Below are 104,598 nucleotides of genomic sequence, written 5' to 3'. Positions count from 1 at the left end.
GACTCCCAGCAGTGAACGGGGGCGCTTGGCGGATCGAGCCGGGATTCCTGGCAGGGTTGGCACCTTCTCACCCACCCCTCTATCTCTTCATCCATACCCAGCCACCATACGTAACTGCGGGCCAGAGCTTTCATCCTCACTATCCCCGGGTGTGTTTCGTGTAAAGCGTCTAATACTTGCTTCCGCATGGGGGGGCGGGGAACCACCACCCTGTTACCCCAGAGTATGCATCCCTTGTATGTGGATAGCTCGTCTCTGCGCGATGCAAATGCCCTGAATTCAGTGTCCACTTTGCCCGTAGGCCACCCCCTTCCCACCCAGTCCAAAACTCGTGTGAGTATACAGTCCTTGCCTCTGGCCCGAGCCACCTCAGTGGCGTGGAGGGGCTGCTCGGGTAAAGACTCCAGCAGCATCACATGGTGGGCCGGGGCAGGATCTGGGTCCATCAAGGGGAGCGGCAGGCGGCTAAGGGCGTCAGCGTGCCCCATGGCTTTGCCCGGGCAGTGCACCAGGGTGTATGTGTATGAGTTCAGAAACTGGTTCCACCTCAGGACTCGCTGTGATAAGATTTGTGGGGTTTGACGGTCTGGAGCGAGGAGGCCCAGGAGCAGCTTATGGTCCGTGGCAATCGTGAAACACCTACCATACAGGTAGTCGTTGAATTTGTGTACGCCCGCCACGATTGCCAAAGCCTCCTTGTCAATCTTAGCGTAGTTGCGCTCTGCGGAGGTCAGGGTTCTCGAATAGTACACCACCGGAACCTCCCTCCCATCCGGGAGTTGGTGTCCCAGAACTGCGCCCACTCCGTACAGGGAAGCATCACAAGCCAAAATCAGTGGCAGGGCTTCGTCGAAATGGTGAAGCACCGCATTGAAGACAAGGAGGTCTTTGACCGCCTGAAAAGCGGCGCCTTGCTGCTTTCCCCAAATCCACGGGGCTTGTTTATCAAGCAGCCTGTGGAGGGGTTCCGCGATGGCCGCTTTGTGGGGCAAGAACGAATGATAGAAATTTAATAACCCCAAGAAACTTTGTAGCTCCGCCTTGCACGTGGGAAGCGGGGCGTGGACTATCATCCTGGTCTTGTCCTCCGTCGGGTGGATTCCCGCGGCATCAACAGCAAATCCCAAGAACTCCACCCTTGGCACCCCTAGTGAGCATTTTTCCTTCTTTACTTTTAGACCCGCCGCCTGGAAACGTCGGAGTACCTCTCTCAGGCGGCTGCTGAACTCCTCCGCATCCAGGGTGGCGATTAGAACGTCATCAAAAAACTGTTGCACTCCGGGGATCCCTTTGAGAAGAGAGTCCATTATGCTCTGAAAGATCCCTGGAGCTACACTAACCCCAAATTGCAACCGCCGTACCCTAAAAGCTCCTCTGTGGGTCACAATTGTCTTGGCGTCTACCGGGAGTTGCTGGTACGCTTGTGCCAGGTCCAGTTTCCCCAAAATCTTAGAGCCTGCTAAGGCCACCAGGTCAGCGACTTCCTGCTTGGGGAGTCTTCCTAGCTAGATCCCACCTTCGTCGCCAGTGTAATGTACTCGATGACGAGACGTGTTGAATGTAATGTACTCGATGACAAGACTTTATTAGCTGGTACATCACAAGAGAGCGAAACGCGGGCCAGGTCCCGCTTTATATACAATACCTGGAACAGCCCTCCAACTGGCCCAGTCCAGTCCTAGCCAGTCAAATTTCCCACCACAGATCTTAATTGGCGGAGTACTTAATTGGTGGAGTACTTTCGCGTGCTACACCGAGTGACCAGGGGACTTCCTCTGGTTACCTCTGCCGCGTTGCTGTGCAGTACTTCTGGATTTCATTGCAAGACACAACAAAAGCTTTTGCTAGTACAAGTATAGAAACAACTTGTACCTAAAAACAAAACAAAGAATGATTAATGGCCACATAAATTTGGTTTGTTATCTTGACAGATAAGGTGAAAAGGTTTAAATTAATCTGGGAAAAGCAAATCTGCTTTCATTAAATTTTTGTACAACGTTGACAGTTTATATTATGAACTTTAAAATCTAGTGGAGCAATATAAAGTTTAGAAGGAACTTAAAAGTATCTCTACCAATAATGAAATTAATGTACTGTGAAATTGGTTTATTGAATAAGTATTTAAGTGAAACATTAGGTGGGGATGTATAATTTCAGTTTTTGTTCCATGAAAATTTCATGGATAGTAGGGCTGCCTAGGAAATTCCTGGAATTTTGGGAATAGAGCCTGGGGAGGGCTGAGTTTGGGGAAGAGAGGGACCTCAGCAGAGTATAATGCCATAAAGTCCACCCTTCGAAGCAATCATTTTCTCCAGGGGAACTGCTCTCTGTGGTCTGGAGAGCAGACATAATTCCAGTTGTCCAGGTTATGTTTGAAGGTTGGCAATGTTAGGTAATAGTGTAATTGCCTGAGCTTACTAATATTTATCCATTTGAAATAAAATGTAGTGGTGGTTGTTAGTTACCAACAATTGTTCTTGGTTGGGTGGGGAGGAGACTCTTGACAGAGGAATCCAATTAAAGCCAGTGTTGAAGAGTCCATAAACTTGTGTACAATGAAGAAAAGGAAGAGAAGAGATTGGAATGATACACCGTCCTTCACTAAGAGTCTCAGGGTAGTTTACAACCAATGTTCCCTCTAAGCTGCAGAGTCTAGTGAGGAAAAATTCTACTTTGTGAACTACTGGTATTAAAGTTGTGAGTTACTGGCATTAAAGTTGTGAGCTATTGCATAAATTATTGTGCTCTGGGGTCATCCCTGAGCTAAGACAAAAATGTGTGAGCTGGAGGCTAAAAATCTGTGAGCTAGCTCACGCTAACTCAGCTTAGAGGGAACACTGTTTACAACCTTTAATTGGATTCCTCTGTCAAGAGTCTCCTCCCCACCCAACCAAGAACAATTGTTGGTAACTAACAACCACCACTACATTTTGGAGAAATGTTGACTGAGGGGTGACATGACAGAGGTTTGCAAGATTATGCACGGGATGGAGAAGGGAGAGAAAGAAACAATACGAGAACTTGCGGGCACTCCATGTGATAGCTGAGCAGTTGGGTTAGAACGGATAAAAAGAAGTGATTCTTCACCCAGAGGGTGATTAACGCATGGAATTCACTGCAGCAGGAGATGGTGGCGGCTGCAAGCATAGCCACCTTCAAGAAGGGATTGGATAAGCATCTGGAGCAGAGGTCCATCAGTAGCTACAAGCCACAGCGTATTGTTGGAACTCTCTGTCTGGGGCAAGTGATACTCTGTATTCCTGGTGCTTGGGGGGGCAACAGTGGGAGGGCTTCTAGTGTTCTGGCCCCACTGATGGAACTCCTGATGGCACCTTTCCCTTCCCTTCCTCACAACAGACACCCTGGGAAGGAGGGTGGGGCTGAGAGAGCTCTTTTGAGAATTGCTCTTGAGAGAACAGCTCTGAGAGGACTTGTTACTGACCCAGGGTCACATCAGCAGCAGCATGTGGAGGAGTGGAGAATCAAACCCTGCCCTTCCAGATTAGAGTCTGCACTCTTAACCACTATACCAAACTGGCTCAGCGGACTTTATTTGGTGCGTGCAGAGAGGTATTCTGGATGCAGCAAATGTTATTTTATTCATGTATTTATTTTATTTAAGTTTTATTTAGGCTGTGAAGTTTTGTGTGCATGCGCACTTTGTCAAATTTTGTTGGTCTTAAAGGTGTTATTGGAAGTAAGGACCATGAAACACAACAGTGCTACATTGAGGATTACAGATTTAACAACTAAGGCTCCCTCTGAGATTCTAAATCATGTCTACTCAGTGGGGTTACTTACCACTCTCCAGGTGGCACCTGGAGATCTCCCACTATTGCAGTTAATTTCCAGACAACCAAGACTGGTTCGCTTGGAGAAAATGCCTGCTTTGGATCATGGGCTGTATGGCATAATATCCTGTTGACATCTCCTATGTGATAACATGGAGGTGATGTCATCACATTGGGGACACCACATGGCTACTCTTGTTTTTTCGGCAAAACTCTATGGTTTGATCCCAATTTTACCATAGAATTGCCACATGACATCATCATATCAGGGTCATTGAATGTGGCAATGTCACCCCCCCCTCCCCGAAGGTTCCCCCTCCTACCTACCACTGATGAGGAAGTAAGACCAGGCAACCCTAATTTCCAGCTGCCACTTGGAAGTTAGGCAACAGAAAAAAAGTCACACGTATAGGAGACCAAATAAAATAGCTCAGTGTAGAATATACTTATCAGTCTCTTATCTTCAAAAAATCATTCAAAATATTGGTTTGGTATATCAAATTTTTACTTTGCAAAATATGTCTGGATTTGCACAATGTAGGCACAAAATACTCCAAAACACTTTCAGTATCAGTCTACAGGCATAACCAGTTTATAATTCTTCTGTTTCGCAACTGCTTTATCCAAGCCACATTTTCTGATACTTTGCCTATATTTCACACTTTCACTTTTCACACTTCCAATACTTTGCTTATATTTCACACACTTCTATGTCATTCTCATTAAGTTTTCTCCAATGGTGTCTGCCTGTAGGTTTGCCAAGAGATGCTGAGTAGACCCATTCCTCACTCCCCCTGCCCGCTCCCCTCAAAAAATAGCCCAGGAATTTTCAGGCAGTTATGTCTACACCATGTGATGAAGCTTAGCTGGGCTAGAAGAAGAGGATAAGGGAGAAGGGAGTCTACTCTGTACTCTCCCATGTTCACATAATTAAACCTCATCGTTTTTTTGGCAATATGGAGTCAGGTGCGCTAAGTTTGGAATCAGTTGATCATAGTTGGACCTCTGCCCTCCTTTCCCACACTGCAGTTTCCCAGACTCTACCTCCAAATTACTAGGAATTTCTCAACCTAGAATTTGCAACCCTTTCCCACTAATAAAGTCTGACACTGACAACAAACCAACATAAGCTTCCTTTGGAGTTTTTTTTTTTAATTTCATGTTCTATCTGTTCAAATGTAAATGTGTATGATATAAATAATAAATAAATCCTATACACATTTGCCTGGGAATATATCCTATGCCACTCAGTGGACGTAAGCTCTATAATGTCCTTTTGTGATTTACCCAGATTTGCAAAAACACCAATTGGCAGGCACCTTTTATGGCTATCCAGACCGAATGGCATTCTAAATTGTCACACTGTTCCACCATGTGATCCCAGCCAGTTTGCCCTCTTAATAAACGAACTGCGTGTATTTCAGCCCACTGTACCTGATCCCCTCATCTGAAGAAGTGTGTTTTTAGCACACGGAAGCTTACTTTCTGAATAAAACTTGGTTGGTCTTAAAGGTGTCCTTGACTCCTGCTTTCTTCAACTATCTTCATGCCTGTTCGTGTGATTTATTTTCAGAGAAGTTACAAACAGTGTAAACTGCTCTAGGTCTTAATGTTTGCTGTCTTCCGATGCACCATCTTCTAACCAGTTGATTGGCAGAAGAGCTAATAATTATTTCTGCCTTCTGGCTTTTGAATATATAGTTCTGAGGCTGACCCACCCTACAGAATAAAGGACTACAATCCCCAGAATACAGCGGGCGCGTGACTAGGCTGCCTCTTCAGGGCGGGAAGTGTTATCTGAGGTGATTTCCCCCTCAAGTTTATGCGAGAGAATTCACCTTATAATGGCAGAGGCATTCCTGAGGGGAGGGTGAGGAAGAGAACAGGGAAAACAAACAAACAAAAAGAAGAAGAAAAAAGGGAGAGATGGGCGATTCTTCTGATACCGATAGTGATGAAACAATAATCGAGGGTTCAGTGTCTGAAAGCGACCTGGAAGAAGAGGCGCTCCACGTTAAGAGGTGACAAAATAGATGCAGGCAGTTCCGCTCCACAAAAAGCTTAGGCGTCGCATGGTGGGATCGACTGCCCTTGTTTTAAACACCTGAAAGAGACAAATCGGAGTGGTTCCGAAGTTACATAAAGACTGCTCTGTTGGCCACTGAGGGGAGATTCTGGCTTCAGTGCTGGTGGCGAAAGTGGGTCTAAGGGAAGAAGAGTTTAGCCTTGTTGGTTTTTCAACCGTTAAATGGCTGGAGAAGTCTTTATGTATTTAGAGTGGTTCAGCAAGGAATCTCTGTGCCTCTAAAAACGTTTTTAAAAACAATTCAAAACATAAAATGTTAAAATGCTCACAAAATGTCAAAGGCTGTGGATGATGGAATTTGTCATTCATTGCTGTTGCTGTCACAGACCCATATCCAGCAGCCAGACTTCATAATAGTTGTGTTTGTTGTGGGGGGCAATGCATTTTAATAAACCAAGTATATATATTTGGGTGTCAGGAAAAATGTTGTACTGCCATTAAAGAAATACTACCTTTAGGTGAGAAAGCTGGATCCCATACAAGAAAAAAACCTAACTACTGTTTAGTTATATGACAAAATAATCTGGTTTCCTAGAAAATCCCCTGGAATATTTATGGAACATTTGTTCATAGAATTAGTTGTTTCTTGATACACCCTTTTTTGTTATAATGGTTGAGTAACGATTTTTTTTAATTCTTTTGCTGTATGCTAATGGCTGGACTGCAATTGTAAAATTGTTCGGCATCATAAGGTGCTAATTGTTCTACATTTATCCAAATTAAAAGGGTAAAATGAACTTGGTGGAAAAATTATAGGAAATTCGTTTCGGAAAAGACTGTTGGTACAGGAGAGAAGACTACCATTGCGGTACTTTTGACAGGAGGCTGGTTTTTAAAAAATAATTATTAATTTAGTACAAACATATTTCGTACATATGCATGCACACACACACACACATTCCCATTACTTTTACAATAAATTGTTAATAAGCAATTTTTTTATTAAAAAGAATACTATCCAATATTTTGTAAATAAATCAAGTTACATAGAATTACTCCTACTAGCCCTTCGATAGTATGTTAATTTAGATAATAGTGCAAAAAGCCAAATCTTGTCAAACTGCTCACTGATAACCAGTGAATCTAGGTTTTTACAGTTTACTGTAAATAAACTTAGTACTAATTTAAAATCTGAATCATCTACATAACCTCTCAAAAATCCAGAAGAATTAATTTGGTTCAATTAATTAACATAATTAACATACCCAGCAATTCATTAACATAATTTAGTAGTCCAAAATGTTTGAATCTTAGGGCAATACTGGAAAATATGGAACACAGAGAATCTATTACATCTCCAGCACTTACCCTTTGTTGTACTATACATATACATAATAGCTAATTTATTGGAAGTTAGGTACCATTGGAGAAGTAATTTATACATGTTTTCTTTAAGAAGTACTTCTTCACCCAAAGGGTAATTAATACATGGAATTCACTGCCACAGGAGGTGGCAGCTGCTGCAAGCATAGACAGCTTCAAGAGGGGATTGGATAAACATATGGTGCAGAGGTCCATCAGTAGCAATTAGCCACAGCATATTGTTGGAACTCTCTGTCTGGGGCAGTGATGCTTTGTATTCTTGGTGCTTGGGGGGGGCACAGTGGGTGGGCTTCTAGTGTTCTGGCCCCACTGATGGACCTCCTGATGATGCCTGGTTTTTTTAGCCACTGTGTGATACAGAGTGTTGGACTGGATGGGCCATTGGCCTGATCCAACATGGCTTCTCTTATGTTCTTAAGACTAGTTGACAGTCTTGGACGGGGGTAGGGAGTGTACAGTTCGAGAGCTGCATGTGGCTCTGTGGCGGAACCGGCCCGATTCTGCCTTCAGGCCCGGTCCCGTCAGCTCCCTATGGAGTCGCCAACTCCTGGAGGGAGCTATTTCTCCTCCTGCCCCTTGGGCTCGCTGCCACCAACACTCTCAGATGGCGTTTCTCCACACGTCCCCCTCCTTAAATTCTGAACCGGAGGGGTTGCCTCCTACAGAGGTGACCCCGTAGCAGAATCCAAACAAACAAGGAGAAACCCATTAACCAAAATATTACACAAACATTCAGGTATTTCTCCAATAATACACAAAGTCCAGCACCCTCGGTGCCCATGTCCCTTCTGGACAAAACGTTGCATTGCTGCATGCAGAAGGAATGTCCAGTCTTTAAGATGTACTCCTCCATCTCCCAGGACCACCTCTGGAGTTTGGTGCTCTCCCTCCGTTGCTGCTGTTGCTGGGGTGAGTGGTCCATCAAAGGAGGAAATTCCTGGCCCCACATAGGGGGTTGGAAACTGCCCAGTTCCCACACAGTTGCTCCTTCTTTATCCCTCATTGGTGGAATGTTCCCTCTGTCCACTCTGTCCTCCCAGAAAACCACCTCTGGGGCTCCAAACAATTGCTGTCCCAGCTTCTTTTTGTCTCCTTCCTTCCTACCTATATGCACCACCATGGACCTCGTAGAGAATGGCTGTGGTATCTTCACCTGCACCACTTGAACTGCCTTTCCCATTTTCTCCATAGCCCCCACACAGGTAGCATCGTCTAGATCATCCACAATCATATGGGGTCCCTCCCATTCCACCTTCCGTTCCCCAGAATGAAGGGGCAGGAAATCCATCACCCTATCCCCTGTCTCAGCTTCTGAGAACTCCACTTTCTGGTCCCTTGCCACCTCACACAGTGGATCCAGCCTCGGGTCACTTTGAACCTCAGACAGGAACATTCCTGGCTCCCCCAGACTTCCTATCATCTGTTCCTTCAAGCCACCCCTAGTCCCACTGTTTCCAGAACACTTAGCCAACGTTTGATCTGGGTTCTCCGCCCCCTCAGTTGGTTTTTCAGTGTCAGCCAACTGAGCTCCTGCCTGCCTGGAAGACTCCACAGTATCCTGCTGCCCTTGCGGAAATTGGCACCCCTCTTCCCATTGGGCACACCCTCCTGCAGGGTTTGAGACAGGCTGGTCCTCCCCCTCCCTGGTTGGTGGTGAGGTGGCTTCCCTAACGTTGCCTTCCTCCCCCCACCTTCCCCTGAGGGTTTGGCTTGGGTTCTCAGTCCCCTCGGTCGGTTTTTCAGCACTACCCAACTGACCCCCTTCCTGCCTGGAAGGTCCCACAGCTTCCCAGGATTCCTGTCTGCCCTGCTTCAAGACGACCTGTTTTGAGAGCGTCTCGGACGATCCCACTTCCTGATCCACAGCTACTTGGTGAACCGGTTCCAACCTAAGGCCGCTCCGGACCCCCTTCTGGAACCGCTCCCGTCCCCCCAAGCCTTCAGCTATGTGCTCCTCTGAGCCCACATTAGCCTTGCTGCTCTCAGAACCTCCTGTGAAATCTCCACTCTCCACCTCGGTCTCTTCAGCTTGCACATCCTTTACGCTAGACAGGTTCCCTTCCTCGCTAGGAACATCCACAGCCTCTTGCTGCACTTGGGGAAAGCTACACCCCTCTTCCCCTTGGGAACACCCTACTCCAGGGCTTGAGACAGGCTGGTCCTCCCCCTCCTGGGTGACTGCCCTCTCTTCGTCCTCAGTAACCTGTGCTGTTTCCCCCTCCCTGGTTGGTGGTGAGGTGGCTTCCTTAAAGTTGCCTTCCTCCTCCCACTTTCCCCTGGGGGTTTGGCTGCGGGGTACAGCCTTGATAGGGTACTGGCCAACCACCAAATCCCGGCCCAAGAACACTGGAACTGTTTGTTCCTTCATTACCCCACATTCAGAATAGGATTTACCTTCTTGTGGAGCCAAACCCCTGAACTGCTTTCGGGAGTGGTCTGGCCCCAGTTTAAACCTTTTAAATACAGTGGCTTTATAGGCCGCAAAAGTTATCCCCCCATCTTCCATAGGCATGCTGTGATAGATGGCTGAGAGTTCTCCAGTCAGGATGCTACAGAGGTAAGACATATAGTCTTCCTCTGCAATCCCCCACTGTTTGGCTGCCCTCTCAAAGTTGGAGAGGTATGTGGAGGGGTCTTCTCCCTCCTTGTGCACTGCAAAGTCTTTGGGGGTGACTTGGATCTCTTTGCTTAGTTCAGCTTCCAGACGTAGCACCTCAAGCTCATGGCGACGTTGCTCTTCCTGCTCCCGTCTATGGATTTCAGCTTTCTCTCTTTCTTCCTGTCTGCGGATCTCAGCTCGTCTCAGCTCCCTCTCTGCTTGTCTTTCCTCTCTCTTTCGTTCCTCCTCTCTGCGGATCTCAGCTTGTCTCCGCTCCCTCTCTGCTTGTCTTTCCTCTCTCTCTCGTTCCTCCTGTCTGCGCTCTTGGTACGCCTTGGTACGTATTCTTGCCAGTTCCAACTGTAGCTGCAAGGTTACTTCTGACTGGGTGGGGGCCACTTTTGCAAGTGCCCCTACATGCTGATGATACTCCAAAAGGAGGTCTTTCATATCTACTACAGTCATGTTGTCACACTCCAGCTTGTGCTTTGCACACTCTTCCTGGAGCTGTGGCTTTGTCATCTCCAGGATTTCCCGCATCTTAGCACGCTCCATCCTAACTAGCTAAACTTTCCCTACTCCAGTTGACCCGAAAATAAAACAAAACCGCTGTTGCTTCCTCTGGGTGCTTGCACGCATCAAAAACCAAAAATGCCTGGCCAATCAAGTTCTCTGTTTGTTCTTATCCCACCGCTGCCACCAAGTGTGGCGGAACCGGCCCGATTCTGCCTTCAGGCCCGGTCCCGTCAGCTCCCCATGGAGTCGCCAACTCCTGGAGGGAGCTATTTCTCCTCCTGCCCCTTGGGCTCGCTGCCACCAACACTCTCAGATGGCGTTTCTCCACAGGCTCTTTCATGACTTACTTGCTGCTCTTTGGCTGGCTGACTGGAGCAAGGAGGAAATGTCATCGCGGGCTTGCGCTGTTCTCTCAACAGAAGTGTCTCTGGCTCGTGTCAGCAGCGCGGAAGGGAGGGGGGAACTCTCATGAGGTTTGGGCACAGGAGGGGAACTCTCACGAGGTTTGGGTGCAGAGCATCGTCGGAGTGGCGCATTTTGGGACTGGCTAACTGGTGCGAGAAGTTGTGTGCGATGACAAAAACTATTTCAGATGTTGAGCAGCAATAGGGGAGCAATTGGGTAGCCTCTCTGTGACCTGCCTACTGCCAGCGCTGTCAGGCCAGAACCCCATTAAGTGAATGCTTTGACTCATTATACTCTATATTAAATGTACTGGTAGTAGTAATAGCTTAAGTGAATTTTTATTTATTAGAATGTTTTCTATTGCATCTTTCTGTTAAAATAAAATTACAATATTAAAACCCATATAAACCAGTTAAAAATAAACAGTAGCCATTAAACCAAAAATAGGTTAACAGAAAAAAGCCTTCCAGAATAAACAAGTTTTCAGGTGATTATTAGTATATTATTTATTAAATTTATGAATTCCCTCATCCCGGCCAATGCTGGGCTCTAGGCAATGTACAAAGATGCACAAAAAATCAGTAAAATCAGTGAATTAAAAGCAATTGCAACCCAATGGATATTCTTTATAATGTGTTGTAATTCTGCTTTCTCAGCATTGGGAGCAGTCCCCCCTTAGGGAAAGAACTATCAGTAATGTAGTGGGAAAGAGCATAGTTGGCATTCTAGAAAGACCTCAGTGGTTTCCTGCTGATGAGCCAATAAGCACTGATGGAGGGATACCATGAGTACCTTGAGACCAAGTGGCTTAGAGCTTTAAGCATCTTGTGTTGGGTTGTAAGTACCATGCAACCGATGTAACATGCTTGCTGTGGCTAGTTCCTGTAAATACCCTGGCTGTCACATTCTGAAACTTTTGAGCCATCTTCAAAGCCAGTCCCATGAACAGTCTATTACAGTAGTCTTGTTACAAAGGTATGCACAACTGTAACTAGGGCATAAATATCTTTTCAATTGGTTTCACATAAATACTTGTGTTGGTAATTGAAGGCAGTAATAGGGCTTGTGGTTTATATTTTTAGGTTATCTTTAGTTACTAAGGATGTGGTATCAGCAACACACAACATTGTTACAGAAATAAAGGACATAAATGAAGGTAAGAGTTTCCCCTCGCCCCATCAGATGACATCTTTTGTTTAATGGTAGGTGTTTTATTAGTATGAATATAGCACTATTTCTGTGATTTGAAATAAAAAAATGCTGCTTACTTCTTAGAAATGAATTGTGTGTGGTTTAGCACTCCCAGAACTTGTCCTGGCTAACTAACAAAATAATTTTTCCACTCTTGTTTTAAAAAAATGGCTTTTGCTACCAATGAAAAGCTTATTGCCTCTTCCCTGCCCCGAAACCAGAGTATGTTTCTATGTAAGTGAAACACATCTCAGTAGTAAACATCTTGCATGCAAAAGAATATATATAAAAAACCTCATGCACAAACAATTTTTTTTTATTTTTCATTTTCATATAAACAAATAGATTCTGTATTGCAAAAATATTCATTTTAGTCTGTGTATCAGTCTTAAACTCTAATGTTAATCCAACTGTGGGTACAAGCAACTGGTTTGCATATATTACATTTTCTATGAAACAAAACACTAGACCTTTAAATAAAGTGCTGGTGCTTTTTCCACCAATTTCCACGCATCAATATAACATCAGCTAACAGAATACAAGTATGCTCCAATATATATCTCCCAACGGCATTTAAATATGTGTATAGTCCATTTCAATCCTTTATCAAGGGAATTGGATCTGTTTGAACTGATGTGCTGTAGATCTGGCAACTTGCTGGCTTCCAAAGACCTGCCCTGCCATGGTCTTGTTGTTTCAATTCATATCAAATAGCACTTGTCTAGGTCTATGATACAATGAATAAGGCTTCTTAAAGTCATAAAAAAATTACAAATATTGCTACAAAAACATGAAATTGTAGGATATAGAATATTGTAGCATTTTAAATGCATGCAAAAGGTCCTGGGGTCAGCCTTAGCATTTCTAGGTAAAAGGCTAAAAGTAGGACTGCTTTGGAAGTACTGTTACTGCATTCAGTCAAACGTAACTTGCCTTTTGAAAAATACCACGTTGTAAGTTTGAACAGAATAGACTGTGCATACCATTTAATATTTTGTTCTCCCCTATCATGTTCCTGAGCAATTTTATATTTTTTGAAAAATACTTCTTAAATGAATGGATAATTCATGTGGTGATTTTAGTAGTTTGGTCATCTTTGTAGTTATTTTCATTATCTTTTCTTGTTACAGAAGAACTATCTCCAGAGATTCAGCGTATTTGTAGAAACAGCACTTGCACAGAGATGCTGAAATATCCAGAGCAAATTATTCTGGTATGTGCATACATGTTCTGTTTCACTGTTCTAACTGTTTTAACTGTAAATAATATCTGAAAAACGTGAGATGGAGAGAAGGTTTTTGACTTGTAGTTTCTGGAAACCTCAAGAACTAGTATTGTCATCATGACTTTGGTCTTTATTAGGTATTCTAGGCCACAACTTATCATCTCAGTTGCACACTTAAAAACAGTTTTCGCATCATGAAAAGATCTTTCTTTCATAATGATTATTATATTTCTACACGAATGCACTGGCTGACTAACTAAAGTAGCCTTGTTGCAGAAGGAGATATTATTTCCAGGTTTTCTTTTTTAAAACTTGCAGTAACTATATTCTCTAGCACTAAAGAGATAATGTCTTATTCTAGGTGTAGTTAGGTAGTTAGGTAAATCAGGCATTAATATTGACAATATATAGTGGTTGTAGAAAAGTAACAATTTCTTCATCACCCAAGCATCAGTGGATGCTTTAAAAAAGTGGATGCTTTACAAAAGGCCACTCTTTCAGTAATATATACATTCCAGCAAAAAAATAAAAAGATTGGCTAGATCATCTACTGAAAGGCCTGATACGATGGCTGAAGGTGGAACAATAATTTATTTTTAATATCCATATAGAAGGAGTCTTCAAACCTTATTAAGTCCATTAAGCCCATCAGAAGTTTTGAGAGTAGTGGGTGCTATATCAAAGTGCCATGGTGGCTGAGGCCAATCACAAAATGAAGGGAAGTTTCACAAAATCCCAAGCAACTGGATAGAAAGCCTTCTTTCATCCAGCCCATCCAGTAAAGTCAGTCTTGACCAGCTTTTAGGCATGTGCGTTAAGATCTACCCAAACTGAAAATATAACTGAAAAATACATATTCTGGCATTTTTGGTATCTGGGATTTTTCAGGAAAACTGGAAAAAATCCTAGATATATTTGGGAATTATTGGGTAGATTTGAAAAACAGCGGAGACCACTTGCCTCTCCACTGTTTGTTGAGCTTCTACTGCAGTCCCTTTAAATTTTACTGACTGCAGAAGCCAGCTTGAGGGCCAGCTGTGCTGGTGGGAAGCAGACTGCTCCTTGCTGACTCAGCTTTGAGTGTGTAAACCCCCCCCCCCCCCCATTTTTTCTTCTTGGGTCTATTGAACCTGAAAAAATTCTGGATTTCTGAAAAATTCTGGATCTGAATACTGTACCGGTATTGGGATCTGGGATTTTTGGGGAATCTGGAATTTTTTTCAGGTCCAACAGACCCAAACAGAAAAATACCAGAAAAAAACAAGTTGTACACTGCTACCAGCCTCTATTTCAGATTTTCAGTTTTGCTTTTGTCAGTTCCTTTGAAGGGAATGCCAAAGTAGTAAAACCAGTAACTCATACAATGTAGTTTCATTTCTTTTTATTATGTTTTTGTAACACTTCTGCTAATATTCTTCTAGTAGTTTTCTATGTTTCTGTGTTACTAAAGAACAGGTGTATATTAGTAAATAAAGATCTCAGATTGTGGCCAAAAAGTTCTTACCCATGAACCTGGCTGCTAATCCACACAGACCAACTAACCTGACTGAGCTGGAGGGCTAGCAAGCAGGTAAGGGCAGTGTGTAATAGCCAGGCCATGTATACAGGTTGTTACTCTCAGTGCCCTAGAGTGCTAAATGCAGGAGAGGACAAATATGGGGGCAGGTAACTTCCCTGTATGATAAGAGGAAAGGAGGCAATTGGTCATGTACATATTGATGATACTCAGTTCCAAAGCTCTGGATGATATCAGTCAGCAGCCTCATATAAATATTGAAAAGAATGGAACCCTGTTGCACTCCATAGGACAAATTCAAACCTGTTGATGATGGTGAACATTTTTTTTCCAGCAATATTCTGAGGATGAAAAGGAAGAATCTCAGTCTCTACTACAGTAAGTGTAATGAAATCCTGAAAAGTACAAGTAAGCTGTAATTTTAATGCCTAACAGTGTCATACTAAGCAGAATCACATCCTTCCAAGCCCATTGACTTCACTGGATTTAGAAGGGTCTAACTCTCTTTAGAATAGCTTCAGAAGGTAGCTGTGTTGGTCTGCAGTGGAACAGTTATATTCGAGTTCAGTAGCACTTCAGAAACCAACAAGATAGTATCTGACAAAGGTAGTTTTGAATCGTGAAAACTTATATCCTGAAAATCTGTTGAGGATTGCATTCTAAATTTAGATCTACAGTATCAGCTGGATACAGCATTCTGAATGCTGACATGTTGTAGGGGAAAAAACCCTTAGGAAAAAAAAAGAACTCTGCAAATTCCAAGCATTGTAATACATTTCTATAACCGGGTTTTTGGAATACCATCAGATTGAATGCTAGTAATGTGTTCTTTCACACTGCCATGTTGCTTCCACCTCCCCTCCTCTTGTTGAAGAACAAATTTGCCTGAGAATACTTTCATCTGCGGCAGCATGCTTTATTTGCTGCATGGTTGATGGCTTTGAGGGACTGCTTTCCCCCACACACCGTGGGACAATTTTTTAAATACCTCTTCCGACTGGGAAGGTGTTCCTTGCTGTGGTTTCAGGGACTGAATCTGAAGCTAGAACTGAGCTTTCCTGGGAGCACCTGCTATGGGGGGCTATAAGTCAAACTTCCCAAATCCAATCTTTGCCAAACTTGGAGAACAGGTGGAGGAGAGCCTGCTGAAGACTCCCTGTGAGTTTAATGTCTCTAACTCGCAAAAGGGCTGTTCTGCCACCTTCTGAACTAAATGAACCAAACAAACTACAAACCAGTTTGAGAAATGGAAAAGTTTGTGTAAGTTCATGGTTTGTGCAATAAAATGAACCACAAACCAACACGAACCACCATTTTCCCAGTTCATGCCCATCCCTAGTATTCATATATATTTTTTAAAAGTTAGATAATGTACAGATGGTGATAATATATGAAAAGAAATATAACCTTTTCCAGTTATGTATGAAGCCAGAATTCAGAACTGGTTTATGTTTGCTAAAGCTGAAACTTACAAATATATTTCTAGATGATATCTTGACAACCTGAGCCACTTGTTGGGAAGGGCGGGATATAAATCATAAAATAAATAAAATAAATAAATCATAAAATAAATAAATAAATAAACCTACATAGAAATAAGAAACTTTACATTTTCAGAATCTGACATGTATGCTATCTCAATTTGAAATGAATTCTTGATTATTGTTAAGAACCCACAATTGGCTTTTTCTTAGCTTTGAGTCTTATCCTTTATCTGTTCTGCTATCATTTACTTTTAAAAATAATATTATTCAGTCTACAAATATCCACTATAACAAAATGAATGACTCAAGTAGGCATCCATTATTATACTTAAAAGTTTGAAAAGTTTCAGTTTGTGTTTTCTTGTCCTTCAGTTGGAGAAAACTGGTCAACTTTGCCATCTCAACAACTTTTCTTCTTTAATGGAGGATCATTAGGATGTAGCCATTTGAGGCAATGAAAATCTTTCCTATGATATTTAATGTTACTTCATAATTACCATTATACAGTATGTCACAGAAGTGAGTACACCCCCTCACATTTTGTAAATATTTAAGTATATATTTTCATGTGACAACACTGAAGAAATGACACTTGGCTACAATGTAAAGTAGTGAGTCTACAGTTTGTATAACAGTGTAAATGTGCTGTCCCCTCAGAATTATGCAACACACAGCCATAAACAGCTGGCAACAAATGTGAGTACACCCCTAAGTGATGATGTCCAAATGGGGCCCAAAGTGTCAATATTTTGTGTGGCCATCATTATTTTCCAGCACTGCCTTAACCCTCTTGGGCATAGAGTTTGTCATGAGCCCTGAGGAGGGGGAGCTGGAAGGGTTAACAGACCAAGAAGAACCAACAGCTGGCCCATCAATCACACCTTCCACATTCCAGGCACCTGCGCCGGCTGTTAACAACCAATCTCCTCCAAGCTCTCCCCCTCCCATTTCAAGAATGCACAGCCGCCTTGGGGGCTTCCGGGTTTGGGTCATGGAGGAGTGAGCTGCTTCTCAGTAGAGGAGCAGACCAGAGCCTCTGTTCTGGGCAGAGAAGGTGATCCTAACGCCTGCTGCCTAATTCTCCCAGGCAGGGAGAAGGCCAAGACATGCATATGAAATTCTGAGGGGATTTACTTTGGCTGATGAGGAATCCCTGTGGGGTCCCTTTTTGGCTTTGAAGAGTCCCCGGCGAAGGATTGCATTCCAAGTCTACAGAGGACTTCTGTATTGACTGAATTGACTTCAGTTCACCAAGATTAAAGCTTCTTTGGAACTTATTAACATCTATCTTTGAAGAGAGCGGTGCTCAAAAGGATAGCAATTTTAAAGGTAAAAGATCTTTATCTATCACTCCAGGACTAAAATGACTAATTTGAAATAAAGACAAAAAGACTGAATCTAATTACGTTATTTTAAAGTAAAGATAAAGGAGGGGGTAAATTCGGGACTAAGTAAATTCTGGAAATAAGCATAAAAGAGGAAAAACAACTTTTGTTTTGCATACCTGTGGTCGGGCCAGACAACCCCCTCCGAAAAAGAACTGCTGACTTGATGAAGACATCAGAGGAGATGGCATCATAGAAACAACATGAGACTTCTAAACCATAGAAAGCGAGACTTCATGACAAGAAAGGAAGGAAGTAGCCATTAAGAGAAAGGAAAACTACAAGCCTCCTAGCCCTCTCTTGGACCACAAATCATAGAGAGGTACCGGTGGCCATTAAAAGAAGGTCGAAATTTTGAATTTTTAAAAAAAGAAAATGGGACTTTAAAAAATAGTGGAGCCAGCAGATATCATCATTAAAAGGTGAACTATATTGGACTATATGCTTTGAATTAATTTTGGTGCATTCCAGGAGAAAAAGGAAACTTTTTTTTAAAGGGACAGAAAAGCCGCGGACGTCATTTTGAAGAAAATAAAACTTAAAAAAATTAATACCTTGACTTAGGAGCCTCTGAGAACAGTGATTTTGGGCTCATCTAAAAGGGCATGCTTTAATCTATAAGACTGTGTACTTGGAAATCAAATTGGAGAGGTCAACTTCAGAGCCTATTTTAGCAATGGGCAGGCAGTGATGTCTGAGCACAAATCAGGAGCAAAGCAAATTTGTATGAGGGCTAGGACACTTGAAGAAGTAAAAATGTCTAAATGGCAGGAGGCAGTAGAAGCTATGGAGGCAAGATTGGCAAAAGTAATAAAGGAATCAATAACAGAGTGTAAGAAGGAATTTAAAAAAGACATTGAATCCAGTGCAGAGGTGGTCAAAAAAGAAATTTAAAAAGAAATGGAAGATCTCAGGAAAGACTCACAAGCAGCGTTAAAGAAAGTGCAGGAGGTAGAAGAAAAGGTGAAAGACCAAGACTCAAGAATTGATACAGTGGATTCCACTATAAAAAAATTGCAGGAGAAAGCAGTGCTACAAGACTGTAAACTAATGGAAAATCAGATACATTTGAGAAGGGTTCCTGAGTCTGATGGGACTGATTTGAGGACATACATAATTATTGCTGAGTTTTGGGGAGATGACCCAGATGAAACTAGTTATTTCTATGACTATATTTACAGGGTTAACTCAGCTTATGCCAGAAAAAACAGACTACCAAGAGATGTGGTAGTAACATTTGTGACAAGAGATATGGTGGGAACGATTCTGAGTAAACAATTTGAAAATACACTGGAAGTGGATGGCAGTAGTGTAAGAATTATGAAAGAATTGCCAAGGTAAGTCATAAATGACAGGAGACTGTATAAAAAATTGACTGAAAAGCTGAGAGAATATGAAATGAGATATAGATGGATACTTCCACAAGGTCTAAGTTTTGAATACAAAGGAAAGAGATTTACAATTACAAGTACTCAAGAAATGACCAAGTTTTTGGACGAATATAAAGAATTTGAGGGTACAGATTAAAAACAAAAAATCATGATGGATTACAAATTAATATCTTGGAATGTAAATGGACTATATTCACCACAAAAAAGAAGGGCAACTTTTCATTGGATTGGGAAACAATAATGTAATATAATTTGCCTACAAGAAGTACACATCAGAAAAGTGGATTACAAATTTTTATGGAACAAACAACTTAGTATTGAATTTTGTTCATTGGCTAAGGAGAAAAAAAGGGGTGTTGTTTTCTATGTTAAACAAGAATTAGGCCAAAAATTGATTTTTAAGGATGATGATGGTAGATACATTGTGGTGGAAGTGATGTTGAACTACAAAAGAACTTTGTTGTTGGGATTGTATGCCCCAAATGGAGCAAAAGACTTTTTCTTTAAAGACATTATGCAACAACTAGATCAAGTGGCGTATGAGCAAATTATGATAATGGGAGATTTTAATGGAACAGTTAAAAATATTTTGGACAGATCTGGAAAAAAAAATAATGAAGGGAAACTACCAAAGTCATTTTTTGATTTAGTAAAATAAGAAAGTCTGGAAGATATATGGAGGGAATTTAATCCTAAAGAACGTGACTATACTTTCTTTTCAGCAAGGCATAATTCTTTTTCGAGAATTGATATGCTATGGATTACAAAAGATCTTGGATTTATGATAAAAAAAGAGATTCTTCCTAAAATAGGGGCAGATCATAATCCATTAATGTGGTCTACAAGACCCATGAAAAAGACTCTAAGATGGCGAATAAATGAAGATTTGCTAAAGAAACAAGAAGTAGTGGTGGCTCTGGAAAAAGAGACTAAAGCTTTCTTTCAAATAAATGAAAAAGAGGACATTCGATTTCAAGTTGTGTGGGATGCATATAAAGCGGTAATGAGGGGCATCTTAATTACATTGAATAATAAAGATAAAAGAGCCAAAAGCAAGCAAATGATGGACATTCAGAAAGAAATTGGAAAAAAGGAGAAAGAGCTTAAAAAGAGACCTGAGAAAAAGAAAAATATAAGGGAGATTACAATATTACAAAGTCAATTGAGACATTTGTTAAATAAATAAATAAAAAAGTTGAATGGAATTTAAAAAGCGTGGAAAAACTGTTCCAGAGGAAGATAAAGTGTTTATCATTCTAAGTTCCCTGTCAGTGGATTACAATATGCTGATAACTTCACTAGAATCTACAGAAGCGAACAGATTAACCTTGGTTTACCAGGTGAGAAGTACAAAGACAAGTGTGTCTTGCCTACCGTCAAGCACGGTGGTGGGAATGTCATGGTCTGGGGCTGCAGGAGTGCTGCCGGCACTGGGGAGCTACAGTTCATTGAGGGAACCATGAATGCCAACATGTACTGTACTGTGACATACTGAAGCAGAGCATGATCTCCTCCCTTTGGAGACTGGGCCGCAGGGCAGTATTCCAACATGATAATGACCCCAAACACACCTCCAAAACGACCACTGCCTTGCTAAAGAAGCTGAGGGTAAAGGTGATGGACTGGCCAAGCATGTCTCCAGACCTAAACCCTATTGAGCATCTATGGGGCATCCTGAAATGGAAGGTGGAGGTGCGCAAGGTCTCTAACATCCACCAGCTACATGACGTTTTCATGGAGGAGTGGAAAAGGACTCCATTAGCATCCTGTGAGGCGCTGGTGAACTCTATGCCCAAGAGGGTTAAGGCAGTGCTGGAAAATAATGGTGGCCACACAAAATATTGACACGTTGGGCCCCATTTGGACATTATCACTTAGGAGTGTACTCACTGTTGTTGCCAGCAGTTTAGACATTAATGACTTTGTGTTGCGTATTTCTGAGGGGACAGCATATTTGCACAGTTATACAAACTGTAGACTCACTACTTTACATTGTAGCCAAGTGTCATTTCTTCAGTGTTGTCACATGAAAAGATAAATATTTACAAAATGTGAGGGGGTGAACATATGAACATATGAAGATGCCTTATACTGAATCAGACCTTGGTCCATCAAAGTCAGTATTGTCTACTCAGACTGGCAGCGGCTCTCCAGGTTCTCAAGCTGAGGTTTTTCACACCTACTTGCCTGGACCCTTTTTTAGTTAGAGATGCCGGGGATTGAACCTGGGACCTTCTGCTTCCCAAGCAGATGCTCTACCACTGAGTCACCATCCCTCCCCTTCTGTACTCACTTCTGTGACATACTGTATATTTTCCCATCCTATGAAACCTCCAGAAGGATTCACCAGTCTGTACACATATGAGTAATTGTATCCAACAGCCCTCCCCCCTCCAAAAAAAGCTGCATTATTTTATTTTGTTTAGCTGGAGTTAAATTTTATTTAGCTGGAGTTTATTTAGTTGCCAGGATTAAAGTTGTCCTGCTCACTGTATAACTCTTGTATAAACTCACTTATAAACTCTTGAGATAATAAAACACACAATATAATAAAATGAATATAATAAAAAGGCACAAAAATCTAATATAATGGTGTATATAAAGAATAGCTTTAAGGGATGAGATCAAAGAAGAAGAGTAGTAGTAGAAGAAATTGGATTTATATCCCCCCCCACTTCCCTTCCCAAAGGAGTCTCAGAGTGGTTTATAATCTCCTTTCTCTTCCCTTCCGAACAACAGACACCCTGTGAGGTAGGTGGGTCTGAGAGAGCTCTCCAAGAACTGCTCTTTCTAGAACAGCTCTGATAGAGTTATGATTGACCCAAGGTCACTCCAGCAGTTGCATGTGAAGGACTGGGGAATCAAACACAGTTCTCTCAAGAGTCTGCTCACTTAAACCGCAACACCAAACTGGCTCTCACCAACACTTGTTCATCTGTTTTAATATTCTGTTTCTAACAAAAAGCAGTGAAATGTTCCTGGGAAAACTGCAAGCAGGTAATGTAGGAGACAGGCCCAGAGCTGAGGTTTCCCGCACCCCAGGCCAAAATTGGTTCCCCGCCCCCTCCTTCCCCCCTTAAACTTTCCTTACCCCCCCACCCTCCCTCCTCCCATCTTGGGGCTGCAAGCCACTGCCCTCCTCCTCCCTCCCTCCCTTCGTGGCACTAGAAGCTAGCGCTGCAGTCCGCTTGCCTTCCCCCCCGCTGCCACGCCTAGGCTGGTCCTTACCAGCTTCATTGTTGCTACGCATGGCTTCTAGGCCTTTGAAGGGCTCACGGGAGGAGAGTTCGCTCCCCCTCCTTCCTGGAACCGGAAGTGAGGGGAGAGCGAATTCTCCTACTGCGGGCCCTTCAAAGCCTTAGAAGCCATGCGCAGCAACATTGAAGCTGGTAAGGACCGGTCTAGGCTCGGCGGTGGGGAAGGCGAGTGGAGCGCAGCGCAGCACTGGCTCCCAGAGTGAGTGAGGGAGGGCGGCAGTGGGGGAGGGAGGGTGGGAGGCGAGGCAAGCGGAGTGCGGTGCTAAGGGAAGGAGGAGGGTGGTGACGGGGGTGGGTGAGAGGTGAGGCAAGCAGAGTGCGGCAATGGCTTCCAGCACCGCGAAGAGAGGGAGGAGGGTGGTGGCAGCGGGGGGGGGGGCGAGGTGAGGCAAGTGGAGCATGGCGCTGGCTTCCAGCGCTGTGGAGGGAAGGAGGAGGGCGGCAGGGGGAGGCACCCCAGTGGGAGCTGGCGCTCTAGGCCATCGCCTAGTTCACCAACTCCCACTTGGCGGCCCTGGTAGGAGATTGCTGTTCTCTGTTTTTTTTCCCATTTTCTTCTGGCAGTTGGAAGAACAGTGTACTATGAGTATTTAAAATAAACAATTTAAAATATTAAACATATTGATAGCAATCTTAGTTATACCACATGAGGTCACTTTTATTATGGAAACAATGAATAATGAACATTTCTTGTATCCTTTTTGGTGGGGACAAATGATTTGATTATCTATTTCAGTCTATTCCCTTTAGATTGCACTGGCTCAGTAGATTCTTTCAGATGGAGAGCTGATACAGGAGCTAGGGCCTTTAGTCTTTTTTTAAATTAAAGGCTTAACAAACAAACTCGTTTTACTATAAAGATTTTCCACATTGCAATTTTTCTTTGAAAACTAGCCAGTATCTTTTAGGGAATCCTTTTATTTTCATGTTTGCTTGTGAGCCAATTGTACCAATCTTTGTGAATACATGTCAAAGTGTCTGAATAAGAAAGTGATGAAAATCAAGCCCAAATTGCCCAAAATGCAGTGTTTTTGATTTTGAAAACTCTTTGGTTACTCTTCCTTTTGCTTGTTTCAGAGCTGGGATAACCTATCCAGTCATCTCTGCACATATTTGTCAGACTGATTGTTCATCAGCAGCTGTGGTACATGGAGAGGGAAGCCATTTTACTTGTATGTTTATATAATAATGGTAACTCTTGAGTATAATTACTATACATTTGATAGAAATATTTTAAAAATAGAACATAGATATTTACATAGATATGGGATCTATAGAACATAGATATTTACTTAGATATGGGATCTATGTTATACTCTGTACCAACTCTACAACAAAAAGGGCTTTTAAAAATGAAAGCTGGGAACTTGTACATCATGGCAATAGATTATTGTAATGTTATTGCAGTAAGTCCATTACAATTTTTTTAAATCATGAAAAAAGTCATCTAGTGGCTGGAGTGGACTGAAGCAAGAAAATGGCATTATTATGATTAGGACTGCAAAAATACATGCTTTCCTACCCTCATGGTACTCAAAGGCTGCAGTCCTAAAATAAATATCATACCAAATCTGTTTTGAGAACAGTTGCTGTAGATCAGGAGGAAACAGAAAAACAGGACAATTAATTATCATATGGCAGTGTGTGGAGATCCTAAGATTGTCTGGCAGCCAGAAGTTCTAGCTCTTTTAGGATTATGCACCGCTTGGTGGTGAGTTAGATTTTTTTTTAAAACCCAAAGAGAAACCATGACAAAATAACGAACACAATTGTTAATTCATTTACATGAAACTTCAAAGCACTGATTATTATAATCCCATGCAACAATTAATATATCAAGGTAAATGCATGTAAATCATTTCCAAAACGCATCTAAGCACACACTTCATTAGAACAAATTGCTTAAAGTGCTTAGTGCTACAAAGTGCTTGTAGGTCAAAGTGCCTGTGCAGATTTTTCTTTCCAAAAGGAATGGATCCAAAGATTTCCCGACGTCTCATGTGGTATATGCAATTTTGTGCGGATGTAATCGGATTTACATGGCTAATACTACTCATCCTATTAGAACACGGGTGGCGGAACACCGTTCTCGGGTGAGAATGAAAAATCTTCAGGCTCCGTTAACTAATCACTATTTAGAGATGAATCATAGCATTGATGACATTAGATTCATTGTGCTATTTAAATATTCTGGCCGTATTGATGACTCTCTCAAGAAGTGTTTGCAGCGGAAAGAAACTTTTTGGATCTTCCAGTTAAAATCATTGGCCCCGAAAGGGTTAAATAACTGTATAAACTATTCATGCTATTTATAAAAATATGCTTGCAATTTTTGTAGTAATTGTTTGCGTTGTTTTCCTGGCTTTGGTTAAATCCTAAACAGGTGTGTTGGAAACCTTGGGGTTTTGTACCTTTAAATATTGCATCGGGTTTGATGTACGTTGCGGTAATACGCCTTAGGAATGATACTGCATGCTTGTATTAGCTTTAGTCTTTGCTAATTGTGGTAAGTTGTTTGTATTAATTGCCAGTATGAATTTTGTATTGTTAAGGAAACGTTACCCAAGATGCATTTGCTTGCTTTATGTAGCCATTGTGAAATACATCAATTTGGATATCCCTCTTTGATAAAGACAGTAAAAATGGTGCAACAAGCGTCCTGCTGGCTCCTGGCTCCGTCAGGGTCGTTGGGGAATCTTTGGATTCATTCCTTTTGGAAAGAAAAATCTGCACAGGCACTTTGATCTACAAGCACTTTGTAGCACGAAGCACTTTAAGCAGTTTGTTCTAATGAAGTGTGTGCTTAGATGCGTTTTGGAAATTATTTACATGTACTTACCTTGATATATTAATTGTTGTATTGGATTATAATAATCAGTGCTTTGAAGTTTCATACTTAAATAATTGTAAATTTTGTCACAGTTTCTCTTTGGCCGTTTTCCCACTAGCGTTTGCTCCGGCGTAGCGCCCCATTTACCTCCGGATCTTCTCTTGGATTTCGCACATGTTGCTCCGGCGCTGCGCTTTGCTCCGGCGCTTCAGGGATTTTACGCCGGAGTATGTTTTTCAGCAAGTTGCCGGAGTTTCCGAAAACCTCCGGATCCACTCCGGATCCACTCAGCGGAGTTTCCTGTGCGAAATCCATCCACGCCGGATCGACTGCTTTGGGGGCGTCACCCTCTCCCTTTCCGTCCTCCCACCCCATCCACCCGCTTGGCCAATCATCAGCATTTCGCGGCGCTTCCCCAAAGTGCCGGCACGGCCATTTTTTTTTTTAAACTTCACAGTTTTGCGTAATAGCGATATTTCGAAATTAACAAATAGAAAAAAAAACCCCTCCTGGAATAGCCTCAATTGGCACTTCAATTGGTTTCGTTAGAATTTTTTTTTATTATTATTGACTTTAGTTGCGTTATTCCGCTGTTGCGTTATCTCGATAATGCGAAAACGACCATTGCTGGGGGGGGGGGGGAATGTAGTGCCGGTGCGGGCCAGAGCGTCCATGTGTGTGTGTTTTAAGAAGGGAATGCCTCCCTCAGCTGTGCCACCAGGATTTCTGGACCTGCACAAAATCGCCATGTATAAAATGGGAAGTTGGAGTCCTGCATTCTTCTCCCTGGCTACATTCCGCTCGGTTAGAAAGTAGACGCGACCGAGCTCCTCACACGCGCCACAGAAGGGGAAGGAGAGAATGGAGTGGGGGGGGGGGAGCTCTGGCAGCAGGAATCAGTCAGGTCCCCGTTGCAAGCGCCAGCCGGGGAGGGGAAAGAGAGCGGAGGAAATTTGGGGGGGGGGGATCTAGTGCTTCAGAATTTGGGGGGGGGGGAATCTAGTGCTAGGATTCTCCACTGTGAATGCTTCCGTTAATACATAAAGGGCTGTGGAGGATTCTACAGCTGCAGCCAATCCATAAGCAGCAGCAGCACACGTGATGCGGTTTGTCCAAGAAATGAAGGGGAGGCAGCAGCTCGATGTTACGTTAGTACGTTAGTACGTCATTACGCAACCAGACTTGCGCTTAAAAAAAAAATGATTGACAGGGCATCGGACTCAAGCCGATGCCAGTGGGAAAACGATTTGAGCCGGGGCTTCAGGGAAGGCGACTCCGCAAAGAGTCACTAGTGGGAAAACGAGAAAAATGCTCTGGACATAATTGCGCCGCGGAAAAAGGGGAGCAAACGCTAAGTGCGAAAACGGCCTTTGGGTTTTCATTCTCTCCGTGATTCTCTCTATTGTAATTCTAGACTTTTTTTTAAGGCAAGAGACATTTAAGAGGTGGTTTGCCATTGCCGGTCTCTGCATCATGCCCCTACTATTTCTTGGAGGTTGCTCATCCAAGATTGGATGCTTTGCTTCTAAGATCTGACCCTGCTTTGCTTCTGAGATCTGACAAGATTGGGCTAGCCTGGAATATCCAGTTAGGGCAATTAAGTGACAATGTCATGTAGCTGTTCCTCAAAATATTGCTGCAGAAAGGAAGCCATCCATGTAGAAACAACCTGGGTATCCTGCATGTGGTTCCGATTAAGGGACTAGACATGATGGCATCTACTGGTCTGACCTGTGGATGTCACCATCATCTTAAAGCCTATAGTAGACTGAGGCAGTTTTATTCCCCCAAAACCTTTTCAAGTGTTGAAGCAGCAGGCAGGGTTTAGCTGTTTTGGCACTGGAAAAAATGTGGAAGGGAATAAGAGTGCCTCAGCCCACCACACTGATTGGACCGTTGTGACATTTTCAAATCATTTTAAAATTGTGACAGCATTCACTGGTTGGACCCACAGACACAATCATATCTAGTTTGCCTAAGATCCTTTCCTTCTATCCCAGGCAGCACTCATGACATTAGTTGACTATGTGTCGTCCAGCACACCATCACGACAAAACACATTTTATATTTATCAGTGAAAAGATTACTTCCCTAAATTCTTAGTCAGGAAACTTGTTGATATCCTCAGTAAAGGACACCCTCTGCATTCAAAGATGGATAACATAATATGACGTTGAAGAAGTTACAGATTCCTTTTACTGTTGTTACAGGTTTAGATTCTGGGATGACTGAATTTCTGGAGACATCAGAAAAGAATGTAGGCCTGCTACCATTTTTCTCTTTGTAAATGCTTCACATTAATTACATCTTATGGAACATATTTTCCTCTGGAAATATAAAAACACATTTTTCCCTGAAAAGTCATTGCTTCTGATGAAATGTCACCTCTAGTGATTCTGTAGTCCCTCTGTAATTAATCATACATGAGAGGAAGAATTGCATGCAGGTCTCTATTTGGATGAACATTTTTTAAATGAAGAATTCCTTACCTATCTCTTTCTAAACTTGTCCCTGAGCACTTTCCCAGGTTGATTATTTCAAAGGATCTTTAAGTCTGCACACTTCCAAGAAGAGAAACTTTGTACTTCCAACTTGCTGGTAACATCAGAGGAAGCTTTAGCAGGGATCTGCCACAGGAGTCCCAAACTGAGTCAGAGCCCTGCCCAAACAAGAGGAACAGGTTGCTGTTTCCATGCTCTTTTTGTCCAGTGGATTGAGACCCATTCACCCCTCTCCCTTTGAGTCAGCTGATTGTGGATTATAAGGTCTCTTATGAGAAAAGTCCCACTTTTCAATTCTTTGTCTTCACTGCCATCCAGGGCTTGACATGACATGCTTCTGGCCCTTTCTAGGCTCAGCAACACATGAAGCTGTGATTGCCTGGTGACATAAGGATATTATTCATTGGCCCAGATTAAGACAAGGAGAGCAGCTTTGCTTCTTCATATTTTAGAGTATTTTTTAAAGGCAGAGGTCTATAAATGTGACCCTGATAAAGGTATTCATGGTTTTAGGTATACCACCAAGCATGCCCTTGGGAACTTTACACATACAGTAGCCTTGATGCAGTCTGAAAGATAATAAATAATAATAAAAGATAATAAACTACCTGTAGCAGCAACATACTTCTATGCTACAAAATGAAATTCATATAAAAGTGGTATGGGTGGGAAAGAAAAGATGCAAATTGGCATATGTGCATGCCAGATCTTTTTCACTTTCAACTTCTTTTCTGATGAATCAAAGACCAGCTTGAGAGATGGTTGAATTTTTACAGGAACCTGACTGCTGATTCTTAACAATCTTAAAGATAGTTTTTTAAACAAAATTTGTTCAATCCATCCTTTGGAAACCATAAATTCTACTCCATCTCCCTGTTCCTGGGCCTTTTATTTTTATAATTCAGTTGTTGGCAGTTTCATTTATTGATTTGTACACAGATCTCATTTGATTAGGGTTTTAAAACACTTGTTTGAAAGGCTAATTGTGGCTTAAGGTATGATGGCTTGTGTCCATGGAAGGATTTATGTGTGCATAAGGGGACACTGCTGATTCCTCTCTGTTGCAACACGCTCCCCCGCATGCTGTTGTTTGGGGTCTTCTGTTGCCCAGGAACAGTATTTTTTTTGGTGGGGGGGAGTTGAGATGCTATGCGCCGCAGACAGAAATACTTTCTGTCCATGGAAACCTTCTGATGAATCCAAGCCAATGGGTTTTATTGACTGATTAATTCTTCTCTATATCCTTTAGTACTGAGTCACAAAATGTGATATGTGTAGATACACTGGTGTTAGATTGCTGTAAATGTGTGTTTGTAGCTGCCTTTGAAGATTGTTGCAAAGCTTCAAATAGTGCAGAATGTTGCAGTGAAATTGCTAATGGTATGGATTATACAATTAATTTCCTACCAGTTCTATACTAATTGTGTTGGATGCAAATTCAGACCGATTCCACACTACCCTTATCCTGCTCTCATGCTCCTCTTCTCTGTGGGACTTCTGTCGAATTTCACATTAGCTGCTCCGGGGCTGCAAGTTCTCGCTCTGCCTCTTTTGCACAGCAAACAGAAACCAGTTTTTAGGGGATCTTGTTTGCTACGCAAAAGAGGCGGAGCGAGTTGCAGCCCCAGGGCAGCTAGTATGAAATCTGACAGAAGCCCCGCAGAGGAGAGGAGAGTGAGAGCGGCATAAGGCTAGTGGGGAATTGGTATCAGAGTGCTAGTTCTTAATTTTAAATTCCTGAATAACTGAGAACCAGAGTAACCCAACAATCATCTTCTCCTGTATGAACCTGCCCACCATGTACAATCAGGATCATAACCTCTGTTTTGTGTGTCCAAACTTCTGAAAGAAAGCTAGTGAGGGCCTCTATTATGGTGGTGGCTTTGCTGTGGAATGCTCTCCCCACAACAGTTTTACCCCAGAGAGAGTAGGACTCTTGAGGCACTATGATGCCATAGGATATAGGGGACAATAGCTCTGGGAACCACCCCTTTTCCCTAGAGCCTAAAACCAAGAGGGAGACTTCATCTTGGATGCGAACCATATCCTACCAGCTTCCCACAAAAAATTAAATCTCAATATATGCCGTTTTAGGTGAGGAAATTAGCGGTCCTGTGTGAAATATGCAGCCCAGCCTAGGACTTGCTCAGTGAGATCAGTCCATCCAGACTCGTCACACCAGAATAGTCAAGGCCAGGGCTTTTTTTTGTAGCAGGAACTCCTTTGAATATTAGGCCACACCCCCTTGATGTAGCCAGTCCTCTAAGATCTTACAGTAGGCCCTGTAGGAAGAGCCCTGTAAACTCCTGGAGGATTGGCTACATCAGGGAGATGTGGCCTAATAAAGGAGTTCCTGCTACAACAAAAAGCCCTGATCAAGGCTTTTTGAGACATTGCCAACCTTTCAAAACAGTTCAGTCAACGTCCTCAGATATCTAGTCCATTAATCTAACTTCCTTTCTGATGTAATCACAAAGATTGACCCATTTTATCAAAATTAGCATTGCCTTGGATTATCTTCTGGTGAGGAAAATCTTGTGCCCCCAAAACTATCACAAAACTCCCACCTAAAGGCAGAAAATGGGATAAACTTCTAGCCAGGTTTTTATGTTAGATTCCTCCTCGAGACTTCTCCTACACTGCCAAGACAAGAAGTGCAATTACAAACAGGTGGAGTATGCCATATCTTTTCTCTCTCTTCTTTCAGCACCTGATGCTCCACCCAGCTACCACCTACTCCCACGCCCTTCTCTATCTGACTTCTCCCCAGTGCTGCCTTCAAATGGTGCTGCATTACTTGTGCTCTCACCTTGTTTTCTCAACTCATGTTATTGACTTTGTTGAATTGTTTCATTTCTCTTTTTATGTTTAATTTTTCTGCATTTATTTTATAAAAGAAAAACAATGTTCTGATTCTATAATGTATTTTTATGCTCTTGTTGTAAGCCACTTCAAACATAGTGGAAAATATGACAAATAAGTATCCTAAATGAATGTCTTTATCTTTTGGATAAAGCAGGGTGCGTTCCAGTGTCAAAAACTTGTAACTAAACATAAAGACCATTAAAAAATCTAGAATAAGTGCTACTTTAAATGCCAGCTAAGAACTGTATATATTTATGTTAGCATTTTTTTTTTTAGGTTCTGCAGATATTAAATGTTGACTCTTCAGAGACGTGCCTGTGTTCTGGTACAGATACAGTAGAAGTAGGAAGAGATTCAGTACTAAGATGTACAGAGATATCAGGCATTTTTCAAAGTATCACAATGACAAACAAGAAGGATATGATTAGAAATGATCAAGCTCCTGAAATATTCGCATCTGATTTAACTGAAAACAGAATCATGGCTGAACCATCTCAAGTTAAAGGTGTAAGAGAGAAACTCAGTGATTTTGACTCTCAGATGGTAAGCCCTGCGGCTGACATGCTGGAATACCAGATTTATGTTTATAATATGGATATGGATGCTTCTGCAAATGAGGAAAGCAATGCCCTGCCAGTTGAGCTTCTAACAGCAGTGAACTCTATGTCAGGATCTTTAGTAGGGTCTGATGACCAAGCAGTGGAAAAGAAAAGTGTGCACAGCACTGGAAAGAAACAATCGATACTGGACCAAACAGATGATTGCTTACAAACAGCAGACACCAATTCCAAGCCTAAATTACATTTGGAACAGCATGAAGCAACAGAAATTTCAATGATAACTAAGTCATCATGTCATTCAGAGGTGGGTGATATCAATTTTCAATTTATATTGACATTTTAATGTTTCTCTTAAACCATCTTATGGGCCAATTTTCTTCTCAGTCATGTTGTTTTGTTTATAATATTCTCAGGTCAACGACGTCTACTTTAATTACCTTGTCTTATTGTTGTTTAAAGATGTGTACTGTCCTATAAGAGATCAGCTACTTTCTTAGCATAAGCATATTAACTTCTTTTCTGGTCTTTGTATATTTTAAAATATTATCTGTTTATGATTCTATTATCATTGTAGTGTCTGAACAACTCTAAAAGGTATAAAATAGAACAATACTCTATTGTCATCATTAGTTAACATAGACATAAGATTGTGCATATTTGCATATGTGTTTCTGAAATGAGTCTCTGTATATGAAAGTTGTGTCTTCACTGCTAATGGATAAGCTGATTGCAGAAAGGATGCTTTGTGAACAGTTTGTGAAATTAACACTGCAGATAGAAGCAATTAAAATGTCAGAACTGGGGATGGAATTTCCAGGGTTCCATTGGTTCTTCTGTATATGTTTGTTTAAATTTTTGGATGGTCTGTATCTCTATGGTCCAGGCCAGAGATATTATATATTTTTAAAAATCCATACACACACATTGTCAGGCTATAGAAGATATGTAAAACCCCCTCCTCCATCCCAGTTAAAAGTTGATTCTGTCACCCAACATTAACCCAGACAGAAGGACCTATAGATCCTTTGGCAGGATTTCTGCCTGAGACCTCTGCCAGAGTTTAAAATGATGGACTGGGTAGCCCAGTGGTCTGAAGTGGTATTAGTTTCAAATACTCATATGTTAATAATTCCAGAAGTGTTGCAGCAAAAAGAGACAGGATTCTTGTGATACCCTTTAGACTCAGCAATGTATTCATATAGGTTTTTGTGGATGAGATCTCACTTCTGCAGATACTAGAAGTGGATATTTATTTTTCATTAATGCTTTGTAGGAGGCTTGGAAGGCCCAGAAAGGAGGAGGTACATAGTACCAGAGGCTACAAAAAGGCACAAAACTGTAGGGTTTGTCCTGTTTGCCCTATGTAGAGAACTGAAGGGCATTGTTGGCATTTAATGTCCTATATAATGTTGGAATATGAACAAGTGAATGAGCCTGAGATGGTGTAGGTCTAGTGATAGTGTTGTCTAGGTCTATATGGCAACAAAGTTGACACTTGGGTTTATTGCAAACTCTGGTACCAGTGTCCATGTTCAAAATAGGTGTATTGTTGTGGGTGAGGAGTTGTTTGAGATTAGGGCATAAATGGCATTAACTAACGGCATTAACTACACCATCTCAGGCTCATTCACTTGTTTGTCTTCCAACATTATATATGCCATTAAATGCATATATAATATATATAAAGGTATATATAATGGCATTAAATGCCAACAATACCCTTCAGTTCTCTACATAAGCAAACAGGACAAACCCTACACCAAAGGATAAATGGACACAAATCTGACATCAGGAACTGACATTAGGAGAGCCAGTTTGGTGTAGTGGTTAAGTGTGCGGACTCTTATCTGGGAGAACCGGGTTTGATTCCCCACTCTTCCACTTGCACCTGCTAGCATGGCCTTGGGTCAGCCATAGCTCTGGCAGAGGTTGTCCTTGAAAGGGCAGCTGCTGTGAGAGCCCTCTCCGGCCCCACCCACCTCACAGGGTGTCTGTTGTGGGGGAGGAAGGTAAAGGAGATTGTGAGCTGCTCTGAGACTCTTTGGAGTGGAGGGCGGGATATAAATCCAATATCATCATCATCAACTACAAAACTGCGAAACCTGTAGGAGAATACTTTAACCCAGAACATTCAATGGGTGACCTCAAAGTAGCTGTTTTACTGCAAAGGAACTTCAAGAATAGAATGGGGAGGGAAACTGATGAATTACAAATTATTGTGAAACTTAGAACAAACACCTCCCCAGGACTGAACAGGGATATTGGTTTCTTATCTCATTACATATGCTAAACCCATTTTCACCAAGTGGATTTATACATCCACAGTATTCCAATGTATTTCTTTTTTAGAATAGTGTATCAGAATATTTTTTTTGTATTGACAAACTTAAATAAGGGATATTGGTTGTTTATCTCATTACATATACTAACCCCATCTTCTACTATATTCTAATGTATTCTTTTTTTGTATTGGCAAACTGAAATGATGTTTATAATGTATGCTACATGTTAATAAGTAGATTAGGTGGACAGGAACACCTCTGAGAAAAATGTTATCAGTTTAACCCAGACTGGAGGAGCAGTATAGCAATTAACATACTGCATTTATTGCTTTGTGACACTCTCACATCATTCTCCAATTTTGATATGTTGCTGCCTTTGTTTCTTCCCACACACTAATGCTATCCAGACCAAATGTTCTCTCAGTTTGTTAATTTCACTATTTTGCCATTGAATTCTAACTTTATATCATTTTGCATTCTTAACCACTGCTCACCAGCTATATGTAGCACTGCTCACTGTACCCCATTCAATTGTCTGATGAAGTATGCATGCATATGAAAGCTTATATTCTGAATAAAACTTTGTTGGTCTTAAAGGTGCTACTAGACTCCTACTTTGTTCTATTGCTTCAGACCATGGCTGCCAACTTGGATGTATGTACCTTAATGCTTGGGGCACCAAACTAGGGCTAATTGCTGTTCTGTGGAGTTCATAAGTGGTTGCCTATGCTTCTAGCTTGCCATTTCACTACTGGTTTAAATTTTAAAGTGTTTCCCAGGCTCATATGTGAAATACCAAATTGAATTGTAAAGGCGATTGCTGATTTGAGGTGTGCAGTAGGAAGGGGAGTAACTTCAAACATGGCCTAATAGGAATCAGGCTCAATTCTGTTATAACCTATGTAGCCTATCCTGGAAGTTCCTTGAATCTGATGTGGAGATTCTGTTGTTTGCAATTGGTTTGCATTTTTTTAAAAATAGAAGCTGGGTTTTGCAGAAGTACTGGTATGCTATACTGCTGCATACCAACTGTTTTAACAATTTCCTTTTGTAATTGCTTTCTGACAGCCTGACTGTAACCAGCATACCTACAAATTAGTCTTTTCAGAGGATCAGAGCATCATGTCTTATAACAAATCAACCATTTTAAATGAAACCAGTTCATCTGAACAAACTATTCAAGAAACTTTGCATACAGTAAGGAGATCAGCCAGGAAAAGAAGATACTTTACTCATGATTGTGTATATGCTACTTTGAATGGTCACAGATTTCTAGAAGGATTCCATCAAAAGAAACAAAGTTATAAGGCTCAAAAAAGACTCCCTGCTAAGAATTATGAGTATGATATGCAATTTGATTATGGCTAATGACGATAACACTGAAGATAATTTATCCTATATAAAACTGATATTCTGAAAACTACAATTCATAAAATCAAAGCTGGTCATTAGTATTGCTGTTTTTATATTTGTTGATCAATTTTAATAATTACTTTATATCTCAGACACAGTTAACTGAGAATTTCTTGCAAGATATAAATATTTCAAATAAATAAAATATTAATAGTTTGCAGAATATGAACAATGCACTCCTGAGCAGAGTCATACCTCTTAAACCCACTGAAATCAATGGCTGTAGAAGGTTGTAACTGTTTAGGAACTCACTGTCAATAGTTTTTATTTAAAATGTTAAATTGTAGAAACTTGATCATGTTGTTTTCATGTGGAGAAAATTATTTTGGTAATTTACAATCCTCTGTTGGCAGAGCATGTGAACCTGGCCTTAAAGATAAAAGACATTGGTGTTCACAACTGAGAATAGCATCATCTCATGGTTCGTCAGATATAAATGGCAGAGTTCAGCAAATGAGGAAAAGCCAGAGGATTGCCAAGAAAAGTTGTAAGTAATGCTTTTATAATTTATCCTTGCTGTCTGAAGTCCATAACTTTTCTCTTAATTTTTCACACTTTGGCAGAGTGCCTCTCATTCCTGTGACAATTTACAGCTTTAATGCAAAACTCTATATTGAGCCTGTTACCCTAACTGTTTGTGAGGGTCTCCCGAGTTTGTTGGGGGAATTAGCAAGGAAACCCAGACAATGTGGGAGGGGGTAACAGGCAGGATCTCCACCTAAGTTTACAAAGATCTTTCCCTCAGTAGAACTCTCAAATGAACCAGACCTTGATTAATGAAATGGTTTTTATTAAAGAAAAAGAACAACATCAGACTTATTAATTGAAGAGCACTCTATGAACACACATACAAGTTCAGAAAGTAAAGGTGGTAGCTTTATAGAGACAAAGAAGGTAACTTATTCTATGGGACTATATTTACCTATCCAAAGAACAGAGATCTTTGGATACAGGAAGAAGGATGAGCAAAATGAAGCAGCATTCCACTCGGATGTACACAGCCTGGCTGGGGATGTAAGTCAGGGGATGTCCAAACACACGTGCACACGCTATATTGGACAGAGGGTGGCTAATATAACTTTGAGCAATTACATGATTGCTTCTAGAACAATGCTGTGATGGTGTGACTGAAACAATGTATTTGAACCAGGGAAGCTTCATAACTTTCCCAGGGGTTCCAGATACAATGTAATATTCATATGAAAACGTCTGTTGTGTTTGGTGATCTGTAATAGACAGGACAATGCAACTATCACACAAAGGATTATGGGATTAAAATAGTTTTGACTATAGATTTACTTAATATAAACCAGGTAAAGGAAAATCAGGCAAGGTGGGGAAATGGGTTAGTTGTACTGCTTTTTCTGGAAAGTAATCTTTGGCATTGATGGATTTGAAAGAGGGACGAAAATTGCCAAAACCCAATCTTTTGCACCTTCAGAATCAGTTTCCCAGACAAGCCTCTGGCCAATATTTGATGACACACATTCCATGTGACTGTAGGATCTGTTTTGATCCTATTTTCAGACCAGGTGAAAGTCTAGAGGAGTGACCCTGTGAGATGTTAAGAGAGAAGGTTGCCTGCTGTCACCTCTTCCAAGGTACCAGACTGGTCCTTCAGGGGAGGAGGCCTAATAAGCCTCTAGAATGCTTTACTGTTCTGTAGGAAATTATTGCAGCCATAAGATTCATAGAGGCAAGAGAAAGCTTAAACTGGTTCTAACTGAAGACCAATGCAAGGGACAAGTTTTTACTTCTGCAGTTCACAACAATAGCCTGACATATCCCCCTCACATCCAAAAGCTAAACCATCCTGAATCCTAGTACTACTTGAAGCTGAATCACGGTATGTGTTTCCTACTGGGTTTGATCGTACTTCCTCAATTTCTATGTCTGCCCTTAGAGCCACTTCTCAACTACTTTAAAGAGATAACATGAACCACATTCTTTTCTTAAAGTCCATGATAACTATTGGAACTGTACAAACACTTGACATACAGCAAGGATAGAACAAGTGTTTCCAGATTTCCTGTAGGTACATGCTGTAGTGAGACAAAGTTTACATATCTCAAAGTCCATGCAGCTGCTGCAAGGAATTTGGGCAAGGTGTGCATAGAATTCCATGCTAGGAAAATTCTCAGGTGTGCACAGGCCCAATTAGGATAGGGACTGTGATGCATGAGGAAAAGGGATTTTAGCATCCACCCCACGCCTTTCATGACCTAAAATAACCCCAGAGAAGCTAATATTTGCCCTTTTGGAGACACAAACATGTAGCCATAAGTACATGTAATTTTCTTCAATTGGCAACTAGCTCTATGGGGTTATTTCAGGTTGGGAAGATAGCATTCAAGTGTGGGGTACATATACATCTAAATCCCCTTTTTCTCATGTACAGTGGTTCCATTACAAATTAAGCCCACAAATACCTGGGAATTAAGTTTACAGCTGGGAATTTCTAGAACATGTCTGTACAAAATCCAGGTGGGAACACAAGAAGTTTATGATGTTGAATCAACTGTTAGTTGGGAATCTCCCTGCTGCATTCACTTGCATACAATTTAAAATGCCAAACATCACATTTTCAACTTGAAATATAAGTGCAAAGTGAAAACATTACATTATAAAGCTTTTAATTTCTTTCTTCTTGTTGTTGATACTATAAACTTTCAAGTTACAGGACCTGAGTCACTGTGAATTAATAGGTATATGCTGATGGATATATGTCAATATTTGCAAATTGCCATTCATTTGAAAGTGGCTTCTATGTTGTTGGGTTTTTATACTCTGCTGAAGATGTAAAGTTTTGTGCAATGATTTTCTCCTTTGTGGGGGAGTCATCAAAGCTGATTTGTGTTGGGATTAACTGGTATTGTTAGGCCAGTTCCCACTAGTTAGCAGAGTGCTTAAATAAAGCTGCAAACGCAGGAGTGTCACTTAGCTAGGTTACTCAGCTTACAGAGCTACACAGAGCCACGTTACAAGTTTAAAAAGAGAAAATACTCCTCTTTTTATTAGAGAAGTACACTTTGGATTGGAAAGAGTAGAGACAGGAGAGATTACTAACTTACTAGCAGATGGCAAGAGGTCCATCTGCCTCATGGTGCCGGGAGCAGATGGCATGTTGTCTCTCCTGGTGTGTACAGGTAGAAGGTCAGAAGCATTGTGTGAGAGAGGGAAGACGGAAGGAAGTTCCCTGAGAAAACAATCTACACTTCAGTGGGATAGAGGAAGAAGAGTATACATGTGGGAAGGAAGGGACAGTGTGACTATTTAGCTATCTACTCTGTTGCCACAATGTTTGGAGGTTGATACAGGGAACAGGACCTTCACTTCCAACAATTTGGTCACACTTCCTCTCACTCCAGGCACTGCAGACAGGTCTATGCAAGTTTGTGTGTAGGCTATGTTGGCTCAGAGCAAGGCTGACCCTGCAATTTCGATAGCCCTGTTGCTTGAGCCTAACTCTGCTTTCTTGGAGACTCTTGCCTTATAGGTATGGAAGATGGAAAGGTCCATCCCTTGTCTTAAAAAAAAAAGGGGGACCATTAAGACAAGCTTCTCCCAACTGAGGTTCCAGGCATCAGAGACTAGCTGACAGCAGATATCTCTGTAGCAGCATAAGGTGCTGTCAGTGCCGGCTAAAGTTGCCAGGCCTGTGTTGTAAAATACCTGGAAACTCTGGGGGTAGATTTGGGAGAGGGCAGGGTTTGGGGAGGGGAGGGGCCTCAGCAGGGTACAATGCGATAGATTCCATCCTTCAAAGCAGCCATTTTCTCCAGGGGAATTGATCTCTGCCAGATGGAGATCAGTTGTAAAAGCAGCAGATCTCCAGGCCCCAGCAGACCCAAAGCTTCAGAGCATTCTACAGCCAACCCCCAACTGCACAGGATAAGCCTGGCAGAGATCTACCAGGTCCAAGCCTAAATTTGCTCTCTTGGTGCCTCTTACCTTGTTGGTATGGAAGATCGAAAGGCCTCGAGGAAGGGCCCCATTACTGGCCTTAGAGTCATGCTGGCCTTTCTGTGGCTATGAGTACCTGGCTGTGGCTGATGATCTCACCTATAAGGATGTTAGCACCGGGTACATCAAGAACTTTTGAGAGTTAGTCAAAAGAGATATTCTCGTTCTCCCTCACCACCCATGTCAGGCTTGGGTTCAGGGGTGGAGGAACATCTTTCTACCATAGGGTCTATGGCAACTAGCTCTGATAAATAGGAAGGGGAATGGTCTGGAAATTCTTCTAGGCCTTTCCAGTTTGAATATTTCCATATTTTTTTTAAAAAAAAGAAAGAAAAAAATGTCTTTTCCTTCTCTTAACTGACAATTGGATACAACAGAAATACCTAGATCACAGGCTTCAACCAGTTTAGATACTAGAGGTTTTAAGAGACCATCCAAAGTGTCCTCCTCGGTTTGCCCATTCCCTGAATTATTTGATTCTGCAGCTTGCCCATTCCCTGAATTATTTGATTATGTGATAAAGGCAGAATGGGCAGTACCAGGCAAAGGCACTTTTTCACAGCCATTAAAAAAAAAAGGTCTTCACCTTTCCAGCAGGCAACATGGAAGACTTAAGGTCCCACTGCTAGGTGCTCTGGTAGTACATTCAGGAGCAGCTTTGCCTAAGGATGTTGACAATGCATTTAAGGATTCAGTGGAGGAGGAGGAGGAGGAGGCTAATGAGATGGCCCTTGGGAATACCTTGAAGCAGACTCTCTGACAATCTGAGCTCCTAGCATACTCTCAAATTTCATCACGCTCATCATGGTTGGGCCGATAACCTCCTTCACTGACTCCTTAATGCTTAAGAGGTTTATCCTAAATATTAGGGCTGTAAAAGGCTAATAAAGGGCTGTAAAATTTACAATAGACACATCCCAAGAGACCATGCAGTTCAGTATCAGAGCACAGGCCACAAATATGGTGGTTAGAAGAAACCTATGACTAAAGCATTGGAAGGTGGACCCTATGTCTATTTCAGATTTATCCACATTAAAACAAGGAAACATAAAATGGGAGCAAAGGGATTTTAGGAACTCCTGCACCTTTGGCTATAGGTCTAGATTACAGCAGAGACAGTTCTCTCCTAACAAACAGGACAGGAACCAACAAAACAAAGGCCAGCCACCTGACTATATGGTTGGGGGTCAACTCTAGCAAGTTCTCCACATCTGGATGGAGTCTGTGACAGCCCAGTGGGTACTCTCCATCATCTGGAAGAGACACAGGATACAGCCCGCCTCCCCGCTTCTGTGCTTCCCCTCTTCCCAAGACAGAACAGATACACTTTTCATTTTTCTTCTGTTGTGACCTATTCAGCATTTAGTGAACATAAGAGCAGTGGAACTGGTGCCCTTGGAACAGCATTTCCATGGGATTTATTCCATTCTATTTGTAGTCCCAAAAAGATCCGGGGACTTGAAAGCAATTCTAAATGACAAAAAGTTGAACCTTCTGTACCCATGTACAGAAGAGCTGGTTGAAATCACTTCACCGCATTCTGCAGAATATTCAGCAGAAAAATCACATGATGTCCTTAGATCTTTGAGATGCTTAGCTGCATATTTCACCATCCAGACAGTTCTTCCCTTTTTGATGTTTAAGGCTAGCATTTCCAATAAAAGGCCTTACCCTTTGGGCTAGTGTCATTTCTGAGGGTGCTTACCAAGGTCCTGGTAGTTCTAATAGCCTACCTACGATCTGGACAATACCTTCCGCAGAGCCAAGGAGACAGATGAGGTGAGCAAGTCCACTATGCAGTCTCTTCAGGCATACAGCTGCTCGATCAATGCAAAAAACAAAAGTCACCTCACACTCTCCAGGGACATAGTCCACTTAGGGTTTAGGATTCAGACAAGGATGGCCAAAATGTTTCTACCTGCAAAGAAGCAGATAAAATTGTTGGAAGGTGAAAGAAATCCAGCAGAGGTCGGTAGACCTAATGCACTGGTTGGCAGTACTGGAGCTGATGATCAGTGTTCCCTCTAAACTTCAGAATCTTATGAGCAAAAATTCTGCTTTGGGAGCTACTGATATTAAAGTTGTGAGCTACTGCATAAGTTATTGTGCTCTGGGGTCATCCTTCCTGAGCTAGGACAAAAGTGTGTGAGCTGGAGGCTAAAAATTAGAAGGAACACTGCTGATTATGTAGTCCATAGATTCCCCGGGCCTGCTTCCACACTAGGCCTTTACAATTGAATCTTTTTTTTTTATCAAAATGACACACACACAAAGAAAGCACAAATAAGATACTGCTCCCCCTGAAAGAAGTCACTAAGATAGTGGTCTGCATGACCAAATCTGACAAGGAGAGTGAGTTTCCTGCAGTCTCTTTACCTGATAGTAACTGCAGACACCAGCAGAAGGGGCTGGAAAATACACTGCAAGGATTAGATGGTCCAGGGCAGATGGAACCCATTGAAGAAATGAACAATATGAACTGGTTGGAACTTGAGGGCAATCAGACTAGCACTGATTGCCTTCCAGAACCTATAGAGGAACAATTATGTAGTAGTGTACATAGTCAGTATATGACCAAGGTGCACATCTGCATTGGAGTTTGTGATGGTTAGACTTACTTAAACTGACATTATAAAGACTGTGTCTTTAAGAAGAATAAGGACTACGTCATTAAGAGAAGTACACATTTGCACTGACAGAGAACTTTGTTTTGGATGTATTTGATTGAATATGTGAGGAGATATATGTAATAATTGGTAAGATAGTGTTATGAAGGATATGGAAAATTGATTAAGAATTATATAAAATAACAGTTTAAAGTGAGTGCGTCACTTTAAATTGTATACAGAGTGTTTTCCTGTTGTTTTCAACCTGCTTGCTGTGGTTTCCTGCAGTGTTGCAACAAACTAGATATGTGCAGGGCTCTGAGCCTTTGCTTAAATAGGACTGTGCAGATTAGGCTAAAGGATTTTCTGTCTTTGTCTCACAGCTAGGGTTGCCAACTCCAATTCAAGAAATATCTGGGGACTTTGGGGGTGGAGCCAGGAGACATTGGGGTGGAGCCAAGATCAAGGCTGTGACAAGCATAATTGAACTCCAAAGAAAGTTCCGGCCATCACATTTAAAGGGTCGGCACACCTTTTCAATTCCTTCCTTCCATAGGAAATAATGAAGGATAGGCGCACCTTCTTTTGGGGCTCATAGAATTGGACCCCCTGGTCCAATCTTTTTGAAACTTGGGGGGTATTTTGGGGAGAGGCTATACTGAAAATTTGGTGCCTCTACCCCAAAAAACAGCCCCCACAGAGCCCCAGATACCCGCAGATCAATTCTCCATGATTTTCTATGGGAATAAATCTCCATAGGAATAATAGAGTTCCCAGCAGACATTTCCCTCCCCTCCCCCCACTTTCTGATGACCCTGAAGCGGGGGAGGGTCTCCAAACCGAGGGATCCCCTGCCCCCACCTGGGGATTGGCAACTCTACTCACAGCCTCCAGGTTAAAAGGTCTCAAAATCCTTCATTGCCTTATGGATTAAACCATGTATTCAAAAGGCACATGAAGTGCAAGGTCTGGGACCTCCAAAGGATGTTACAGCCCTCTCCACCAGATCTGCAGCAATATCAGCAACCTTTTCCACAAGGGTTCTGGTAGAAGAAATCTGTAACCTGGTTCATCTTTTATATCTGTATGAGCAGGGGTCGTTTTTTAGAAAATTAGGTGGTGGAGCTCATCCAGGGATTGTTATGCAGCTGCACCTACTATTCAAAGGACAAGGTGGAAAGGAGGAGGTGGAAATCTCAGAAAGGTTCAGGAGCTGTTCTCCTGTGAGCTCCCGCTGAATCCGAGGTGTGTGTATGAGACACTATAGGTGGGACCAGTTAAAATCTGCAGAAGTTTCATCTGGTAGAAAGGTGTGCAAAATAGTAGTGGAACAAAATATAAATAAAAATGAGGATCCCACATAGGCTGTAGCTTGGGCATGTAACTGGCTCAAATTACTTCCCCCACTGAAGTAGTACAAAACATTGGAATGTACCTGAAGGTTTCTTTTCTTCAATGGGGCAAAGTCATCCAAATCCCACTGTCTCTCGGCTTGACTTCGTGAATGAAGATTTAAGAAGGGTGCAGTAGTCCACGTCTGCTGCAGGCTCGCTGGTGGCTGACAAGACCAATGCGGGACAGGCAGATCCGGCCACAGTGGCTGCAGGGAAAAGTCTGATTTGGGGTTGGTGCTGTAGCAGTGCGATTCTTCCTCAATCTCCTTTTGTCCTCAAGACCAGCTATGTGTGCGTTCTCAAAGGAAGAGACAGCCTGGTGGATGGTGTGCCTCCATGCTTTGCGATCTGAGGCTAGGTCAGACCACTGGTGATGGTTGATGCGACAGGTGCCAAGGGATTTCTTCAAGGAGTCCTTGTACCTCTTCTTTGGTGCCCCTCTATTTCGATGGCCGGTGGAAAGTTCGCCATACAGAGCAATCTTGGGAAAGCGGTGGTTTTCCATCCTAGAAATGCCCTGCCCAGCGCAGCTGCGTCTTCAACAGCAGTGCCTCGATGCTTGTAACCTCCGTCCTCTTGAGGACTTCAGTGTTGGTCACAAAGTCACTCCAGTGGATGTTGAGGATGGTGCGAAGGCAGCGCTGATGAAAGCGCTCAAGGAGTCGCAGGTGATAACGGTATAAAACCCACGATTCGGAGCCGTAGATGAGGGTTGTCATCACAACCGCTTTGTAAACATTGATCTTTGTGCCTTTTTTCAGATGCTTGTTGCTCCACACTCTTTTGTGCAGTCGGCCAAATGCACGGTTTGCCTTTGCCAGCCTGTTGTCAATCTCCTTGTCGATCTTGGCGTCTGAGGAGATGATGCACCCCAGGTAGCTGAACTGCTGGACTGTCTTCAGAACTGATTCACCCACAGTGATGCAGGGAGGGTGATAATCTTCCTGGGGTGCAGGCTGGTGGAGAACTTCTGTCTTCTTCAGACTAACTTCTAGGCCGAATAGCTTGGCAGCCTCTGCAAAGCAGGACGTCAGAGCTGATACCGAGTGGGAGACGAGTGCAGCATCATCAGCAAACAGTAGCTCTCAGATAAGTTTTTCCATTGTCTTGGAGTGAGCCTTTAGTCGCCTCAGGTTGAACAGGCTGCCATCGGTGCGATAGCGGATGTAGACACCATTGTCATCATCTAGATCTACTGCAGCTCTTTGAAGCATCATGCTAAAGAAGATCGTAAAGAGAGTTGGCGCGAGAACGCAGCCTTGCTTTACACCTGTGCCTATTGGGAAGGGCTCCGAGAGGTCGTTTCAGTGTCTGACTTGGCCTCGCTGGTCTTCATGTAGCTGGATGATCATGCTGAGGAACCTTGGGGGACATCCTAAACGTTCCAAGATTTGCCACAGGCCTTTCCTGCTAACGGTATCGAAAGCTTTGGTAAGGTCGACAAAAGTCACATACAGACCCTTGTTCTGTTCCCTGCATTTCTCTTGGAGCTGCCTGAGAACAAATACCATGTCGGTGGTGCTCCTGTTAGCTCTGAAGCCGCACTGGCTCTCTAGGAGGAGTTTTTCTGCAATGGTGGGCACCAGTCTGTTCAGGAGTATTCTGGCAAGGATTTTGCCTGCGATGGAGAGCAGGGTTATCCCCCGGTAGTTGGAGCAGTCTGACTTTCCCCCTTTGTTCTTGCGTAGAGTAATGATGATTGCATCGCGGAAGTCCTGTGGTAGTTTGCCTTGTTCCCAGCAGGTGACAAGTACTTTGTGAAGTGTGTTATGTAGTACTGTGCCCCCATGCTTCCAGATCTCTGGTGGGATTCCATCAACTCCCGCTGCCTTGCCACTTTTCAGTTGCTTGATGGCTTTAACAGTCTCTTCTAGGGTGGGGATCTCATCCAACTCTGTTTTCACTGGTTGAAGTGGGGTGAGGTGGATTGCTGAATCTTGAACTACGCGGTTGGCACTGAAGAGAACCTGAAAATACTCCGACCACTGGTTCAGTATGGATGCCTTGTTTGTGAGGAGCACTTGGCCGTCTGCACTACGCAAGGGACTCTGAGCCTGATATGATGGGCCATATACTGCCTTCAGGGCTTCGTAGAACCCTCTTAAATCACCAGTGTCTGCACACAGCTGGGTTCTCTCTGCCGGCTTGGTCCAGCACTCGTTCTGAATGTCTCAAAGCTTGCGCTGGAGGTTGCTACATGCAGTGCGAAAGATTGCTTTTTTCCCGGGACAGGAGGGCTGAGCAAGATGTGCTTGGTAGGCAGATCTCTTTTTCGCTAGTAATTCTTGGATCTCTTGATTGTTCTCGTCAAACCAGTTCTTGTTCTTCCTTGTGGAGAACCCGAGGACTTCTTCAGAGATCAACAGGATGGTAGTTTTTAGGTGTTCCCAGAGTGCTTCTGGAGAAGGGTCTTTGGGGCAACTGGGGTCCTCAATTCTTGACTGGAGTTTTGCCTGGAAGGCAGCTTTAACTTCGGCTGACTGAAGGCTGCCAACCTGAAGCTTCCTCTGAGGGATACCTCCTCTCCTGGGTGTGGGTTTAAAGTGAAGACGGAGATTGCAGCGTACAAGACGATGATCCATATGACATTCCGCACTGGGCATTACTCGGGTGTGTAAGACATCTCGAAGGTCTCTCTGGTGCACCAGAATGTAGTCGATAAGGTGCCAGTGCTTGGACCGTGGGTGCATCCAGGTTGTCTTCAGGCTGTTCTTCTGCTGAAAGATAGTGTTGGTGATGGTGAGCTGGTGCTCCGTGCAGAATTCTAGCAGGAGGCGCCCATTATCATTGCAGTTGCAAATGCCGTGTTTGCTAAGTACTCCTTTCCAGGCTTCCGCGTCTTTACCTACTCTGGCATTGAAGTCGCCAAGGATGATCACCTTGTCCTCTGTAGGGATCTTCCATACGAGGTTGCATAGATCACATAGAACTTGTTCTTTTCTGCAGGATCTGCTTGAAGGGTTGGGGCATACACACTGAAGAGTGTTGCATGCTGCTTGTTTTGAAGTGGGAGGCGCATGGACATGATGCGATCTGAGTGACCTGTTGGCAGGTTTTCGAGTTTGGAGGCAGTGGAGTTCGTGACCATGAAGCCAACGCCAGAAAGGCGGCTCTCAGCCTTTGACTTACCCGACCAGTAGAGGGTATAGCCAGCACCATGTTCCTGAAGACTACCTTCCTCAGGGAAACGGACCTCACTGAGAGCTGCTATGTCAATATTCAACCTGAGAAGTTCGTGGGCAACTAGAGCAGAGCGTCGTTCAGGGTGGTCACTGTATACTGTGTTAAGCATGGTTCTGATGTTCCAACACGCATGCTTTAGTCTTTGCACACTTTGTGAGGCAGGTGCATGCCTTTTCTTTGATGTTATTTTTTGACCACAAGTAAGGATGCCCGTTGACCGCGGCTAGCCAACTGGGGGGGGGGGGAGACGAGCTTTGTTTAGGTCATCTTTTCTAGGCCCCTCTCCGTGCAGAGCAAGCAGTGCTGTCCCTAGATAAGGCTGCTTGGTCGTTCAGGGTGCTGCCGAAAAATGCTTTCGTCTCCGGGTCAGCATCAGGCGACCAATACCCTGAACCGCCTACATGCAGGATCGGGACTGCGGCTTCCAGTGGCGTCTTCCACCTGCCGTTTTGCCCCTTGCCTATCGCTGCAGGACTTGGTGTGTTGTGGGTTGTGGATGTGGATATGCCCTTCAGGCCTGCGCAGAGGAATTTTTAGGTGAAGCACAGTGTGTGCGGTACTGGCTCCACCCTTTCACCTTGGGGTCATCTGCCATGGCCCAGTAAGCTGGGACGCCAGCAGCGAGTCCTCCAGGTGGTAGGTGTTACATTAACGAGCTCTATCTGCCCGGGTTTGATGTTAGAGTTTTCCTTCTCTTGGCTGGCGAGTTGGTGAACCCAGCCTGCCCATCCGGTTATACCGCCGGACATTCGGTCGCACCATGACGTGGCAAACTCTGTGAGAAACGGGGGGGGGGGACCAGCTGGAAGGTGTTGCCACGGATGCAGTAATGCAGGAGAGGCCATTGCAGTGACCATCTGCCAGGCATAGCCAGACAGTGACCACACGGCGTTCACTACACCGGGAAAGGAGAGGCTATGTATTGCGCATACACTTTCCCTGGGGGGGGCAGGATACCCAAAAGGGAGCCCCCCCCCAATCCCACTGTAAAACAACAACAAAACCCCACAAAGCTAGTTGGACACAAAATCTGTTATGCAGCTGAGCTATACTAAGATTGGAGAGTCAGCCTTACTCTGAACCGATATAGTCTACACAAATTTGAATAGCCCTGCCTGGAGTCAAAGGAGGTGTGATATAACCAGTTTGGATGACTTTCGCCCCACTGAAGAGAAGAAGCCTTCAGGTAAGTTCCAATGTTTCATTTTTATATCAACTAAGTTATGATTTTATACAAATATGGTATAATACAGCAGAAGAAATGGAAGTGTCTGAAGAAATATATTTTGTTATCCATTTTGTTACTTTTTAAATATATAACTCACATTATCAGTAATCATAGGCATTAAAACAATAGGAATTTCATAATATAGAAATGAAGTTCAGTTTTTTACAAACATATTTTACTTCTGATGTCATTCCTTCAATCCTATGTAATTTTTAATTATCCAAGAAAACGTAACAAATAGTTTGTTGCATTTTTTAAATACTGAAATTACAGTAAGTCTCCTGCATGTGGCATAACTTATTTTGCCTCTCTCTGTGTTTAGCAGCTTAATTATCTGTGTTCTCAAGACCATGTGTATATGTCAACTGGAACAATAGTGGATTTAAATTGAAATTCTGTACAGTCATGCCATCAATTATGTTTTTGAAGTGTTCAGTTTTAATCAAATAAACCAGCAGATGAAGATTCCCATTAACAAAAGTTCTCTGTTTCAAACTTTTTAAAGCAGACCTTACCAGTTAGTCAACTATACTTGTTTCTTATTGAATCTTTTGTTTATGTGTCTCAGGGAAGCAAACCACTTTTAAGAATTATTTCAATGACTCATCATTTAATTACATATCACTTTCAAGTATTAACAGAAGAGACATTTTTGGTCAGACACTATTGCATAGAGCTGTTATAGATGGTGACCTAGATCGTATACGTGCAGTGATAAAAGCTGGCGCAGTTGTAAATGCTAAAGACTATGCAGGTAAGATCTACTTTAATGTAAGGGTTAAAAAACATGCAATGTTTCATGCTAAAGATTGGATTGTACATATATATATTTGTACAGTCCAATTCTGAGCATGCTTATTTGACATAAATCCAATTTTGCCACAATGGTTATTGTACAAAGTGGTATGTAGGAGAGGGTGTCCACATGGATACCCCCCTCAGCCACTTTTCAAATTCCCATATAAAAAATAGAAAGATAGGTTTATTGTTTCCCCTCTCATTTAAATGGCAAAGCCCTGGGAAACTGTGACATTACGTGTTCAGAATGAGCACAACATCACATGTATATATACATTTAATCTGGAAGGTTTCTGCTTTCTGTACAGGGAAAAATTCCCATGTGGAAGTGGAACTAACCTTTGTTAAAATTCTTATTAATTTAATATAAATGAACAAACTAAGAAAAATGGCTCCAAGTGTAGATAGGTTTTCTCAACTTTTTACAAGCAGAAATTTCCCATTTAATTATGAAGCTACATCTGAAGAATTTGGCTAATACTTGCCATTGTTCAGCTATAACAAGGGTTTCACTGTAGACTTTTGTTAAATTGTTATGGGTCAAAATCTGGAAGTCCTACTTTTACAATCTATTCCTCTCTAGTATAGTTGGGGGAGGGGAGACACATGAAAATTTTTCCCACTATAAACATGATCTCAAATTAGAGGATCCATTTATTCATATTTTTCTCACATTAATGCACCATAATGCATACCCACATCTGTTACCAATAGCCCACCTGCTAAGATAAATCTAATGGCATGTCTCAGACACTCCTGGATGCTTGTCTGTTTGCCTGTTAAATAAAACATGCCCCTTACATCCCATTCTAATTAAGACTTCAGTTTGTTTAATTTTTATCCTGCCCTTTCCCCAAGGAGCTTATAGTATACATAGTTCAACTTGCCCAATGTACTTATAAGAGTCTTGTGAGGTAGGCTAGGTTGAGAAAGCATAGCTAGCTCTAGGTGTGCCCAGTAAACTTCATGGCACAGTGGGGATTTGAACCTAGGTCTCTTGGGTTTTAGTGCAACACTTTAACCTACACCACACTGGTCTTCCAGAGTTCTTCCAGTGTAACATCTGCAGTAATATTGCAATGGCAGCTGCTAGGGTGCCGCTCCACCTTCTTAGTAAGTAATCAGGAACAATGATTTCAGAAGTTATTGCAGTGCAGGAGCATTTGCCAGAAGCAGGGTTGGCTTGTTACCACATCAGTTGGTGCTAGATTGGCCCAAAGGTCTGTCCTGCTGGTGACTTGGGTTGTTTGTGCAGTTCTTAAATGAGATCCTAGTGTGATATTGTACAAACATTCTTCAAAACTAATGGAAACTGGTGAGAGGTATGTTAGGTCAACTAGAAACTCAGATCAACAGAAAATATCCTATAAAGCTTATATTATGAACTGTGCTTCATTTGAGAAAAAAATTGCCCATGTTTTCTTCAGGGTGGACTGCTCTACATGAAGCCAGTTTAGCTGGTTTTTTCGAAGCAACAAATGAACTTTTAAAAGCAGGTGCTGATGTTAACTGTAAAGGATATGAACAAGTAACACCATTACATGATGCAGTTAAAGAGGGTCACTACAAGGTAACATTTCTGTGTTTGAAAATGAAGTGCCATTTGTATTGTTTTTCAGTGTTTTTCAGTATATTCAGGGAACTGCAATGTATATCATTACTTACACTTGCTGTGATTAGTGACATCTGTATTCTTTTTAAAACTCACTCCATCATTGTCACTTGTTATTAATGCCTTGACCATTTTAAGCTGTTTTTCTGTGGAAATGAATGTTAAAAGACAGGGATCATTCCCCAGCCTTGCTGGTAACTTACCTTAATGGTACTGTCAGTGAGAAGGGCCCTGGGACATTCTCAGTTACTATTTCTCATCAGTGCTCAAGGTCTGCAATTTATCCATGGTCTTACCATGTGTTGTCAGAAAGGCACATGTACATGTTTCTCTGCAGGTGGCCCACTTTCCAGTTTGGCTTAAATTCATACTAGTATAGCCTGAATGTAAGGAAACTAAAATGCTTTTAGTTTGGCTGTGACATATGCAAATTGTTAAAAGGATTATTGACAGTGCTGAGGCTCTTGGTGCATGTTTGGAAGAAGTACTGAGAGAGTTTATTGAAGGAAATAAAACTTAAGTGGACACAGTAATAGGAATACATCAATAATACTCAACACTAGAATGCTCATATTGAGATACACACTGCACAATATGCATGAGTGTCTGGGATATTTATATTACTCAAGAAAGGGAGGCAAGGGGCCAAGATTGTAGAACAAAAGGGTAATGTGGCCTTATCCATACAGATTCAAGGCTTAAGTGTGATTACTGAGGTAATGTTCACAAACATCTAGGCAGCCAATAATCCAAGTAGGGACACGTGGTGGGGTGGCCAGAGTTGGTAGCTTGCTACTTGAAGACAGAAGGCAACTCAAGGTTCCATGTGGGCAGGTGAAGGGGCAGGTAAAATCTAGCAGGTTTTGGTGTGTTTATGTACTGTTTCTTAATTTAAAAAAGGTAAAGTCTCCTGTGCAAGCACCAGTCATTTCCGACTCTAGGATGACGTTGCTTTCACAGCATTTTCACAGCAGACTTTTTACAGGGTGGTTTGCCATTGCCTTCCCCAATCATCTACGCTTCCCCCGCAAGGGTAAGAAGGCACATTCCTAACAGTTCAGTATTCCCCAGTTTACTGTTATAATAAACAGAGTAATTGACCTGCATGAAGTGTGACTGTGTGGCAACAGGAAATTGGATGATATGGGCTATTGGAGCAATAATGAGTAGGCACTGGCCATGGGTGTGGCTGGATGAGATAAAAGGAACTGTACAAAATTATAGGCTTCCAGAAGTATGTAAGAGCTAGGCAATTAATTAGGTAGGGATGCTGGACCATGTACCACTCTTTTGGCAGGCTCTTTCACTGTACTCTGAAGTGTGCCTTTGTTTGTGTAATTCCTCCTAGCCTGTCTTAACATTTAGGGCTTAAATTGGTACTTTTGTTCATGCTAAATCGGTACTGTTCCAGTAAGTTATATTTAAAAATAAAATCTGCTTAGTCCAAATCTGTATGGCTGGGTCTCTGGCTTTGCCCCCCCTCCCCCTGAGATTACAAAGGCCCTATCATATAATCATGGCATTGGAAGAGGTCATACAGGCCATCTAGTCTAGCCCCCTGCATGTGTCTTGTTTGTCTTTGCGATTATAGGGTTAGAGAGTTGCTCTGGAATGTGATGTCTGTATTAGGGGCAAAAATGTCTTCATGCCATGGCAGTGGCAAGCAGCATGGAAATAATATCAATAGATCATCATTCCCATGCTGCTTCCTACTGCCATCATCCCAGCTCCCAGGCCTCCTGTTTTCTTTTCACATATGCACAGAAGCACAGGCACAATGATGATTATGCTGCCCCTATACTCTGCAGGTCTGAAAGCCCTCTTTTCCCTCACTTTCCCTTTTCCTACTGAGCCACACTTTAAGGCCACAGTGCAGCTTAAAAGGGAAAGGGAAAATGCCCTTTAAAGGGCTATAAATGAGAGAGAAAAGAGACCTGCCATATTCCATTTTTAGAGCAGACCTCCATGCCCCTCCCAGTAGTGGTGATGGAGATAGTATCCACACTGGTTTCCCTTTAAACCATAAAAAGGTTTGTTCAGTGTCCTTGTACTGTGCAGTCCCATATGGATATTGCACAGGCATGCAGACAAGCCACCAGAAGATTTTTGTAGCTAGTATAGCAACAGAGTGAGAGGAGCCCCTCCCAACCAGAGCTAACCAAACTGTTTCCAGCCTTAATGGTCATGTGCTCTGGGAAGACGCTCTGCACACTTCCTCAATGTTTTGGTTTGTCCACAGCATCTCGAGAATTCATTAAGTGCATGGCGGTAATAGTGTGTTACTTAGAGAAAGCAGCTGGTCATTATTTCCATAGCTGGATGACTGGTTGATTACTGCCCCCTGCAAATGCTATTGCAGGAGCATGTGGCTTTTTCAGTACAAACGTAGACGCTTAGGTCTTGACATTAATTGGAAAAAATCAACTTACCCAGAGCAACCAATTACATTTATTGTGGCCACTTTGAACTCAACTGTGACTAAAGTTTTCCTGCCAGATCCTAAGGTCATCCTTATTAGAGATATAGTCCTTAATTTCCAACTTAACCATTTGCAGAAGGTATTGATATTCAGAGACTTTCAGGCTTCATGTCCTCCACTGTGTGGTCCCCTTTGCCCGATTGAGGATGAGGCTTCTACAAAACTGATTTATAAGGACATTTAATGCTAGTTACCATTCATGGAATTGTTGTTTTTCAATTTCTCGTGAAATCCTAAAATGGTGATCAGTTGACTCAAATTTTTAGTGGGGGTACCATTCGGGATTACATCTCCTCAGGTTACTGTGACGACTGATGCTTCCCGTTTTCCTCTTGGGTTGCGGTGCACATTGTGAAGGGGACTGTGTTAATGGTTTCTGGTCAAATGTGGAACAATCCCTTCACATCAATCTGTTGGAAATCAGAACCTTTTTGCAGTAACTTTCTGCAGGAAGAGTGTCCAGACAGACAACATGATGACAGTGTTCTATGTCAACAAACAGGGGAGCACCACTTCGCTTCCCCTTTGTTGAGAGACAGTTACATTTGACAGCTTGGTTACTGACACCACAACCTTGAGTTTTCCAGAGACACTTCAGAATATTCTGGAATATTCAGAATATTCTAGGAAGCCCTTGACTAGGTTGTCCTATTCCAGAAAGTGGAAGTATTTTGCAAAGTGGCTTGAAAATAAGCTTTTTTCCCCAGAGAGTTGCCCAGTTTATACAGCCCTAGACTATACTTCTCTTAAACAATCTGGATTGTCTAATCCTTCCATCAAAGTACACCTGGCAGCCATTTTGGCTTTCCATTCTACTATACAGGGAAAACCCATTTTTTCCCTAGGATGTTTAAAATAAATTCCTCAAAGGTCACAACAATCTGTACTCACCCAGGGCTCCTATTGTACCCCAGTAGTCTTTATTGTTAGTTTTAATTCACCTCATGAAATCACTGTTTGAGCCCCTGGCCACTTGTTCATTGGAGTGCTTATCTTTCAAGACCGCATTCTTAGTGGCCATCACTTCAACCAGGAGAATAGGGGAAATCACCACACTCAGAGCAGACTACTCATTGTAAAATCCCATGACTTTAGGGTAGTTCTGAGACCCACATGACTATTTTTTTTTTACCAAAGTAGTTTCCAAATTCCATCCTAATAAAGATATTTCCTTACCTGCCCTTTTCCAAATCCATCCCCTGAGGATGAAAGGAAACTCCACATTTTGGATGTCAAACATGCTTTATTATTTTATCTAAAAAGAACAAAGGAGTTCCAGAAATTTCCACAATTATTTGTCAGCTTCACTGGTCTGTCAAAAGGAGGGCCAGCATCTTCCCAGACTGTGTTGAGATGGATTGTTGCTGCCATGAAAACCATCTGCAGGCAGGCATAACTTGTTTGTTGCGCATACATGCACATACTACAAGAGCTCAGGCAGCCTCAGCTCTTTTTTGAAGAGGTGTACCTCTCCTGGTGGCCTGTAAGGCTGCCATATGATCATCTGAGGACACTATTATAAGACATTATTCTGTGAATGTGAATGCAATAAGGAAGGTGTCAATGGGAATAGCAGTTTTACACTCTGTTTTTCAATAGCACACTCATCCCCACCTCCAAGCTTTGTAGTCTCCCATGTGGTACTGCACAGTACAACGGCGATGAAAAAAGGGTTGCACTTACCTGTAACTATTGTTCGTTGAGCTGTCACTGTGCAGGCACATATCTCTTCCTCTGACTCCTCTGTGAGCTTTTTATGTTTTGAACTTTACTTCCATAATGTTAGCTCATAGTGGTGGCTCCGGAGGGAGTGTGTGAAGCCCCTCCCCAGAGCATGTGACCATTTAGGCAGGAAATGGCTTGGTCAGCTCTAGTTGGGAGGGGCTCCTATCACTCTGTTGCTGTGCTAGCTACAGAAATCTTCCGGTGGGTGTCCTATGTGCCTGCACAGTACCTGTGTGTGCCTGCACAGTAACAACTAGATTAACAGCAGTTACAGGTAAATGCAATCCTGTTTTCCCCCCCTCTGGTTTAAAGGTGAAATCTCTGTGAATGCCATCATGAACATGACATCATGGGGATGCTCCTCTTTAATCTGGGGGCTTCCTGCTTTCCATGCAGTACAAAATCCCCATGTATAAGCACAGGGCTTTTGGGGTAGAAAAAAGCCCAGTAGGAACTAATTTGCATATTAGACCACATCCCTAATCCCTACATTTAAATTTTTTTTAAAAAATCAGTTTACAAACATACAAACAAGAAATATAACCCACTATTACAAATCTTATGTGGAACGTATCACTGTCCTTGGTTGACATCACCCTGTTAAAACATGCATTTTCCTACCACTGTATCATTTAGAAGCTATCATCCCATTATCCAGTTTGTTCAGGATCTTCAGAATGGGAACACTACCACTCTAAGTATGCTGACAGTATACATTTAGCCTGCATTAAAAACTGGATTTTTAAAAACAAGGCTTTGCCCAATATAATTACAAGCTGAAAGTTACTTCAGAATCTGTGATATTATTTACACTCTGTGTAAACAGAAAGAGAAGAAAGATAGAAAGAAAAACAGAAAGAGAAAGGAAGAAGGAGGGAGGGAGGGAAGAAAATAAAATAAATTGAAAGAAAGGAAGGAAGGAAGGAAATAAAAGGGAAAAAATAAATGAAAAGAAATAAATTGAAGGAAGGAAATGGAAAGAAGGAAGGAAAGAAACAAAAGGAAGGAAGGAAGGAAGGAAGGAAGGAAGGAAGGAAGGAAGGAAGGTTGGGAGCAAGGATTTCATGTAGGTGGGGTGACATCCTGCTTTTTATCTTTGAGTTGATCTTTGCCTGCTTTGACTATTCCTTTGCTTCTGGTCACTTCTAAAACTGCAACGCTGACTATTCTTTGCTATGGAGGGGAACCCTGGACAGCAACAATCCTGCTGCAGTGCAGTTTGGCCCCAAGAGCCTGGCAGGCCAGCTGGGTGCTGGGAGGCTGTCACACAGCATGGCTTAGCAATTTGAGCCTAGCCAGTTAGGTTCTGGGAGGCTGCTAGGAGGCCACCACACAAGTGTAGCTCATCTCTTTGAGCCTGGTGGGCCAGCCAAGAGGCTGCCATGCAAGCGCATCTCAGCCCCCTGAGCCCAGCCAGGTGCCAGGAAGCCTCCTCTTAAGTGTGGCTGGGCCCCCTGAGCCAGGCTCCAGGGAAACTGCCAAGGCTGAACTGGAATGCTGCCCAAGCCAGCTGGAACGGCATTCCGGTGCATTCTGGCTCAAAAAAAGCCCTGCATAAGTAGCCCTGGTCTTCCATTTCCCACCTTTTATGTATCTGACATGGTTACAGCCAGTTAGGCAAAAGGTAAGTTTTGCTTTCAGGTAGTCAGTACAGTGTTTCCACATAGCAGGGCTCACATTGCCCTTTCAGCCTTCCAATTTAAATTGATGTGTATTGTGGCAGCAGGCCAAGAAGGAAATATTGAAGAGTATCTGGATCTATGGAAAAGGAATATTTAGGATGCAAGGATCAATAGAAACAAGCTTGCTTGGGCATGTCTGGCCTTGCCTGCCTAATGGATTGTATTGGAGGGCAGAAGCTCATAAAGAAGGCTTGCTATAGTAAAAGATTCAGCCTAGACTTTGCAGCAAAAACAGGAACTGAAAAGGCCGATGCAAATAAGGCAGATGAGTGCTCCAAGAAGCATTAGTAGGAACTTAGAAGTTAACGGATCTAACAAGAGCGGAACCACCAACAGATTGTGGTTAAGGTTGCCTAGGAAACCAGTGGTCCATGATGGTTGAGTAAGAGACTAGTCCCACACTAAAGGGAACTAGTAGACGGTTGGGTGCTGCACTGAAGGCCCCTTCAGTTGCCACACTGAAGGCCCCTTCAGTTCCTTCAGTATAATGCCTATGCAAATCTAGAAATTGTGCAAATGGTATATAAGGCCTAAGTGCCTCTGTGATCTTCGCTCAGACGCCCATCTTGGTCTGAGCCCGCACGTGTGTATCCAAATAAAGCTTGGCTGTTTTCCTGATTTCGCCTCCAACCTCGTTTGTAAGTATGATCCGATAGTAATTGGATAACGTAGAACTTTTCCTGCTACAGTATCCCCTTGACAAATTCTTATTCCGCTTACACAGATTAAATTGTGTTGTACTTTTTATTGTCTGTTCAAAGCATTTGAACCCTTCTCTTGGAAACTTGCATATATGCTTATTCCTGTAAGAGCTATAGAAGTGTGAAACCCTTAATATAATTTTAGCTGTAACCATCTGTACAAGTAGCCTCTGGATATTTGTGCCTAGGCAGCCCCCCGCCAAGGTGGTCTTGCAAGCAATTTATATTGTAGGAGCAGACTGTGACTTAGTGGATTGATTAAACAGATTTCCTATATTAAACTAGTGATAGAATTATACTAAACTAATTATTCCAAGACTGGGTTTCCTGAAGTTAACCCTATTTGCAACCTGCTTCCATGAAAAGTATTCTGATTTTTACTCAATAATATTGCAAGGTGCCTAATTATTAGGTAATGTCTTTCAGGTTCTTTGGAAGGGCAATCTCTTCACATAAAATTAACAGACTGTTGAGAAAAATGAGACTGAAAGTATAAAGCACTGAAGATAGCCTTCAGCCAGAGATCCCAGCAGCCAGTATCTTTCCATGTGTACCTCTCATACTCTGTATCCACACAAACTTGGCATACTGGAATCTTTATTACAAGAGTGCCATCTAGGCAGGCAGAACTAGTACTGATTATACACAAAATAATGCTCATCTATCTCTTAGGACTGGCTGCCCCTTTTCAACTGCTGTACACATGGAACCCTTCTCAACTTCAGCTTTCAAAGTTCTTGTTTGAATATGTGCTATTACCAAGATCTGCACAGTGCAGTGGTTCTACCTAGGTGGAGCTAGGCTGCAGTATCTGCTGCATCTGCTCAGTGAATCTCCAGGACCAATGTCTGGATAGTCTAGCCACAGAACTTGTTCCTCAAACCAAGCAGTTAGTCTCTAGGGTAAAGGCATTGCCTAGTTTATCTTCTGCTTAGTTTCTGCATCCTGCTTTTTATCTTTGAGTTGATCTTTGCCTGCTTTGACTATTCCTTTGCTTCTGGTCATCTAGATCCTGCTTGCTATCATACATCTGTTGCATCTCTGGTCCCCTAAGCACTTAATTTTTTGAAGGCGACTTGCAAGCTAACGTCATCCCAACATGTAAATCTCATTCCTCTAAATGGAGACTTAAGAGCAGGAAAAGTGATCAGTCCAAAGACATGGGGTTCAGATATTAACTTTGATTATGTGTTCTACTTGAAAGGGTTGAGGACTGGCTGCATCATGCATTTAAATCTATTTGTCAGATAATGCTACATGTTGTGAACTGATTGAAAATAAATTTATTTTTGCACATCATCCATGTATGCTTTTTATAAAAGATCAAGTGAATATGTTTCCACCAGTAAAGGAACCTGTATCCCAGTGAAGTTTATGTTTGGCTTTGTTGAGTTTAATGCTGAAACTATTTGAACCATTAGCAAAATCTTCACTTAAATCTCTGACCATGAAATAGTGTTTTTGGTTGCAACCACTTTGGTCTTGAAGGTTAGTGAATTGAGGGCAGTACTCCATGACCATCCTTTTTAAAAATTTCATAAAGCTAGCATAGCACCCTGGTTCCAAAACTTTACCTAAATTAGTTTCTCCTTTCATGTTGACCATGATATTCTGCCCTGGTGATTTGAAGAATTTCTACATTCTTTAGATATTAGGAAAGTTGTATTGTGCATTTTAAAAACCCTCAAGAAATGAGGAAAGAGCATCATTTATTGACTTTGCAGGGTCATAGAAAGGTCATTGAGTTTCTATTTAGGAAATTTTGTGTTGGATAGATTTTCCAATTAAAATGTTATAAATTAAAAGGGCTCAGTGACTTCTATGGGAGCATGCATCTTCAATTAGAGCCCAAGCATTGTAGGTTGTGTTTTTGAGAGAAGTTTATAGAAAATTTGGTGTAGTGGTTAATTGCATGGACTTTTATCTGAGATTCCCAACTCCTCCATGTGCACCTGCTGATGTGACCTTGATGTGACCTTGATTCAGTCTCAAGTTCTCACAGACCTTTTCCTCTCAAGAGTAGATTCTGTTAGAGCTCTCTCAGCTCCACCTACCTCACAGGGTGTCTGTTGTGGGGAGAAGAGAAAGGAGATTGTAAACTGTTCTGAGACTCCTTTGGGTAGTAAAGGGTGGTGTATAAATCCAATCTCCTCTTCTTAAGGTGGTAACATGGATATCAGCATCCAGCTTCATAAAACAAAGCTCCTTAGATGTGAACTCTAGATGGGATGCTGATGTGAGCAAACCAATTCTTTATTTCTTTATTTCAGAACAACAAAACAAAAAAAGAAAAAAGGGGGTGAAAACCTCAAAATCCAGCAACTAAATAGAGTAAAAAGAGAGCGAGAAAGAAAAGAAAAAGAAAGATATACATAAAGTAGAAACAAAAATACACAGTGGTGGCAGATCTACACACAAGTTTCTATAAAAGGTTTCCAAATATCTAAAAATAAGTCCATACACAATTGTCATCTATTGTAATGGTCTTGTCCTCCCAAAGGGTCAGGCAGTGTGATAAATCTGGTTGCTAATTTCCAGTGTAGAATTACACAGAGCTGGGGCTATGAATATAAAAGCAAGATTGCACATACTTGCAATCAAGGTTCATAAGTGATGTTCTGTGCACGCACACAAGCTTCCTACCCTCTCCACCATGAAAGCTCCAGAGGTGTCAAACAAGCAAACTGCAGGCCACATTTGGCCCACTCAGGGCTCAAATCCATCCCCCAAGCAACTTCCTCTCCTGCTTCCATTTTCAGGGCTGCTACTGCAGCCATACTGTGGCTTGCTTTTCCCCAGCTCCCTCAGAGGCTCTTGGCTTCCTGCTTTACTCAGAAGAGATACAAAAACAAGCCTCACTGACTGACTGACTCAATCACTCACTTACACATATGAGCTTCTGCTTCCTTCTTCAAGGCTGCTGCTCCTCTTTTGGGGAGGAAAGAGAAAACAAATTTGGAGACCCATCACGGCATCTTAAGTCCAATAATGTTTTATTCCAGGAATAAGCTTCGGTGTGCAAGCACACTTTCTTGGGTGGCTGGGTTGATTCTTCTGACAAGCACAATGTACATTGAGAAAAATATTTTGGCTTATTGTGTGAAAAGCTGTTTGTTTTTTGTTTTGTTTTTTTAAAAAGATTGGATTTCTCTGTTCCTATCTGGATTTATTTTCTTTCAGAGATACTCTGATTAGGAAATAGAACACTTGGATGGGTCATATTTGGCAAGTGGAGTGATTTCAGATGGCAAAAATAGCATACGTTGATAATGTGATAGGAAAATTAGCTCTCAGTTCAGTCCAGGAGGACTGTGTTGAGCTTCATTATCAATTGTAGTTCAGCTTCCTCTTTGAAATTCCTTTGTAAGAGCACTGCTTCTCTCAGGTCAGCAACTGAATGTTGTGGTTTCTAATGTCAGACTTAAGTCCATTTATTTTGCATCCTCCAAGACTGAATCTTCCTGGAGGAATTGAGTCCTAGGATCTTCTTCGTGGTCTCTGTGCATCACACCCATGGGAGAGCGCGCCTGCGCTGATCCGATCGGTACTTAACAAGCCAAAGGATTTTCGCGCTCAGCTCCAGTGGGCATGCGCAAGAACCCCACCACGCATGCTCACAGAGTGGGCGCGGACATCCCATCAGTTCTTTTCTGACCGCCGCGCTGATCAGTTGATCTCCTCGCTCCGGCTGGTACTTTTATTTACTTCCCTTTGAAATAGCCACTTCTAATCTCATGTTACCTCAAAAACAAACCTAGTGAGATGGAGAAAAGTCGAAAACTTTACTCTCTCAGCCCTTCGGATTCCCCCCCCCCCATTTTTTTCCCCTTCCCGTTACGGAAAAGCAATGGAGGCGGGCTCTCTTGCCGACTCAAGTGCTGGGATCAAATTTCCCCTCCTGATTCGTTTTCTCCGCTCCTCTCCCTGCCGAGAGGGACTCGCAGCACAGATCTTCACCAATCCTCCTGACTAACGAGGAAAAAGCCAGCAATGTGCCTGTTCGAACTGCTTGCGTCGTCTCCCTAACTGATTCAATGGACTTCGATGTCTTCCAGCCTGGACAACACACGGCCCAACTCGCTATGTTGGTGCCGGAGCCCACTGAGAGCAAGACAAACTCTCATGGCTCTTCCCTTTCCGACGCCGACCGCTCTGACCTACGAGCATTCTCGGCATCGAAGTCGGAGTCCTCGTTACCTTTCAGCAACTGCTGTGGGGAGGACAAGGGATTTGAGGTGGAAGCAGGCATGGCAAACATGACTTCTATCGTCATACGCCACTTGCCCACTGAAGGATCGGCATCGGAAGGATCAGCGTCGGAATCGGCAATCGCTTCTGTCTGACATTGCCGACTGAGCCCCCCGACGCTCAGCTTATTCCCGAGCCGAGTGCTTCCGCGCTCCAGTTCATAGCGCAAACGCACCTCCCATCGATACTTGTGGCTCCAAGCGCCAATGCCCCTCTGCTTGGCCAGTCTCGTGGGCACTGGAGCCAAAGCGTTCCCCCATACCGATGTTCGACCTCGAGGGCAGAAAGGCTCGTCGGCAGCGATGCTGCCCCCCCCCCTTTTCTCGTTTTCACATGGGTTCTTCTAGTCTTATAAAGACAGACTGCAGGAGGCACACACTGTGTCCATGTCCCAGCAGCTTTTTGTTGCTCTTGTTCTAAGGACCTCCCAGGTTGGCCCAGCAATATGCAACCTCCCTTAGGTACTGGATGCTTTACCATCCATCATACTACTGTTGGCAACAACGACCTGGCTGCTCTATTATTGGATCAATGCTAGAAGAAGCATCTGCACAGCCCTCCAGAGCAGACTCACATGGCTCTGCCATCAGCACCGAATATCAGCGTCTCTATCCATCCCCTGGCTGTTTTGATGCAGATCAAACCTTGCCTACCTCCACGCTGTTTCTTTACCCTGAGCTTTATGGTCTCTGCCTTTACCATCAGATGACCCTAATTCCTATGGCAACTGCATGAAAGCATTAGACTATACCCTGACGCTTTCTCCTATCAACTTCAACCCTCGACCACTGCAATGGTGTTTTAACATCATTTCACTTGGCATTTGCTGTTTTTAGCACCCACCCACCCACCCCCTTTCTAGCAGTAGTGCCATAAAGGAGTAAGAAGTTCGAACTACACCGATCCTTCCTCCAAGTTCCTCTCCTTGGCTGGATCATATGTGTACAATACATGAACTGGGGACTGAACTCTCTCTTTCTAGCCCCCCCCTTTTTTGTGGAGGGGGGGAGGGAAATTAACACCTTGGGCAGGACATTTTATTCAGTTGTTACCCTGGCGTTTAGACCCTCCGCTGCTCCACTCACACCAGCTACTGGCAGTTTATGTTAGAGCAACAACTCTCAGAAGCACTGCCTCCCCCACCCCCAGTATGTTCAGCATTCTGCTGTCAAACTAATTCAAAGGGGGCATGCTCTTGTCCTCACAACAACTCATCATTTGTAGTTGTTATTCCTGGATGCCAATCATGTCTTCGCTCTGCTGCCTCAGTCGGGTATTAGAACATATACTAAAGTTTTCCTGCTCAAGACAGTTGTTGTCCACTCTACTGCAGATACTATTTGGCATGAGACACTCAGGAGTATCACAATGCCCTGCAGTCTGGGTCTGCCTCCAGGTTCTATGCCACCCGGAACACAGCCTAGAACAAACTACAATCCTAGCACCAACCATTTGAACTCTACTAGAAGCAGGGTTCTGCCTCAGTACTAACCAACACCTTTTCTCTCTTACCTGAGAGAATGTAGTGCAGCTGCGTCAGCTAACTGCCGGTTGTAGGCTCATATTAATAGCAACTGTTCTCCTGGCAGAAGTCCCGTTATTCCTGTTCAGGGACTAAGCTCTTCTACCCTTCCAAGTTTCCACCTTCCCTTTCAGCACTTCATGGTATCAAGAACAGGACTGGGAGGCCTCTGCCTCATCAGGATCCACAGAGCACTAGATGAAGAAGATGATATTGGATTTATAGCCCTCCACTCCGAAGAGTCTCAGAGCAGCTCACAATCTCCTTTTATCTTCCTCCCCCACAACAGACACCCTGTGAGGTGGGTGGGGCTGGAGAGGGCTCTCACAGCAGCTGGCCCTTTCAAGGACGACCTCTGCCAAAGCTATGGCTGACCCGGGGCCATGCTAGCAGGTGCAAGTGGAGGAGTGGGGAATCAAACCTGGTTCCCCCAGATAAGAGTCTGTGCACTTAACCACTACACCAAACTGGCTCTCCAATTGACAGTAGTACTAGTCCCTCTAGTAATTTTAGCAGGACTGCCCTGCATGATATGCTCCTGCCAACTAACGTGAAGTAGGGATTGGCACTGAGTGTGTATTCCCACTACATTTCAGTTGGACCACTTCACTTCCATTGGGCATTTGAATTCATCATGCCTCCCTCTCAAACTATAACTCTCAGCCTGCTCTGCTTCCTAGGTTTAACCACACTCCTGTAACTGTTGGTTGCTAACTCCAAACAGAAAGAAAGAAAGAAAGAAAGAAAGAAAGAAAGAAAGAAAGAAAGAAAGAAAGAAAGAAAGAAAGAAAGAAAGAAAGAAAGAAAGAAAGAAAGAAAGAAAGAAAGAAAGAAAGAAAGAAATCTAAAATCCTTTAAACATAGCCCAGTCCACAGGGACAACTATGAATGCTAGCCTGTGGGGTCCACACACGTGCACACATCATATGGGGAGTGCAGAACTTTCTCTTTTGAACATGTGCTCCGAACATGGTAAGAACACACAGTTTTCCATGTCTATCCTCGCTGGGCCATATGGCTTCAACCACCTCGGTCCGGGTGCTTACCAGCCTCCTCATGCATGTCCTACATTTCTGGAGTTCTGGTGCCTCAAATCTCTCTGACTCTTCAGAGACCCCCTGTTGCTCCACTTCTCCCTACTGCCTGAACCATGGGATTGGTGCATAATGGGAGCTCTTTCTGTTTTTCGGGACATCTCTCCAACTCCCTGTCCTTCCTTTTGGATCATTACAAACCAGTGTCTGATTCTGGAAGATGCACATGAATGATCCCGTGTCAAGAGCTTACCAGCCCTGACCTGGATAGCCCAGGCGAACCTGATTTCATCGGATCTCAGAAGCTAAGCAGGGCCAACCCTGTCAAGTGCTTAGATGGGAGACCTCCTTGGAATACCGGGAACGGGAGGCAAGGACAGGCTGTATCAAGTCACTTATAACCTCCCGACCATGCCAACTACCACATCATTTTCTGGGAACGCTGGCGATAAGATCCACTACACACTTCCCTCAGCTATCACTTGCAGAGAGGTCTGTGTTCACCCTTGCATAAATGCCTCATCCCTCATCTTATAGCTGTCACAGATGGACTATTGCCAGGATGCTTATACCCTAGTACTGGGAATGTCGACAGACGGTATGGACTTCCACTCTTCCCACAAGTTATTTGCCCACTTGCGGACCTGAACATACAGGTGATTTCTTGAACCTGCAGGGCGTCATCCCCTCATGTTGAGAGGTTTTTCTCCACCCTCTGTTATGCCTCTGGAGTCACTCATCAATCGACAGCATCTGAGTAAGATAGGAAACATCGGCAGTTCTACCCCAGAGCAGGAGTGGATACCAGATCTTGTCTCCTTTCCTGCAACGCAGCCAATACCTCTACGTGTTCCCATGTGCACCTTGAAATTCCAGGGTAGCCAACAAACTCCGAAGCCATGCCCTCACTGCTCTAGGGCATAACTATGATGGCTTTGCCATCGCTACTTTCCTCTTCTGCGTCATCTCGTCCCAGAGACTCCCCCTACTTTCTTCCAAATATGGAACATCCTATTGGCATAATTGTGGGCTGCAGCCTCAACTCCTCTTGGGTTGGACAGCCTCCTGGCCGTCTTGGCACACTGTACCTCCATTGATGGGTACCGGTCATCCTCACACTCTCCTATTACTCACTTCCTAAAGGCCACCTCGGCTTTCATCTTTATGCCAAATGACCACTCCGCCTTGGCATTTGCCTTTCTCTTATCAATCCTGCCAGGGAACCTCTCCAAACCCCTGGCTACTGGTTCAATTCATTTCTTGTCATAGGGAGCAGCGTTATTGAGGGCTGTCTCTCTCACTGGTTGGATAGCTGGACTACTGGCTCTATGTTATGATACCCTTTGTTTTCATGATGAGAATATACTTCTTCCCCACTCTCCAGCGGTATTCTTTCTCTTGGAAATAGAGTCTGAATTCCCTTTGTAACTCTGACATCTCTTTTGCAAACACTCTTTTTGTGGGTTGGTAAATAAAGAAAGTCTCCTTTCTTTGGATATCAAAAGGGTCCTCCTTTTGTGTTCTTCATTCAACTCTAGAAACAATACTAACTTGTTCTTCTCCACAGTTTCTTCCAAGCTAAACTGTAAGATCTCAGAGACTTCCCGGAGGCCTAACAGGACATCCTGAGCTCTACTGTCCCTTACCATGGGTTGCCTCTTTACCTGCCTTGAGGTCCCTCAACTAGGGCCTTAGCCATGTCTCTGCTGCATCAGGTGATCCACAGAAGTCTATACAGCAGATCTACAGAGCTACGATCTAGGCCGGTCAGCAAGCTGCTATGCCTCTACTGTCTATCTACACTTGTGTTTTTCCTAGTGTGCAATGTGCTTCTGCTGTCTGCTGTGTCTGAATGACCTCCAGCACCCTCCTCCAGACATAGGCCTAGCTTGCTAATCTCCCATGGGTGTGATGCACAGAGACCACGAAGAAGATAAACAGGTTGCTTACCTGTAACTGATGATCTTCGAGTGGTCATCTGTGCATTCACACCACCCACCCTCTTTCCCCACTGCTGTCGGTCCTTCAGCACTCTTTAGGATCATACAGCGGTCAGAAGGAACTGATGGGATGTCCGCGCCCACTCTGTGAGCATGCGTGGTGGGGTTCTTGCGCATGCCCACTGGAGCTGAGCGCGAAAATCCTTTGGCTTGTTAAGTACCGATCGGATCAGCGCAGGCGCGCTCTCCCATGGGTGTGAATGCACAGATGACCACTCGAAGATCATCAGTTACAGGTAAGCAACCTGTTTTTTCTTGTCTCATTACCAACACTGGTATCTCCACGCCTACTACCCCTCTGCATATCACACCTAATCCAATCAAGCCTCCTATTGTCATTCACCTGCTATTGCCATTCAACATCTGAAATCACCCTTTATAAAGTTTATATCTCTGGTACCTTATGTTACATTCTATGGCGGGCATGGCCCAGCCAACAAAGTGAAATTTATGTCAGGTCCAGCCCTCGTAACAAATGAATTTGATACTTCTGGAACCTCTTGCAGTTGGGCTATTCAGGGTCCAAAGTATGACTCTAGAGGGGATCACTGAGTGTCAACTACAGCTAAATGCAGTCCTGTTTTTCTCCCAAACAGCATGTAGTTGTACTATTCCATTTCACATACATCATATCTGTAAGGCCCTAATGTGCATCCATCATTATTTTCTGACTTTAATCAAAGCTTCAGTGTCTATGCACACAGGGTGTTCTTTCTATGACAATAAAAGTATATTAACGTATATGTAGACTGCACCCACTGTCAGATGAGAGAAAGTGTTGTGGACTCTGGAGGCAGCCCCTCCAACTGCTGTGATTTATTTATTCCCTTTTCTCCCCAGTGAGAATCCAGAGCAGTTTACATAATTCTCCCTGCCTCCATGTTATCCTTAACAACTCTTTGAGGTAGGTTAGGCTGAGAGTATATGACTGGCCCAAGATCATCCAGCAAGCTTTCATGGCAAAGTGGTAATTTGAACCTGAGTCTCTTAGATACTAGTGTGATAACTCTAAGCAGTGTATCACCCTGGCTCTTGATGCACCATATTATACCACACTGGATTTATATCACGAATGCTTGAAGTATGAGATTATATCTTGGGTTTCTACCATCTGAAATATCTGTAGCATTTTCTTTACTTAAACTAGCCATGCCGCTTCTTGTCTGACAAAGGAGCTTTATTATGCATCTTGATTTGATAGCTCCAGTATTGCACCTTCTAGTCTAGTGGATCACAGATGAAAACACTCATCCTGATAGTCCATATAGTTCAAGAAATCTTAGATTCAGTGTATCAATTACCTAAATTTTTATTTTATAAAATTTATATCTGCCTTTCTGCCCTGACATGCATAATACATACTATCAGACATCATTATAACAATTAAAAACAGAGATAAAGTACACTACATTGGTCAAGAAGGAATGATCAATGAAGGAATGCCAAAACCCCCTGAAAAAGCCAGAATATTAACAAGTCATTCAGCAAGCAAATTCAGATGAAACTAGATTGTGGACTACTTGAAGAAAACAGGAGAAAATATGCAATATTCATAATTAGAAAACTGCATTGTGCAGGACACACTGGCATTTATTTGCTGTCACAGGTGTAAGTCAGATGATAAGGTGGGAATAATTCAATTTCTGCCCTCACCTTTTTGCAACTGCAGATATAATTACAGTCCAAGTGGTTTTGGAGAGCTGCAATAAATAGAAATTAGGTGCTGCTGAGGAGAAGGAACTTCTGACGTTGATTTTCATAAAGTGCTTTTCAGCAACTGAAAAACTAGAACTAGAAAGCTGCATGGCAGAAGAGAGGATTTGGCTTTTACTCATTATCACAGGTGTTGCTGTGGGCCTCACAGAGAGAAGCTAGCTATTTTGTGTAAGGGAAACAAACGAAAGTGAAGCTATCTAACTTTAAGAATAATCTTTGCCTCCAGGTGGCAGAGTTGCTGCTTTGGTATGGGGCTGATCCATTATTCAAGCATGAGAAGGGGGGGTGTGCCTTAGAGGAAGCTACTGACAAACAGATGAAGAAACTACTGGAAAGTTACATACCTAAATCTACCAGAAGTTCAGAATCAGGTAGGAGAAAATTGTATTGGTTAATTACACAAAATAATTTATTTCCCATTTTCTCTACATATACATCAAAGTATCTCTATGTCAGTCTCATGGATTGTGCTCAGCTAAAAAGTAATTGGCACATGTATACATTTGTATTTAGATTAACAAAGCAGTAATATCTGTTATGCAACACTGTGATACTTATTGTGTACAAGATACAAATTCTTTCATTCTGCTACAGAGTAAAATGTTTTTCTGAATATAGTATTTTAAGGCTTACATTCTAGTAATTTTGCTTTTATCCTTTTTATGGCAAGATAAACACTGCACCATCAAGCTACTATTCACATGTGCATCTCCATATCCATGATGATTTTCCCGAGTTTGAATGTTATACTTACTGTTTCTCTCTCTGACTACTTTGTCTTTGCTGTTAAAATGTTTTGTTCAGTGTTCTATAATTCTTTTGCATATTGGGCTCCTTATTTCCTTATTTTGTTCTTGTGTTAGATTGTGTTGTTCTAGTTCCTTAGAAATATCAGTAAATGTATATTGAAATTGTTCCTTGAGTTTGTTATTACCTAGAAGGACAAACAATACGAAACTGGAAGAAATGCCAGATTATATTTGCTAGCCCTCACAGAATATTTATTTACTTTGATGGATTTGGATGATTACATCTTAAATAATACACAAAAATCCATTGTAACGGCATAAGACAATATAAGATAATTTTATATGAGGTATTAGTATTTAAAGTAGCTTTTAGTGTATACACCTAATACAAAATTCAACATATTAAATGATCCTTACAGCAGAGTAGAAAATAACATAGATGTAACTCAGAATGAGATTGAAATGTCTATTGTCATTGGTATGATAGATGGATAAACACAACCTGTTAAAAGCCATTAGATTGGAAACAATAGCCTTTTGTATATCTGGCTCCATGCATGCTCCCTCATAGGTTGGGGACCTATACTGAGTAGCACATGGGCTCCAGAACAGAATTCATCACAGTCAAATGAGAACTAAAACATGCCTTGGTATCATTCAGAAACAAGTTGCAAGGAAAAGCACTATAATTAACTTTAAAACAGCAAGATAAATTGCTATGGGAATCACCATCATTATGTATTAGGAGGAATGACTTTCCTAATGCTGTGCACTGGGACAATAGGAATTTGGAACTGGTTCATCAATCATGAAGCCACTGTCCAAGCAATTCCATTTCAGGGACATATCACACATTAGTAGAGTGAGGTGATGGGCAGGCTAGGAGGAGGGGAAGGAATGGAAACTACAGCTACTGTATGAGACAGTCAGGCTGAGGTGGTGGCATTGCAGGCAGGCAGCACCACTGCCACCCCCTATTGATGGCATTGGGGGGGGGGGCACCTGGCGAGTGAGAAGGAGTGAGACCCACTGTAGTCCAGGGCTGTAGCCAGGATTCCATGTTTGGTGGGGCCTGCAGCAGCATTTTTATTTGGGGGGGGCAGGGGGCACATAATTTGGCCCTAAACACTTTATCTGCTTCTCAACTAAAGTGATAGGTCCCCCCCATTTGTCTAACTTGGTAAACCTTCCAGGGGAATCTGGCTGCAAGTAGGCTTCTCCCCTCCCCCCAATGCTGATCTGAAGCCCCTACAGTAGCAATGCTGCACTTCAGAGCATGAAGTTCAGAGTGGCAGCTACTGGTGGTGAGCAAAGGGGGGCAGATCAGAGGCCTACCAATGGAGGGGCCCTACAGATGGAAGGGGTGTTTGAATGGAGTGGCCTGGCCTCTCCTGGGCCCCACTGTAGCTACGAGCCTGCTGTAGTCCCCCATCTTGCCACCACCATGTGAGCCAGCCAGGCAGATATGATGGCATTGTAAGGGGAAGGGAGCATGGGAGCTTCACTGTTAACGCCCCCCCCCGCCCTTCCACTGATGGTGTTGCAGGCATATGGTGAATGGGCAAGGAGGAACAGGAACTGCTGGAGGCAGCAATGTTGAGGGCGGGCAGAATGAATGGTGAGCAGCTGGTGCAGTGGGTGATGAGGCAGAAAGGATGGGAGTTGCCCACATAAGTCTCACAGGTCCCTGCTTGTTATATTTGATTCTGAACAGTGGCAGTTGGTGAGGGGGCAGAGACAGATGAAAAGAAGTCAAAGGTAGAAGGGAAGGTAAAACTGGAAGAGGAGGGAACAAAAAAAAAGTAAAGCTAAAGGAAAATCAGTTTTTGCTCAGGAACAATAAATGTTTCCTAAAAAGTCCCATGAATAATTTTCCCCCAGGATTTTCTCCAGTACTTCAGTAGAGCCTATTTGTAATGTTGCTTGAACATATGAAGCTGCCTTCTACTGAATCAGACCCTGGGTCCATCAAAGTCAGTATCGTCTACTCAGACTGGCAGCGGCTCTCCAAGGTCTCAAGCTGAGGGTTTTCACATCTATTTGCCTGGACCCTTTTTAGTTGGATATGCCAGGGATTGAACCTGGGACCTTCTGCTTACCAAGCATATGCTCTACCACTGAGCCACCGTCCCTCCCCTTACAGGCTTACAGGGTTAAAACCCTTTGAATTTTTCAGTTATGTGTTCTTTATGGCTTCACTGTATAATACCCCTATTATTAGTTATAGTCAGGGCTTTTTATGTAGCAGGAACTCATTTGCATATTAAGCCACATACCCCCGATGTAGCCAATCCTCCAAGAACTTACAGGGCTTTTCTTACAGGGTCTACTCTAAGCTCTTGGAGGATTGGCTACATTGGGGGGTGTAGCCTAATATGCAAAGGAGTTCCTGCTGCAAAAAAAGCTCACCGTTACCTCTAAGTAAGTGAATTGAGAGTTCTAAGTCATGATCCTCCTTAAGATCTAGAAGAAGAGTAGGTTTTTATACCCAGCTTTTTCTCTACCTTAAGGAATCTCTAAATGGCTTATAATCACCTTCCCTTCCTCTCCCTACAACAGGCACCTTGTGAAGTAGATGAGGCTGAGAGCGTGCTAAGAGAACTGTGACTGGCCCGAGGCCATCCAATTGACTTCACATGGAGGAGTGGGAAATCAAACCCCATTCTTCAGATTAGAGTATGCCACTCTTAACCACTATACCACATTGACCCTTCAGCATCTAAAGAGAGAAGTTAATTTTAAAGCCTATTTAGAGGCTTTCTCCAAAAATGCTTTCTGATAACTTTTTCTGAGTTTTGAGAACTTAGAGACAAAGAGTATTTCACTACAATCCTAAACAAGTTTATTCAGAGTAAATGAATTCAGAAGTAAATGAATTCAGAAGAGTGGAAAGAAAAGAAAGAAAGAAAGAAAGAAAGAAAGAAAGAAAGAAAGAAAGAAAGAAAGAAAGAAAGAAAGAAAGAAAGAAAGAAAGAAAGAAAGAAAGAAAGAAAGAAAGAAAGAAAGAAAGAAAGAAAGAAAGAAAGAAAGAAGAAGAGAAAGAATTAGAGTTTTTCTCTTGGCAATATTGAGCTTTAAATGATGAAAAGTATCTTTGAGGTTTGTCAAATAGCAATCAGATAGACTTTCTCTATAGAGGTATAGGTGAAGCTTTATTGAATTGCTATAGTACATAACCCTTCTCATCTGAGAAGCATTGCTAGGAATGAAAATAATTGATACAGGGAGTTCTAAATAACCCCAGTTCTCATCACCCTCCTCGCAGACCCAAGTAGCATAAACAGTTGAAAAGCGGTTGCTCTCTAATGTAAACAAAGCAGGATATAATGTAAACAAAGCAAGATATAACTCAAGGAAACTACAAGGTGTTATCTGAAGGGACTCATCTCTCCTTTCCCCAGATGGCAAGCAGAGGAGTAGAGTAATTCACGAGGTGCTGTTCTCAGGCTCCAAAGTAATTCAGAAAAGAATGCTTTCAAGTTTCTCCCCAACCATCTCCCAAAGACATGGCATGTAACATTACAGAGTTCAGACAATGCAACACAAACCTGAAACAATCATAAAACTATGGCAGAAGACATAGTATGGATTCTGACAGTATCCAAGCTGAAAGAGAAGAAAAATAGGAACAAGTATGTGGGGTGCAAAAGTACAATTGATTATATTAACATAAAATGAAGGGTAATATGAGACTAAATAAGTGAACTTGAAGGAAGAACATATAAAATAAAAGAAATCTGGAGATGCCTAATTTACAGTGTAATCCTAAATATAGTTATACCCTTCTAGTTTCACCGATTAAAGAGAGAGGCTGCTAAGTAAATTTACCATCTGTACAACAGCACAGCATATTAATATTAATTTTATCGTTTTAGAATTTTAATAGAATTTTAATTAAATTGTTAATTTAGTCTTGTCAATTACTGTATAATGAATGTGTTGTTAGCCGCCCTGAGCCTGCTTCGGCGGGGAGGGCGGGATATAAATAAAACGATGATGATGATGATAGTTTGGTGCAAGTTTGATGTAGTGATGAAGTGTGCAGACTCTTATCTGGGAGAACAGGATTTGATTCCTCACTCCTCCACTTGCACCTGCTGGAATGGCCTTGGGTCAGCCATAGCTCTGGCAGAGATTGTCCTTGAAAGGACTGAGTCCTCTCAACCCCACTCACCTCACATGGTGTCTGTTGTGGGGGAGAAAGATAAAGGAGATTGTAAACTGCTCTGAGACTCTGAGATTCGTACTAGAGGGCGGAATATAAATCCAATATCATCTTCTTCTTCTAAGTCCATTGAAGTCAATGAGGTTAGAAACGTGAAACTCTGGTTAGGACTACATTGACAGTAACTTAGTTTTAGGCCCACAAATGTTCTGCATGCCTAAAGGGAAGGTCACATCAGTGGATCACATTCTTTTCTGGGTTATATATGTGTGTATTTATATATTTTATTTATTAAATCATTTATATCCTGACTTTCCTCATGACTCAAAGTGCCTCACTTGTGGCAATGGTAGCATAATGGACATGTAGTGAAAAATGCCTTTTTGTGGTGTTTCAGCACAGCAACCATAGGATCACAATTCTCAATGGAACAAAGTTTGAGTCCAGTGGCACTAAGACCAACAAAGTTTTATTTAAGGTATAAGTCTGATACAGTGAATGCTGAACAGAGTTAATTGCTCCTAGGTCATATCAGTCATACATGCATAAGTGGAATCTAGAGTTGTTCAATTAATTTCCCCCCCCCCATAGTTGCTAATGAGTAAAAATGTGTTTAATTTGTTTTTAGACTGCTTGCAACCTAAGGAAAAGGAAATCGCTTCTTCCAGTCAGCAATTGTATACTAAAGCAGCTAGAATAAACAAAAGAAATGCTAAAGGAAAAACCTGTTTGCATATGGGAGCAAAAAAAGGAAATCTGGATTTAGTGAAGTCTTTAATAGCATCTGGAGCATGTGTAAATCAAAAAGATAATGCAGGTTTGATATTTCTTGCTCACAGTTTTAAAGTACTGCATTATGCTGCTACCAAAAAGTACTTCAATATTTTTTCAGCACTTTCTTTAAATTACTCTTTAAAACTAAATTGGACAGTGTTCAGAATGTTTTATGTCTTATGGTTATATTTGTCAGATAAATATATTTGGACAAATATACATACAGATATACTATATGTAGACGCTCCACTTCAGGTTCCCCAGACACCTTGAAGCTGCCAAGTGTGAATTTTGACTCTGAATATGCCTCATGACAACTACTTCTGAAACTCTCATTTCTTTCCGAAGACATTAGCTGTATGGCATTGGAGCAGTTGATTTAGAAACACATGGTCAAAAGTCCCTTGGGCACATGGAAGTAGTTGGGGAGTTCTTTGGATCCAGCCAGGCCAGTGAATTTACAGTATGACCTTTAAAAATTTACTTAGTTCCACACATTTATGTGTGAAATAAGGCTTATACATCTCACATTTGCAACCTGAGTATATGTGAGTTCATGTACTAGGCTTAGAGATGCTTATACTTTCCATAGTAGCTCAGTTTAAGAGCTTGGGGACCCAAACTAGACCCATCTTTCTTAAAGGAGAGACAAGTCAGTGCTTTTGCTAAATCTTGCTGACCTGACTGTGGTTATCCAGGCATCTGTAATTTCCAGACTCAATTACTGTAACATGGGGCTGTCTTTGTACATGTTCCAGACTCCCAGAAACTCCCGTTGATCCAAATTGCAGCAGTAAGGCTCGTCTCTGAGATCAGCTGCTCAGAGCACATCTCCCCTGTATCAATTATTATGAAGTGACAGCTCTTAATCAAACAAGAACACTTTATTCAGAAGAAACAGTCACAACATACAGGCAGCAATGATGAACTATATACAGTTGTAGCAAGGGAAACCATGCCCAGCAGGCAGGCACTCACCAATCCTGTTCTGCTCTCCCACATCCTTTATTTGCATTTCTTTGTGAATTGCCTCATGTCCTGATTGGCCAGTTTCAAGAGAACGACTAATCAGAATGTAGGCATCAGGATCCTGGTTTGCCTCAAGCTCAATCAACAAGTGCAATACATAACAGTTATGCTGTTCAGATAGCCACCTCACCCTCCTCCTGAAGAGGTTTACTCCTTTAGGAATTTCTTCAGTGAGATAACAGGCATTTTCTGTGATAGGCCCATCTTTGGAATGGCCTGCCACAGTAGGGTGCCTGCCCTTGCTATGTTTAGGAAAGCATGTAAGGCAGTCTTTTTTAGGGTTGCCAGGTCTGTGTTGGAAAATACCTGGTGACTTTGGGGGTAGATCCAGGAGAGGGCAGAGTTTAGGGAAGGGAGGGGCCTCAGTATGGTACAATGCCATAGAGTGCACCCTGCAAATCTGCTATTTTCTCCAGGTGAGTAGATCTCTGCCAGCTGGAGATCACTTGTAAAAGTGGGAGATCTCCAGGCCCCACCTGGAGGCTGGCAATCCTTTCCAGAGAGCATTTGATGGAGGTTCTATAAAGTGGCATAGAAATGTTTTGAATAAATATCTTACTTTGATTTTGTCAGGTTGGATGGCAATTCATGAAGCTTCCAATGGGGGATTTGTTGAGATCATCTCAGAACTCCTTAAAGCAGGTGCTGAAGTGAACAGCAAGGGTCTGGATGATGTACTGCCAATTCATGAAGCTGTTTCAGGCAACCACTTTGAGGTAATAAACGATAAATAAACTAGGGTTTTCTATAGTCAGGGTTAGGTAATCAGCTTCTGCTTTTTACTCTGATTAAAAGAGACCCCTGATCAATGTTCCGTCTAAGCTGAGTTAGTGTGAGATAGCTCACAGATTTTTGGCCTCTGGCTCACACATTTTTGTCTTAGCTCAGGAAAAATAGCCCCAGAGCAAACTAACTTAGGCAGTGGTTCACAGCTTGAATGCCAGTAGCTCACAAAGTAGAATTTTTGCTCACAAAAATCCATGGCTTAGAGGGAACATTGCCCCTGATATATTTTTGCAATAATAAAAAATTACTGAAAATGTGATACAGATTCTGTGATTTTGGAACATAACCTAGAAAATACCTTATTTGGTATCTTGATACCAGAGGCCCAGGAGAGACTGTTTCTAGTACATTCCCCTGGGTTAGACTGAGGCAGTCTGAACTGGAAAACAACTTTTTTAATTCTGTTACATTTTCTGGATTCCTTTATTTTCCCAGCAATTCCTGAGTGCCATCCTTTCATTCTAGTTTATCTGCTAGCACTGTTAATTCATTTCCCCTTCTTTGAGTTCTCTCATAATTCTTACAGAAACTCTACCTGTTTCAACTAACACTTTTGCAAAATTTCATGACAACTCTTGTTTAAAATTCAAGCAAAATATTACCTTAACAGCTGTTTTTGCATCAATTGCATATAAATAGCATAAAATTATGTATAGGGTGTAAATGACATTAAAATTGTGTATAATGCAGAAATGGTGTAAAATGTCATGAAGGAAATAAATAAAAATGGAAATGAAGAAAATAGGTGGGAGAAAAATGATCATCCCAGCCATGAACAAAATTTAAAAAGAATTTTTAAAACATCTATTTGGATAACCCTTTGTTTTAATCATTAAATGTTGTTTTCTGTCTTAATGTCTACAGTGTCTGGAATATTTAAGTGCTATAATGTCACAAAAAGATAGGCATGTAATATAACTATAAAATGATTTACACTGAGGTCATAGTCATGAAATTAAGAAATGTGTTGCAGGCAGTACAGTTTTTACTTAATCATGGAGCAAACCCAAATGAGACAGATAACTGTGGGAAAAATGCTATGGATGAAGCCACCTGTGATAAAATGAAAGAACTTCTTAAGTCTTACGGAGCTACTGAAACCAAAAAGTCCTATAGAATGAATGATGTTGCAGGTATGTTGCCCCCTCCATATTAGCTGCAATTTAAGAAATCCTTTTGCCAATAATAGTTGGAATAGTTAGATGTTTATCTTGTGATGTTGGGTTGGATCCAACCAGCTTTCATAACGAAGGCTAGATTCAAACTAATGTTTTTGGAGGTGCAAGGATTTCTGCTTATAAACTACAGTTTTCTTGTTTGCCCCTACCATAGCAGCCTGTAATGCCCCACCCACCCCAACCTTGTTCGTGGTGATTCCCTTGTCTCCAAGAACAGGATTTCAGGGATCATTTTAGACTGCCACAGAAGGGGAGGCAGTAAAATGGCTTTTCATGAAGAAAAACTCTTGCACCTATGGAAATGTCTGCTCTGGATCCAAGTCTAAATCTTGTCCAGTTCATCTCCTTATTAACACCAACCTATGTGGCTTTTGTACATACAGGTCCCATGGTCCTTTTTGGGTGGTCCGAGGGTTTCACTGCTTCCTTTTTCACCAGCAGAAAAACTGGTTAGACCTAACCCACTGGTTTTGCAGTTAACCACATATTGCCACATGAATTTCAATGCATTTTATATGAGCTGTGAGGCAGAGATATTCCACCAGGCTTTTGAGTAAGGTCAGCACCAGTAATAAGGTGGCACCTCACTCTTCCACCCCTCCAGGCTACCCCCCCTCCCCACGTGATGGAACAGTAGACTCCATCAGGGAGTGTATGAGACATAATATTTTATTCAGAATGATTTATTGTGTGATTTATGTATTTTCTTTATTGTTGTACATCGCCCCAGAGCCCAGCTTTGGTCAGGATAAGACAATCCATTAAATCCAATAAATAATAATAATTATAATTAGCTTGGTTCTTAGAAGATTGCATTCAATGGCAGGAAAAATTGGCAAATATATATTTTATACTTCAAAACATAGAACTATTGTGATGATACTATAACACTCCTGTGAGGTTTACATCAAACTTGTATTGAGGGAATACTGGAAAGAATATTTCATACTTCATGGGATCCCTGTGGCATTTAAACATGGGTTTTGGACTCAAAAGTGAAGAATTAGACATTGGTTTTAACCTCCAAGTACAAAAAAGCTTTCTCCATATATCCTTAAAGACCACCTTCCTATATGGGTCCTCTTCGTTAAATGCAGAGATTGCTATGAGATTTCGTTACAATATTCAATTATTCATCTTATTGCAACCTTATTGCAATGGGAGAACCATTCTTAGTGGCCATGCCCCAGTAGTACAACTCTCTTGGGGTGCCAGGAAATCCTGATCTGAGTAGTGATATTATAACCATTTTATTTGTGCAAACATTTTGTAGTTAAAAGTGTTTGTGTATGTGTGACAGATTGCACTTTAGAATCTTCTAAGTACTGTGCAAACAGGTAATGGACAGGTTAATTCCTTACAGAGCCTTGAGTAACAGACTGCTCAACTGCTGCATCAGTTGAGCAGAGAAAGACTTGAGAGATGAATGCTGAGGAGAGGGGAGTCTGAATTCAGCCCTGACTGAGAAGAGTCTAGTACTGATGTCTAAGTCTAACCCTGACAGAGAAGGGTTTAGTCCTGACAGGGGTTGTGCTTAGCCCTGACTGAGGGCAGTTTAACACAGATGGAGTACTGGGAAGATTGGCAGGAGGAGTGGGTAGTTAGGTGACGTCTTCCATTCAGGTCAGAAAAAGGGATAGATCTAGTGAGAGAAGAATTTCCTTAGCCAGTTAAAACAGGGAGATAGCTCTGAAGAGGGGAAAGATCCCTGGTCTCGTGTTTTTAGAAACTGACTTTTAAAACCTTGAAGAGTCAGTAAAACTCAAGAAGAGTACTGATGTGTTTAATGAAGGAGTTTGGGTACTAGACAGAGTATCGGGGTCGTTTTGTAGAAAAATAGGTGGTGGATCATCCAGGGATTGTTATGCAGCTGCACCTACTATTCATTGGACAAGGTGGGAAGGAGGAGGTGGAACTCTCAGACAGGTTCAGGAGCTGTGGTTCTGTGAGCTCCCACAGAATCTGAGGCCTGCCTGGAAACCAAAAGAGCCAGATACGCTCAAGAAAGTATACTGGAGTGTTTGGGAAACAATGAAACAAAAGCCTCTCGTTTTAAAGATTCCAAGTCATTGTCGAAAACTTAATAAATTCTCAATTGCTTGAAACATATGAACTGTAGTCTGTGTCTATTGATTTACCTCAGAAATTTTATCTCTGATTTTACCTGACCTTTCCCCTTTGTTGAATAAAATATTTCATTACTTTTGAACTTTAAAAAGTCTTGAGTGCCATTTCAGTTATTGAAGTTAAAGGGGGATCTTGACCCCTCTTTCAGGTTCATGGGCTGAGTCAGCAGTAAAATGTCATAGAGTGACAGGGTGGGACAGCCATAGTCCTTCAGAAAAGAAGAAAAAAATCTATAAATAGGGCTGCTCTGTCAGAAAATGAGAGAAAAACGTTGGGCAAATCTTGCCCCTGAGGAAGGGAAGTGGGCGAGGTCATCATAGTATGTTATCCATTCCATAGTTTATTGTATCTGTCATCTTGCTCTTTCTGCATTATTTTCTTTTTTCAACTTCATTCTTTTTTGTATTGTCCATGACATATTTTGTCTGATACTTTTCTTGCAGATGTTCCAAATATTGTGATCCTAGTCCAGCTGCATTAGTGCATGCCATTTGATTACATTATTTTATGTTGAGTAATCTGCCTTATTTATTTAAAACATTTATTATCCACCTTTTTACCTTGAAGGAACTCAAGGCAGCTTATAATATAAATAATAAAATACTGTAAAATGCATTAAAACCACTAAAGTCAATACTCAGGCCAATGGCCCATTCCAGTCCAACACTCTGTGTCACACAGTGGCTAAAACCCAGGTGCCATCAGGAGGTCCAGCAGCACGGCCAGAAGGCCTCCCACTGCTACCTCCCAAACACCAAGAATACAGAGCATCCGTGCCCCAGACATAGTGTTCCATTTATACCTTGCAGCTAATAGCCACTGATGGACCGTTGCTCCATATGTTTATCTAATCTAATGTTGAGTAGCACTCCCAAACTGTGAACATGACTTTTCAAGGAGAGTGTACCCCATCCAAATGGAGAGATCTCAAGTCCATGGTCTGTCTTTTTACTAACCGGTGCACCTCTGTCTTGTCAGGATCCAGCCAATTATTGAACATCAACTGCTTCCTTAAAATTAGGTGGAAAGGAAAAGTAAAGCTGGGTATCATAATATTAGTGACACCATAGGCCGAACCTCCTGATGACCTCTCCAAGTGGTTTTATGTAGACATTAAATAGCATGTGGAATAAGATATAACCCTGTGGAACCCCACGGCCTTTGGCAAAGCCTGAATCCCCCAGCGCCATCTTTTGACACTGACCTCCAAGACAGGCCTCAGACCACCATAACACAGTGCCTCTTAGGCCTATTGCCAAGAGGTGTCCCAATAGGATACCATGGTTGATGGTATTGAAGGCCGCTAAGAGATCCAGCAGAATTAGCGGGTCACACTCCCCCTCTCTAGTCCTCAGTAGAGGTCATCAACCAAGGTAACCAAAGCAGTTTTTGTTCTGAATTCTGACCTGAAGCTAGATTAAAATGGCTTCAGAAAATCAATCTCTTCAAAGAGCCTTTGGAGCTGAAAAGCTCTAGCGCCTTGCCCTAGAAGATTGGAGACTGGCTGTGGGTTTTCCAACACAGTTCTTTCCCCCAGAACAGGTCTTAGCAAGAAATGAAGTAAATAAATGAATTATATATATATAAATGAAGTAAATAAATACTTGTATCTTATTTTTAAATTTTTACATCTAAGGCACAGTTCAGATGAAACACTTTTAAATTCCATTAATTTTATTCAGAGGATGAAATGCATGCTTAAATGTCCCTTTGAGATTTATGGGACTTAATGTTTAATTAGCATTATGCCTGAGGAAATCAGTGTACTTAGAAGGGTGTAATTCTGTTTAGGATTGCACTGTCAGTGCTCACGCCTAAGGGAGGGCATATACTTTGGGTGGAAAGAAGGTAGACTGGTTGAAAGTTAAAGGCTGGAAATCTGATGACTGCTGTAAGCAACTTGGATACCCGGAATAACAGTAAGCAGCAATTCTGGGAGTTTTATATAAGTCAGGGACATTGGATTGGTTCTCTGGTGGTATCTGGATTCATAGATCAGGAAGATTATGGGCTGCAGTCTGAATGCACCAGCTGCAACAGTGTGTAATTCATTCCTCTGACCAGCAGCTTTGTGGCACAGAGAGCCAGTGTCTGATCTTTCGAGCTCCCAGTACAAGCCTGGCATGGCTGCAATCACACACACTAAATTTGCACTTTCCAACTGGATTTTGCCAGTTCACACTATACAATACAGTTGGAAAGTGGATTGAAAGTGCATTACTTAGTGTGCATGAACACAGCCAGTGTCTGACAATTCAGTCTAGTTTGAGCATATTTTCCTCCACAATTTTATCATTGTTTTAGATGTTTAACATTAACTTGGTGATACAGTACTACTTATTTTTAAATGTAAATATATTTATTTGATTTAGGTGGAAGAGAGTTACGGCCTTCTAATTCTAGAAGAACCCGTCATGGTTATAATTGCTATGGAAAGGATAACCTGTCTGCATGCTTCAGTGCAGTTAGACAAGAAAGTAGGACAGTGAGTTGAGAGAATTTTCGTTTGCAGTTCCTTAGTGTCAAGGGTTGACTGAATAATGCTACTGAACCATGGATCCAAAGGTGCTCTTCTGTGTATAGCAAGTAACGTCTGCTCACTGAAGAACTGTTCTGCTCCACATGATGGAGCATTGTTTGAAAAAAATGAAACAAAACTCAATGATATTCTTCCACTTCTGCAAACTTTTGTGCCAATGGAAGAATGAAACTATAAAACTGATGTGCTGTGACACTGAGTGAACTCTTCTGTTAGAATTTGTGCAAGTGCTTGCAGACCAGGACTAGTTATTAGTCTCTTTCTCTCATGGTTCTTTGGCTCAGATTCTATATCTGGATGAACTAATATTAACAGCAGCAGTGTAACAATAAGTTTCTTGTTATATATATACTATATTTCTATTAGTAAATTGTGTGCATATTTCTGCCTGCACAAATAAATTATAAATGAAGAATATATTAACAGCGGTGGCAGGATACATAAAGATCACAGTCTGCTTGTCTGAGTGAACATTGTGCTCATACCCGTTTCCAGCAGAGTCTTGCAGGCAATTACTCAGATGTGAATGATTACAGATGGATACAGGGAAAGATTAATACACCTCTCCAATATTTATAGTTATGTTTATCACCCTCAGAGTTTTAGGAGATAAAAACTCCTGTCAACTCAGCACTGTTTTGCTTTGTCTAGTGCAGAAAAAGTGCAGATGAGAAAGGGTGTACCTGTTGAATGTCTGCCTATTTAGAGGCACATGTGTTCTATAAGAAAAACAGGTGTAAACCTATTAATTAGCCTGTTTTATTCATTCCACTGCCACAATTTCTGTAATTGACCATTGGACCAAGATGTGATCAACTATGCTTACTGTATTTTTTGTTTGTTTTGGTTGGCTAATTTGAAGAGTTAGCTGTATCTAAGTATATACCCTGATGTGGATGCTGCCTGGTGAGGAGATTAGCCTGAACTGAAGGGAAAGTACAGTCAAAGGAGCAGATAAAAACACTTCCATTCTATACTGCTGAAGTTCAGACCTAGAGAAGCAACAGCCAGTGCTATAGAGCAATTATGCTGTAGCATAGATGTCTGAAGTTCAGGACTAAGTGGGGAACTATTCATTTGGCCACAGACCTCAGCAGTCTCACTAATACAGGATTTCATTTATGGGACAGGGTGTAGGAAGTTTCCTGGTTGATAATCCATCTTCTGCCATTCCTTTGGGATCCAACTTGTAATACTCTAACTGTTAACAATTTTGTTTATGTCTCAGAAATCTTACTCAATACATCATAAATCATCAGTCTATTAAGTGATTAATTAATTGATTAGATTTAAATGTAGGTAAAAGCAAACAAAGTCTTGAAGCAAAATCAATATTGTATTTGCATTTAGAAGAAAAAGGTTTCTTCATATTTTATTTTAAAGCATGAATCTATCAGTGAAATATTGCAGGATATAGAAGAGAAGCAGAATAAACTTTTACACTTTGAATTAAGAAGCCAAAGGCATGCAGGTAAGGATGATTCATAATTGTTCAGTAAATAGTTGGTCATGTAGGTGATTCTTTGATATACTGGATGGCCGGATTTGGTTTCTGCTTCAAAAAAACAGCAAATAGAAGGGGTGAGATTCAAGCCAATTCCACACTTTAATCCTGGTTCAGTCCTGTCCCAAATAGACATGAGTCATGGAATCATAGAAACCAACTCAATGACTTTATGATTCTATGATTCTAGTGGAGAAAATCAATTTGAGAACAGGGCTGAGCCAGAATTAAAAATCTAGAGCGGAATTGGCCTCAGAGTTCTGTGAGTGGAACTCCAATTCTGCTCAGACAACAAGAGAGGGCAGAATTGCAGGAAGCAGGAGGAACCTACTCCATCAGCACAGCAATCCTTGCAGCCCTTGCCACATTCCCTGGTCTGAAGTTTAGACTTTTTATATAGGGCAAACTGACACCAATTTAATGAAAAAAGAAAATGTTACATTGTAATTAAAACCATAGATTACAAAAGAGGAAAAAATGTTGTTGAGAAAAGATGTCTAACAACTACTGAGCAAAAATAAAATTAAATGATAACAAAATATAAGTGCAATCTTTTGTTAAGTCTAAAACATCTCCCTTTTTCATGGTAATTAAAAAAGTGACTGAATAATCTTAAAAGTTACTAGGTTGGGTGTGCAACTCTGCTCAGGATTACAGTGTTGTCTTGTCCCTAGTGTAGACCCCCATGCAGAAGTCAAACTTGACTTACTTTATCACCTGTACAAACATTAGGATGTCCTATGTCCTGTGCAATAGGTGATAAAATCTATGCCAGGCTGCTTCTTTTTTATCCCTTTTATGTGTTTTTTTCCTAAGTACAGGTTGTTGTTAAATTTTGACATTTCTGGGGCTGTTTTATAGGGTTCTCTGCACAGGGGTGATTTCTTGTGCTTTTCCTTTTGCTGCTGTAGCTGTCAGTTCAGTGTAGTGGTGATGAGGCCGCACATTTTGCCTGTAACTACTACTTTCCTCCTTAAACCATATCCTTTTTTTTTAAGTGTTGCTAAATTGCTGTGGCGTTATAATGATCTTTTGCCGTGACTGCCTAATTTGTAGCTTTCACTTTTAAAATACTAAGTCACTAGTACTTCTTATTGTGGAATTATAAGAGAGATACAAACTGTACGTTTCCCCTTAAATCTCTGCAAGGAAAAGGGGACTTAATTTTGTTTTTTTTTAGAAATAGTGAGCTAGCAATACTTGATTTTTTTAAACCTACATATGTAAGGGGGGATATGGCAGCTGGTGGGGGGGATGGGGCAGGGCAGGGAAAATTTGTATGGCCCCTCTATTGGAGGGCCTACCTACCTTCCTGGCTTTCCGGGCGACGCGCTAGCCTGTCTGCATGGGTGATGCTGAGCTCGCCGAACCTCATCGCTCTGAGCCCATCCCAGAGCCCAGCTCCCACAGTCAGACCCTTCTCCCCTGAAACAGCAAGCCTTAGAAGATGTCCTTCCTTCTCCCGCCAACCCTCCAAGTGGCCAGCACCATTCATTCACCCACCAGCGCTGCCCGGCTAGCACCACTCATTCACCTGTGAACTTGCCACCGGCTCAGCTAACTGCTGCTTGCCCTGAGTGCTTCTCCATGTTGCTAAGTCAGTAGCAGGACACCCTCAAGAGCCTCCCCTGGGGTGCGGTGCAGGAGGCAGGCCAGAGCCCCAACCGGAGCAAACCGACCCTGGAGCCACAGCCAGCTAGGGCACACTAGACTAGCATGAGGAGAAGGAGGAAGCCTCTCCAGCCCCAGTCACCTCCTGCAGCCAGGCATGCCTCTTCAAGGGGGTCATAGCAGGGCTGGTTGGGCGGATGGAAGGTGGAAATGAGGTAGGGGAATCAGCAATTAAATAGAGCTGTGGGGCGGGGGGCACCTTCTAAGGCTTGCTGTCTTGGGTTAGCCTCATGTGGTGGCTTCCCAGGTTTTTAAATATATATATACACACACACAAATATATATATATATATATACACACACACACACATATATATATACATATAATACATTAAACCATTATGGCCCTTCCTGACAACTATCAGGAACCCATTTTCACTTTTCATCTCTAATTTAGAACTATTCATTTCACTCTGGAAAACCTATCTCCTGGCTCCATTCTCTGAGTAAACAGAATATTACACTTTTGTGTCCAGCACCTAGGACACATTCAACTCACCCTCACCACAAAATGAGAATCCCATTGAACTATTGTTTAAACCACTTAACACACCCAGCCATACCTTCAGGATACATTTTGGGGTTCAAATATACCCAGCTTTGCCATGCTCAGTGTGTTGTGTGTTCCTGGATCCAACCACATGAACCCAAGACTGGCAGTCTTGCCCTTTCCCTCATGGACTTTTGCACATCTGGATAAGGTAAATATAACAATCCCTGAAAGCCTCTACTTCTCACCCCTAATTTTCCTAGCCTCTTGATTGTGTGTATTTTTGAATGCTTCAATTGTATTTTATACATATTTTTCTAAATAAACATTTAAAACTATTTAAATCTGGAGACTTCTTTCTGATACTGGACCTCCATATTATTGGTGAGAGAATCCGTTCCATAATAGCTCTCCCTAAGTCTCCCTCTGCTGATTCCCCCATAAAAAGAGGAGACCCCAGCAATTTTAGTAATACTTTTCTCCTCCGCTAAGTCAATGGCCTTCCTTTCCACAGCCAAAGAACAGCCAGAAACAGTAAAAACACTTTCACACACACCCCTTAAAATTCTTTGCACCCCTTAAAATCCCCAGCTTTCTTATGCAAACCCCTGGTGAAAAGTAATAGTATCTTATCTGTCAAGTTCCTTACCATTTTCTGTATCTGTTTGATGTAACCTGAAGAATGTATGCTTAGACTGCTTGAGAAATGAAACTTAACGGCCTACCAGCTGGGAAGCTGTTTGGCACTCAAGGCCACAGCTCCTATCTTGGGATGCTTTGTAGAATGCTTGGTAGTAAATGTGTGTGTGATTTGTAGCCATTAAGTTTAAACTGTCTTTGCACCCTAAATTAAGGCCTGCAAGAGTATATAACCTAGGGTTGCCAAGTCCAATTCAAGAAATATCTGGGGACTTTGGGGGTGGAGCTGGGGGACTTTGGGGGTGAAGCCAGGAGACATTAGGGGTGGAGCCAAGCTCAAGGCTGTGAAAAGCATAATTGAACTCCAAAGGGAGTTCTGGCCATCACATTTAAAGGGACGGCACACCTTTTCAATTCCTTCTTTCCATAGGAAATAATGAAGGATAGGGGCACCTTCTTTTGGGGCTCATAGAATTGAAACTTGGCGGGGGGGGTATTTTGGGGAGAGGCACTAGATGCTATACTGAAAATTTGGTGCATCTACCCCAAAAAACAGCCCCCCCAGAGCCCCAGATACCCGCAGACCAATTCTCCATGATTTTCTATGGGAATAAATCTCCATAGGGAATAATAGAGTTCCCAGCAGACATTTCCCTCCCCTCCCCCCGCTTTCTGACGACCCTGATGCGGGGGGGAGGGCCTCCAAACCGGGGGATCCCCTGCCCCCACCTGGGGATTGGCAACCCTAATATAACCAATGCCTGTTTTGCTGAATGCCAGTTTTGACACTATCCACGTGTCACTGTATCCTGCCTTGTAATAAATACTTATCCAAACACATGGAGAGTCATAATTATTGAAGGAAAATTGGGAACCTGACATTGTCTGCAGACAGTTTCAAGGAATTCATTGCATAGCTGATGGATCTGATCCTATAGGGCAGAGGTTGCTAAACTGTGGCTTGAGAGCCACATGTTGCGCTTTCACAGATATTGTGTGGCTCTTGAAGCCCCCACCACTTCGTTGGCTGGCTTGGAGAAGGCATTTGTCTCTTTAAATCACTTTGCCAAGCCAGATGGCGACTCATAGAATGTGGCTCAGTGATAGAGCATCTGCTTGGTAAGCAGAAGGTCCCAGGTTCAATCCCCGGCATCTCCAAAAAAGGGTCCAGGCAAACAGGTGTGAAAAATCTCAGCTTGAGACCCTGGAGAGCTGCTGCCAGTCTGAGAAGACAATACTGACTTTGATGGACCAAGGGTCTGATTCAGTATAAGGCAGCTTCATATGTTCATTTAAAGTTGCTTTCTTTCCATCTCTACCTCCCCATCTTGAATGCAATCAGACCATAAGCTGCCTAGGAATTTGTTCGGCTTGTATCAAGCAGCTCCAGTTTTTGGTCAGAAGCCAACTCACAGCTGATTGGGAGTTGAGTTCTGATCTCCCAGCACTTCCATATATCCTAGCCTTGTTGTGCTGTGATAGAGGGATGTCAAGAGAAATTAGCTGACTCACAGTCGATGGGGGTTATGCTGCAAATGGGCTTCTAATCCTCTCCACCTCAGAAAAATTGCTACACATTGAAGCTGGGGATAAAGAAATCATCAGCTTCTGATCACCCCAGTGCAAAATAAAGAGGAGAATGATATTGTTTCTTTTCACCCTCCAAGTTGAGTGGTGGTGACAGAAGTGATGCTTCTGATCTCACTGTTGCAAAAAAGATATTTAGGAATATATGTATGCTGTGCCCAAAATTGGGGACATGGGCCACAGAGAATAAGAAGATGAAGATAAGAAATTGGATTTCTATCCCACCCTCCACTCCGAAGAGTCTCAGAGTAGCTCACAATCTCCTTTACCTTCCTCCCCCACAACAGACACCCTGTGAGGTGGGTGGGGCTGGAGAGGGCTCTCACAGCAGCTGCCCTTTCAAGGACAACCTCCGCCAGAGTTATGGCTGACCCAAGGCCATTCCAGCAGGTGCAATTGGAGGAGTGGGGAATCAAACCCGGTTCTCCCAGATACGAGTCCGCACACTTAACCACTACACCAAACTGGCTCTATCTCCTTTTCTCTACATCCCACAGTGATGCCCCTACTGCCATTTGCTGTATCTCAGAAAGTCTGTGACACAGCAAAGTTTCCTGGGTGGGAAATCAGAAGAATGTGACTTATAGGTGACACCCACAGTCAGCTGGAAGTTGGCTCTTAATTCCTTTCCCCGAAAAAAATTTGCAGGCACCGAGCATAATTTCCCACCAGTAGATAAGAAGGCAACTCCTGGCTGATCCAGACAAGTGGGAGTTGGTTTTTGATGGCCACAAGTTGTTTGTTCCTCAAAACAGATGCAGACAGCTAAGCAGCCCATTGATTAAGCAGTTGCCTGATTACCACTGGTAAGCAAGATGTGACCCAAACTGGCAGGTGTTCAAGTATTCCTACTTATCTAAACAATAACACAAAAGGTTGTGTTTTCATGATTTTGGGTTAAAAAATTCAGGAAGCAGATATATCTTGAATAGCCTATCAGGTCGCTCAACAGATTACTGCCATGCAGTTCCCTACCTTCCTCTTGTAGGTCAGTGTAAAGGTTGCATTCAGTTCTTCTGTACCTCTCGTTATGTGATTGCAGTAGCTGAGACTGTGCTTATGTACCAGAGCTGGGAATGAGCTGAACCTTATTTCAACAATATGATCTGTTCACCTGGTCTCATGAGCTGATATTTCAGCATCAGCATAGTTGCCTGTGAATTGGGTCACAGTTTGATTTGTACACGGTAACAGAATAGTTATGTGTTTCAAAGCTGCTTACTTTGTTCCAATTCCAAAACCCTTTATTGGCATAACTGCTTACTTTGTTATTATTATAATGCTTAGCCTGAATGGATTTTTGAGAGGTACATTTTCAAACAACTTCATTTTCAAACAGAGTTCCAGGAGCTGCAGCAAAAATGAGGAAATCAAACAAGCCAGCCCCTGTGTGGAAAACAGCAGAAATACTTCCCAGAAATTTAAATGTTGTCCTTGCAAAGAGCATGCCTCTTTACTACTAATTTTGTGTAATGTATTTGTGTTTAACTTGTAAAACTGATAGTGAGGGTTTTATAATATTGGTGATAGAAAGTATCAGCATATAAAAAGAGCTGTAAAGCAATTTGTAGACTGATATTTACTACAAAAAATTAGAGTGTGCAATATTGATGTATTTTTCTGCCGCATTGTTTTAATATCCCAACATAGGTTTTGTATGTACAATAAATTATCAATGTGAGAAACTTCAGATTAGAGTACTGATTTTTTAACTATTCTTAACAGATCAGTATATTCAAGACCTGTCTCAGATACAAAGTGTTCTGAATGAGGTGCTTGCCAAACAGAAGTCAGAAAGGGATGTCCTCGCTAAAAAATACAGGTAGGTAGGGTATAGAAGAAAGTTTTGTGTAGACCTGCTTTGAAAGGCTATTGCAATATGCAGGTTAAAAAAAATCTCAAAGTCCTGTATGCATTCTAAACCTTGTATAGTTTCTCATTGGCTTTTATCAATCTTAGTACTACAAAAGGTAACAAGATGTGAACTCTAAATGGGCATCTGAATCCAACTGAAGAGTTTAATAGTTGTGATACAAGTGGAACCATAATAAAGTTTTTTTATTTGTTTTATTTCTGCGAATATTTTAATAAGCCTTTAAAAAAATTATATTAAGGAGAAGTGTAGCTTGTTGCTTCTTTACGTCCATAGCTATACTTCTAAAACATTCCTTCTCTTTCTCAGCGAACAGATGCCTTTCTGTTTCAGTAAGGCTCAGATTTCCTGCCCCCTCATATGACATCTACACCATTAAAAGATGAGTGGAAAGGACACTGTGATAGTTGAGGATGGAGGAATGGGCCTTCAGTACAGTGTGTGTGTGTGTGGGGGGGAGAAATTGGAAGGATTAAAGTTAACTAAAGAAGGAAGTTAAAAAAAGCCTGCAGTGCCTGGCTTCTTAACAGGTATGGTATGGTGAGTGTGCAAGGGTTTTGTGTTTGTTTGGGTTTTTTGCTTTCCCCATTAACCTGTGGCTTACTGCCTACTTTGAAAAACAGCTTTTCACTTGAAAATATTAGTTAGTGTATATTTCATAAAGAATTTAACCCCCCCCCCCTCCAGTGCTTGGTTGAAACGCTGAATTGTAGTGAGGTGCAATTACTTGTACATCTTAAAAGTACTGCCATTAGTATTTGTACAAGTGGGCCAGCTATGCAGTTTATGTCATTCTTCTACATAGTGAAAAAATGTTTTGTTATGCATTATGCTGTCAAGCTATATACTTGAATGGATCCTTTAAAATGATTAAGTTTTTGTTCTCATTAATTTTGGATTTTTTTTTGTACTTCAGAGCTTCTGTGGAATCTTTTAAACAGGGAGCACTGAGAGAACAGCTAGTTAAGCTTGTTTCCAGACAAAAGAGCCTTCTGCTTTTGGCACAAAAACAGAAAGAACTAGGCCAGAAGATACAAAATTATAAGAAGGCAAAGAAAGAGACTCTAAGTTCAGCAGAACAGATTCCAAGCACATCCTCCAATTCATGTGAAAGAAACAACACAAAAAATGATACATCTGATAAAACACTACAGTCCCCTGACAGGGCTATGGACATAAAATCCAGCTTGGTCATAGAAAGTGGCTTTTTAGATCAAGAGCACAACCAGTATACAAATGAGTCTCTGAATGGAGGAAATGAAAGAACAGTTAGGCAAAGCATTGTTGTTGCTCATCATGTGGTCTCCAAAAAGGGAGAACATACCACTGATAAAATATTAGACTCCAAGCTCGCCAGTGCTGTGGACCAGACAACGTTGCCTTCTGAACCAGCTATTTGCCCTGTCCAGATAAAACAATCACAGCTAGAGGAAACTGCTTGTGAATCTGTGGCCACCCAAAGAAACACACCTCCAGCTGTAATACCATTGACCTGTGCACTGAATATTTCTCAAGCTACAGACGTTGCTGTCAATGATGTCAGTCAGCCAGCTGCATTGGTTTACCTTAATGAGACCTTACAGCAACATTCAGATATAAATGAGGCTTACCAAACACAAACAATAATAGGCTTAGAATCCATACACAGCAGTCTTGCCACTCAGAGAAATTTTTCTCCAAACAATAGAGCTTCACTTAATGCTAACTTAGAACATACAGGGATAGTTTGTGATGCACCATCATCAAGCACAGTCGGTCAGGATTCTTCTAATTGGTCCACCAAACAGGATTCTGAGAATCAATTAATCTGCAAACAAAACAGAAGGGAAAAAAATCAACTACTAGATTTGATTGAACAAGGAAAGATTAAGCCGGGAGATGATGTTCTAGAATTCAGACTCCAGGTAAATTGCTTATCTGCAAAACAATGTCAATATTAATGCAAAATGTGTAAAATATTATAATTGAATTATATGTAAATAATGCTGGGTTATTTAAAATTAAATACAAATTTAATTATACATTTCTTTTTAAATGGTCATCACTTGTAAATAGTTTTCACTTCTATATGAGGTCATCAGAGATCCTACCACTGAATGTGACATGTACTTAAAAGCCACTCCCCCCCCCCTTTCAATCCAGGCCAAGTTTTCTTCTCAAAATGAACAAGCTGCCAGCCATTTTCTGTAAAAGTGGCCATTAATGAGTGGTGAAGGAAAGTTCACATAGCTCACAATTAGCATTTTACCACAGAGACACTCAAGAAGGCAGACGCTATCAACCCTAAGCTTTCATCTTGTTTCAAGTGATAAAATGTCCCAAATACAATGCTTGCTTGCTTCCTGTTTTTGTTTCCTCTTGGTGCTGAACATGAGCACTGAGAGACTTTTGTACTTTTGATTGCCTTTTGTCTTTCGGTCTAAGATTTTGGTGACAAGTGTAAGACAGGAGTTTCAGTGAGTCCTTTGGAAGTCTCCAGTGTAGCTTGTGGCATAAGAACATAAGAGAAGCCATGTTGGATCAGGCCAATGGCCCATCCAGTCCAACACTCTGTGTTACACGGTGGCCAAAAAACCCAAGTGCCATCAAGAGGTCCACCAGTGGGGCTAGAAGCCCTTCCACTGTGCCCCCCCCCAAACACCAAGAATACAGAGCATCACTGCCCCAGACAGAGAGTTCCAACAATAAGCTGTGGCTAATAGCCACTGATGGACCTCTGCTCCATATGCTTATCCATTCCCGCTTGAAGCTGTCTATGCTTGTAGCTGCCACCGCCTCCTGTGGCAGTGAATTCCACATGTTAATCACCCTGTGGGTGAAGAAGTACTTCCTTTTATCAGTTCTAACCTGACTGCTCAGCAATTTCACTGAATGTCCATGAGTTCTCATATTGTGAGAAAGGGAGAAAAGTACTTCTTTCTCTACCTTCTCTATCCCATGCATAATCTTGTAAACCTCTATCATGTCACCCCGCAGCTGACGTTTCTCCAAGCTAAAGAGCCCCAAGCGTTTTAACCTTTCTTCATAGGGAAAGTGTTCCAATCCTTTAAGAAGAAGAAGAAGAAGAAGATATTGGATTTCTATCCCGCCCTCCACTCCGAAGAGTCTCAGAGCGGCTCACAATCTCCTTTACCTTCCTCCCCCACAACAGATACCCTGTGAGGTGGGTGGGGCTGAGAGGGCTCTCACAGCAGCTGCCCTTTCAAGGACAACCTCTGCCAGAGATATGGCTGACCCAAGGCCATGCCAGCAGGTGCAAGTGGAGGAGTGGGGAATCAAACCCGGTTCTCCCAGATAAAAGTTCACACACTTAACCACTACACCAAACTGGCTTAATCATTCTAGTTGCCCTTTTCTGCACTTTTCCAATGCTATAATATCTTTTTTGAGGTGTGGTGACCAATGTTCCCTCTAAGCTGCAGAGACTTGTGAGCAAAAATTCTACTTTGTGAGCTATTGGCATTCAAGTTGTGAGCTACTGGAATTCAAGTTGTAAGCTACTGCATAAATTATTGTGCTCTGGGGTCATCTTTCCTGAGCGAAGACAAAAATCTGTGAGCAGGGTGCTAAAAATCTGTGAGCTAGCTCATGCTAACTCAGCTTAGAGAGAACACTAGCGGTGATCAGAATTGTACACAGTACTCTAAATGAGGCCACACCATCGATTTATACAGGGTCATTATGATACTGGCTGATTTGTTTTCAATTCCCTTCCTAATAATTCCCAGCATGGCATTGGCCTTTTTTATTGCAGTTGCACACTGTCTTGACATTTTCAGTGAGTTATCTGCCACGACCCCAAGATCTCTCTCTTGGTCAGTATCTGCCAGTTCACACCCCATCAACTTGTATTTATAGCTAGGATTTTTGGCCCCAATGTGCATTACTTTGCACTTGGCCACGTTGAACTTCATTTGCCATGTTGACGCCCACTTGCCCAGCCTCGACAGATCCCTTTGGAGTGCCTCACAATCCTCTCTGGTTCTTACCACCCTGAACAATTTAGTGTGATCTGCAAACTTAGCCACTTCACTGCTTACTCCCAACTTAAAATCATTAATGAACAAGTTAAAGATCATGGGACCCAGTACTGATCCCTGTGGCACCCCATTGCTTACCATCTTCCACTGCGAAAATTGCCCATTTATACTCACTCTCTGCTTCCTATTAATTAGCCAGTTTTTGATCCAACCCACCATGCTTCACATATTTTAAATTACTGACTGTCTTCAGGGCTTAGAAATGGTGTCCTTTTAGTAGGCAAAAAGGATAATTTTTAATATAGTAATGTATGCCCAGTAGCATAATCAGTCAACAGCCAAGGCCTTTTGTACTCCAGGAGGTCTCCCCTGGTACCTCCTGGTCTGGGATAGTGCCTGTCTGTTTCTGTGGTGGTGGCTGCAGGCCAGTTTTGTGTCATGCTGCACCAGTAGCACATGCTTTTAGACTGAAGAGGTGAGGGTAAAATAGCCCTTGCCAGTTGCTTGCTCATCTCCCATATGAAGTTGTTGATTAAACAGTATGTACTTAAAAATGCTGTACGGCAGGTGTGGCCAAACTTGCTTAATGTAAGAGCCACATAGAATAAACATCAGAAGTTTGAGAGCTGCAAGACATGAACACCAGATGTTTGAGAGCCACAAGACCGGAAGGAAAGAAGGCAGGCAGGAAGGCAATAGGTGGGGAAAGGGTGGAGGGAGGGAGAGGTGGAAAAAAGCAACTTTAAATGCATCCTCCAAGCCACCCATTGGCTTGGCTTGGCAAAGTGATTTAAAGAGAAAAATGCCTTCTCCAAGCCAATCAACTGTGTGGTTGGGACTTCAAGAGCCACACAATATGTATGAAAGAGCCACTAGCACGTTACTGGGTCATTCAAACCAGCAGGGGACCTGTGTTTGGAGCAGGGCAGTTTGGATTTGGATCCTACTGTCCGTTGTTCCCAAGTCCCCAAGCTCAGTTCTTCAGGCTCCAATGAGCCAGACAGGAACACCATTGATACAGCATTAACTCTCATACATGTGGGCTTTATGGCACTGTACCATGCTGATGCCCCTCCCTCACTTGGATCCACTCCCAAAGTCTCCAGGTATTGTCCAACACAGACCTGATAACCCTACATGATGGGAAAGGGGAGGAACTGGTGGTGTGGTCTGCAGGAACAACAAAGAAGTAACTTTGATGCCTATCACAGCAAATATTAAATACCAGGTTAGTGTGATATCTGAATGCAGACTTGATTTCAAACTGTGATTTTCAGTACATGTAAAGGAAAGAGGCAGCATGCGAGCCAGAGGCTATCCAAACTCATTCCTGTAGTAGTATACCATGGTTCACCATTATGTCTGAGCAGCACTGCTGACTTCATTTCACTAACAAGGACTCTTGGCAGTTGATAAGTCATAAAGTTTCTAGAATCTGGATTGGATCGTTTGAATTCCGAACTGTTGAAAATATAGCCTCAATTCGTTTTTACTTAATAGTACTATTTTCTTTAAATCTCTGTCTAAGGAATAAAGTAAGAATGTTGAAAAGTATACATTTTTGTTCAATTGTATAGTTTTAATTTTGAACCATTTTCTGTTTTTATTTTTTGTTTTAAATTTAGGATTCCAAACATAAAGCTAGCCTTTTGGAAAATGGCAGAGTCAAAACTTGCAACAACACAGTTTACCAGAGTCCAGTTCAATGGATTAAAGCACTTTTGGGAAATGATATTTCTGTAAACTGGAAATATGTGTGGAATAAGGTGGGCTTCCTGTATTTCATTGGATTTCCTTACTTTGATGTTATGATTAGTACAAACTGTTTATTAGGGTTTTCACAAGTAATGCTAAAACATCTTTTAATTTGGAATGTTTCACTTATGTTGTGACATGAAGAGAGGCACTTTAAATTTTGCACTCCAGCCAATGTAGAGTTTTCATGTGATGTGATAAATATATTTTATTTTCTCAAAGCCTTGGGTGAATAACAGTAATGAAATTATAAAAGTCTTTTAAAATGATTAAAACAGACAATCACTTCTCCTTCCACCTCTCACACCCTCAGCAAGCTGTTACTTTTACAAAACCGACTTAATTTTTAAGAAAACTCTACCCTGTTTCTGGAAAAGTGAGACTTGTCATTCAGTAAGTCTACAGTGGCCAGATTGAAGGGTGGCTGGGGAATAGTAAAGAGCAATAAAGATAGCAGGAAATTTTGTTCAACCAACTTGGACTAAAACTTCAGCCGGTATTACCAGCACAATATTAAGTTCATAGCCATAAGCACCACTGTTTAATTTTTTAAAATCTGAAATACAGTAGGATCCTATGCAGAGTTATTACTTAAGCTGAAATCAATAGGCTTAGATTGGAGTGACTTCACTGTCAGTCAAATTGTGAATCCAGTTCCAAATGGCTTGCACAGAAGTTGAGGAATATCATAGTTTGCATAAAGGCCATAAATTCAATCATATCTCTAAGTAAAGAAACTGAAGAGCTGATTGTTCTGCATTTCACTTTTTAATTTTTTCCATATACTGCATTTGCAATAAATGTGCAAATCAGAGCCATAATTTTGACACAATTTAGTATTTCTTAATTTATTATAAAATAAGTAAATAAAATATTTGGAGGCTAATATACATATATGTCTGGTTGCAGGTCACATATTGTGGAACTCTGTTATCAAAAATTGTTGCTGAAGTTCATATTCCTAAGGAGCCATTGCAACAAAAAAGGCCTTTTGGTATGTGCAGATAGAACTATGATTTTGGTTTAGATGAAAATAGCAAAAAACCCCCCACCATGCTCTGTCAATTGCTTCACATGTTGCCAAATCATTTTTTTATTTACTTCATTTATACCCTGCCTGGGTTGCTGAAACTCAAGGCAGATTACAAAAACACAAAAACAATGCAATCATATGTCATAAAACATCCAATAAACAATGCAGTGACTACGATTACAAACTAAGAAGACAAGCCATAAACTGTGCAAAAATGGATTAAGAGCAGCACTATTTTAAAGGTATGATCATAGCTTTAGATTTAAGACATGAAGTCTTAAGATTGTTCATAAGGCAGGATTCATACTTCGGAAATGTAATAGTTTAGTCTTGAACTAAACTAGTGAATTAACTCTGCATGTGCTGAACCTTGGTTATTACTAAATTACCTAATGACTTACCGTAATTAACCATCAGTGATTACAAATTCCAGAAGGGACTCCATTTGAGTATGCTGTAGTCAAAATAACAAAAAGTTTTGCGGTGCTTCAAAGACTAGCAAATTTATTGTGTGGCATAAGCTTTTAGGAGCCAAAGGCGACTTTTTCAATAATATCTGGTTCACAAAAACTTATAATAAATTCCTTAACCTTTAAAGTGCCACAAGACCTTTTGTTTCTAGAATACACTACTCTAGACCACTTCTACTTGTAGATCTGGTCTCATATATTGGAATGTTTATCACAACTATATGTGAGTGTATGACAGTTTTCTTTTTTCCATAAGGAAGCATTTCATCACACGAAGTCAGACATAGGTTTACTAGTTCAGGGGTGTCAAATGTCTGACTTGTGGGCCTACTTCGTCCCCCACCCCGAGGGCTTTTATGTGGCCCACCATGGTCTCCTTCCTTCTCCCTCTCTCCTGCTTTGGTCATCATCATGTTTTTTCACCATGGGATTGAGGCAGGTGAGCAAAGCAGCCTCTCCTCATTCTTTCCCTCTTCCCCAGGAAAGAGGAAGGGAGGAGTCTCAGCCAGTGGAGGAGCTTGGCTCTGTAGCTCTGCTGTGTGATTGAGAAAGCCTGCCACAGCTAGAGTTTTCCCAATCAAAGCTTGAGCTGTCCCAGGCTATCTCAATCACACAGCAGAGCTACAGAGCCAAGCTCCTCCATTGGCTGAGACTCCTCCCACCCCATCCCTTGGCGAAGAGGGAAAGAGCTAGGAGAGGCTGCTTTGTTCAGCTGCCTCAATCCCACTTCAGAAATACAAAAAGCACCTTTAAAACCAACAGTTTTGGTAAGTAAGAGCTTTTTGCCTTGCCTCCCCTCCCTTCTTGTGTGAAGCTGGTTTTGCCAGGGCTTTCCTGGGTTCAACTGGGTTCCCTCCTCCTTTTCACTGTATTCATGGGGAAGACTATAGCTTTGTAGACAAATACATAGCCCTCAGTCTGAGTCATGGTACCTTCACATGCTCTTATATACAAAAGCTCACAATACCGAGTCATTTCATGTTTTCCTGTGGGTCCTAGAGCACAGAGCATTGACCATGAGATTTCTGAAATTAATGGCAATAAATCAGAAGTACGTTTGCAACTTACAGAAACACACCTGAACAACACTCGAACAGTATACTCAAGATTGCTACAGTACAGACATTGTCTCCGGATTTTGATGTAATAATTCAGAGCAAGTGGTGTCAGTTAAATATTGCAAGAGTGCTGTTTTAAGGGTTTTTTAAAAAATTGTTTATCTGTGGTCTTTAAAAGTTTACATCTCCACTACATGGCATTACATTTTATGACACATGACCTGACAAGGTCTCATTTATGTCAGATCTGGCCATCATCACAAATGAATTCACACGCCTGTACTAGTTCATCTGCTGTTTGTATGCCCTACTGACTTTAAGTACACCTTACTCTGCTAGATTGCAGACAGAATGTTTCGTTAGGATTAAAATTATCCCCCAAAAGGATTACAGGCTTTTGAAAATAGACATATGTTCTTAACCACTGTGTGAATTAAACCTGCCAATTGAAAATGTTTGCTATGTAGCAATACTTTTGGTAGAACTGTTCCCATACTGGTTTTGGGAAAATGTTTTTCTAGTCCTATTTCTTCTCTGAATCTTAGTGCCACTTGGTAAAGGTCTAGTCAGAATCCTACTTAGGTCTATTAAAAGGATCTTACTCCAAGGAGCGTTTTGTTAATACTGCAGCCTTAGTCTTGTACCATTTGCATTAGGTTAAGATACGTACTGTCTTTGATGTTTCCAACAGAAGAATCTCCCTATCGGCCCATTTCATCAAAACAACTCACATTTCTTCAGTGTAATGAAATTGTGTTAATAGAAGATGAAGAACTTCTACCACAACACATAATGGAACAGTACTGGAACTTATACATCCATGGTGAAAATTTTGGATTTTAAAGAACTTTTTGAAAGAGAAATATTTTCTCCCATATCGTTACTTCTGGTTACTGTTACTTCTGGTTACTGTTACTACTGGTTATTTCAGGTTACCGGTACATTTATTACTTCTGGTTAATTTTGACTGGGCTCTTTATTGGTGGAAGTGGTTGTGAAATTCTACCTATAATTACCATTAAGCTAGAAACTTTCATTAGTAGCAGGGTGATTTTATTTTACTGTTAAAGTGGAAAGATCAGTCTTTTTCTCATGTCTGTTCATTAGAGACCTTATTTTCTTTTCCTTCCTTACAAACTAAACTGTCTTACTGTGCCATCCTAAGCAGAGTTACACCCTAAGTTTACTATATGGGGACTGGTTTGTTTGGCTTCCCCACTACTGCTGTACCATGCCAATATAGCACAGCAGCAATGGGGCATATACATGGCAGGTTCCCCACATTTTCCCTGCCTCAGGACCAAACTGGACATGACAGCATCCTCATGGCCACCGTCAGGATGCTTTTATGGTTAGTCTAGTCCTCAGTCCCTTGCAGCAGTCACTCTCCCCTGCCACTGAGGTGTTTTTTTCCACCCTTAAAAAAAAAATTCCAGCACCAAAAAGATGTTACAATCTGTTTTTCAGGGTCTCTGAATTGCAGCTTTCAATTAAAAGCTCCAGCTCTCTAGCCCCTTTCCTGAAGAGCTATAAGGGGAAAGGCACATCTTCATAACAAAAAGGATTAGTGACTTGCTCTTTAAAAAACTGAAAGTGGGGAATTCAGGGAACCTGATGGACTTGTTGTCATAACATTATAACAATTGCCATTTTTTAAAGAAACTTTCCATTCATAAGTGAAAATGGCTGCCACCCGAAATTGGAGCAGGAAAATGGCATGGATATGGATGGGATTGGCATCCACAAGGCTTTCCTGCAACTTTCCCATCCACATGGCTTTGCTGCAACTTTTCTCAAAACACAGCAGGTTTTGAAAAGTATGCAGTAAAGATACAGAAAACCAGGGGATGAACAGAAGCACTACAAAGCATTAAAGCTGGGTTAAACAATCAATGTGTAAGTGACTTACTTAAATCAATGGGGTTAAGAAGGGTGTAAGGTTAGGATGGCATTGCCAGTAGCATAGTATTTGTTTTACAGTGGAGCTCCAAAATGTGTTGCTACTATGAAGACTAATGCAAAACAAAAAGTTAACACTGTGTTTTTAAAGCAATTGCTTTTTCATTGTTGATTACATGCTCCTTTCCTTACCAGCCATTCCCTTCCTGTGAATTCCCCTCTATTATTGGCATAACTATGGTTTACGTTGATAGTAGTTTCCCCTTACCCAAGGTAAAAAAAAAAAGGCTTCAAGACAATAAGCAAACCCATATTAACTGTGGTACTGGTAAAATCTCTAACCAAGCTAATGGAAGAGAGAATGGGCATATTTGTTTTCTTCCATGATCTTAACCATTGTGAAATGATCGCTACTATTTCTTCTGTACAGGGCTATTGAGAGAGCAAAAATAGTGATGCTTGCTCACTATGGTATATTGTAGCTCACAAAGGTAAAAAGATTTATCAGTCCATTATCCATGCCTATCAAAAAAGAGTATTTTTATTTATTTTATTTTTATCAAATTTATATCCCACCCTCCCCTAATGGGCTCAGTACAATTTCCCCCCCTGGTAAAATAATCCCTATGGGCTTTAAAACCAATTGTATCTACCTTGCATATACAATTTTTCTTCCTTCTATAATTGTGTATTGACAGCTTGTGACTGCTATGATAGGCATTGCTAATCCAGTTGCAATGTAAGCTGGCAGCTCTGAAGAAATTGATAAAAATATCAGAAAAGTACTGTCAGAGTAAAAGGAAAGACTTTAGGAATGAAAGTTCAACTTTCTACTTTAGTGGGTTTGTTGTTGTTGGAAAGAATTTTCAGTCAGAAGTGTAAAACTGTAACAAAGTTGCCTTGATCAGTATTAAATACTGAATAAAAGTTATTAGCACTTAAAAATCCTTTTGTATTTTGATTATTTTTCCCCACCTTTATTATAATTAAATAATTAAAAGAACTGTGCAAAGGGAGTAGTGGTTCATATTCTACCCATGACTGCAGAAGAAATACACAAAACATTAGATTGATTTCCCTATATATTTGTTTAGTTGTTTATATAATTTCCTTCTATTCAAGACACTTAACTGTCCCCATATCCCAGGCTGTGCTTAGCAGCCCATTCTCCCCCCACCCCACCAAACACCACTGTGCCATCTCATCCGCTTTAAGACCAACAAAGTTCTATTTTCTGTGCACACACAGTTCTTCAGATACATTCACACATTTTTAATACACTCAGAACATATTTATTGGTAATATGAAGAATGACAGATTAGATAAATAATATTAAGTAAACAGAAACTTTTAACTAAAAAAAAGTAAACAGCTAAACTCAGTTATTTGTTCCAACAATTCCAATTTTCCAAAGGACTTAAAGCATATGCCATAGGTATTTCACAGTGCAGTCCTACACAGAGTTACAGCCTTTTAAGCCAGTTGACTTCAGTAAAGAGTAACTGCTTAGGATTGCACTGTTAGTAAAACAAATTCTTGTATAATTTCCATATGCATCTTTGGACTAAAAAAGCATTTTAAAATTGCAAAATTGTAAGGTATTAAAATAGCATTAAAGTGTTAAAAGTGATTTAGTCTCAAGTTTGTTAATGATTACAGCTCAGGTCTATGCTTGTTTACTCAGACTGAACATGGCTTACTTGCAAGTAAGCGTGCTTAAGTTAGCAACCTTAATGGTGGGTCTCTTTGCATTTATCTCACAATCAATAATTATGGGTATATTTGCAGTCTTACAACTTTCTCATCAACATGTCGTTTGGATTTGTGTCTACTTAAGTAGGACTTAGTATGAAGCAGTGGATTTAGAAAAATCACTAGTACATTTGATGCAAAAAAATCTTTCTTTGTCCAGAGAAAGAGCATTACACTTCTTATGGTTCCCTGTGTGTCTGTAAATTCACCGTGTCTGTTCACACCCGAGTCCTCTTGGTCTCTGGATATACATTTTAGCAGTCCCTGCTACAGAAATCTACAGCACAATCTAAACAAGCATTCTGAGAATCCTACCCAAGTCTATTCAATGGCAGTTACTCCAAGAGAAGAGTTTTTACATTTGAACTGTTAGGGTTTTTGTTTTTTTTAAAGTTAGGTGGTTCTTGGTCAACTAATAATTACCCCTGTGAACATATCTGAAGATTTAAGGACAGGATCCTCACCTCCCTTTCTCAACTCCGTCTGGTATAGTGAGATTAAAACAGTTCATGGATAGCCTTGAAACTGTCTCAAAGCCAGTGTACAAATTACAAAGAGGTTTTGCCCTGACCTGGATGGCCTAACCCAGCCTGATCTTGTCATATCTCAAACTAAGCAGGGTTGACCCTGGTTAGCATTTACATTGAAGACCACCAAGGAATTCCAGGATTGTTATGCAGAAACAAGCAGTGGGAAATCACTTCTGAACATCTCTTTGTCTTGAAAACCCTACAAGATCATCATAAACCAGCAGCAACTTGATGGCACTTCACATACCCACATACTCAAGGTAACCAAGAAATTTAAAAGCATGAAAATACAGGAAACAAAAGGAAAGCGAGTAGTTACTTGGTAAGAAAATTCATAAGATTGTATACCTGGATCCCCACCCTGTTGCTTACTTGCTTTCCTAATTTCCTTATAATTAAGGGGGGGGGGTTGTTTCACTGCAAACACAAAATAGGACAAATGTGTTTCTTCTGAATACACCCCCCCCCATATGACAGTATCCTCCTAAAGTTCAAAGGAATGAGTGATTGCTGTATTGACTGCTTTGAAAGATGCTGGTTGCTGATTAAAACTTGTTTACTTGCCTATACTTACTTAACTGGAAGTGAGGCTTTTGGAAGGTGGACATGTGAAGTAAATATGAGTCTGTCTCTTACACATGGAACAGGAAAGTGGCTTTCAGGGCTGACCAGAAACAACTGATAATGAACTGTTTTACTTGAGTTCCTCTGCTAAGTTTATTTCAGTTCCTCCACAAGTTTCCTGTGGCCAAAGGCACATTAGAAAGGGGAAGAAACAGTTGGACTAACCTTGTGTGCATGTGATGCAATATTTAGTGGGGCCCTGACTTAAGAGGAGAAATTCCCATTGTACTTGCTTAAAAGGGAACAAGTGCATGGAACAGTAGGTGCTTGTCCCAGGCTTCATACGCTACAGCCGGAGCGGCCAAATTGTGGCTCTTTCACACATAGTGTGTGGCTCTCAAAGCCCCCACCACCCTGTTGACCAACTTGGGGAAGGCATTTATCTCTTTAAATCACTTCTGGTTGGCTTGGCTTGGAGCATTTAAAATTGTTTTCTTTCCATCTCTCCTTTCCTCCCCCATCTATTTGCCTTCCTTTCTTTCTCCATCCCTTCTTCCCTTGTGGCTCTCAAACATCTGAAGTTTATTCTATGTGGCTCTTACATTAAGCAAGTTTGGCCATTCCTGTGCTACAGTATCTTTAAAAACCAACCTCACTAGGAAGACATGCTAGCAACCATATTTACAATTATTATAACCCCCCTATGTGCATTTTAACAAGCAGGTGTGATTTTTTTTAAGAACACTGCCCAAACATATTACAAATATTAATAATTTATTATTAAAAACAAGCTTTAGCAAGGGGTCACATGAGTCTTTGTAAGGACAAAAAAAAAGCAGGTAGCCATGTTGTACTGCTTTGGATGGTCTCAGTTAAAGGTATTACAAGGTTTTTATTTTGGCACTTTGAAAATCAGACCTCTTGTCCATCTAAATAATGTGAAAAGAGAGTTCTCTCCATTTTCTAGGAAGTAGAGCAGGACTTTTCCACCTCAGGGGAATACTGACTGTAAAGGCTTTATGGAACCCTGGTATTTTTCTATTTATTTATTAAAACATTTTATCCCACCTTCCCTCTTGGTTCAAGATGGCTTTCTGTGAACAGCTCTGAAACTTTTCATATGCCCCTTTCCACCCCATTCAGATGGCCTCTGTACAGAAGTTATTAACTGAGAAGGAAACCTCTTCTGTGGTGCAAAGTTCCTTCTTATCAACACCTGAAAGTAACCAGAACTTGGGTCAGGCCCTTTTGAGTTGTGGCCATACAGAATCAGCTGCCTTCTGACACCTTACCTTGTAGGCCATGTATAGCCAATAAAAGTTTTGCTTTTATAGTACAATTGATAAGGGCATAAGTATGCAGCAGTGATGGCTTATCATGTACACTCTCCAGCATGTGCTGATGAAGAAGGAAGCAAAGGCTTAATGGTCCATAAACATTTTAAATCAAAATTGGAGCCCTTGGGTTGCTACATTCAAGAACCAAGAACCAGACAATATACCCTGCAATGACCTGGATGGCAAAATGAAAACATCTTTCTTAATAATAAATATTTACAAAGTTCACAAGGAAGTGAACACATGAAGCTGACTTGTACTTAATCAACTGTTGGTCCATTAGGTACAGTACTGTCTACTCAGACCAGCAGTGGCTCTCCAGGGACTCAAGGCTGGGGTCACAGTACCTACTACCTGGTCCTTTCAACTGGAGGTGCCAGGGATTGAACACCTGGGACCTTCTGCATACCAAGCAGATGCTCTGCCACTGAACCACATCCACTTCCTGGCTTCAATTTACTCAGCAGAGCCAAAGTGTGGACAAACTCAGGTTCTTAATGCTTATTTGCCCTCTAGGGAAAAAAAAGAAAAGAAAGGTAAACCTAAAGTCCAGCTTTGCAAAAGGAGTCAAAAGAATGTTGGACACATTCCAAATATTCAGTTGGTGGAATTGGAGACCAGCAAATAATTACTTCTCCACCATAAAGCAGAAGTTGGAGCAGAAGGGATTAACTGACTGCTACTAAACCAGTTTGTGTGGTCTCCCAGTCCTCTAGGCTGCTTTCTCCTCTCCTTCACCTAGATGGAAAATGAAGTTCACTCTCATCCCCTATTTCGAGCCCTAAAAATGCCTATTTCTGTCCCCCCCCTTTGTTTCTCATTATGCTTTTCTAAAGGTAAAGGTAATCCCCTGTGCAAGCAGCAGTCGTTTTCGACCCTGGTGTGACCTTGCTTTCACAACATTTTCACAGCAGATTTTTTACGGGATGGTTTGCCATTGCCTTCCCCAGTCATCTCCACTTTCCCCCCAGCAAGCTGGGTACTCATTTTACCGTCCTCGGAAGAATGGAAGGCTGAGTCAACCTGGGAAGGGAAGCTCAAATACTTTGGCCACCAAATGTGAAGGGAACACTCCCTAGAGAAGATCCTGCTGCTGGGAAAAACAGAAGGCAAAAGAAGACGGGACAGCAAAAGATGAGCTGGCTGGACAGCGTTACTGATGTACCGAACACGAATTTGAGCAGACTTCGGAGGATGATGGAAGACTGGTGGGCCTGGCGTGACTTTGTCCATGGGGTCGCAGAGTCGGACTCGATTGTGCGACTGAACAACAAAAAGAAGGAAGCGGGGAAACCCTACAATAAAGATGATGGTTTAAAAATTCGAATTGTTATACTAAACGGCCGATTAAAATAAAACAGAGAAAGAGCTACAATGAGAAAGATCTTACTTTTTAAAAACCTCGCTATAGACTCTGCATATTCTGGTCAAACAAAGTCGTGAAGCACTTCAGCAGCATTTCATTTCCTTCTGGGGTTTTTTTAATGCGCTGACAGCACCAGCAAGTTAAGGAAGAGTCTGACAGTCCGAGGCTGCCTGAGCGCACGACGCAACGCCCCCCTTGCAGGAGCAGCACGAGAGACGAAGCCGAGCGCCCGCCAAGTTCTCCAGCATGCCTGGGCGTGAACATCACAACACGCCCCCGTCCTTCCCCGGGCGGGCAAGCAAGCCGGCCCCCTCGGCTTGGGAGGAAGCACTCGGAGCGCTCGGGGCGGGCGGGCGGGAAGCGCTCCCGGTGGGGCCGTTTCGGTTCCTGCTTGTGAGAAGCGCCCCCCCTCCTCCCCCTCTTGGAGCAGACACCGGGCGCCCCTCCTTCCCCACCACGTCATGGGGTCCTCTCCTCCGCAGCAGCCAGCCTCTCCTCGCCCACAGACCTGCGAGGCGGAGCGCGGCGAGCCCAGCCAGGCGAGGGCGTAGCCAAGCCCTTCGCAAACATCTGGACCCGCCTCCCTTTCCCCAGCCCTCGGGGGCCAACTCCACCGGCTCAGCGCCACTTTTCCGAAACTTTCGCCGCCGCTCGCCCCTGAGGCAGTCACCGACAGAGCGCCCCGCGGAGAACCGGGAAGAGACGGGCAGGCTGAGAAATCCCTCCGCCTCGGTGCCAGTCCCTGCTGCTGCTGCTGCTGGTCGGGAAGGGGAGCCGCAGCCGGCCCCGGGAGCCACTGGGCTGTAGGGCCCCTGCATTCCCCCAGAGACGGCTCCGGAAAAGAGCTCGCCCTTTGCAGCGCCCGCCCGCCCTCTTACCCAGGGGCGGAACTCAAAACTGCAACTTCTGTTTCCGATCCTAAAGCAGCTTTAAGAGAGCCCACGACCGTAAGTATGCGTGAGTCAGCCGCGGAGTATGCGCCAGCCGCAGCCCCCAGTGCGCGGACATACCTTGCCGCAGGACTTGCAGCTTAGCAGCTCTTTTATCAGGAGACGAGCCGAAGCTTCCGGGGGGGGGGGGGGCTTTCAGAGTCCTCTTCCCCAAATCCCCCCAAAGCCGTTTGATCTCGGAGCGCGGGGGGGGGGGGAGGTGGTGATCGGCTCTTGAGCGCTTCCTGGGATCGCAGAAGATGCTGTTTGCCGGTTCTAAAGTTTTGCTCCAGGCCGCACAAC

General features: G+C 42.1%; 2 protein-coding genes across 2 annotated transcripts; both read left to right on the top strand.

Moving 5' to 3' along the window:
- The first annotated feature begins 5,595 nt into the window (after positions 1-5,595).
- LOC132569594 (ankyrin repeat domain-containing protein 31-like) lies at positions 5,596-34,658 on the top strand. The gene is made up of 8 exons (XM_060235818.1): positions 5,596-5,812; positions 11,803-11,876; positions 13,042-13,124; positions 14,987-15,030; positions 23,247-23,341; positions 27,210-27,256; positions 30,642-31,229; positions 34,276-34,658. The coding sequence occupies exons 1-8, from the start codon at positions 5,718-5,720 to the stop codon at positions 34,573-34,575; spliced, it is 1,326 nt and encodes a 441-aa protein (XP_060091801.1). The 5' UTR covers positions 5,596-5,717; the 3' UTR covers positions 34,576-34,658.
- Positions 34,659-35,051: 393 nt separating this feature from the next.
- On the top strand, positions 35,052-104,173 carry LOC132570147 (ankyrin repeat domain-containing protein 31-like). The gene is made up of 16 exons (XM_060236578.1): positions 35,052-35,107; positions 47,563-47,748; positions 49,220-49,362; positions 66,738-66,882; positions 72,054-72,242; positions 73,802-73,944; positions 74,988-75,147; positions 79,692-79,804; positions 81,242-81,329; positions 87,475-87,571; positions 88,539-89,526; positions 93,228-93,368; positions 94,267-94,351; positions 96,613-96,741; positions 102,517-102,536; positions 103,568-104,173. Exons 1-16 carry the CDS (start codon positions 35,074-35,076, stop codon positions 104,171-104,173), a joined length of 3,267 nt encoding a protein of 1,088 aa, XP_060092561.1. The 5' UTR covers positions 35,052-35,073.
- The last annotated feature ends 425 nt before the right edge of the window (positions 104,174-104,598 follow it).

This window comes from Heteronotia binoei, chromosome 4 (assembly GCF_032191835.1).
Source record: "Heteronotia binoei isolate CCM8104 ecotype False Entrance Well chromosome 4, APGP_CSIRO_Hbin_v1, whole genome shotgun sequence".
In the NCBI taxonomy this organism is placed as follows: domain Eukaryota; kingdom Metazoa; phylum Chordata; class Lepidosauria; order Squamata; family Gekkonidae; genus Heteronotia; species Heteronotia binoei.
This window is presented reverse-complemented; position numbering and strand designations above follow the sequence as displayed.

Bases quoted from the DNA above. Each gene is read 5' to 3' on its own strand.
- LOC132570147 (XM_060236578.1), top strand. From the start codon at position 35,074: ATGAGGAAAAGCCAGAGGATTGCCAAGAAAAGTT. The intron at 49,363-66,737 runs GTAACATTTCTG...CTTTGCCTCCAG, and splicing joins TTAAAGAGGGTCACTACAAG to GTGGCAGAGTTGCTGCTTTG. The intron at 93,369-94,266 runs GTGGGCTTCCTG...GTCTGGTTGCAG, and splicing joins GGAAATATGTGTGGAATAAG to GTCACATATTGTGGAACTCT.
- LOC132569594 (XM_060235818.1), top strand. From the start codon at position 5,718: ATGGGCGATTCTTCTGATACCGATAGTGATGAAACAATAATCGAGGGT. The intron at 11,877-13,041 runs GTAAGAGTTTCC...TTCTTGTTACAG, and splicing joins AATAAAGGACATAAATGAAG to AAGAACTATCTCCAGAGATT. The intron at 13,125-14,986 runs GTATGTGCATAC...TTTTTTTTCCAG, and splicing joins ATCCAGAGCAAATTATTCTG to CAATATTCTGAGGATGAAAA.